This window comes from Apodemus sylvaticus, chromosome 18, assembly GCF_947179515.1.
Source record: "Apodemus sylvaticus chromosome 18, mApoSyl1.1, whole genome shotgun sequence".
Taxonomy (NCBI): domain Eukaryota; kingdom Metazoa; phylum Chordata; class Mammalia; order Rodentia; family Muridae; genus Apodemus; species Apodemus sylvaticus.
The window spans coordinates 67093354-67220675 of NC_067489.1; the positions used below are offsets into that span (position 1 = coordinate 67093354).

The 127322-nt window shown below is 50.1% G+C and overlaps 5 protein-coding genes, 1 non-coding gene and 1 pseudogene across 7 annotated transcripts; 6 read left to right on the forward strand and 1 right to left on the reverse strand.

Annotated features, from left to right (window-relative positions):
* Positions 1–3745: 3745 nt before the first annotated feature.
* Znf93 (zinc finger protein 93) lies at positions 3746–15580 on the reverse strand. The gene is made up of 4 exons (XM_052162818.1): positions 15332–15580; positions 8073–8199; positions 6621–6681; positions 3746–5955 (listed from the first exon to the last, which is right to left on the reverse strand). The coding sequence occupies exons 1-4, from the start codon at positions 15332–15334 to the stop codon at positions 4584–4586; spliced, it is 1563 nt and encodes a 520-aa protein (XP_052018778.1). The 5' UTR covers positions 15335–15580; the 3' UTR covers positions 3746–4583.
* A 5362-nt stretch (positions 15581–20942) lies between these two features.
* Positions 20943–21048, forward strand: LOC127669060 (U6 spliceosomal RNA). Its single transcript, XR_007974271.1, has one exon. It is a non-coding gene; the product is annotated as a U6 spliceosomal RNA (small nuclear RNA).
* Positions 21049–26560: 5512 nt separating this feature from the next.
* Positions 26561–43142, forward strand: Atp13a1 (ATPase 13A1). Its single transcript, XM_052162814.1, has 26 exons — positions 26561–27130; positions 29335–29424; positions 29537–29727; positions 32195–32267; positions 32447–32602; positions 32686–32755; positions 32830–32936; positions 33314–33443; positions 33542–33597; positions 33998–34124; positions 34195–34332; positions 34423–34543; positions 34919–35076; positions 35349–35524; positions 35599–35709; positions 36467–36592; positions 37372–37480; positions 38707–38906; positions 38987–39083; positions 40648–40805; positions 40879–40993; positions 41076–41272; positions 42162–42304; positions 42393–42504; positions 42585–42728; positions 42813–43142. Exons 1-26 carry the CDS (start codon positions 26744–26746, stop codon positions 42921–42923), a joined length of 3603 nt encoding a protein of 1200 aa, XP_052018774.1. The 5' UTR covers positions 26561–26743; the 3' UTR covers positions 42924–43142.
* A 1168-nt stretch (positions 43143–44310) lies between these two features.
* Positions 44311–57885, forward strand: Gmip (GEM interacting protein). Of its 2 annotated transcripts, none has more exons than XM_052162005.1 (21): positions 44311–44519; positions 45453–45537; positions 46293–46380; positions 46463–46520; positions 46797–46922; positions 47006–47070; positions 47158–47265; positions 49024–49104; positions 49316–49486; positions 49581–49718; positions 49961–50181; positions 50817–50923; positions 50994–51071; positions 51424–51501; positions 51588–51742; positions 52170–52358; positions 52852–52989; positions 53081–53277; positions 53562–53946; positions 56447–56513; positions 56626–57885. In XM_052162005.1, exons 1-21 carry the CDS (start codon positions 44501–44503, stop codon positions 57003–57005), a joined length of 2934 nt encoding a protein of 977 aa, XP_052017965.1. In that variant the 5' UTR covers positions 44311–44500; the 3' UTR covers positions 57006–57885. The 2 variants fall into 2 exon arrangements, with proteins under 2 accessions (XP_052017965.1, XP_052017964.1); XM_052162004.1 differs by having other exon boundaries at positions 44382–44519; positions 49961–50157.
* A 585-nt stretch (positions 57886–58470) lies between these two features.
* Positions 58471–64385, forward strand: Lpar2 (lysophosphatidic acid receptor 2). The gene is made up of 3 exons (XM_052162006.1): positions 58471–58701; positions 59769–60510; positions 62963–64385. The coding sequence occupies exons 2-3, from the start codon at positions 59778–59780 to the stop codon at positions 63274–63276; spliced, it is 1047 nt and encodes a 348-aa protein (XP_052017966.1). The 5' UTR covers positions 58471–58701; positions 59769–59777; the 3' UTR covers positions 63277–64385.
* Positions 64386–68896: 4511 nt separating this feature from the next.
* Pbx4 (PBX homeobox 4) lies at positions 68897–99960 on the forward strand. Its single transcript, XM_052162642.1, has 8 exons — positions 68897–69085; positions 88345–88418; positions 92464–92699; positions 92978–93168; positions 94776–94911; positions 97751–97904; positions 98316–98422; positions 99676–99960. The coding sequence occupies exons 1-8, from the start codon at positions 68943–68945 to the stop codon at positions 99766–99768; spliced, it is 1134 nt and encodes a 377-aa protein (XP_052018602.1). The 5' UTR covers positions 68897–68942; the 3' UTR covers positions 99769–99960.
* A 13871-nt stretch (positions 99961–113831) lies between these two features.
* LOC127668923 (protein lin-28 homolog A-like) lies at positions 113832–114437 on the forward strand (annotated as a pseudogene).
* Positions 114438–127322: the final 12885 nt, after the last annotated feature.

Consider the following 127322-nt stretch of genomic DNA (forward strand, 5'->3'; position numbering starts at 1 on the left):
TTGTGTACATATTACATACAGCTGTGTGAACCTTTTCTGAGGTCTGAATGTCCATTCATCTCAGACAAGGGCAACAAACACAGACACAAGAAAAGGATTTGATACAAGTATAGCTGGATGAATCAATTATTTTACTTACAGGAGCATGGGTAAGTGGGCACTGACAAAAACATGGGAAACATATGGGTAGGTAATCCACCGAAGTAAATGTTCTTTCCTCTATCAGCAACAACTATCTGGTTTTATATTCAGAGGAAGAGGGAGGTCTTGTGACACCCTCCTGTCTAAGTACCATTAACTACCTAAGGTATTCAGGAAGTAGACTGGACATGTGGTGCACACCTGTAATCTCAGCACTCAGGCAAATGGATCTCTGTGAATTTGAGGCCAGTTTGGTCTACTCACCTCCTAGAGAATTTCAGGATAACAAGAGCTACACAGTGAGACCCTCTCAAAAAATCCAAAGATATTCAGGGAGATAAAAAGATCTCATGATCCCTACTTGTGGTGAGTTTTACTGCTAGTAGATCATCAGGGAAGAGTCCAGGACTCCATGCCAGTGCCCGCACAAGGACACTAAAGGTCTAGATTATGTGTAGGCCTCCTGTAGGTCATCACAGGTACTGAGATTTAAAAAAAAGACAGGCAATGGCATACTCAAAGGACAGCGTTTCAAACCATGCCACCACTTTCTCCAGTAGGCCCCACCCCTTCCTCCAGTAGGCTCCACCCCTTCCTCAGTAGGCTCCACCCCTTCCTCCAGTAGGCTCCGCCCTTTCCTCCAGTGCACTCCACCCTTTCTAGAATGTGCCAGACCTAGGAGTGGGTGATAAAGTCTCATCAGTAACTACTGCCTAATGCAAATAAGCTTCTCTGTTCACAAATGACTGAAACAATAATCAGCAGACATAGACATAGAACTTGAGACAGTCATTTCACAGAAATACAGCCATCAACAACACTAGGGCCTTATGACTGTCTAGCTGTGGGTTGTGATTGAGTTGTACACATGTGAACTGAGCCCTGGAGAGCAAGCCTTAAATGCAACCAGAAAGCAGTTGGTCACTCTCATTCAGTCATGTGGCTACAATCCTGGATCTTAGTACATTCATCGTGTATTGTGGAGGGAAGGTGCACATCATGGCATGAGTGAGGGATCGGAAGACAACTTGCAGGATTTATTTCCATCATGCAGGTTCTAAGATCTAACTCAAGCTGGCAGCCTTGGCAGCAAGCACCTTCAATGGCTAAACCATCTCCCCAGCCCTAGTAGGCATATCTTGCTTGGCACAGTACCATGCAGGGTCCAGAGGGAGTGGTGCCACACAGCAAATTGAACCTACAGGTCCTATGAATACCAGCCAGCTCAGTCTCAGGGTGTTTTCTCTACAGTCAGCAACCAAAGCATGTGGTATCTTCAAGAAGTCTTACATGTAGTTCTGGGAACAACTGATAGCATTGGCAATAGTCTGTACTCTTCAGGGGATTTCAGGAGCTCATACCTCCTGGGGCAGCATCCTGGGGAAGTAGTCTACCCCTGACACTGCATCTTCTTCTTTTTTTTCAAGACAGGGTTTCTCTGTGTAGCCCTGGCTGTCCTGGAACTCACTTTGTAGACCAGGCTGGCCTCGAACTCAGAAATCCGCCTACCTCTGCCTCCCAAGTGCTGGGCTTAAAGGTGCTGACACTGCATCTTAACTACATAGCCTATCGTCTGAATGTGTCACTTCCCGTGCACACAAGGTGCCTTCATCCAAGCTCTCAACTCACCTTCAAATGTCTCACTAGCCACAGGCTGTGAAGGATTTCCCTCATTCACCTTGTCACATTTGTTACCCAACCATAAAAATCCCACGCAATTCCCATGTGCCTGTCCTGTGCATAGGTGTACCTCCCTTCTGATCATCACTTTCAGATAACCTGGATGCTTTTCTAAATCTGTGGAGCACTCACAGGCTAGCATTCTATCAGCATAATGCAAAACCTTTTTCCTTTTTACACAGGGGATTGGGGGAAGAAGGGGTCTCAGGATAGCAGAAGGCTCGAAACCCACCATCCCAAACAAGTGCCAGTTCAACTTAGGAGTCAGCTAAGGGAGCAAGAAAAGAAATACTAACGAGATCCAACGGCATGAAAAGACTTGTACCAAGTGTCTTCTCAATGTTGACCTGAGGACATAGCACAGCTAAGAGTGTGGGGCCTGGGTTCGTTCTGAAGCACAGGAGACCACATGGGGTGGCCCATGCATGCAAACCCAGCAGAGGGGAAGAGGAGGCAGGAGGATCAGGACTTTCAAGATCGTCATCTGTACAGTGAGTTTAAAAGCATCCCAAGCTATGTAAGAATTTTCCTCAAGAAACAAAGAATAAATTCAGGCCAGTGTGGACACGGTGGAGACGATGGGAGGTTGTACCCGACCCCGCACATCTGTCATTCCTCTCATGAGCCATCTTGCAACCTCACTAAGTGTAGCTGTGGGCCTATGGAGCTCCTCACCCCATTTGGTCTGCTGGGGAAGAAGCTGGCTCCTGTTCTCCAATTGGTGTAGGGCCAAGGGGAAACCAACCCATCTTCACAAGCTTCCCCATGGACTGCCAGGGTCTGGGCTCAAGCTGTAGCACACTGCTGCCCCCTCAGTGGATGCCCCTGGCTGCCGAGTAGTCTCTGAGCTGAACGATTTATACACAAACATCCTTCCCTGCAGCAGAGTACACCACTTATTCTGTGGGAAATGACTCTAGGGAAAGCTCAGACTGTTTAGTTGCACTACTTTATCTTCCTTCATTGATGTTTTCCTCAAGCTTTACAGCCTTCCAGAGGCAGAATATTTGCTGATCATTGCAACCTCCTTTACTGGGAGACTATTTAGGCCTCCATTCCCAGGTGTGCCCCTCCTTTCCTACTCCTCTGCATTAAAGGTCAGCACAATAGGGAGAGCTGGGTCACTTCTCACTACCTTTGAAGTGTCCTCACTGTGTAGGATTTTACATGGGCTTCAAGTCTTAGGGTCCCAGTGGGACTCCTGAGCAGACAGAACTTTGGTTTCCCTTATGCCATTCCAGCTGTAAGAAATTGGAAGCCAGAAGCTGCCTGTCAGTCATCCCCATCCTCCGTCCCTCCCACTTTCACTCTTCTTGCTTTTCCTGCCAGTTCAGAGGCCAATACAGTGGACAGCATCAGTGCGTCTTTCCCTCAATGTGATTCTTCCATTAGAGGGGAAGTGCCTGTCAGCAGACAGCTAAGCCTTATTTGCATGTCTTCTTACCCAAAGCCGGGGCCATGCACCCGATGCCTACTTAACCTGTGCCACCTGTGCTAATGAGCTGCACTATACTCTTTAGCCTGACAGCCGCATGTGGAGAGCCATACACTCACTCATGTGGCAAACTCATTTGTCACAGAAGTGGAGCTGCATACTACAAAGGGGTTGCAAGGTACGGACACTGCAAGTGATACTGCAACATGAAGGCAGATCGTGCCATGTCACACTACAAAGGACTTAACTCTGCAGATGCTGAGCCCGCAGGAAGCTTCCCTTCAGAGGCCATGGCTCACAACCCACAGCAGAGGCAAGCCCAGGGCTCCTCTCAAACTCGGCTTTGGTTCCACTGTGCCTCACAACCAGATGCCAAGTCCCATGGGAACATTTTCTGGCCACATGTGAACAAATGTCTATTCACCCTAGACAGGGCACCAAGGCTAAAAGCAAAGAAATGATTCCACCAAGTGCAGCCTGGGCTGCCACTGACTTTAATTTTATTTATTTATTCTTAAAGATTTATTTATTTATTACACGTAAGTACACTGTAGCTGTCTTCAGACACCCCATAAGAGGGTGTCAGATCTCATTACTGATGGTTGTGAACCACCATGTGGTTGCTGGGATTTGAACTCAGGACCTCTGGAAGTGCTCTTAACTGCTGAATCATCGCTCCTGCCCCGCCACTGACTTTAATTGGGGTTACTGAGCACTGGAAACTTATAGACATTGACAAAAATGTCTGTTCATCTACTGACAACCAAAACTTATCACATTTGTTATATATATATATGTATATATAGGCTTTGCCCCACCATTAATATTTGTACATCTTTGAAAGGAACTGAGCTTGAAGGTGTCACAGCTTTGTTTCCAATCGAGGTTCATTCGTGGAATCTACGGGAGCAGTGACATCTAAACAGCAAGGGTTTTACCCTCCAGTAAGATGGCGTTCACGATACCGAAGGGACCTGTAACTCTGGAAGGCTTCAGCTGTTGACATTCATAGCATTTTGCACCTTAAGTTTTTTCGTGCGTTTGAAGCAAACAGAGATAAAAGACTAACCATATTGTTTCCATTCATAAGGCATTTCCTCAGCATGAATTAACTTGTTTCTGTGAAAGGAAAGTGACCAATAAAGGACTTACCACACATTGCTTACATTTGTAGAAATTGTGCCCAACATGAAATCCTTTGTACCTTTGAAGTCTAAGCCATGTTGTTTATGTTAATACGACTTATCCTGTGGCATCTTCTGTTCTTACATGTGTTTTAAGTGGAGAAGAATAAACACTTTAGCACTGTTCACACTCATAGTGTTTCTCACCAGTATGAGTTGTCTGATGTATTTGGAGGAAACAGGGGTAAAGGAATTAAATACTGTTGACACTCATAGGGGGTTTCCACAGCATGAATAGATTTATGTCTCTGAAAGGAACTATGGCGGCTGAAGGCTTTCCCACATTGTTTGCATTCATAAGGTTTTTCTCCTGTGTGTGTCCGTTCATGTAATCGAAGGTAACTGTACCGTATAAAGGCTTTATCACATTGTTTACACTCATAGGGTTTCTCTCCACTATGATTTCTTCCATGCAGTCGAAGGGAAGAGTGATGTCTAAAGGCTTTACCACATTCTTTACACTTGTAAGGTTTCTCTCCAGTATGAGTTATTTCATGTAACCGAAGGGAAGTGTGACGCGTGAAGGCTTTCCCACACTGCTGGCACTCGTAGGGCTTCTCTCCCGTGTGAGTTCTTTCATGCAGTCGAAGGGAGGAGTGATGTCTAAAGGCTGTACCACACTGCTTACACTCATAGGGCTTCTCTCCAGTGTGGGTCCGCTCGTGCATCTGGAGTAAAGACGGATAAAGGAAGGACTTCCCACACGCCTTACATTTATATGGTCTTTCACTAGTGTGAGTTCGTTCATGCATTTGGAGTAAAGAGGGATAAATGAAGAGCCTACTACATTGCTTACATTCATAGAATGTTTCGCCACCATGAATAATTTTATGTCTATGATAGGAAGTTTGACACCTGAAGGCTTTGCCACATTGCTTACATTCATAGGGTTTCTCTCCCGTATGAGTCCTCTCATGTAATCGAAGGTAGCTGTGACATGTGAAGGCTTTCCCACACTGCTGACATTCATAAGGTTTTTCTCCAGTATGGATTCTTTCGTGTAACTGAAGTGCACTGTGACATCTAAAGGCTTTCCCACACTGCTGACATTTATAGGGTCTCTCTCCTGTGTGAATTCTCTCATGCCTTTGAAGGGAAGTGGAAGAACTCAGAGCTTTCCCACACTGCTGACATTTATAGGGTCTCTCTCCAGTGTGAATTCTCTCATGCCTTTGAAGGGAACTAGATGAACTCAGAACTTTCCCACACTGGTTACATGAGTAACATTTTCTTACAGTGTCATTTCCTCCATGTGTGTAAAGTGAACTATGATAAACAGAAGCCTTGCCACATTCCTTGTAGTCACAGAAGTTTTGTCCACTGTTGGGGTGGTGGTACATTCCAAATGTACTTGGGAAACCAAAGGATTTTAAACATCCCTCACATGCACAAGGTCCATTCACAGTGTGAGCAGCCGTGTATCCTTGAATATTTGTGCGAGAACTGGAACAGTGTGGCTTGTTTCCGTGGCCCTCCTGCTCATCCAGTAAGGATTCAGAATCAAGTATTACATGCCTATTTAAGGATGAATGAGATGGAAAGACTTTTCACAATAATTTTAGTAGAAAACTTAATGCTTATACTGAGGTTTGGCATAAGTGTTGAGGTGTTTGTGACCCTGACTACCTGCACCCTGAGACCACACTCTCATCGGCTCAAATATAGAACTTCCATAAATGAAAAAAATTTAATAAAAAATTAAAAAAAAAAGGCAAGTCTGATGGTACACGTCTTTAATTTCAGGACTCGAGAGGCAAAGGCAGGTGGATTTGTGAACTAGACGCCAGCCTGGTCCAGAGTTACACAGTGAGACCCTTTCTCAAAAACAAAAACAACCAAATTAGATTTTACTGACTGCTTATTATCAAAGTGTAGGTCAGGCACTACTCAAGATGAGGTCAACTGCATACTTTCTGCCCCAACTGAATGGTGTGAAACTATGTGACTCAATCGTTCTACAATAATCTAACACTGTAAAATATAATAATTAACACTGGGTCCAAGTGAAATATGCTGCAAACACTGAATAGCATTCTTAAACTCAAGCACATAGTTTTGCTGACAAGTTTCTAATGATGAATAAACTTAAAATTATTATTTCTTTTGCTCATTGTTAAGTTTAAATGGCACATTAAGGTTTCTACAAGAGACAGTTGCTTCCACTTATACATGAAAATTACCTCTGAATTCTTCCAAAATTTTTGCAGTCATCTTCAACATTCTGTTCTTCCCATATATACCCTAAAAAGCAGTCCCAAAATTTATGATAAATTATTAGAAATTAATAAAAATAAAACTGGATGTAGAGTCATATGTTTTTAACCTCAGCACTCAGAAAGCAGAGGTTGTTGGTGTCTGGGACTTCAAGGCCAGCTGGTTTACATACTAAGGCCCCAGTGTAAAAAAAAAAAAAAAAAAAAGGTCAGAAGTTCCTGAAAACCAGGAGTGAGTTAGGAGCACTTACTGTTCTCAAAGAAACAGCTTTGGTTCCCACTCCTCACACTGGGCAGCTCACAGCCACCTGCACCTCCAGCTCCAGAGATGTCTGAGGTCTGCCCTCATACACACACACACACACACACACGCCCCCTCACTGCCACACTGCCCTCCATGGCAACTGCACTCATATACATGTACATGCTCCAAACCACAGAGTGTTAGTCATGGCACTTGCAATCATACACACACGGCCCAAACCTGCCCCACATACACAGACAATTTAAAATAAATCCTTTCTTCAAAGAAGAAAGGGCTGGAAATATGGCTCAGGGGCTAAGAATATTTACTGTTCTTGTAGAAGACCTAGGTTTGGTTTCTTTTTTTTTTTTTGGATTTGGTTTTTCCGAGACAGGGTTTCTCTGTGTAGCCCTGGCTGTCCTGGAACTCACTCTGTAGACCAGGCTGGCCTCGAACTCAGAAATCCACCTGCTTCTGCCTCCCAGAGTGCTGGGATTAAAGGTGTGCACCACCACTACCCGGCTCTAGGTTTGGTTTCTAACACCCGCATGGCAATAAAAACTACCAATAAATAAGTCTAGTTCAGGACAATCTGATGCCCTATTCTGGCATCAGAGGACTCCTACATACATATGGTGTACATATACTCACAAAGGTGCACACACACAAATAATAAAATTATTTTTTAATTTATGAGATGGCTCAGCAGTTAAGAGCAACTACTACTCTTCCAGAGAGGTCCTGAGTTCAATTCCTAGCAACCACATGGTGGCTCACAACTATCTGTAATGGGATCTAATGCCCTCTTCTGGTGTGTCTGAGAGTGTCATATAAATAAATGAACCTTTAAAAAAAAAAATCACTGAAAGTAGTTTCTACTCTCAATTTACATTGAAATCATGTCATTTTTCTTAAAACATAAGCTCTGCAAAAGCAGGAATTTTCGTGTGTGTGTGTGTGTGTGTGTGTGTGTGTGTGTGTGTGTGTGTGTGTGTGTAGCTGGCTCTCCCCTCCTACACCACAGTTCCAGCAGGCCGGAGAGTGCCTTTGACTAGTGAGCCATCTCACCTCCACTATGAGGTTCACCAGATCCTTCCCTTTCTACACCCAAATTGCAGAAGGCCATGCCTAACAGAAAAACTAATTTAAGCAAGGGAAAGAAAGAGGAGTCTTACCTATCACAGCGAGGTTCCTGCAGGTCTCCAGCATCACATCTCTGTACAGACTCTTCTGGGAAGAATCCAGCAAAGCCCACTCGTCCTGGGTGAAGTGCACAGCCACATCTTCAAAGCTCACCAAATCCTAAAACATCCCAAACGTGTATAAAAGAACTGCCACTGCAAGGCTGTGGTGGCGGCCACCTTTAATCCCAGCACTTGGGAGGCAGAGGCAGGCGGATTTCTGAGTTCGAAGCCAGCCTGGTCTACAGCGTGAGTTCCAAGACAGCCAGGGCTATGCAGAGAAACCGTGTCTCGAAAAACCAAAATAATAATAATAATAATAATAATAATAAATCAATTAATTAATAAAAAAGAAAAGAACTGCCAGGACTGCAAAGGGAAAGGGATGCTCTGTTGATAAGATGTTCCCGTGTCTACAGTCTCCACACCTATATTCCATAACAGAGACATACTAATGCAAACATGATTGAACAGAAACAGCAAGTGATATAAAAGCACTCCTCTCACTGAGTGCCCTGCGGGGGAGGTACAGCTCCACCCAATTCTCATTTCTGTCCTAGACAGTCAGGACTGCTATACACAAAACAGAGCTGCCTGTCCTTAAATGTCTGTATGCACAGAGTTTAAGCTTTGCTGGGTGGAGGGAACAAGATACTGAAGAGCTCATGAAAGAATACCAGTAAGCCCATAAAAACATAATCCATGAGTTATGGATTCATCTGTTACACACTCAGACCACCTCGACGATCAGACATACTCTCAAAAGACAATGCACAATGTATGTAATGAGCCTCCTGGGGAGCACTATTTCACAATGCTGTCACTACTTGAATGGGGAAATGCTACAGCCAATCCTAAGTGCTAGCAGAAAAAGAAATCATTGAGATTCCAAGTACAACTTACTCCAGTCTAAATGCTACAGTAGTAAAAAGCTCCAGGTCATTGGAATAGCATCTCAGATCTGGGTGTAACCTAACACTGCAGTTGACTAAAACACTTTGGCTAAGGGACCACGCCTCACAAGGCAGACTCACCATAACCCTTGCTCAAGGTTACTAATGCTTTCCTTCCCATAATCCAAGGCCCCAGTGCAGTCATGGCAGGTTAGTTTTGTTGTTGGTTGTTCTCTGTTTCTCTCTTTTCCACACTTACTTGGGCTCCCATGCCCACACACGGTGTTTACTTAACTCCTCTAACACTGCCCCCCCCCCCCCCAGCACACTGCTTGTTGGCATTCGTCCGGCCTCCGTGCCAGCTTCAAAGGCATGGTTTCCTTCTCCTCCAGCACACTTGCCTGCCCTGAGGTTCCTCTCATAAAGGATAAAATTGTCCTTGTGCTTCCACAGTGCATTCTGAATTTTCTTATTAATGAGACAAAGAACCCTAAAGGCGGTCCAATTTCCCCCATATCACAAATTTAATCACCAAGTATTACAAATACTATATGACCAATATTTATAGATATAAACCAAGATGATGGCAGACACATTAATAGAGGCAGCGGTTGGCAGATCTCTGTGCACTGGAAGCCAGCCTAGTCCACACAAGGCGTTCTCAAACAGCCAGGGCTACAGAGTGAGACCTTGACTCAAAATAAACAAACAAAGAAATCTCAAAGTAATTTTTAAAAAGAATTTAATTACACTCTTCCAGGTCTCTGCTCCAAGACAACCAAAAAGAAACACTTCTCATCCCAAAGGGGGCTCTAGCCACATGCAGCCAACTCACCAATGTGGGCACCAACTGAGCCTAGTAAGTGCCCAAGGGCAAGGGCATTATTAAGAAGTTAATCATTCCAAACCCAGAGGCACTGCTAACAGGGGCGTTTCTGAACCAATGTCTTAGGCACTTACAGGCTTCCCACATCTATGTCCAGCTGCACAGTTGCATGAGTAGTGTCACTCAAAGCAAGGCAGTCAGGAATTGATCATGAAGCCTGGAAGGACCAAACACACCCACCATGTAAAGAGCTAGCTTCATAAGGACAGATGAAAAACCATCTCGGTGAGCCTCGAGGTGGTGGCGCATGCTGGTAAAACCAGGAGAGAGAGAAAGAGAGAGAGAGAGAGAGAGAGAGAGAGAGAGAGAGAGAGAGAGAGAGAGAGAGAGAGAGAGAGAGAGAAAAAACATCTCAGAAAGATTAAATACGGTTACACTTTATATAGGAAAAAAGAAAGGTTTAATTACCTGGGCATGGCAGCCCCAGACTTTGATCTCAGTGCTCAGCAGACAAAGGCAAGTGGATCTCTGAGTGTGAGGCCACCAGAGTTCTAGGCCAGTCAGGACTACAGAGTGAGACCCTTTCTCAAAACAAAGTGTGTGTGTGTGTGTGTGTGTGTGTGTGTGTGTGTGTGGTGAGGGGTAATTACATTCATTTAGTTGGGGGGAAGGTGTGATGTGGAGTTCAGGGGACAACCTGGAGGAGGGGGTTTTCTCCTCCCATGTCTGAGTCTGAGGCGGACACAGGACGTGAGACGCAGCAGCGGGCATCTACTCTGAGCTACCTAACTATCCCTGAGCATATTACTTGGATTTTAAGTGAGGAGTGCTCCTGCGGGACAGAACTGAGAGAAAGATGGCCTGTCTTTTTTAGAAAACACTCAATGTAGCAGTTGTAGCTGCTTTGGAGGACAAACAGAAGGATCGAGTGGTGTCAGAGATCCCAGGCAGACTCTGCCAAACAGTGAGAAGTCCATCTTGGGAGGGAAGGAAAGCTGGCAGAAGTGCAATGCCAGACTTTTCTATGAGATTATTCTTCTAAATTGACTAGGAATAACAGCTTTTTAGCAAATGTCAAGAATCTTCTGAACAAGAGTTGGCTGACTTAGCTAAAGTAATTCAAAAATATACAAACTATGAAAAGGCAAGATTTAAAAAATTCTCTCTTAGGAACTGGGGTCTTCAAAATCAAGGCTTGTTGAAGTCAGTTTCTGCAAACACCTGAGAAGACCCTCAGCTTGAGCCTTGACTTCTCTCTGGGCTCAGTGGGGGGGCATAAGGGCGAAACAGCAAGTGGAAGTTGGCCCTAACTCGGCCATCCATAAATCCCTCAGGTAGCCTTTTCAGCCTTGTTTAGCTCTTCATATCCAAAGAGATCTGTAAAAAATAACAACTAAGTACGAAGTGCAGTTTGGAGGCAGACGGCCAACACACAGGAAATAGAATCTGGATAACAAATACTTTGGTAGCACTAAACAAATGGCAAACTAGGCCTGCAAAAGAGGGACAGTAACCCTGGAGAAGACAGACTGACTTCCAGAGGTACCTTCTGCAATGGTCAAATGCTGTTTTCTGAGACAAGATCTCACTATGTAGCAATAGCTGGACTGGAACCAATGACATGGGCCACACTGGCCTCAATCTCCTGGTGTCTACCTGCCTCTGCCTCCCGAGTCTGAGATTAAAGGCAAATGTTTACTCTTTAATGTTATGAAATCAAAAAGAATGCAGAGAAAGACAAATATGTGGCACATACATTGGGGGGGGGGGTGACTTGAGATCAATCTTTTATGAGATTCTTCATTTACTGAACAACCTAAAGATGTTATAACCTTGCTGGAGATCTATTCAAACACATAAGTCTATGAAGCTATAAGAGCTGGAGAGATGGCTCAGCAGTTAACATACACTGTTCTTAAAAAGAAGCTGGCTGGGCAGTAGTGGCGCACGCCTTTAATCCCAGCACTTGGGAGGCAGAGGCAGGGGGATTTCTGAGTTCAAAGCCAGCCTGGTCTACAGAGTGAGTTCCAGGACAGCCAGGGCTACACAGAGAAACCCTGTCTCGAACCCCTCCCCCCCAAAAAAAGAAGCTGACTTGATTCCCAGCACCCAAATCTAGAGGTTCTGATACCCCTTTGACTTCCTTAGAAACACACACACACACACACACACAAATAAATAACAAATGTTAGTTGAGGTTGAGTAAACTAAGCTAAGCCACATGCTTGACTGTACAAAGGCATGGACTCCAGTGCCCTAAAAAAAAAATGCTAAATTTAATATAATGCACCATCAACAATGAAGTAGGAAAAATATAATTCTGCCAATAACTGGAAATATATATGGCAGGAAGAGGTGGCGAGATGGCTCAGAAGAGCACTTGTTGCTCTTGTAGAACCCAGTTTGAGTTCTGGGACCCACATGTCAGCTTACAAACAACAGTCACTTGTTTTGTGAGATGCAGTGTGCGCCCTTCTGGTCTCCACAAGCCATGCACACAGTGTACTTACACATGAGCAAAACACTCACGCACATGAAATAAAATAAATCTTTTAAAAATGATTGGGCTGAGGGCCAGGAGTGGTGGGGCATGTTTTTGATCCTTTCACTCAGAAGACAGGGACAGGAGGATATCTGTGAGTTAAGGTCAGCTTGTCTACAGAGTGCCAAGACAGCCACAGCTACATCACAGGAGGATGGAGGAGCAGAGCATGCTGTCAGAGACCTTTAATCCTAGCACTACGGAGGCAGCAACGGCCAGAGTTTGAGACTAGCCTCGTCTACATAGCAAGTTCTAGGCCGCCCAAAGCTACGTAGCAAGACTTTGTCTCAAAGAAAAATAACAGAACATAAAAAAACGGGGAAGGGGATTTTTGTTTTGTTTGGTTTTTTTCTTTTTTAATTTTATTTATTTATTTATTTGGCTTTTTTCGAGACAGGGTTTCTCTGTGTAGCCCTGGCTGTCCTGGAACTCACTCTGTAGACCAGGCTGGCCTCAAACTCAGAAATCCACCTGCCTCTGCCTCCCAGAGTGCTGGGATTACAGGCATGCGCCACCATCGCCCGGCTGTTTTGTTTGGTTTTAAGACAAAGTTTCTCTGTGTTGCTCTGGCTGTCTTGGACCTAGATCTATAAACCAGACTAGCCTCGAGCCCAGAGATTCGTCTGCCTTTACCAGTGGCCAGAATAAAGGCATGTACCACCATGGGGGGGAGGGGCTTGGAATGGGTTTCTTTTCTCTTTCCTTCTCTCTCTCTCTCTCTTTCTATCACACACATACACACACACACACACACACACACACACACACACAAGGCACGAAAGGGGATTAAGGAAGGGGATTAAGGGTGCTATTAGCATTGAAAAGAAAAAAATTAAACTGTTTCCTCACAATAAATTCCAAGAATCAACAAAACTCATTGAACTAATAAGATCCTAACCAGTAGTAAACTCTTAACAAATCATCAAAATGTTTAAAGATGAATTAATACTATCAGTATCTATGAATATAATAACTATCCTGTAAACCAGCAGAGAACAGCTGGGTAACAATATCCAGTATGGCAACGCAGATATGAAGAGATACAATGAAACATACACAAATTTAATACAGTCCTTTAGGCAAGAACCACAATTTTTAAAAAAGATTTTAATTGTTTTAAAACCTTTCAGAAGGTTTTCTTAGGAGCAAAGAGGAAGTACAAATTTTAGACATTTTCAAGAGAGGCAATGGGCCTCTCTTGAGAGAGAGAATACCAAGGGACCTTACTTGGTTTTTGCTTTTCAGACTTACTATTTTAGGAAGATCAGTGTTTTCCCAGCATGCATGTGGTACCTGGATCCCAAGACTAGTTACAGAAGGTTGTAAACAAGCATGTGCATACTGGGGACTCAATCAGGATCCTCTGAAAAAGCAACCAGTATTCTTTGTGTGTAGAAGTTCATTCATTTGAAGGAGGTGCCCTCAGAGGCCAGAAGAAGACATTGGATGCTCTGGTACTGGCGTGATGGGCACTTGTGAGCCAACAGAGGCGGGTGCTGGAAACCAAACTGGGGTCTTTATAAGAGCAATACCCTCTTAAGCACTGAGTCATCACTACAGGCCATTCACGTCATCTTTTTGACAGGGTCTCAAGATGTAACTCTGGCTAATCTGGAACTCCATAGCTATGTAAACCAGGTTAGCCTCAATCTGCCTGCCTCTTCCTCCCAAGTGCTGGGTTAAAGATAGACTAACCCAGTAAGAACTATAATTTTTAACAAGAACAACAACAAGAAAAAAAAAATGCAGGATAGTGGTAGAAAACACCTTTAATCCTGGCACTTGGAAGGCAGAGACCCAGGTGGATTGCTATGATTTTGAGGCCAGCCTCTACAGAGTAAGTTTCAAGTTGGGTCAAAGCAGACCTTAAAAAAAAAAAAAAAAAAAAAAAAAAGCAAAAAAACCCCAACCAAACAAAAAGCAAAAACAAAATAATGAGATCCCATAATTATGGTGATAGGAAACTTCAGAATTGATTTGTTTGTTTTGTTTTGTTTTGAAGACAGGGATTCTCTGTGTAGCCCTGGCTGTCCTGGGACTCACTCTGTAGACCAGGCTGCCCTCGAACTCAGAGATCTGCCTGCCTCTGCCTCCCAAGTGCTGGCTGGTATTAAAGGCGTGCGCCACCACCGCCCAGCGAAACTTCAGAATTGAAATGTCATGTTTCCTCAATCTGCACTAAGAATAATCACAATATAAATCCTAACAATTTATGAAAAAAAAATAAGAAGCTGAAATGGTCCACAGAATTCCAAAAAACAGCACACAGATTTAGAGTGCATATATATGTTATACACACACACACACACACACACACACACACGTTATATGCACACATATATAATACACACAAACACACACACATATGATTTTTTGACAAAGTAGCAAAGAAAACTCAACAAAGGGGGGAATAGCAAAAGGTTATTGGCAGAACCAATGTCTATAGAAATTAAATGGATGGAGTTTCACAATGTTGGGGATGGTTGAGTGGTTGGGAGAACTGGCTGCTCTTCCAGAGGACCTGGGTTCAATTCCTAGAACATGGCAGCTCAACAACAGTTCCGGGGAGGATTTGACATCCTCACAAAGACAGACATTTTGGCAAAACACCAATGCACAAAAATAAAAATAATTGTTTTTAAAAAAAGCTTAAAATTCACAGTATTAACTCAAGTTGAATGCTTGACTTCAATGTTAAGTGAAAATTCGGTAACTTCTAGAAAGTAACAGAAACTAGATGACCTATGGTTTTACAACCTTCTGATGAGACACCCCAAAGCAGGACCATCTGAAACCCCTGCCCCAGTCAGAGCACCGACTCTTTCCTGCCCAAGGCGGAGCCTCCGCCGCGAGGGTCGGCGCTCTGCGCAGGCGCGGACCACAGGACGCGGACACAGGGCCCAGCGACACACAGCACTGAACGCCGCTGCCGCCCCGCCCCAGCCTCGGGGAGGATCCACCACAGCGGGCAGGGACAGCAGCCCTTGCTCACCATGGCGCGGCTTCCGGACTCGCCCGCGCTCTCCTCACAGGTCCCGGCAGCGGCGCTCACAGCACAGCACACCGCACCTCCCTGTGCCGCGGAGCCGAGCCCACAGTATGGCGGCCGAGAAGAACCCGCCTCTTGCCGCTCTCCAGTGCTCGGGATTAGACGGCACGGTCCTAAGCCCTGATTGGCTAGCAAAGCCTGAGTGACACCAGCTTCCAAAGGCCGAGGCGTGGAATTCAAATGACAGCCATAGCCCCGCCCTCCTAGGCTAGACTTCCACTCCTGGCCTAACTTGGTCTTTGGAAACTATCGAGGAGATTTACTTCTAGACAGAACTTGCTACTTCTCCCTGGTAAAGCTGTACTCGAGCACCGAGACGTCACTGTGCACACTCTCACTCTACACACTGAGTGCCCATTGCAGTAATCCTGCTGCCTCACAATTAGAAAGGTGCCCAGCCCACCCAAGGTCAAACTATAACTACACCTGATGCTCTCCAGACATCTGTCTCAGGCTGCACATCCACACAAATATTCATTTCCTCTATTTTCATGTGTGTTCTTCCAGTTAAGATCTCTGTCCTTTCATCCTACCCCCATTTCTTCTGTCCAGGTCTCTACAGACATTCCAATTTAAACAAAAGCAAAAAAAAAAAATAAAAATAAAAAATAAGGCGGCCGGTGGTGGCGCGCGCCTGTAATCCCAGCACTCTGGGAGGCAGAAGCAGGCAGATTTCTGAGTTTGAGGCCAGCCTGGTCTACAGAGTGAGTTCCAGGACAGCCAGGTCTATACAGAGAAACCCTGTCTCGAAAAATCAAATCCAAAAAAAAAAAACAAAAAATAAAATAAAAATAATAAAAATAAAAAAAATTGAAGCCATGGGCCAAGGAAATGACTTCGTAGGTTAAGCCTGAACAGAAGTTACCCTCTGACTTCCACAAACGTGTTCTACACACACACATAGATACACACAGACACACATACACATAGATACACACAGACACACATACACATAGATACACACAGACACATACACATGTACATAGCCACTAAATCATTAGAATATTTTGTTATTTAATTTTTGGCTTTTTGATCTAGAGTTTCTCTGTGAGGCCCTGGCTATCCTGGAACTCACTCTGTAGACCAGGCTAGCTTCAAACACAGAGGCCTATCTTTGCTTCACGAGTGCTGGGATTAAAGGTGTTCACCCATTTTTACAGAAGAAGAAGAAGAGGAGGAGGAGGAGGAGGAAGAAGAAGAAGAAAAAGAAGGAGGAGGAGGAGGAGGAGGAGGAGGAGGAGGAGAAGAGAGTACTGGCAGTAAAAACAATAAAAAGGAAAAACACAGGCAAGGAGGTGTCAATGAACAGAACAGTAAGTGGTGTTCCCTGGTGTAATGATTAGTCTTGATTGTCAACGTGACAGTAGCAGTCCTCCAGCATGTATGTAAGTGTGTTTCTAAATAGAGTAGTTGAGATAGAAAGGCTCTTCCTAAAGGTGGGCAGGCAGTATCAATGACCTGGACCACAATCAGGGACTGACTGAAAAGAGGGAAGGAGGTGAGGGGACAGGAGAGATGGTCAGCACATCCTGCTCTTCTAGAGGACTCCCCTGGTTCACATCTATTGCCTCTCAACTTCCTGTAAATCCAGCTCCAGGTGATGCAGCTCCTTCTTTTGGGCTTCTCCGTCACTCACACATACTGAATCACCCATACTACAGTAAAAAGAAATATTTTTTAAATTATCACTATAGAATATCTTTTCTCCTCCTTTGATGGTTCCAACTCTCCCTCTTTAAAATCTCAAATATTTCTGAAATATAACTGTTCCTAGGACAAGATTTAATATAATAAACAGAATAAACCTAGGAGCCAAAGTTAAAACCCATTGCTAGTACTGGCCAAGCATCCACGAGACCCGTCTCTCCACAGCCTCTTCATGGTTTAGAGAGGCTCTCACTCCGTGCCCATGGTTGGTCTCCGCCAGCTCACAGGAACCATTGGTCTCTGCCTCCTGTGTCTCCACAACCTCCTGGCTTTAGTGTAGGAACTTCTGAATTACTTTTGGCTGGCAAAAGTGAATCCATGCTTGTTGTCTTTCAAGCTGAGGCTGGCCTCAAATTCATGATCCTCCTGCTTCAGTCACCTAAGTATTTGGATCACAGGTGTACACTACCATACCCCGTGTGGGTTTTTTTTGTTGTTGTTGTTTTTGTTTTTTGTTTTTTTTTTTTTGGTTGGTTGGTTGATTGGGTTGGGTTGGGTTTTTTTGTATTTTTTATTGTTTTTTGTTTGTTTGTTTGTTTGTTTGTTTGAGACAGGGTTTCATCATGTAACTATGGCTGTTCTGGAACAGTGTAGACCAGGCTAGCACAGAGATCTACCTGCCTCTGCCTCCTGGGTGCTGAGATTAAAGGTGTGCACTACCACACCAGGCCATCCTTGTATAATTTCAATTCAGGAAACATTCTCTGTCATCTCTGGACATCTTCTCTGAAGATCTTTCTGGTCAGTCAGCTGGTGGTTTGGTTGGTCTCCAGGGTCCTTAATTATCAGAATGAAATCTGTCCCAATACATCTGATATGATTCTACAGTGGGGAACAGAGAACACATGTTTAATTCCCTGCATCCACATGACAACTCACAAACATCTGTCATTCCAGTTCCAAGCATTCCAATACCTCTTTTGGTCTTTGAAGGTATCAGGCACACACATGATATATAGGCATATATGCAGGCAAAACAGTACTACACATGAAATAAAATCAAATTTAAAAATTCAGTCTTGGGAGCTGGAGAGATGGCTCAGCTAACACAGGATGCTCTTACAGAAGACCCAGGTTCAATTCCCAGCAGCCACACAGTGGATCACAACTGTCTGTAACTCTCATTCCAGGTAATCTGACATTCTCACACCAATGAAAATAAGTAAAACAAAATAAAAAAAAAATCAAGCCGGGCAATGGTGGACCACGCCTGTAATCCCAGCACTTGGGAGGCAGAGGCAGGTGGATTTCTGAGTTTGTGGCCATTCTGGTCTACAGAGTGAGTTCCAGGGCAGCCAGGGCTACACAGAGAAACCCTGTCTCAAAAAACAAAACAAAACAAAAATCAGTTTTTCTAAAATGCCTAATGTCACTTCAAAAAATAAAGTCTCTCTAAAATATCCAAAGTCTCATAACTACAGTATTCGGTAAAATCAAAAAGCAACTTAAAGCTGGGCGGTGGTGGTGCATGCCTTTAATCCCAGCACTTGGGAGGCAGAGGCAGGCAGATTTCTGAGTTCAAGGCCAGCCTGGTCTACAGAGTGAGTTCCAGGACAGCCAGGGCTATACAGAGAAACCCTGTCTCGAAAAAACAAAAACAAACAAAAAACCCAAAAACAAAAACAAAAACAAAAAAGCAACTTAAATACTTTCTTACTCCAAGATTAGGACACAGTCACAGTCTGGAAAGAACTAAACCAAAATTCAACAGTGCAAAAAAAGTCAGTGCTCAATGTCTGAGCCTCACAGTGCTATATGAGGCTCTGAGGGGCTCCAGCAACTTCACGGTTCTGTTACCCACAGCACACTGCTTATCTCCCAGGCTCAAGCCAGCTCCAGCATCCCCGGACCTCAGACTGTGCTTCCCCACCAGTGGTGAAGATTGGTTCTAATGCTTTGAGTCTGTGTGTGCAGACACTGAGGGAGATGCACCAGGACTCGAGGAAGAAGAATGGGACACAATAGCAAGGAGATAAAGCCAATCAGCCTTATGAGATTTCAGGTAAGTGGCCATTGGGGTAGCAGGGGAAGGTTTAGGAATGCCCAGCCTTTGAAGTAGACATTTTAAAAATAAGTGTGTGTGTGTGTGTGTGTGTGTGTGTGTGTGTGTTAACCGCGGATCAAAAGATAGCTCCTGGGTGGGTGCGCATGTGCAATCCGCCAGGAGCCAAAGCGGTGAAGCAAAAACTCACCAGTGATGAGCATGTGTTGGTTCACCCTACATTTACATTGTTGAGTTCTATTTGTCAGGAGTCCACAGAGAGAAACCCACCAAAAACTTCTTGTGATGTTCCTGTGGCTTCTTGGAACTTCCTCGGACTCGGGCCGTTTGGCAGAGTGATGTCAGCTGATACAGACTCACATGGAATTTTGCTAAGACAAACTCGTGCTGAGGCATGAGACCTGTGGAGGACGTGTGATGTTTAATGTTGAAGGGAGTGTAAAAAGGACTCAACAGTGACAGGGGCTTGGCTTGCTCGCATAGTTAGCTTTGCAACGCTTCTTGGTCTTAAGTCTTCGCTGATCTATACTTTGTTGAGAAAAGAACAGCAAATAACTTCTGGTGTCCCTGGTGGTCCTGGTAACTCCTGTTGACTCATGCAAAATCAGCTGAGACCTGGCTATTTCTGCTAGGTTATTCACCACTGCTGATTCATGTTTTCTATACCAATACTGCTGGGCTGCTGCTGTATCTGTGAACTGGACTGCTAGTGTATCTGTGAAGTGTTTATGAGTAGATGGAGCTGCTGCTTCTGACTTCTGTGAACTGAACTGCTGATTTCCTGACAATGCAGATGGGATTTGCTCCATCACAGGTCCTTCACACGCTTGCCTTAGCAGAGCCCCCTTTCACCTGTGTCCGATTCAGGAAAACATTCCTCGTGTGTTTGCCCCAGGGAAACACCATCTGACAAAAAAGATTCTCCAAAGAAACCAGAAGTTTCTACTTCAAGTTCCCAGCACAGACATCAGGTTGCTTACCCACAACTATCCCACAATGGAATTCTATACCCTCTTCTGGCCTTTTTAGGCCCCTGAATACATCTGGATACATTCACACAGAAATGCACACACACACACACATAAATGAAAGTAAAAACTTTTGGGAGGCAGAGGCAGGTGGATTTCTGAGTTTGAGGCCAGCCTGGTCTACAGAGTGAGTTCCAGGACAGCCAGGGCTACACAGAGAAATCCTGTCCTCGAGAAACCAAAAAAAGAAAAAAAGAAGAAAAAGAAAAAGAAAGAAAGAAAAGAAAAGAAAAACTTTAAGAAATCTAAGCAAGGCCAAGCATGGTGGCACACACTGACAATTCCAGCACTCATGAGGCAGAAGCTGGTAGATGTCTATAAGTTCAAGGCCAGCCTGGTCTATATAGCAAGTCCTAGTCCATCCTGAATTATTAATGTGACCTGTCTCAAAATAAATAAAGAAGCTTAAAATAGGAAAGATGGTGCAGTGGATTAGTGATTGCTATACAATCATTAGAACCTAAGTTTAGTCGTGTAGCACTAACCGAGGAATGACAGCATACTTGAATCCCATTGCTGGGGGGGTGAGAACATGAGAATCCCTTAGGTTAGGTAGTCTGAACAAATCAGTGTGTCCTGTATTCAGAACCAGTCTCAACAGCAACAACCAAGATGTAAGCAATTAAAGAAGAATCACGAAGTACGACTACAGCCTGCAACCAACAGACAAGAACATTATACTTACCAGCACAGTGACAGGCAAACTTAAATGCTGCATTATGATACAGTGTAATTTAAACTCATCTCTCGGTTTGATAACTTTGTTATGTTGCTCTCACACAGAAAGACATTTATATGGTAAAAAAAAAAAATTGTCGTGCTCGCTTTGGCAGCACATATACTAAAATTAGAACGATACAGGGAAAGTTAGCATGACCCCTGAGCAAGATGACACACAAATTCGTGATGCGTTCCATATTTTTAAAAAATAAAAAAAATCGTCCTGCAGTCAAAATATTTATCATTTCATTTTATATCTACGAGTGTTTTGACTGCATGCATGTGTACCGTGTATACGCCCAGTGCCTGAGGAGGCACTGGAGGTAGAGGCAGATGGACCTCTGACTTCGAGACTAGCCCGGTCTACAAAGACAGCCAGAGCTTAACAGAGAAACCCTGTCTCAAAATCCACCTCCTCCCCCCCAAAAAATTTATGTGTTGTATTTTATGTGTCTGAGTGCTTTGTTCTCATGTGCACCACGTGTGTCCTTGGTGCCCATGGTGGTCAGAAGAGGGCATTGGATCCTCTGGAACTAGAATTACAGAATTGTGAGCCACGGTGTAGGTGCTGGGAAGTGAACAGAAGTCCTTTTTAACAGCAGTAAGTGCTCCTAACTGCTAGGCCATCTCTCCAGCTATTAAAACAAAATGTTGTGTTTAAAAAAAGAAACAAAGCTTCCTACCCTTGGAACCTGCTCCTGCTGCACAAGAGCTCTGGCTTCTGTGTTCCTCTTAAGCTTCACTCATAATCTTACAGTAAAAGCCCTTTCTAAACTCAAAAATGAAAGAAGGAAGGAAGGAAGGAAAGAGAGAGAGGACCCCTCGCTGCAGATTGACAAGAGAAACGATGCCTTGCAGTTAAGGGGTAATACATTATTAAAGTATGTGCCACTTCCCTTTATTCCTTTGAGGCAGGATCTCTCGCTGCTCCAGAGTCTGGAGCTAGGCAGCCACCCAGCAAGCATCAGGATTTCACTGTCTCTGCCTCTCCCAGCACTGGGCCACAATTGGCTTGTTCAGTCACAGCTAGATTTTCACTTTTTATATTTTATTGCACTCAAATTTCTTATGTGGGAAGAGGGATAACATGTATGCTACTGTGTATAGGTAGCAGTCAGAGGACAATTTGTAGGAATTAGTTCTCTCTTTCCATCATGGGGTCCCAGACACCTAACTCAGGTCAATAGGCTCAGCAGCAAGCTCCTTACCTGCTGAGCCAGCTCTCTGGCCCCATGCTGGCTTTTTATATGTAGACTGGGATCTAAACCCAAGTCTTCATGTTTCTGAGGCAAGTACCACTGAGCTGCCGTCCCTATATTTCCTTCCCATTGGCCCTGAAGTAAAATTCAGTTTGTTTGATAGCTCAACCTGTTCTTCAGGGGAGCAGATGCCTTCAGTGTCCCACATTGCAATTACAGAGTTAATATATAAATGCGTTTAATGATTTGTGTATTTCCTCTCCTGTTTTTTTGTTGTCTTGGCCAGCAATGCAGAAATGGAACACTGCATACCGCTCAGAGTCTTCTGAAACTAATGAGTCAAAGCATGTAAAAGAGCCTCTTTAAGACTGGAGAGATGACTCAGCCTGCCAGAGTCCATTCTGCTCCCATCTGACGTAGGTTTATGGCTCACGACTGCCTGGAACTTCGGTTCCAGGGGATGTGAAACCCTCTTCTGGCCTCCACAGGCACCTGTGCTCTTAAACAAATATCCACATGTAGATAGACGCGTAACAACGATGAATTTAGCTATAGGGCTTTGGCTCCTGGCAGTTCAGACATGCATACCCACCCAGTAGTTACCTGGATTCACAAATGGAACACACACACACACACACACACACACACACACAAAAGCATGCACTCATGGCTAATTCTTGACATGCTGTGACTAGCTCAAAGACTGAAAACTCCAAAATCTTCCCCTCCTAGCAAGCACTCCCCTCTGTCCCCTGGTATCCCAAGCACAATCAGGGAAGGGGCCAGTGGCCATGATCCTACATGGCTGGTTGGCTTTCTTTCCTGCAGTCCAATCCTTCTTCCCCGAGTCATGGTGACTCTCCCTCTTCCTCTCTCCCAGCTCCTAGCCATGCAATCTAAAAGTTCCACCTCTCTCTCTCTCTCTCTCTCTCTCTCTCTCTCTCTCTCTCTCTCTCTCTCTCCCTAGCCATTAGCCATCGGCTCTTTATTGACAGACCAGAAAACAGTTGACTAGCAGATTCCTGAATAATTCACAGCATTAGAACCAATCCCCAGCACAGACACATGTGCACACACTTTTAAATAAGCCTTTTAAAAAAGATCTAAGTAGTATCCAGATATGGTGATTCACACCTTTAATCCCAACACTCAGGAGGCAGAAGCAGTTGGATCTCCTAGGAGTTTGAGGCCAGCCTGGTCTATCTGGTTCAATCTAGAACATTGGATTCTAGGCCAGTCATGGATCGAACTCTCAAAAAAACAAAAAAAAAAAAAAAAGAAGAAGAAAGAAAAGAAAAGAAAAGAAAAGGAAGAAAGAAAGAAAGAAAGAAAGAAAGAAAGAAAGAAAGAAAGGAAAAAGAAAAAAATCCAAGGAACAACAAAGTTGGCCTAGAGTCGCCAAAAAACAAGGACTTTAAATTTACCAGGGCCTTCCTAAGTTGTTCCATCCAGTTGTTTTAATGTATGGCTTATCGATGTGTATTTATCTGTTTTTATCGTATTTATTAATCCATTTATTTATTTTTGAGACAGGGTTTGCCTGTAGCCCTGACTGTCCTGGAATTCACTGGCTTCAAACTCAGAGATCCATCTGCCCCTTCCTCCTGAGTACTGAGATTAAAGGCATGCATCACCGCTCTGCTTCAACTTTTTAAAAGGAATCATTTTAAAATGTATTTGTTTTATGTATGTGAGCACACTGTCGCTTCTGACACACCAGAAGAGGGCACAGGATCTTATTACAGATGGTTGTGAGCCACACGGTGGTGTGATTGCTGGGGTTTGAACTCAGGACCTCTGGAAGAGCAGGCAGTGCTCTTAACCACTGAGCCACCTCTCCAGCCCTGCTCCAACTTTTTTTTAATGTGCATTGATGTTTTGCCTATATGTGTGTCTATGTGAGGGGGTCCCCTGGAACTGCTGTGACAGAGTTGTGAGTTGCCATGCGGGTGATGGGAACTGAACCCAGGTCCTCTAGAAGAGCAGTCGGAGTTCTTAAACACTGAGCCATCTCTCCAGCCCCTCAGCTTTTTTTGTTTTGTTTTTTAGGGGGGGTGGTTTTTTTTGGGGGGGCAGGGTTTCTCTGTGTAGCCCTGGCTGTCCTGGATCTCATTCTGTAGACCAGGCTGGCCTCGAACTCAGAAATCCATCTGCCTCTGCCTCTCAGAGTGCTGGGATTAAAGTGTGCAACACCACCGCTCGATTCAGCTTTTATTTTTAATTTTCAAAAATATTTATTCACTTTTATGTGAGTGTACCACATGCATCCAGGTGCTCATAAAGATCCGAAAGGGTATCAGATTCACCCTACCTCCTCCTGGAAACTAAACTCAGGTCCTCTGCAAGAGCAGTATATGCTCTTAACCACAGAGACATCTCGAGGGCCCCTATGTGGCGGTTTGTGTGAGAATGTCCCCACAGGTTTGTGGAACAGTTTAGGATGGATTAGAAGAGGTGGTCTTGTCGGAAGACATGTGTCACTCGTAGTAGGGGGTGGGGGGAGGGTGATTTGAGGTTTCAAAAGATGAGATTTCCAGTGTCCTTTGTCTGTTTCCTAGCTGTAGATCAAGATGGGAGCTCTTACCTATCCCTGCTGCCACGCCTTTACTCCATCACGTGAATCCTAATTCTCAAACTATAGACTCAATTAAATGCATTATATTATGTCACCTTGGTCAGAAATAGAACAGTAACTAATACACCCTAGTTTTTGTTTTTCTGTTTGTGTGTATGTATAGTCATTGTATGTTTAAAATATGTGCCCACAAATCCATGTGCCATATGCATGTGGAGATTATATGACAACCTCAGTTTTTAGAGTTGTAATACATTGCTTTGCAGGCATCCCAAACATGAGGTAGATCTTGTTCATCAAAGGGACAGGACACCCTTTACCAAGTGGAGTGAGATGGCCACCCTGGGATTCCCCCCACAAACGTCAGATGGCTCAGACGTGGTTGCTCGTCCTATCATCCACAGCAGGGAGGCACGTCATTCTCCACACAGGGAGAACTAGACATAACGGGATTCACCCACAGATGCTCTCCCCTCACACAAACCAGCCTCAGGTCCAGTCTCAGTGCCCATGAAGGGAGCAAGCACTTACATCTGCCTGTATTTGGTTCTGTCAGTCCCTGTTGTGCAGGCACCATTTATGCTGTGTGACACTATTCCTACAGAGATGTGGAACAAAAGTCACCTCACCCCAGAGATGACAGATGAATGTAACGAAAACACTGAACTTCAACGGAACGAATCAGAGCGCGTTGGAGTTACCAAAGTTGCCTATACTTAGCTGGCAAGGATGACTGAGAGGTAGGTGTGTCACTGAAAGCACACCCCCAAATGGGTGGTGATCCCAAACCGTAAACCTGGAGTTCTCAGTACGACTTGCAATCAACTTGACTGCTTATATAACCTTGGGGAGGAGTGAACCTTGTGCACCTGTTTCAGGAACGTCTTCAGACTTTGAATTATTTCCTGACTCTTAATGGACATCTCTGTAGAGTCAGGCAGTGAGCAGGCTCAGTGGGCAAGGGTATTTGCTGCCAAGCCCAGGGACTAGCGATGGATTCCCTGGGGTGGGATAGAGGGAAGAGAAGTTCTGCCTCCAGAACTTCCTTAGCCCTCGTATCAAACTGTCCTCCAGTCGTTTCAACTGGGAGAAAACCACTATGCAGGCTGCAGTCAGGGGGCTGTGTGAGGTTTTCTATTTGTTTGCTTTTTACAAACAATCAAACTCAGGGTTTCAAGAATGCTAGGCAAGCACCCTAATAGGTTCCCAGGATGAGCTGGAACTTATCATCTTCCTCCTTCAGCTTTGCTTACACATGCGATGACTTGCATTACCAAGCAAAGTAACATTAAAAAGGAATAAAAATAATCTACGCTGCACCTGGGCAGGGTGGCACATGCCTTTAATCCCAGCTCTCAGGAGTCAAAGGCAGCAGCCATTAAGAGCACTGGCTGCTCTTCCAGAGGACCCACACTCACAACTAACTATAACTCCAAATCCAGGATTCAGACACATTCTTAGGGCCCCTGTAGGAATAGCACACAGGTGGCTCACACACCCCTTTTTAAGTCTTCAAAAACCTTAGGGTTGTGTGTAAATACTTGTACAGAGTAGTCGATAAAACATCATAATACATTTCATATAAATATCTAATTTTCCATTAATGTGACTATTTTGTGTTCTTATTTCGGTATGGCTTGCATGGGCACTCTTACCGCTACCTTGCGAAAGCTCTGCCTCCTACCAAACCCCGCCCTCAAAAGGCCCCACCTCCCAAAACTTGAGTCTTTGGGTAAGCTTTTCTCCTCCACGCACGGAGGCTCGTTCCTAGTGACTGATGCCCGAGAAGTCGGGGGAAGCGTCGGGCTCTTCCGATTCAGGTTCTCGGTTCTCTTGGTTATGTCAAGCCTGCCCTGCCTGCCTAAACCTTTTCCGTCCTTAGTCCGCCGTGGCCGACTGATGTGGATCTTTGATACCTTCTTTGTCTTGGCAGCGCTCCTCATCCCCTTCCAGCCACTGCCCGTCATGGCGGCGCCCTGAGCGGACACTTCCTAACCCACCTAACGCTTTACCGAGGCGCTTCCCAGTCCCGAGGCCACTCATGGTGGCGCTCAGGCCCCACCGGAAGTAATATACCGGAAGTAGGCGGTGCCTCTGCCGGAAGCCAGCGCAGCGCTGGGAAAGATGGCGGTGGTGGGCAACGCGGTGCCTTGCGGAGCCCGGCCTGGCGGGGCCCGGGGCAGCGGGTCTCCTCAGCCTGGGCCGCCATTGCGGCCGGGACTAGCTGCTGGGCCAGCGCTCATAGCCAGCGGCGACGAGCTGGTGGCCGCCGTGTGGCCATACCGCCGGCTGGCGCTTCTGCGACGCCTCACCGTGCTGCCGTTCGCCGGGCTGCTGTACCCAGCCTGGCTGGGCGCCGCCGCCAGCGGTTGCTGGGGATGGGGCAACAGCTGGACCCAGATACCCGAGGCCGCACTGCTGGCGCTCGCCACCATCTGTCTCGCGCACGCACTCACTATCCTGTCGGGGCATTGGTCCGTGCACGCGCACTGCGCGCTCACCTGCACCCCGGTAAGTGCGCGCGCCCGACCCTGACCGGGATCCTGGCACAATGGGGCCTAGCAGGGGTTCCGGGCTGCAGCGGGCTTGCGTGTCTCCAGTCTGATCTTCAGCCTTCCAGCTGCAAGGCTCGAGCGTCTAGCGGAGCCCCCTGCCCTACGGCTCAGGCCTAATTCTGACCCCACTGTGACTCGCCATGCAGTTGTGGCGTGGTTAATTTGATTCACAAGAAACACCTGGAACAGACTTAGGGCAGGCTCCATATGCTACTGTTGGTGTGAATTGTTATCTTAGCTCCCATATGGTGTATGATTCTTGAAAGGTCCTGCCTTGCTTCTCCTCGTCTCCTACCTTGGATTGCTCTCTTCGTTTCTATAACACAGGATCTCACGCTGCAGTCTTGGGTCTTCCAGAACTCGCTGAGAACCACCTATCTCTGTCTCCAGAGTGCTGCGGTTAAAAGCCTGTGACACCACTTCTGACTTGTACTTTTGTGTTTCGTTTTTCCTTTTTGTTTTGTTTTTTGAAGTGTTAGAACCAGACCTGTGGAGTAATTCCCCAAATGTATGAAGCCAAGTCCTATGACCCAATATGTTCAGCCTCTGTCTGTCCTTTGCTAGACCCAAAAGACAGTGTAGTTCATCCTGGTCCTGAAGATGGCCAGGAAGTACTTGAAAGTAACTTAAGAGTCTCAAGTTATCTGTAAAATAAGTGTGGTTAAGATGAGGGCTAGTCAGGTTATGCAGCAGGACGGTGCAGTGATTCTAAAGTCGGAGTTCTAAATGCAGTGTCACTACAGGCAGCACCGACAATAAGGTACTTTAGGTTGAGGGTAGTACTCAGTGTCCACACTACAGATCACGGCAAATCTGAAGCCTGAGGCACCAATATCTGCTCTGGGTTAGTCTCCAGACAAGGGAGGCAGTGTCAGCGACTGCAGGAAAAACCTGAACACCCTCATATACACCCTCAATGGCACGCACGCATGCATTGAAGTCTCAGTATCAGGAGAAGGCACACTGTTTCCTTCATTAATATTTATCTTGCAGAGGGGCCCAAATTTTTGAGCTTGGCACCCAGGGTTGATAGGTAGGGGTGTGTGTGTGTGTGTGTGCCTGTGTGTATAAACACGCATGTACGCGTGTGCACGCACAATACATTCAATCCCTAGTATTCTAGCTGCCTTTTGGGCTGTAGCTAACTAAACATCTGTAGCTGAGAACTTCCTCCTCTGGGAAGGAGGAGTGGGAGGAACTAACTGCCTTGGGTGAGGAGACAGATCAGGGTTTCCTTCTCTCTAGGTTTCCCTGGGTTTCAGTTTCACTCTACTGTAAAGTGAAAGCTGAAACACCTCCAGGGTCACTGAGGTAACCTGTAAAGTACCCTCCCTGGCGCCTTCACTCCTTTTCCACTGTGTTAGTTCCTAGTTGTGTGTGTTAGTTTCAGGGTCACCGCTGTGTGTCCCACCTCACCTCCAGTCACTGCAAGGTGGAGTAGAAGCAGTTGCATGGATAAAACCATTGGGGAAGAAGGTAGACTGCAGAAGGCAGATAGCAATAAGAGGAGTCCCAGGGAACTTTAGATAGGGCCACCTGGGGAGGACTCCTAAGTAGGTGGCATTTAAGCCAAAGCCTCCAGCTGAGGGTAGCTAGCTGTCTCAGTGCAGTGTATCTGCGTTGTGCTGTTGTAGAGGAAGGAGGCATAACCCCCGCCCTTCGTGTCACTGCACAGTATAGTCAGCATAATTACCTTTGAGGAACCTCACAATTAAGTTTCCAAGAACAACAATCTTGTATGTTAAGTATGTTTATGGTTTTGCTTCGAGTCCTTCTGTGTCTGGCTGCAGGTGTGCACAGGCTGTGGGTGGGGCTTGCTCAGATACCAAGACTCCTAGCTCAGACACAGGCAGATGGAGTGTCCAGTGTACCAGGGAGCAGTGAACAAGTCAGAGAGTCAATGTGGCAGTGAGCGGGCGGTGGCAAGATGTGGGCCGTGTGAACGGGGAGCAGTGGAGACGCTCCATGTGGACCTGAACTCAGGTCCAGAATCCTGGGTGGTGAGTTGGCTCTGTGACCTCAGCCTTATAATACTAAGTAGTGGTCAAGTGGGCTACGGCCAGGCTAGCGCGAGAGCCTGGGGACATCCCACGCTCCTCTGACCCTATGAGGGCATGACTTAAGAAGGGCTTGGTAACAACAGTCTTTGGTTTTTGACAGGAGTATGATCCCAACAAAGTAACCTTTGTGAAGGTGGTGCCTACCCCCAACAACGGCGCCACTGAGCTGGTGGCCCTGCACCGTGATAAGGTAGGAAGGGTATATCCTGCAGGGTGGCTGGAACAGGTATTCCTGTGGTAGTCCTGAGCACCGTGGTCCCCAGGTCAGGGGGCTTCTGCCATAAATGCACCTTCTTCCCCAGGGTGAAGACGGACTGGAGGTGCTGTCATTTGAATTCCAGAAGATCAAATATTCCTATGATGCCCTAGAGAAAAAGCAGTTCCTCCCAGTGGCCTTCCCTGTGGGGAATGCTTTCTCTTACTATCAAAGCAACAGAGGCTTCCAGGAAGACTCAGAGATCCGAGCTGCAGCGAAGAAGTTTGGGAGCAACAAGTGAGTCCCTCTCTCCCCATGGCCCACTGTGCACTGCTGCCCTACTGTGCTGCTCCCAGAGCCCTGGCAATAGGGTTAAAAGCTCTGCTTTTTAACCCAAAATACTGTGGCTCACTGGAAAAACCAGCTCTGCTCGGCTTCCTCCACACGTGTTTGCCAGCAGGGCCCTCCGAGAGCCAGGAGCCAAAACCCTCTGCTTTGTGGTCTGAGACCTTGGTTGGGAAGGTTGTCTTGTCTTTAGTAACACATCTGTTTCCTGGCTTTTGTAATTTCTCTCCTGATTGGGAGAAATGTGTATGCACTTCCCCCAATGTAGGTTATGCATGTGTGTGCAAATCTATGTGAGGCTGAGATCGGCTTCAGGTGCCGTCCCCAGGAGCCATTCACCCTGTTCCCTAAGACAGGGCCTGAACTGGTGCTCACTAAGCAGGCGTACTAAGTAGCAGCACCAGCCATGCTCCTGCCCCAGCCTTCCCTGTGCTGGGATGTTGGCCCACGCCATTGTGCTTGGCTTTTTACGTGGATACCGCATCTGAACGTAGGTCCTCGAGCTTTGAAGACAAGCACTTTACTCAGTAAACCACGTCTTGGCCCGCCCTCCCCTACAACCATGGAATTAGAATTTTTTTTCTTTATTTTTCTCCCTTCCTTCCCCCACCTTCAGGCAGGGTTTCTCTGTGTAGCCCTGGCTGCTCTGGAATTCACTCTGAAGACCAGGTTTGCCTCAAACTCACAGAGATCTACATATCTCTGCCTCTGCCTCCCGATTGTTGAGATTAAAAGCATGTACTATCACCACCCAGAATAGAATTAGATTCTAGCCTGAAATGTCTGTTCAAGTGCTTATACTTATGTCATCTCAACACATTAGACACAGTGATACAATGTGGTGGTGACACAGTGGGGCACGGCTCAGTGGGTGAGTACTTGCCTAATAGACTAGAATGATTCTACCCAACACTGTAAAGGAAAACAACACATTGGTGCCTCTTTGATACTGGGTAGGACAACAGATGCTCCATACAGACTTTCTCCATTAACCTTTTATTAAACAAAGATGCCATTATGCAGCTTCAGGACAGCCCAAAGCAGGGCACCAAACATGGTTATTTGGCATCATGACCCGCATGGTGTTTGCCCTAGACAGTACTTAGTCCGGGAACTTGGGGAGATCTTAGGAGATGGGGCTCTACATGGAACCTGGTCCCTGGGGCCTGCCAGACAGGAGCCCTGCCACTGTCGTTCCCCAGCTGCCCCCAAGGTTCTTCTAAGACTAGGTTGCTTTTCAGTAAATGTTATCACATCCAGTCTGAGTTAGAAACATCATATGTTGGCCTCTGCAACCCTGATAATGACCACATTAATGACCTGAGACAGATTTTATGCTGTCACTGTGGACGTTTTGTTTTTAAACTCTGGGAGACGCTATGGTTTCCTCTTCTCAGATCCCACCACTGTGGGAAGCCTATGAGCATCCTTGAATTTGAGAGTAGAGCAGAGGAGGCCTGAGTCAGATTAGGTGACCACACGCTGCTGCAGGAGACACCTTAAGGACGGGCCACTTGAGCCCTAGGTCTTATTCAGAGAAAACAGAACAAATCCCCAGGACCAGCGAGATGCTCAGTTGGTGTGGCCTTGTCAGAAAGTCTGACAACCAGAGCTTGGTCTCAGGACCCACAATGTAAGGAGAACCAGCTCCTGCCAATTTGTCTTTAACTGCCACACATACAGTGTGTCACAGGCATGCCACCCTCCCTCTTACATACAGAAGGAAAATATTTTTTAAAGAGGGCCAATGCATCGCAGTGTACATCTTTAATCCCAGTACTTGGGAGGCAGAAACAATTTGATCTCTGAATTCTAAGCCAGCTAAAGATATAGTGGAAACCTGTTTCAGGAAAGGAAAGGGAAAAAAATTGCAGTTCTAGGGATGGAGGCTGGATTCTCCTAACAGTAGCAAGGGCCCGAGTTATATTTCTACCTTTACTTGGCCATGGTGGCACACTGCGTCTTCCCAGCGCTAGAAGACTGAGCTCCTCCTCGGCCCCATGAGGAGTTCGAGGATAGCCTGGGCTACTTGAAAACCTGTCTCAGAAAAAGAACATCCAGTTCCGGTGTGGAATGGGCTCTGTCACCAGGGTCCCCTTTTCCCAGACACCCCTATCCTGCTGTCATCACCTTGCCCGGGTGTGGGGGGGTTTGGGGGGTTATTGGAAAGAGCCTGTCAGAGGGCTCAGCAGAGCAGGGCGTCAGTGTGGAAGGACTGCCGGCCAGCCTGCGCTTGCGCCTGCGCCTGCTGGTGATCTGTCCAGTGAAGTCAAGTGCAGACCCCCACCCCCACCCCCACCCCCACCCCCACCCCTGGGTGTCCTGTGTCTTCAGAAAACTGCAGAGGTTTCTAGTTGGAGATGTCGGCAGGCCTCCACATCTTCACCTCAGCCAGGAATTTGGGTATGGTTTTTTGCAGGGCCGAGATGGTGGTGCCTGACTTCTCCGAGCTTTTCAAGGAGAGAGCCACAGCCCCTTTCTTCGTGTTTCAGGTAACACAGCAGCTCTGGCCCTTGTGCTGACTCCTTCTTTGGGACTGTCACAGCCAGAGTGAGTCTGGCTGCCACTCCAAACTCTAGAGTCTCCCCTGCCATCTGGGATCATTGGTATTTGCCAGGGTTTCTGGTCATAGGGCCAGGTAGGCAAAACCTGACAAGCTGCTGATTCACAGGTGTTCTGCGTTGGGCTCTGGTGCCTGGACGAGTATTGGTACTACAGTGTCTTCACCCTGTCCATGCTGGTGGCTTTCGAGGCTTCCCTAGTGCAGCAGCAGATGAGGAACATGTCAGAGATCCGAAAGATGGGCAACAAGCCCCACATGATACAGGTGTGACTGATGGACAGGTGGGCTGTAACCCCATCCACCCGAGCAGACGCTGTGCTGACAGACTCCCCTGCCCATATTCCCAGGTTTACCGCAGCCGGAAGTGGAGGCCTCTTGCCAGCGACGACATTGTTCCTGGGGACATCGTGTCCATCGGTGAGGCAGGATTCCCCCCTCAGTGGAAGTCCTTACCTTAGCCCGTGGCTGACTCTCCTGCCTGCACCTTGCAGGCCGCTCCCCCCAGGAGAACCTGGTGCCATGCGATGTCCTACTGCTGCGGGGCCGCTGCATTGTGGACGAGGCCATGCTCACCGGGGAGTCAGTGCCGCAGATGAAGGTGATGGATGGGATCCGTAGTTCACTCCCCAGTTGATGAAGAACGGCGTAGGTCAGGACAGGACAGGACACAGGCAGTCCCTGCCATGCACGAGTGGCAGAGGCAGGTGGGCTGGAGCCATTGTCGTAGGTGTCTGGAGCCAGGAAAGAAACCAGGATATCCTGTCGGGGTGGGCCTAGACAGTCCAGGAGAACTCTATCATTGAGGAGGCCTAATGAGGATCACAGGCATTAACTCCACGAGTACTGTGGTGAGGAGGCACCTGCTAAGGTGAATGGGACTTGTTGGCCTAGGTCAGGCCACTCATGTGAGTCAGGCAAGTCTTTGGGGGAGGCTAAGGTGAGGCTGTCACCCCAATCCAGTGTTTCCTTTCACAGGAGCCCATTGAAGACTTGAGCCCAGACCGTGTCCTAGACCTACAGGCCGATGCTCGGCTGCATGTCATCTTTGGGGGCACCAAGGTGGTACAGCACATCCCCCCACAGAAGGCCACCTCGGGCCTGAAGCGTAGGTGCCTCGAGGGTGTCTTGGGTATCCTGCACCCACTATAGTATGAAGGAGGTGGGACAGCAGTGCTAACAGCAGACACCTGCTTGTTCCCTCAGCGGTCGACAATGGATGTGTGGCCTTTGTCCTCAGAACTGGATTCAACACATCCCAGGTATGTTGCTTGGTTCCATGTAGGAGAGCCCAGAATGTGACGGCTCGTCCCAGAACTCTCACCCCAAGGCTAACACAAGCCTGCTTTCCCTGGGCTGAGATAGCAGTGGATACACCCACGGTAGTCTGGTTGTTACCATTCCCAGGAGATGGGTGTTAGTTGAGGTGCTCTGGTAAATGCTTTAGGGTTCTGCCTGAAGGGTGATGGAAGCCTGGCTTCCCCATGGCCCCGTGGCCGCCTTACTCTGGGTGGAAGCCTAATTCCTCGTCTGCCTACTTCGTGGTCTTAGGCAGGCATTGCTGTTTCCTAGAAAGAGAAACCAGCCTTGGCGTGTTCAGGGCGCAGAGGCCACCATTCCCCACAGACCTCTCGGACCACTGTGTCCTGCCTATCCTTGCAGGGCAAGCTCCTGCGCACAATTCTCTTTGGGGTAAAGAGGGTCACTGCGAACAACCTGGAGACCTTCATCTTCATCCTCTTTCTCCTGGTGTTCGCCGTTGCTGCAGCTGCATATGTTTGGATTGAAGGTAAGTACCCCGAAAGCTCCTGCTCTGCAGCCTCAGCCCTGCCCCAGGCTGCCAGGCCCTGTCTCCACAGGGACCAAGGACCCCAGCCGGAACCGTTACAAGCTCTTTCTGGAGTGCACCCTCATCCTCACCTCTGTCGTACCCCCTGAACTACCCATTGAGCTGTCCTTGGCTGTCAACACCTCCCTCATCGCCTTGGCCAAGCTCTGTGAGTGCTGAGTGATCGGTGGGGCATTGCATAGAACAGTCAGGAGCCTGGAGGGACCCCCTGACCCCAGGTCCCACCCTCCACCCCCAGACATGTACTGCACAGAGCCTTTCCGGATCCCCTTCGCTGGCAAGGTCGAAGTGTGTTGCTTTGACAAGACGGGTACCTTGACCAGCGACAGCCTGGTGGTGCGAGGCGTGGCAGGGCTGAGGTGAGCATAAAGGACCTCCCAGCCAACAGACCCAAGCTTGTTGTGAGCCTCCATTGAAGTCCTGCCTCTGAGGTTCCATTACCGAGGGGCCTATGTCATGATCACATGAGTGACATCAGAGGTAGGTAGGAAATTGGTTCAGTCCCAGAACAGTCGGCCTCAGACCTGTTGGGGCCTCAGGAGTCATCCTTGAGGCCAGCAGTCTCAAAAGGACCACTGCTCTCACCAAGGTATCCATAGTGAATAGCACACTGAGTACTAGCAGCCTGGGGTGGTCTCGGTAGTATATACGGAAGGATCCCATGTTCCCTGGTGGGGTGCAGTTCACCTACCCACCTCTGTCCACCTTGTAACCAACTGTCCTCATCTTTGCAGAGATGGGAAAGAGGTGACCCCAGTGTCCAGCATTCCCATAGAAACACACCGTGCCCTGGCCTCCTGCCACTCTCTCATGCAGCTGGATGACGGCACCCTGGTGGGTGACCCTCTGGAAAAGGCTATGCTGACAGCTGTCGACTGGACACTGACCAAAGGTGAGGGTCTGGCATCCAGGGTGTGACCTGAGGAGCCTCCGTCCAGGGCAGGCAAGCCCATGCTGGTGACATTCCTCCAGGCTAGTCTCCAGGCTAACTGCACATTGGTGTCTTCTTGGGTCTGCTGGTGTCCAGCCTTCTCTGCCTGATCTACCTGCTGTGACCAGCAGGATTCTGGGGATGCTGGGATGGGAAAGCTGGGGCGGGGGTGGGGGGGCTTGGCTACCTCTCTGGAGCAAAGCCCCTCAGGACTCGTACTTATTTGTTTCCAGATGAGAAAGTATTCCCCCGAAGTATTAAAACTCAGGGGCTGAAAATTCACCAGCGCTTTCATTTTGCCAGTGCCCTAAAACGAATGTCTGTGCTCGCCTCCTACGAGAAGCTCGGCTCCACTGACCTCTGCTACATTGCGGCTGTGAAGGGGGCCCCCGAAACCCTGCACTCTATGGTGAGCCAGCCCCAACCCTGGGGTTAAGGGGCAGGCAGGGATCAGGTAGTGACGTCCCGCTGTGTTTCCTGCAGTTTTCCCAGTGCCCACCTGACTACCAGCACATCCACACTGAGATCTCTCGGGAAGGAGCCCGTGTCCTGGCTCTGGGATACAAGGAGCTAGGGCATCTCACGCATCAGCAGGTAAGGTCCTGCCACATTCAACAGCCTGTTCGCCCACCACACCTTTCACAGCACCTTTTCCCTCTGCTTTGGCATGTCCTGGTACCTCCTCAGGGAAGGCCTGAGGTATCCCAGATCCCACGGTTCTTGTCCCTGCCACCTGTGGTCAGAGGCCTCAGCAGAGGCCTTAGTGGAAAGCTTAAGCTCCATCTGTCCCCACTGCCCTCTCACCTGCGTCTTAGTCCTGGCCCAGCCCTCTTACCCCCACAGCCGACCATCCCTCTAGAACTTAATGTCGGCTGACAGCCTTGACTATAGAGGCCATTCGAGCCAGGACTCAGCCTCTGTCCTTCTGCACTGTGCTTCCCTTGCTGCTACTCTGGAGAACTGTTTGTCCCAAGCCTGTCTGTCCCCTGGATTGTCCACCCTGAGCCCCGCCTTCACTGTGATCTTCATCACCTGCTTTCCTGGGTACTTTCTGGTTGCCCCAAGGGTAGTGGCTTTGCATGGTCCATGCCCATAGTCATGAGGGACAGTAGGTACATTTGGGTCTAGACCCCATCCTCAGGAGCTGCACCCCACTTTGCCTTGCCTCTCTCCTCCTGAGTCTTGACATTTCTTAGAGGACAGGGCCTCTCCTGTTCCCTGCACCAGCACACGTGCACAGTGGCTCCTGTTGCTAAGGCACTTCAGCTGGCCTTCCTCACGGTTTCACTCTGGGAAATGTGAAGAGGCTGTTAGAAGGACAGATGGTAAGGTGACCGACATCTGTTAACAGGCCCGGGAGGTCAAGCGGGAGGCACTGGAGTGCAGCCTCAAGTTTGTGGGCTTCATCGTGGTCTCCTGTCCACTCAAAGCTGACTCGAAGGCTGTGATCCGAGAGATCCAGAACGCATCCCACCGGGTATGAGCAAACCGAGAGGGAGGGCAGGGAGGTGGGTGTCCACGGTGAGGAAAGCACGGGCTGTGAGCCGAGAGCGGGTGTATCTGGCACGCTCAGAGTTAGGTAGAGAATGCACTTTAGCATGGCGCCTCCTGCAACACACATCACCTCACCTCCTCAGATGCGGTGAAGAGAAGGAGGTAGGAGCTTGAGGTGAGAGGTCTTGAGTCCACGCCTGTCCTTGTGAGCAGTCTCAGCAAGAGGCAGATAACAAGTGGACCCACTGAGTCCTCATGGGTCATGTCCTACTTCTTCCCTTTTCTATCCCTAGAATGCTCTTTGTACAAACCAGGTACAGACTGGGCACTGACAGCCAAGGGCTAATTTTTAACTTGTGTTTTAAGTAAAAGCAAAGAGAACTTGCTTCTCAGTCATGAGGTGTAGAGTTTGAATCCTAGCACCCACAAAATACCTTATATCCTCAGCTGTGAGGGACCTGACATCTTTTCTGCCTTCATATTCAAAGGCACACATATCCAAAAGTAAATTATTTTAAGAAGCAGTGCATTGGGACTCAGCGTGTGCTTGCTGTGTAAGCAGCCCGGGTGCCAGCCCCGCCCCACTGTTAGCGTGCCCCGCCACCCTATAGCACTCCTGGGCTGGGAGGCTGTGCTTTCCCATAGAGGTGGCCTTTCGCCTCGTACTTTCTTGGGGTAAGCTGGGAGGCCAAGGTAAGAGTTCTGCCCAGCAGGTCTTCCTTGCTAAACCCCAGGTCGTGTGCCCTGTGTTCTGCCCCGTAGGTGGTCATGATCACGGGAGACAACCCCCTCACTGCCTGCCATGTGGCTCAGGAGCTGCACTTCATCGACAAGGCCCACACGCTCATCTTGCATCCTCCCTCAGAGAAAGGTAAGGCGGGGGAGCTGGGGCCTGAGCCCCTGACCAGGTGTTGCCACTAGTCACTGCTGGTCATCATGGGTGCCAGGCCTCTCGGAGGAGGGCTCCAAACCGGGGCAGCGTGGAGTATGCATGGTGCTGTGAGGGCAGGCATGGTTTCTGAGTCTGCCATGTTTGTTTACAACAGGCTCTTGCATACTATCAGAGGACTCACGCCTCATCCCTGCCCACCTTGTGCTGGGCAGGTCGCTCCTGTGCCATTATGCAGGGAGTGCCAGATTCCCAGCACCAGTTGCCCAGTGCTGAAGGTGTCAGATCCTAGATAAAAGGCGTGGCTGCACCCTGGGCAGCCCTTGCACACTGTAGAAGAAGAGTTGAACTGCTAAACTTGTCGTTGGCATCTTGCTTTAAGTTAGGAGGCTGGGGACTCAAAAGTGAGTCCGCTTAGCTGGATATGAGGGTACACTCCTATTAGCCCAGAAAGATTAGTTCCAGACCAGCCTGGGCTACACAGTAGCTGCCAGGCCCATTTTTACATACATGTCTTCTCAGAGCAGCCTTAGAGCCCTTCCCACAGAGGTGAATGAACCCACTTCTTCCTCAGGTCTCTTGACATCTCTCAGAGCAGGACCTATGTGAGAAGCAGTGGGTATCCCAACCCGGGGTGGTAGGCACATACAGCTACAAAAGTTTCTAGAACCTTCCACTGCCTCTCAGAGAGCTTGGTTACCACTCTCAGTTATTGGCCCCAGGCCTCCCTCCATCCTACCCTCGTGGGCCACGTTCTTGGACCTAAGGGTTGTGTATAGGTGACCCTGCAGTGATGGCCGTAACTGTGGCTTTGTCGGCAGGCTGCAGGTTGATTAAACTCACCTCCCATCTGATGAGCGGCCTCCCCAAGCCTGGTCCTGGGTCAGCCTCAGAAATAAAAGCAGGTCCCTGAGGCTTAGCATGGGAGGACTCTGGTTCCTAGAGTGCTGGAGCGCAGACTGGTAGTGGAGAGATCTGTTAGATGAGGGCCAGCATCAGGAGAAGGCGGCTTCATGTCCTGAGACCAGGCCTTCTGTGTTCGCATGCAGCGTCCTCATGCAGCTACTGGGACAAGGCTCCAGCTCCTCCCCATATATGAGGGTCTTGTGTGGTTTTCCCTGTGAAGTGTCCAAAGCAGGGCCAGATTCTGGGTGAGGCTGTGGTATTGTCCCAGGAGTCACAGCCCTAACCGTAGATGTGACCCACAGGCCAGCCGTGTGAGTGGCGCTCCATTGATAGCAGCATCGTCCTGCCTCTGACCCTGGGCTCCCCCAAGGCCCTGGCCCTGGAGCACGCACTATGCCTCACAGGTGACGGCTTGGCTCACCTGCAGGCTGTGGACCCCCAACAGCTGCTCCGCCTCATCCCTCATGTACAGGTGTTTGCCCGTGTGGCCCCCAAGCAGAAGGTATGCGCAGGACCCTGGGGTAGGGCACTGGGGGCCTTGCGGATGGCTACAGCCCCATCCATGTCATGTCTGCCATGCAGGAATTTGTCATCACTAGCCTGAAAGGGCTGGGTTATGTGACCCTTATGTGTGGAGACGGCACCAACGACGTGGGCGCGCTGAAGCACGCAGACGTGGGTAAGCCCCAGGAGCCGGGAGCTTTGCCTCCTTCACCACCGAGTGGGCCATCTCACCTGGGCCTGTTGCTCAGCTGATAGGAGCTGCTGCTGTGGCTCTGTGTGTGTGAGACTCCTGCCTAAAATTCGCCAGTGAGAGGCAGGGCATGTGGCCTAGCAGTAGATGATTTCCTTGTATGTACAAACTCCTGGATTTCATCTCGAACATGGAAAAAGTAAGTGAATTAATAACCTCCCTGGGCAGTGGTGCTTATCCAGGCAGAGGTCTGTCGTCCCAGAGCTCAAGAGAGTCGGGGATTCAAGTTCATTCTTCCTGTGCAGCAAGTTCAAGACTAGCCTAGTTACATGGAAGCCCGTCTTTAAAAAAGAAATCTTGAGGGGCTACAAAGTCAGAGAAAGGTGTAGACATGAGGAGCAGCAGAGCGGGTAGGAGGAAAGAGGTAGTTGGGGACATTGTTTTGCGAATCCCACAACCAGGTTTGGTTGCTACAGGTCACTGTCAGGATAAATCTTGACAGTCCTGGACCCCAAAAGCTAAGCTTTGGTCTTCCTGCTTTTACATTATGTCTGGAGTTCTTACCCTCATAGACTTTTCTCTCTGATAATTAGTTTCTTTGGAGGTCAGCAGTTTTCAGTTGCTCACTTTAGGTTCCGATGAGACACATCCCCATCCCCACCCCACCTCCCCTTCATGACAAGGTTTTTTTGTGTAGCTCTGGCTGCTCTAGACCTTGTTCTATAGACTAGAGTGGCCTTGCACTCAGAGATCCACCTGCCTCGACCTCCCAAGCACCGTGATTACAGGCGTGTGCCACCACTGCCTGTCGAGGGTTCTGATGAGGTGGTTGTGCTTGTTTGGGCCTGGAGCTCTGTGGTTTTGGCCTAGAACTCAAGATCCTCTTGCCTCAGACTGCAGAGGGGTGGGATGGCAGGTGTGCTGCCACCAGCATGGCTTTGACACATCCAACCTGGCGTTCTCTTCTTGTGCCTTTTAGTAGTTCTTTTCTTCTTCTTCTTTTTTTTTTTTTATCATGGTTCTGGCTGGGCAGTGGTGGTTATATGCCTTCAAATACCAGTTCTTGGGAGGAAAAAACAGATAGACCTCTGAGTTAAGAGTCCAGTCTGGCCTACGGAGTAAGTTCCAGGACAGACAGGGCTACACAGAGAAAGTCTGTCTCAAGAGGATATAGTTTTGATTCTGGGGTTCACCTTGGGGACTTGAGGATGGGCAAGCAGACACTGCCACTGGGCTGCACCCAGTCCTGCTTCTTCTTGATCCAGTGCGTTGAGATACGGTTCTTAGTGGTGCTCGATGTATGTGCGTGCTGGGAAAGGCTCATGCCTGCCACCGCACAGCTGTGCTTTTCACATCCACATGAATGCCAGGCGTGTGGGAAACGCTCTCCTCTGTCAGGCCGGTTTCCAGTCTCTGAGGCCCCGGGGCTGTCAGATGGAATAAGGGTCCCTTGGAATTGGTGGGAGGGGCAGCCTGGGGTCTAGCTCTGCAACTGAGCACTGCTGCCTGACCCGGGCCCTTTCCATGACTCCTTCCCATGCGTTCTCAGGTGTAGCACTCCTGGCCAATGCCCCTGAGAGGGTTGTAGAACGGCGACGCCGGCCAAGGGACAGCCCGGTCCTGAGCAACAGTGGCCCCAGAGTCTCCAGGTCGACCAAACAGAAGTCGGCACTCCTCTCTCCTGAGGAGCCGCCAGCCACCCAGAGGGTGAGTGAGTGTTCAGATTGGAAATACCCACAAACTTGCGAGCCAGGGCTGACCCCTGCTGCCCACCCCACAGGACCGCCTGAGCCAGGTGCTGCGGGACCTGGAGGACGAGAGCACCCCCATTGTGAAGCTGGGAGATGCCAGCATCGCAGCACCCTTCACCTCCAAGCTCTCTTCCATCCAGTGCAGTGAGTCCCAAGCCCCTAGCCCCACCTGCCTGGAGCCATGGCCTGCCCAGCACCCTGCCCACGCATCCCTGCTTCCCCACAGTCTGCCACGTGATCAAGCAGGGCCGGTGCACGCTGGTGACGACGCTGCAGATGTTCAAGATCCTGGCCCTCAATGCCCTCATCCTGGCATACAGCCAAAGTGTCCTCTACCTGGAGGGTGTCAAGTTCAGCGACTTCCAGGCCACCCTGCAGGGGCTGCTGCTGGCCGGCTGCTTCCTCTTCATCTCCCGCTCCAAGGTGGGGCTGGCCAGGGCGTGTCAGCAACTCTTGTGGAGTAGAGTTGTCCCTCCCCAAGTTAGAGACAGACCGAGAGCCTGAGATTGTGCGGGGCCTACAGACAGGGGCCGGCCTGGCCAGCTGCCGGGAATATTGCTTAGGGGGTACGGCTGTCAGAGTGTGAGGTTCAGGCAGGTCACGGCCGTGGGGCAAAGGAAGGGATGACTGAAAGAAGGGCAAGCAGAGGACACACGACACTGTGAGGGAGAAGTGTGTCACAGGCTTCAGGGGCTGGCCTCAGGGACAGCCAGGGAGGCCTCCAGAGGGAAGGGCGCTGCCACAGCAGGAGTCTGCACTGGTCACCAAGATGACGAAACAGAGGTCCCAGGGGCCAGAGGGGGATGTGTCAACTTCCCATCAAGGTGAGGAAAGCTCACAGAACAACTTGAAACAAAAGATCTGTCTTGGTTTAGACTTCCAGAAGTTTTAGGCCATAATTAGAAGCTAAAAGAGGAAGGCCTGGGATTGTCCCCAACGCTGTATTCCCTTTCTGCGGGCCACCAACTAAGCTTTTAGATGTCTGGGCATGCGGTCAGAGCCTTGGGTCACTTTGCAAAGCCCTACCATAACATGTTGCCTGGGTCTTCTGGGGACATTTCAGATCCTAGAGGATCTGAAATGAGGGAAGCAGGAGACTGGATAGACCAGGTCCACCTCCAGGCCCGAGGCTGACTGTGTTCATGGAAGTAGAGAGTAAATCTGTTTCCTAACAGCCCCTCCATTGCTGCTGTGGAACACAGACTATTTTGGACATAGGCAGTCCCTGGGTCAGGACCAAACAAGAAGCCTAAGGCAGGAGTGCTACCTTACTGTTGACAGTAAGCTGGCTGACTGACGGTCCTGCCCACAGCCTCTCAAGACTCTTTCCCGAGAGCGGCCCCTGCCCAACATCTTCAACCTATACACCATCCTTACGGTGATGCTGCAGTTCTCTGTCCACTTCCTGAGCCTGGTCTACCTGTACCGGGAGGCCCAGGCTCGCAGCCCTGAGAAGTAAGTGGGGTCCAGGAAGAGGAGGAGGCAGGAAGCCACAGTGGGTGCCGGGGCTGGAGGGAGGGCACTGACACCATGTGCCCTGCAGGCAGGAGCAGTTTGTAGACCTATACAAGGAGTTTGAGCCAAGCCTGGTCAACAGCACTGTGTACATCATGGCCATGGCCATGCAGATGGCCACCTTCGCCATCAACTACAAGGTGAGGCCTGCATGCCTGCCCATTCCCACCTGGCCTAACCCTGCCCAGCCCTCCCCAAGCAGCGTGTCTTTGCATTACAGGGCCCACCCTTCATGGAGAGCCTGCCTGAAAACAAGCCCCTGGTGTGGAGTCTGGCAGTGTCCCTGCTGGCCATTATTGGCTTGCTCCTGGGTTCCTCGCCTGACTTCAACAGCCAGTTTGGCCTTGTGGACATCCCTGTAGAGGTGAGTGGCTCTGAATGTTGGCGCTGGCTCAGCCTGGTCCAGCTGAGCCACAGGCCCCGACTCAGCCTGCTTCCTCCTTGACAGTTCAAGATGGTCATTGGCCAGGTCCTGGCCCTGGACTTCTGCCTGGCGCTCCTGGCTGACCGTGTCCTACAGTTCTTTTTGGGGACTCCGAAGCTGAGAGTGCCTTCCTGAGAAGATGGTGCTGGTACCCACTGCCTACCCTGGCTGCCACCGAGCAGGAAACCCGCCGCTGCCCCGGGAGGGAACATTGTCCCAGCTCCACAGCGGGGCAGCCCTGCCTTGCTCTTGGAAGACTGAGTTGGGACCCTTGTGGGCATCCGCTGGCCGGGCTAGTAGAAGAGTCCTGGCTAGCACTTTTGGTAAATAAATCGGCGTCTGCAATTTTATAAAGTTTGCTTCCACTTATCTGTGCTACACAGGGCCCCTGGGAATTGGGGGAAGGGTCACTCAAGGGCCTGGCATCACCACAGGCCTAGAGGAGAGAGACACCCTCAGGGCACTCCTGGACCTAGGAGCTCAGGTCTTCTAGTGTCATGCACATCCTGTATTTGTTGTCAGGCCCTGAGCAGTGTGCTTTCCCAAGTGCTGACGGAATACTGTCCCTGAAGGCACGTATCTCACTCAGGTTGTCGCCACCATCTCATATCACAAATATGTCTTGTCACTGGCCACCCTGGATAGTCTCCTTACACGCATGGAGGTCACAGTGCAAGGTGTTTGTGGTCCTGCCTGTCCCTAAAACACTGCTTTGAATGGGAGCCGACCACCTCAGGAGCCTCACCCTACCAGACAGTGGTTTGCTTGCTTTTTGTTTTTGTTTTTTTGGTTTTTTTTTTTTTTTTTTGGTTTTTCGAGACAGGGTTTCTCTGTGTAGTCCTAGCTGTCCTGGAACTCACTCTGTAGACCAGGCTGGCCTTGAACTCAGAAATCTGCCTGCCTTCCAAGTGCTGGGATTACAGGCACGTGCCACCACTACCACCCAGCTTTTGCTTTTTTTTTTTTTTTTTTTTTTTTTAAAGATTTTATTCTGTCTTTATGCTGTACCAGAAGAGAGAGCAGCAGATCTCATTATAGATGGGTGTGAGCCACCATGTGGTTGTTGGGGATTGAACTCAGGACCTCTGGAAGAGCACAGCGCTCTTAACCTCTAAACCGCTGAGTCATCTCTCCAGCCTGGGTGTGTATCATTAATCCCAGCATTCAGCAGGGAATCTCTTGAGTTGGAGGCTAATCAGGCCTACACACTGAATTCACACCAAGCCAGGCCAAATAGTGAGACACTTGTATCCAAAACCAACAAACAGACAAGCCTGCCCCAGGCAGGGTGCTGGGGATTTGGGGTTCATTGCACCCTCCTAATGTCAGTTCTTAACGGGAACCCCTGGATCTAAAAAGCCTATGCTGGAGTTAAGTCTAGTCACTGGGTGTGGAATGTTCTGGCACCCCCGGCTTGCAGGAAAAGTGCTACAGGGACTTAGGATGCCACAGAAATCTGCAGAAGGGACCCTTGGTTCGCTGGGGCTCCGCTACACGGAGACCCGGGTTAAACTCTAGAAGCTAATCAGAAATACGACGGCGGCTTCCGGGAGGGGCGTGGTCGTCTCGAGGCGTGGCATAGGTGGGGCGGGGCGACACCACTAGGTCGGCAGAGGCAGGAAATCGGGGCTGGTCCCGGCGGCGCGCAGCCCTGTCCCTATCTCGGCTCCGCAGCGCGTTCTCTACCCCACCCCCTGCCCCCGGGCCTCGCCATGGACTCAGCAGAGACAGGTAGGGGGTTGGGGACCGAGGGGGTCCTCCCGCCACCGCTCCTCAGCTCCTAAACCAGAGAGCCCAACCCACCCCTGAGCTATCTGACAGCCGGGAAAGGAGTACTGGCAGGGGAAGGAATGAGGGATCCCCGAGCACCTTGGAGACCCCCGAAGCGCGCAGTGCTCACGACGCCAGCGCCCGCCCCCCCCCCCCGATCCTCGGTTTGCCCGGCAGAGCGGGCACCCCGGATGCCTGGGGGAAGGGGCCCAGGAAGGGGAAGTGGCCGCTTCTGCTTCTGATCGTAGGATGGATGGGGGCAGGGTGTCATGGCCAGTATCCCTGCAGGTATCCCCGAGGCATCAAGTCAGGGGGCGGCGGCAGAGTTGGGACTAGAACTGGGTTGTGTTTCCGGCTGTCTTTGTGTGTCGAGTGTCATTCAGTCCTGTCCCTCGTGGTTTCAGCCGTACTCGCGTGTGTTTATACCGCAGGCTAAGTGCCTGTGTGTCCCACGTGCTTTTCCATCTGTCTGGCCTGGGGTCCATGTGGCTCTATTGTCAAGCCAGCCCTCTTCTCCAGCAGTCGTGTGGCAGCTGCATCTGGTTCCTTCCTTGCTTGTGGGTCCTCCCCTGTGTGGTGGCTGTGAGCTGTGTGCAGCCGCTTCTCTGGTTTTGCCTGGATCCATCTGCCGGATCAGAAATGACCCCACCGAAGCGGAAGCACTCTCACTCTCTCTCTCTCTCTCTCTCTCTCTCTCTCTCTCTCTCTCTCTCTCTCTCTCTCTCATCCCTCACTAGGTTGTCTGTTTATGTCCTCTCTCTCTCTCCCTCCCACCTTCCCACCCCCCACCTCTGCTTGAGAGTGGTTGAGGTATATTCGGATTGCGTTGCCACTACTGTGGGTGGAGGGAGACACTCTGGTTGTCTCATGTTTTCTTACACTTCCCTCCCCCAGAGCTAACCCCAGCTCCTGAGGGCAGGAAGAGATACAGTGACATCTTCCAGAGCCTGGACAACCTCGAGATATCATTGGGGAACGTGTGAGTCTGAGCCTGTGTCACCATGTTAGGCTGAGCTCCCTAATTATTTGGGTATCATGCTGTCCCACATCCAGACACCCTGACTTCCAACCTCCTGAGCCTAAGACAGGAGCCCCGCCCCCGCCACTCCCCCACCCCCAGCACCTGGGACCTCCGGTATTCTAGATACACACAGGTATTTGGGGTCTACCTCAAAAGTGATCCTGACACACCCACATGCAACCTCCTGATCCCTTAAAAAAAGTGGTTGAAACAGCTATGAGCGGGAATTCTGTGGACCTCTAAATGGCCTATGGTTCTTCCAACCCTTTCTCAAGACTTTTTAGAAAACGATCTCACCTGGGAATGAGGATGCAGCAGGTGCATAGCATTCACAAGGCCTGTAGCATAGAAGGGAGGGGGAGGGGGAGGTGGGGGGAGGGGCGGGTGAGCTTCAGTTGACAGGATGCTTGTCTGGCACACACAAGCCCCGGGTGCCATCCACAGCACTACACACACCAACCATGAATGTAATTCCAGCACTTAGGAAGTAGAGGCCGAGAATCAGGCCAACCTTGACTTGAAGCCCTGCCAGGAGATAACAGCCTCCCCCGCCTCCCCCTAAATCCTCAGATCACACCTTCTAAGTCACAGATAATATCAAAGACTATCTCTTCCTTCTCCTTCAATTGTCCTAGCATCCCTGGACTTTCCCCAACAAAGGACAGTCTGGACAGAAATGGCTTCCTGACACCCTTGTCTTTCCCACCCCCCAGAACTTTCGATCCCCTGGCTGGAGACCCCATACTCAGAGAAGACCTGGAGCCTGACAAGGCTGACACAGCCACAGTGGCGACGGAGGAGGTGGGCGACAGGATCAAGGTGCTCGGTGGGGAAGCCATTTGCTGTTTTGCTCCCAATGCTGTCTCTCATCCTCTTACCCTAGAACAGCGAAGCCAGTTGTTGGAGCGATCCCTCCCCAGAAGGTCCTGCACCCCTCACAGGTAGGGGGTGGGGTAAGAAGGTCATTCCTTTATTGAGACATCACAGATCTTGTTCTGGGCCAGATGCAGGGGACAGGCCAGAGCCCACAGTGGATCCATGACTCTGTCCTAAGATTCTCCAGTCTTAGCGGAGAATTTGTAAATCATTATGATTCCAAAGGGAGCTTTAGGGAGCCATGAAAGGGTGGGTGGGACAGAAGCCATGGCTCTGGTCTTGGGATTCAGGGAAGGCTTCCACAGTGGGGCTGGGCTCAGGGATTTCCCTGTTTGTCCCAGAGGAAGAACTGGATTTGCGACTCATTCGGACCAAGGGCGGCGTGGACGCTGCCCTGGAGTATGCGAAGGCATGGAGCCGGTATGCCAAGGAGCTGCTGGCCTGGACAGACAAGAGAGCCAGCTATGGTGAGGCTTCCTCCTGTCCAGCCCCTGCTGCACGCAGGACCCGATCTCCAGCTGCCTGTGACCACCAACTCTCCTCTCCCTAGAGCTCGAGTTTGCTAAGAGCATCATGAAGATTGCTGAGGCCGGCAAGGTTTCCATTGTCCAGCAGGTAGCAGCCCTCTCCAGAGCCCAACACCCCCACGTCCTCTGCCCCCTATCCGTTCAGTTCCTGAGCTAGCCCCGCACTCCCCTCCAGAGTCAGATGCCACTCCAGTACATTTACACCTTGTTTCTGGAGCATGACCTCAGCTTGGGAGCCCTGGCCATGGACACGGTGGCTCAGCAGAAGAGAGACTTCTACCAGGTAAGCCCTCCCCGCCACCCAGGAGCAAGCCCCACTGTGGTCTCACTGAGAGGAAGCTGGGGGCCAGGGCTGCTCAGGGTCCTGTCCAGTGCCCTGCACTGAGATTCAAGCCCAGCTTTCGGTGAGGCTGCAAAACACACAGCGAATGGAACTTTCGTTTCAGAGGGTAATGGAGAAGATTGGTTTCAGGGAGAGCAGATAGCTCAGAAGGTAAAGGCGCTTGTAGCTGGTCTTTCCTGCTTTGTGGGTTCTTCTTCCCACCCTTTACTCCCAGCACCCCCACACCCCACCGCCATTTCTTCCCCCTAACACTAGTTAGGAAGAAAGACGGATAGAAGGGAAAGAGAGAGACAGCTCCCTGGATCTAATTTCTTTCCTTTTGTTTCTTCTTTGAGCAAGACTCCTAACAAACCATGACCAACCCCCCCAGAGTGGCCAACAGCCACAGACCCCACCTTTTGGGGTTGCTAGCATTTATATAGCATGTAAAAAGTTCCCAGAATTTTAAACATCACACAGTCACAGAAACTATCTGCAGCTGGCAAAAAACCACGCCTCTGCTTGGCACGAGGCAAATCACAGTCTGATGCTGGGGGTCAGTCTGAAGCAGCCCCCCCCATCCTCTCATACCTGGGGTTAAAATGAGAACACATCTTGTAATATTTATGTGTTTTTTAAAGAAACCAGGATTCTAGGATTTCCCACTATAGGCACTTGCTGCACAAGTCTGAAGACCGGAGTTCAGTCCCTAAAACCCACATAAAGATAGAAAAGATGCAGCTTCATAATGCTGGCCTCTGAGCTCCACATGCAAATCACGGCATGCGTGCCTTTGTATATACATCATAATAATAGATTCTTTTAAAGGAAGGGCTGGAAATATAGCACAGTAGTAGAATATTTAGCTAGCAAGGCCATGGGTTCAAATCCCCAGTAACAAAAAAAGAAAAAGAACCCATCAAGTTAGCTCATGCAGTGAAGGCACCAAGCATGGTGACCAAAGTTTGGTCCTTGGAACCCAAGTGGAGGAAGGAAATAACTCTGACTCCCATGTGTCCACATGTCCTCCACAAACACGTCCCGGCAGGAAGCCAGGCATGGTGGCACACACCTGTAATCCCAGCACTTGGGAGGCAGAGGCAGGCAGATTTCTGAATTCTAGGCCAGCCTGGTCTACAGAGTGAGTTCCAGGACAGCCAGGGCTACACAGAGAAACTCTGTCTCGAAAAACAACAACAAAAACAAAACACGCCCCGGCATGAATATATCTATCTCCATACATACACGAATACAAAATAAATAAAAACAGGAAGCTAGAGGAACTCGGCAGTAGGAGCACTGCTCTCACAGAGGACGGGGTTGGCTACCTGCCACCCATGACTGGCAGTCTGCAAACACCTCTAACTCCAGCTCCCTGGGGATCCAATGCTTCTATTCTCCACAGGTGCCCATGTGCACGTGCTTACACGCATACACACAATTAAGATAATAAAAATTTTAATTGAAAAAGTACCCCAATAGGATTGACAGGATGGTGTTTCTCAGGAATAAAACCTCTGATGTCTGGGTTCCTGAGGAAAAGATGGAATGATCACATAACTTTCTGCTCATGTACTTGGGCCTAGGGTAGAAAAGTCCTGGATAGGGGCAAAAAAATGGTTCGGGTCTGGGGTACGTAAGGGAGCCGGGCAGGAAACAGAACAGATGTGGACACCTGAAGTTGCTTTCCCTTACCCACGCCCATCCTCCACTCCACAGCCTCTGGCGGCCAAAAGGATGGAAATTGAAAAGTGGCGGAAGGAATTCAAGGAACAGTGGCTGAAAGAACAGAAGCGCATGGTAAGGCCAGGCGCGGGTGACCCGCCCCGGAGTGGAGGGCGCGGGTGGCCCGCCCAGGAGTGGAGGATGCGGGTGGCCCCCGGAATCGAGGACGCGGGTGGCCCGCCCCGGAGTGGAGGATGCGGGTGGCCCCGGAATGGAGGACGCGGGTGGCCCGCCCCGGAGTGGAGGCCTCTGTGGGCCAAGGGCTCACGGTCTTGTTGCCTTCAAGAATGAGGCGGTGCAGGCACTGCGGCGCTCCCAGCTCCAGTATATTCAACGCAAAGAGGAACTGAGGGCTCGCTCGCAGGGCTCCCCTGAGGACCTTCCTTCCCAAGCGTCTCCCGGGTCCAACAAGCAACAGGAGCGCAGACGGCGCTCCCGGGAGGAGGCGCAGGCCAAGGTCGGAAACGCTGCACCAAGATTCCCAGACGTCTGGCCACTCCCCTCTCTCTGACTCCTGGCCACCTAAGCCCGCTCTGCCTTGGTTTCCCCAGGCACAGGAGGCAGAGGCTCTGTATCAGGCCTGTGTCCGGGAGGCCAATGCGCGCCAGCAGGACCTGGAGACCACCAAGCGGCGGATAGTGTCGCATGTGCGCAAGCTGGTGTTGCAAGGAGACGAAGTGCTCAGGCGGGTAAGGCTGTCCTCCACGGTCACCCGTGGGCCATTGTGCGTAGGCACCCATGTATACCCCTTTCCCCTGTTCCTAACTGAGGCCCCAGGATGCCATCTTCACTGCAGGCCCCATACCCTGACGACAACCCAAACCTAGTCCGGCAGCCTGCCAGTGACAGGCCCCGCCCTCAACCAGTGGCTTTGCTTTGTAAGGGTTCGGCTCAGCCCTCTGGAATCTAGGTCAAATATTCATCCTTGCAGGTGACGCTGGGCCTGTTTGAGCTGCGAGGGGCGCAGGCAGAGCGAGGACCCCGCTCCTTCTCTGCTCTGGCTGAGTGCTGTGTGCCCTTTGAACCTGGCCAGCGCTACCAGGAGTTTGTTCGGGCACTGCAACCTGGGGCCCCGCCGCCGCCATCTCCCGCCTTCTGCTTCCAGGAGTCCAAACCTGTGCTGCACAGGTGGGCCCTAGGGCGGGGCTTGGAGTAAGCCCAGAAGCCCCTGCGCCAGGTTTATCACGCTCCCACCCCAGCTGAATCCCCTACTTTTCTAACTAGTCTCCATTTACATCAATGTGTTAAAAATGTTTGTTTGTGAGACAGGGTTTCTCTGGGTAGCCCTGGCTGTCCTGGAACTTGATCTGTAGACCAGGCTGGCCTCAGACTCAGAGAGATGCCTTGTTTAAAGAATTCTTTCTATTCACAAGGTTGTGTGTATGCCACCTGTGTGCAGGTACAGTCAGAGGCCAGAAGAGGGCGTCAGATCCCGTGGGACGTGTTACAGACAGTTGTGAGCCACCAATGTGGATCCTGGGAACTGAAGGAGGGTCCTGGAAGAGCAGCCAGGAGCTCACAGCCACTGAGCCACTTCTCCAGCCCCTCTTGTTTGTTTGTTTGTTTGCTTTTAAATGGTTCAGTGGCTTTCATTAGGGGTGCTTACAGGATCCTGGGAGACTTGAGTTGTCCCAGTCCTAGGATCTGGGGCTAGGACATTTAAGGGACCAGGATGGTCCTGGACACCAGAGCCTCTATCCTTGGAGTTGGGACCCAGAGACCATGGCCACTTGCTGTCGCCCAGGCCGGTTCCCGGGGATCAAGCCTTCAACCTTTTCTTCTCTCAGTTTCACTCAGGACACAAAAAAGAAGTTTTCCGGGCCTCCACCCGCAAGGCTGGAGGAGGGCCCCTCTGAGCCTGGCCCTTGGGAGGTTGCCAGCCTAGGCAGTCAGGGTAAGTTCTTGGAGGCCTGTGGGTAAAGGACCCGGGCTTGAGCCAACCTGACTGACCTGTCCTCACACAGGGATCCCAGGCAGTGATGTGGACAGTATAGGTGGTGGCAGTGAGTCCCAGTCCCTGGATTCTCCCACTTCCAGCCCAGGTGAGGGTAGGACCTGACCTTCCCCACCTGCATTCACACCTGTGCCCTTTGACCTCCCACCTCTGACCTCCAGCTCCTGGTCAAGCGCTGACCTTTAATCTCCAACCTACTTCTTGGCCTCTGATCTACCCCACACCTTGATCCTCAGGTGTGGATCTACTGTCTTGGTGAGAATTTCCTCTAAAGCACCAAAGGCCTGGTCCATCCCTAAATTCTTAACCTCTAGTCCCTGACCCTTTCTTCCACGGATATCTCAGGGAGGTTTTGAAAGCCCTGAAAACCAAACCTGTCCCTTAGCCCGAGCCTGTCCCCTGACCGCCATAACCCTCCCTCTGTGCTCCTCTGAGCCCAGGTGCGGGGGCACGCCGGCTTGTGAAGGCCTCGTCCACAGGCACGGAGTCCTCGGATGACCTGGAGGAGCGAGACCCCGGTAGGGCCAGACGCGGGCGGGCAGGCGGGCAGGAGGGCTTGCCGGGACGAGAGAGACCCTGACAGCGTTGGCCTCTCTCCTTGCAGAGCTGGGGGATGGGACGGAGAATGGAGTGGGCAGCCCCTTCAGGAAGTGGACACTGTCCACAGCTGCGCAAACCCACCGACTGCGGCGGCTGCGGGTCCCGGCCAAGTGCAGAGAGTGTGACGCCTTCATGGTCAGCGGGACAGAGTGCGAAGAGGTGTGGCCTAGGCTGGGGACCTAACGACCTTGCTGACTTTCAGCAGACACACTGACCCGAGGTCCCTATAGCCTTTGTGCTCTAGGGCCTTTGTCTGAAGATATCTCCCTCTTTCCCTCCCTCTCCCTCTCCCTCCCTCAGTCTCAGTATTCATTTGTGTGTGCCTATTCTGTGGCGGGATGGGGTGCATTAGTGTCACAGTGTGAGTGAGTGTTAGAGGGTAGTTTAAAGGAGTTATTTCTCTCCTTCCTCCATGTGAGCCCTGGGAATCAAACTCCGGCCGTCAGCAAGCACCTTTACCTGCTGAACCTGAACCGTCTCTTTGGTCTCTTAAGCATCCTCTATTGTCTGGCTTTCCTGCTGACCTCCTGATAACCTTCTCCTCTCCAACTGAACTCCTAACCCTCTGACCTCCCACCTCCCGCAGTGCTTCTTGACTTGTCACAAGCGCTGCCTGGAGACCCTCCTCATCCTCTGTGGACACCGGCGACTTCCAGCCCGGGTGTCTCTCTTTGGGGTTGACTTCCTACAACTCCCCAGAAATTTCCCTGAGGAGGTGCCCTTTGTGGTTACCAGATGCACAGCTGAGATAGAGCACCGTGCCTTGGGCTTGCAGGTAGGTGATATCTTCATTCCTGATTGTCCCTATCTTAGTCAGGGTTTCTATTCCTGCACAAACATCATGACCAAGAAGCAAGTTGGGGAGGAAAGGATTTATTCAGCTTACACTTCCATGTTGCAGTTCATCAGTAAAGGAAGTCAGGACTGGAACTCAAGCAGGTCAGGAAGCAGGAGCTGATGCAGAGGCCATGGAGGGATGTTTCTTACTGGCTTGCTTCCCCTAGCTTGCTCAGCCTGCTCTCTTATAGAACCCAAGAGCACCAGCCCAAAAGGTGGTACTATCCACAAGGGGCCCTCCCCTTGATCACTAATTGAGAAAATGCCCCACAGCTGGATCTCATGGAGGCACTTCCCCAACTGAAGCTCCTTTCTCTGTGATAATTCCAGCCTGTGTCAAGTTGACACACGAAACTAGCCAGTACAGTCCCCATAAGTGACCTGTCCCCATTGATGGCCACCTCACAAGCCAGGTATCCATTACTGTGCAGGGTATCTATCGGGTCAGTGGGTCTCGGGTACGTGTGGAGCGGCTGTGCCAGGCCTTTGAGAACGGCCAAGCCCTGGTAGAGCTGTCAGGGAACTCTCCTCACGATATCACCAGCGTCCTCAAGCGATTTCTTCAGGAGGTAGGTGGCTCCAGGCCAGAGGTGGTGGGCAGAGCCATACAGCCTCTGGCTGAGGACCTCAGCAGCCCACCCACACCCCTGTCCCCACCAGCTCACTGATCCCGTGGTCCCCTTCCACTTCTACGACGCCTTCATCTCTCTGGCAAAGACCCTGCATGCAGACCCTGGGGACGACCCTGGGACCCCCAGCCCCAGCCCTGAGATTATTGGCTCGCTGAAGACTCTCTTGGTGCAGCTGCCTGACTCTAACTACAGTACCCTGCGGCACCTGGTGGCCCATCTGTTCAGGTGTGCATGGGTCCCTAAGCTTGGGATCATGGCCCTTTCCCTGAACATGTAACTGCTTAGCTGTGTGGTTCATATTAACCTCTGACCTTTCATAATTCTTCTGAGCTCTGAACTGCGGATACCTAACTTTAACCCTGTCCATGTGACTAGCTGGTTTCAAGCAGTGACCAGAGACTTTTTTCCTGTGGCCTGGCTAAGTCACCAGTCTCGCTTACAAGTTCTATGCTTGTCCTCCACTGATGTTTCCAGTTCCATGCCTGACTCTTCTTCTTACACATCCTCAGGGTGGCCGCTCGGTTTGAAGAAAACAAGATGTCTGCTAACAATTTGGGAATTGTATTTGGGCCTACACTGCTGCGGCCACCGGATGGACCCAAGGCCACCAGTGCCAGCCCTGTGGCCTGTCTGCTGGACTCTGGTCACCAGGCTCAGCTTGTTGAGTTCCTCATTGTGCACTATGAGCAGATCTTCGGGGTGGATGAGTTCCCACTGACCTCTGAGCCCCCAACCCAAGACCTTGGCTTGGCTCCAGCACTCCTCGAATCCAGTCCCCAGCACCTAGCCTCACTTCTTGCCCAAGACACACAGCCCCTGACCACAGCCTCAGATTCCAGCCCAGACCCCAAACGCCACAGTGCCCCGGAGACGTGTCCCGAGGTCACACCTGAGGTAGGAACCAGCTTGCCCAACCGTTGTGAGGAGGGCCGTGTCTGTGTTTAATTCTTCCCCTTTTGCACAACTGGATGTTGAATCCAGGGCTTGGTTTGCATTTGGAGTGCGCATTACACACATGCTCGCAGGCACACACATGTCACCGCATAAGTATGAAGGCCAGACGGATCCGCCGTCTTTCCACCTCTGGATCCTGGGGACTGAATTCAGGATCTTAGAACCGCTAGCCACTGAGCCAGACCAGATTTTTTATTACATTTTAATTTATTTATTGTGCGTGGGAGAGGAGGGTCATGTGAAGGTCAGAGACAACTTGTGAGAGTAGTTTTCCTTCTGCCCTGTAGGCCCTGGGAATTATTTGCCAAGCTTGGCGGGAGATGCCTTTACCTACCCAGCCTTTTTGTTGTTGGTGTTAATCTTGGGGCAGAGTTTCCTTAAATGGCTAGATTGGCCTTGAACTCACGCTGTAAGCAAGGGTGACCTTGAATTTAGACCAGCCTGCCTCGGCCTATTACATAGCTGGGATGACACGCCTCTCTCTCTCTCTCTCTCTCTCTCTCTCTCTCTCTCTCTCTCTCTCTTTCTCTTTACTGTACATTGGCATTTTGTCTGCACGTGTATCTCTGAGGGAATCAGAGCCTCAGGAGCAGGAGTTAGAGCTTTTTAGCTGCTGTGTGGGTGCTGGGGACTGAACCCCGGTGCTCGGGAAGAGCAGCCAGAGTTCTTAACCACTGAACCATCTCTCCAGCCCCCCACTTACTGACTTCCTTGCCTGTTGAGTCTGTGTTTTTTTCTGACTCTGAGATAGGGTCTTTCTCTGTGATCCTCCTGCCTCAGAGCTTTGAGTGCTTGTATTGCAGTTAGGTGGGCACCTCCTTTCTGAGCATCTTCTTTTCTCTTCAACATTTATTTGTTAGGCAGAGGCAGGTGGATCTCTGGGAGTTCAAAGCCTGCCTGGTCTACAGAGTGAGTTCCAGGACAGCCGGGGCTACACAGAGAAACCCTGTCTTGGAAAAAGAAAAAAAAAAAGAAAGAAGGAAAGAAAGGAAGGAAGGAAGAGAAAAGAAAAGAAAAAAGAAAAGAAAAGAGAGAGAAAGTGAGAAAGAAGTGTATTTTCTTTCTTTCTTTTTTTTTTCCAAGATAGGGTTTCTCTGTGTAGCCCTGGCTGTCCTGGAGACTAGGTTGGCCTCAAACTCAGAAATCCGCCTGCCTCTACCTCCCAGAGTGCTGGGATTATAGGCGTGCGCCACCACCGCCGGCTAGAAGTGTATTTTCTTAGTGATGGGAGTACAGTAGAGTCATGACATGGTGGCGGTCAGAGGACAGTTTTCAGAATCCGCTCTTTCTTTCCTCTCTTGCTTCTGCTGTGCCTCACACTCCAAGCTAGCTGACCCTGAGGTGTCTCCTGAGTAACCCCCCCCCACCCCTCCACCCCCACCAACTCTAGGGATTGTTAACTTATTTATTTATTGGGAGGGGCACACAGGCATAGGTGTGGAGGTCAGAAGACAACTCACAGGCATGGGTTCCCTCCGTCGACCCTGTACAGTCTGGAGATCAAACTGAGGTTGCCAGGCTCGGTGGCAGTTTCCTTCACCTACTCAGCCATCTCCCCAGCCCTGACGTTTGACGTTTGAGTGCTGGCTGTAGGCGATAAACATGGGTTTATAATAAACAGCCGGGCCAGCTCAGCGCCCATTGTTAGAAGTATCAAGCACCAGGCCTTGCGGATACACGAGTGAGCTAGATAGATATTCAAAGACCTCCCTCTTTTGATGTCTGAATCCCAGAGAAAAAAACCAAAACTAAGCATGGGATCAGGCACATGCGACATTACGAGGTCCTATGAAGAAAGAAAGATGGAGTGAGGGCTGCCTGTGGCGAGGACTGGAGGAAATGTAATATGGGCGAGTATTTAGGGACAGGTGGGTTTCAGCACAGACTAGCATGACATGGAGGCAGAATGAGGCAAGGTCAACTCTGGGAAAGGCTGTACCAGGCAGTAAGAACAGCCTGGTGCAGAGGCCCCGGGGCCTCCCGGGGTGGGAGGCATCTGCAGTCCTGCATTGTACTGCTTGGGTAAGAGGAGCAGGAAGGAATGAAGAACCAACCTGCAGATGAGTCTGTGGCAAAGTGCTCCTTAGCACGTGGGGCTTTGGGTTGGGTCCTCGGCCCCAGGAGAGAAGGTGTAGCTCTGCTAGCTCCCATGAGCACCCGGTGAGCACTGGCTATGGACAGACTGTGTACTGAGACAGGGTCACTCATTGAACTTGAAGCTGAACTGGCGTTCCAAAGCGCTCCCAGGACCCGTCTCCACCCCACAGTACAGAAGTTACAAGCACCCAGACATGCTTGGCATTTGACAAGGATGCTAGAAATTTCAGACTTGGGTCCTCATGCTCCCACAGTGAATCCTCTTAATTCACTGAGCTTCCTCCCGAAGTCCCTAAATAGGGACTTTACTCCTGGGAGTCACATTCTGGGTTTCCTCCTGCAGCCTGCAACTCTGCGGAGGAACCAAAGGGAGGAGGAGGTGGAAGACGGCAGAGACGGGGCAAGGCAAGGTGAGTGTGCTAGGGTGCCCTCCCTCTGCTCCAGGGTTGTTTGGCTGACGGGAAGTATTCCTGGGAGCATATCCAAAGAGCTTGGAGATGCCCAGCACGTGTCACCCCACAGGGTCCGGCCACTGCCCTGAGGACTTGTTCCTGGGAGCACAGTCCCGGGGCCACTTCAGCCGCCAGCCAGTCAAGTATTCCCGGGGAGGTGTGCGACTAGTTACTCATCAGCTCTCCAGCCTGGCGCTGGTGGCCTCCAAGCTGTGTGAGGAGACTCCTGCCGCTGTCTCAGCAGTACACCGAGGTAGTTTGAGGGGACGAGGTCTGGGCCCTGCTGCTGCCTCCCCTGAAGGCAGCACCCCGCGCCGGAACCCTCTGCCCAAGCACTTTGAGATCACCGAGGAGACAGCCCGGCTCCTCTCCAAGCTGGACAGTGAGGCTGTGTCCAGGACCACCTGTGGTGCCAGCCCAGAGCCTGAGCAGTCTGAGGAGCATCTCTGACCACCCGCCAGCCATCCTGAGGGACCCAGAGCTGAACTGATAGTCCTGTCTCCCTACCTGACCAACCTGGTGACCAAACCAATTCAGTGCAGTGTGGGGAGAGATGGGGTTACCAGAGTGTTCAAGTAATGAAGATTACCCACCTGTGGGAGTCCTAAAACACTTGGTTGAAGTGTCCCAGCATCTCCCTGCCAGAGGAGAGTTAAACAGTTAGGCACACAGGTGCAGGTGACTCAGGGTCAGGACTCAGTGGTGAATACAGGTCAGTAGATCCTTGGGGTTTACCCCAGTGTCTGACCTCTGAGACAGGCGTCTGACTGCTTCAGCCGTAATGGCTCCTGGCCGGCTCCACTGGCCTCCTTGACAGACTCCGGGTAACTAGGTACCTGCAGTTTACCCCTGCCGCCTTTTGCCCCTTTCTTTCGTTTGTTGTTGTTTGTTTTGAGCCAAGGTCTCATTGTGTAGCTCTGGCTGGTCCGGAGCTGCTATTGTAAGCCAGAAATCCTCTGCCTCCCAAGTGCTCGCCAAATCTAACAACCTCCAAATAAAGCCATCTCCTGCACGGGCAGGATGGCTGACCACTACAGCGCTTGCTGTAAAGTCTCACAGAACTCCGTCGGGTCTCCCAGAGCCCTTAGCGGAGATAGAGAACCCACTCCTGTAAACTGTCTGACCTATGCGCGTGCACAAATAAAACGAAGTTTTAATTTAAAAAATCCGCTGGGCGGTAGTGCCACACACCTTTATTTAATCCTAGCACTTAGGAGGTGGAGGCAGGAGGATCTCTGAGTTTGATGCCAGCCAGGTCTACAGACTTAAGTTCCAGGACACAGAGAAACCCTGTCTCGGAAAAACAAAATAAAATAAGATAAATCTTGTATGTTCTTGCACGTTCGTCTTTGTGCTGGAATGCTGATGAAGTCACCGGTAGGAGCCCCTTTATTACTGGCCAGATGAACTAACCAAGGCTTCTAAAACACACCCTGCGAAACCTCCAGGCGATTAGTATAGGGCCTGGAGCCCAAGATGAGTCACTCAGGCCCTGCCAGAGCTCTGTCCCTGATCCGGTTCTACACAATCAAATACAACTCGGAGCAGATAATCGGGACAATGGGGCTGTGTCTGCAGACCGGGGGCGGTCAGGGGAGGAGGCTGCTACAGGCCAGAGCCGGCTGGGGCGAGACCTCGGGGAACCAGGGCGGCGAGGGTCCAGCGGGGAGATGACCGCAGCAGAGTGGGGCTTGCAGCTCGGTACAGGACTGCACAGAAGTCGGGACGCCTGCAGAGGGCTCCGGCAGTGGATCTTTCCAACTGCCAGGTGACTCAGCCCCAAAGGCGCGAAAGGGCAAGCACGTGAGGTGGGTTGCGGGGGACCAAGTGGGAAGGGTGCCCCACGTGGGAAAGGGGAGCTTCTGGGGTGGGACGGCCTCCGATTCAGGAGACCACACTTCCGACATGGGGGGTGGGACTCTCCAGGGGGCGGGACGCCCCCAAGGGCCAAGAGCTGGGGCAGGTGGGGGCGTGGCCTTGAGGCCCCGCCTCTCCCGCCTCCTCAGCCGGGGGCTCCAGCACTCCGGACGCTGCTGCGCAACCGCTCGCTCGCTCGCTCGCTCGCTCGGGTTGCAGGGCCATGGGTCTCAGTCCGGCCACAACCCACCACGAGCCCGCCCCATCTGCCGCTTGACTGGAGGCCCAGGTAAGACGAACCCCAACCGCTTTAGGGTGGGTGCAGGCGGCCGAAGAAAGCGAGGCGAGCCCCCTCTTCTCCACAACCTCGCCCAGGGTTGGCTGCACCACCTACTCTTTTGTCCTGGAGGCCTCCTTGGCCCTCCGTCCCACCCAGGCATGGACTGCTTTCAGAGCTCTTGGGCGGAATCCTGCCTGTACCTAACTTCTGGGCAGTCTCTGTCTATTCTGCTCGCGTCTATTCTGGGCAGACTCTCTGTCCCTCTATTCTGCTCTGTCCCCTCTGTGCCTGGCCACTGCGCTCCGGGTGTTGACCACGGACCTCGCTGTGGTGTGCACACGCCCCCCTGGCCCCTACAGTGTGAAAGGACCCTGGCCCAAGTTTGATCTTAAGGCCAACCCCTGCAGCTCACGCCGCTTTTGTGCTGCCCCAACCAACCCACCCACACCCGTCGGAAACCACCGGGGTCCAACCCGGCTACCGACTCACGGATTAGTGGCACTGAATGGCAATGTGGATGCATTTGCTCTGGGTTCGTAAGATTTTAAAAAGGAAAAGAAAAGCCGATCAGAGAATCTTTTTAAACTGTGAAGGCAGCATTCAGCAGAGGCTAACGGATCTCTGTGATTTTGGGGCTAGTGTGGTCTCACAGCAAGTTCTAGGCCAGTTGGGATGCATCGCGAGACCCCTGCTTTATGAGTAGATAAATAGAGATTACTTTTTTCTTTCTTTTTTTTTTTTTGATTTTGTTTGTTTGTTTGTTTGTTTGTTTGAGACAGGGTTTCTCTGTGTAGCCCTGGCTGTCCTGGAACTCTGTAGACCAGGCTGGCCTCGAACCCAGAAATCCACCTGCCTCTGCCTCCTAAGTGCTGGGATTAAAGGCGTGTGCCACCACCTTAGAGATTACTTTTTAAACGTCACCTTGGCCTTCACCACAGACTATTTGCACAGAGGGCCTCTGAATCTGTAGGTTACACACATCCAATCGTGATTCTTGTCTTGTCTCGTCTCTGGCTGGGTTCAAGTGTCCTTTCACCAGGGGCCACCTGCACTCATCTGTATTTCTGTATCCACAGGTGGTCATCATGGGTCAGTGCTACTACAATGAGACCATCGGCTTTTTCTATAACAACAGCGGCAAGGAGCTCAGCCTTCACTGGCGCCCCAAAGATGTGGTGGTGGTGGCCCTGGGGCTGACGGTCAGTGTGCTGGTGTTGCTGACCAATCTGCTGGTTATCGCAGCCATTGCCTCCAACCGCCGCTTCCACCAGCCCATCTACTACCTGCTTGGCAACCTGGCTGCGGCTGACCTCTTCGCCGGCATGGCCTACCTCTTCCTCATGTTCCACACCGGCCCACGCACCGCCAGGCTCTCCCTCAAAGGCTGGTTCCTGCGACAGGGCCTGCTGGACACCAGCCTCACGGCGTCAGTGGCCACACTGTTGGCCATTGCTGTGGAGCGGCACCGAAGTGTAATGGCGGTGCAGCTGCACAGCCGCTTGCCCCGGGGCCGTGTGGTCACACTCATCGTGGGTGTGTGGGTGGCCGCGCTGGGTCTGGGATTGCTGCCGGCACACTTCTGGCACTGCCTCTGTGACTTGGACAGTTGCTCGCGGATGGTACCCCTGTTCAGCCGCTCCTACTTGGCTGTGTGGGCCCTCTCCAGCCTGCTTGTGTTCCTGCTCATGGTAGCCGTCTACACCCGGATTTTCTTCTATGTGCGTAGACGGGTGGATCGCATGGCCGAGCACGTCAGCTGCCATCCCCGCTACCGAGAGACGACACTCAGCCTAGTCAAGACAGTTGTCATCATTCTGGGTGAGTGTGTGCTCGGACAGCAGCTTAAGGAGGTGACTCTATGGGGCCTGGGAAACTGAGGCAGTGGCCTAGAGGAGAAAAGGCTGGCTTTCCGTTTTCATCTGTTTCTTGTTGCAAGATATTTCCTATTCCTTCACAATGAGGGCAGTGAGAGGCCGGGGGAAGAGGGGGGGGGGGAGAGAGAGACAGAGACAGAGAGCAAGACAGAGAGAGCGAGACAGAGAGAGAGGGGGAGAGAGAGAGAGACAGAGACAGAGAGCAAGACAGAGAGGGAGGGAGGGAGGGAGGGAGAGGGAGGGAGAGGGGGAGAGAGAGAGAGGGAGAGAGAGAGAGAGGGAGGGAGAGGGAGAGAGGGGGAGAGAGAGAGAGAGGGAGAGAGGGGGGAGAGAGAGACAGAGACAGAAACAGAGAGCGAGACAGAGAGAGAGGGAGGGAGAGAGAGAGAGGAGGAGAGAGAGGGAGAGAGAGGGGCTCAGTGGTCCGGAGGAGAGGAGCAGAGGAGGCTCGGACATCCAGGTGGTTTCAGACATATTCCTGCTGTTTTGGAGAGGTTAGGAATATCGGGATAAGACCCACCAGAAGAGGTGAGGAGGCCTGACGGGTCGTGCCCTCTATTAATTATTACCCACTCCAGTTTCTCAAAGGAAACCGTTTAGCGGTCTTTTTTGTTTGGTTGATTGTATTAAGGCAGAGTCCCTTGTAGCCTGAGCTGGCTTCGTGACCTTGGTTTCCTTATCCTTTTGCCTTTGTTTCTTAAGGGATAGGGCAGGTCAGCATTGTCTCAGCCAGTGGCCATCCTCAGTCCTGATTGGTTTTGTTTTGTTGTTGTGTTTTGTGAGATACAATCTCTGTGCAGCCCTGGCTGTCCTGGAACTCATTCTGTAGACCAGGTAGGTTGGCCTTGAACTCAAAAAACTCTGCCTGCCTCTGCCTCTGCCTCCCAAATGCTGGGGGTCACTACATCCCCAGCCTTCCTCCAGATTTATTTTTTATTTGTGCATGTGTGCTTGTATGACTATGAGATTGTATCCGGGTTCATGCAAATGTGTGCGGGTGCGTGCTGAGGCTAGAGGCGTCCTAGGCCCTTGGAGCTGAAATTATAAATAGTTTTGAGCTGTCTGATGTAGGTGTTGGGGATGAGGCGTTGGTACCTGCTCTTAACCATTGGGTCATCTCTCTCTCTCTAAACCTGGTTGTTACTTTTACTTATTTATTTATTTATTTATTTATTTATTTAGCTTTCTTTTGAGGTTGAGTGTCACCGTATAGCTCACGTTGGCTTGGAGCTTACTCGGTAGACCAGGCTGGCCTCAAACTCACACCGATCCATGTCTCTGTGCCCCCTTCTCCCCACCCCCAAGTGCTGGGATTAGAAGTGTGCCCGTCACATTGGGCTTGGGGTCGGCTTTTTTTTTTTTTTTTTTTTTTGGTTTTTCGGATTTGGTTTTTTCGAGACAGGGTTTCTCTGTGTAGCCCTGGCTGTCCTGGAACTCACTCTGTAGACCAGGCTAGCCTCGAACTCAGAAATCCACCTGCCTCTGCCTCCCAGAGTGCTGGGATTACAGGCGTGCGCCGCCACCACCACCCAGCATGGGGTCGGCTTTTTAATGCAGGGTTTCATGAATTTAAACTCTCTGTGGCTGGGACAGGCCTTGAAGCCCTGATCTTCCTATTTCTATTTCCCTGGCTTGATGTATATGTGCCACCACACCTGGCTCTCCTTTGGGGTTTGTTTATGTGGGGGGCTAGAAAGATGGCTTGGTGATTAAGAGTACTTCCTGTTCTCCCCAGGACCCAAGTTTAATTCCCAGTACTTACATTAGCACGCTCATAACCACCTGCAGCTCGAGCCCCAGGGGATCAGATACCTTTTTCTCACCTCCACACCTGAGCAGCACCCACAGGCCCGTGGCCCAGGCTCCCACCCACATACACACACATGTAAATAAGATAAATCTTTTTGTAATTTATTTTGGGGGTGTGCATGTACACACCACAAACTCATCTGAGGACGGCTTCTGGGAATCAGTTTTCTCCTTACTCTGTGTGGGCCCTTGGAATTGAATTTGGGACCTCAGTCTCTCTGCAGGGCTTTAGTAAGGGGTAGTGTGGTTATTTTGGCTTTGGGGTATAGGTGGGCCACTATTCCCATCCAAGATTGATTCTCCCCAGTGATATCTGTCCTATTCCTTAGGAAGCAAATCTTCTATAGAAGGCTCCAGGGCCCTGGATACTTTGTCCCAGTTAGAAAGGGTGTCATGCTTGCAGGCAAATAAGAAAAAGGTGTCTGTCCCCTCTTAGCAGGCCTACCCATGCAGGGAGCTTGTGTGGTTTGTGCCTCTCAGTTGGCCACTGCCTGAGCACAGAGCTGTTTGGGCAGGTCTCCTGGTGGCTCACATAGTCAGCCCCCACCCCCACCCCGCTAACCCCACTCCCTGCATTTGTCCTACAGGAGCATTTGTGGTGTGCTGGACCCCGGGCCAGGTGGTACTGCTCCTAGATGGTCTGGACTGTAAATCCTGCAATGTTCTGGCTGTGGAGAAGTACTTCCTGCTCCTGGCTGAGGCCAACTCACTGGTCAACGCGGTGGTGTACTCATGCCGAGATGCCGAGATGTGCCGCACCTTCCGCCGCCTTCTCTGCTGCACGTGTCTCCGCTGGTCTAACCACAAGTCTACCCGTTACCCATCCTCTGCCCGGACTGGCGCCAGCACCCGAATCATACTTCCCGAGAATGGACACCCACTGATGGACTCCACCCTTTAGAACCATGGACTGAGGCAGGAGATGAGCTTCTTCTGCAGAGCCCCGGGCTCAAACCAGCCCAGCAGATGCATGGCTCTTCAACCCTGCCTGCCCAGGGGACAGGGAGTCTGCCTGCCCCTGGACACAGGATTTGGGGACGTCTCCATGCATCTGGGGAGAGCATCCAAATGGGACTCGGCAAACTGGCTCTCAATCATCTCAGGCTTTAGGATTTTTTAACAAACATTTTATGTTTTTACTGTATATGTCTGGTATGTCTGTGGACTACTGATTTCTACATGGTGCTGTAGCTCTTGGGACAGAAGTGAGAGCTGTCCCAGGCTATACCTCCCCCTGGGGAGATTAGAGGGCACTGCCTTCCTGAGGCTACTTTTGGTTGTTTTGTTTTGCTTTTGAGACAGGATCGCATGTAGCCTGGGCTGACCCTTGAATTCACTGTGGCGCTGAGGATGGCTTGAACGCTTGATGGTCCTGATTCCACTCCCAAGTGCCTCCCTCAGTTTGAGGGACCACACAATGCACAGAAAGCCTTTCCCTCTCTGATTTTGCAAACTTGGGTTTTGGTTTAGTTTGGTTTGGTTTTTTTCCCGCTGGTTGGTGGGTATTTTGCCATTAATTCAGTCAGTCTGCCCCAGTGTCCTGCAATTGCCTATTATGATTCTGGGCTGCCAAGAATCCTTCAACATGGAATCCTGTGGCCCAGGCTAGCCTTGAACTTGCTGCATAGACTAGGCTGGTCTTGAAACCCATTGTCCTGCCTCAGAATCCTCTATGCTGGTGTTAGAGCTACCTTGACCAGCTTGTCTCTTCCTGGAGGCTTAGAAATGTTTCTTTCCTTTTGCCTTTGTGCTTCCTGCAACTGACCCACCTATCTCCCTCTCAAAGAACCGAGGATGACTTCTGGTTTGTGTAGACCTTTTCCTTCTGCCCCCGCCCACTGTTTTTTAGACCCAGGATCTCACGGTGTAGCCAGTGAGAGTCCACCCTAGAACTCACTATGCAGCTCAGGCTAACTGCAAGCTCTTCACTGTCTTCCTGCCGTGGCTCCTGTCAAGCCATCTTGAGATGTAGCCTGTGTTTGACTACACAGCCTGGAAAAGTACAGAGATGCTGGGGCGGGAGGGGGGGTGGTGGTGGCAGAAGGCAGGGGGACGGCACAGGGGGCGGGGGATGGGGGGACCAGTAAACTCCATGAGGAAGGGCTTCAGTGTCCAATTCAGCCTTGAATTACTAAGTCACAAGCTTTCCTGGCCTTTCTACTTCTTCCAGGTCTGAGGTTAGCCCCCTCCTTGCCCAGAGAAGGCTCCTAGAAGGCAGCGTGAGCTCCGTTCCCTGCTCTGCCTCACCAGAGAGGAGTGAGGGTTATGTTCTCACTGGATTCACATGCCGAGTAACAGCAGGAATTTGAGCCTCTGTCTTATCTGAGGCCAAATTCTTAAGGCATTAAAGCATCCGTTTCTAAAGAACTGAAACCGTCTCTGTCTTTCCACAGTTGCTGCTCCGGCTTTTCCCACTGCTGGGGGACCTTGCACACTCTGGGCTAGTTCCCCAGCACAGATTGGCTTTTACATCACACAAGCCATGTCCAAAAGGGAAACAATGCAAACCAAAGTGCAGGGCTGGGGTGCAGTGGGCCTTTGCCTCTCTGTGGCTTCTTTTTCATACCCTTTATGTCCCTGGTTTCACCCCATCACTAGATAGAAAAAGAAAGATAGGGGGAGAAAGATACTGAGATCTTCGAATCTAATTTCTTCCTGTTTCTTCTTTGAGCACAGCTACTAACAAACCACACCCACACCCACACCACCCTAGCATTCATACACCCTCGAAAAAGATCCTAGAATGCTAAACTTCACACAGCCGTAGAGACTCTCTGCGGCTGGCAAAACCATGCCTCCTGTTCCAAGGTGGCAGCCAGGAACCCCTGCAGCAGGTGTCCAGGAAGGACAGTGTCCCTGCCTCCTGGGAGCTCCAGGCCTACTGGACACAGGTCACCTTAGGTATGGAGGCTGCCAATTGAATCCTGAATTGGGTCCCCTGACGGCCTGCAGAAGTCAGCCCTGTCTTAGCTGTCCTTTCTTCATCACAGTCCTCCGTCAGCACCATCCAGATGCTGTTCAGGGATTTATCTTGTCAGCCTCTCTGTGTGTTTTCCTTTCCCACTTACACACCTTATGGTTTTTGTTTGTTTCTTTGAGACAGGGACTCACTGTTTGGTGCTGGCTGGCCTCTAAGTCACTCTGTAGACCAGGCTGGCCTCACAGTCTCACAAAGATCAGCCTTCCTCTGCTTCCTGAGAGCTGGGGTTAAAGGAGAGTGCCTCGCCACGCACACATTTCTGTACTCTGTGGATGTAACTGCACCTCTGCGTGTGGACGCTGGAGATGTGTCAGAAGTCACCCCTGAAGGCAGGGCCACCTTAGTTAGCGTCGCAGGGGCTCTGTCAAACCCAGAGCTCTCACCAATACAGCTGGGCTCTGGACAGCATGTTCCGAGCAGTCCCCTGTCTCTGCCCTCCAAGGCAGGACTTATGCTCAGGTCACTCTCCTTCTGCCCCTGCTTTTATGTGGGCTTTGGAGGTTCTGAATTCTGGTCTTCACACCTGAGTAGCAAGCGCTTTAAAAAGTGCTGAGCCAAGGTCCCAGCCCAGCTTTTCTTTCCTTCTTGACATCTCTGCAGGGTGGTATCAAGTTTTGTTTCTTTTAGGCCATTGTGACGTACAGCCTTCTCCCTCCCCGTGTAGAGCGGGCCTGCTGTCTGACCTTTTGTATAGCTCACTGTGGGCCCACCTGCAAGGCTTCTATTGCTTCCTGTGGCTGGGCCAAGCCGAGGGTTCCCCTTGTGCTTGCACATTTGAATTTCTTGCAGAGTCGAAGTCTCCATTCCCCCTCCCACACACGTGCTGCTTGAGTTTCCTCTTCAGCAACAACAAAAGATGAGACTTGGCAGTCTGATCCTTCACCAAGCCTGTACTGAATTCTGTCTCTGAGCAAATATTCAGGGAGGTTCTGTGACTCTGGAGAGGGGTTTGTGTCCCTTTTTTCTGTTCATTTGAGGAATCCCAAACAAGAGAGACAAAAGGTCTGTGAGAGTTCTGTCTTGGGGTACACCCGAGGATCGAGGATCGGCATTCTGCAAAGTCTTCATTCTTTAGTCATGTGCTAGCATTTGCAAGACCTAGAATGCTGAGGATGGAAGGAATGAATGGATCTAAGGAACTCAACAGGTAAAGGCGCTTCCTACTGAGCCTAGCACCAAGAGTTCATTCCTTGGACCCATATGGTAGTGGAGAACCAAGTCTCGAAAGTTGTTCTCTGACCTCTATACTTGTGCTACATACAGTGTGCAAACACATACATACTTGCGCATGGACACCCGTGAGCACACATGCACACACACACACACACACACACACACACACACACACACACACACACACGATGATGAAATTTTAAAAGAACAGATTGAGGTCACTCCTACACTGGATCTTGATAAAACAATAGAGTTGACTTCTCCAGTGGAGAAAAGTACTGGATTCTAGCGTCCTTCCTTCCATCTACACAAATCTACACTTTCCATTTGCCCCTCCGCCTGATAAAAGCGAAATAGGTTTAGAGAACGGGATAATCTTTTTGTGCAGTGTGTGGAGAATGTCTTTGTATTAGTCAGATGCTGATTTTGTAAGCACTCACTCTCCTCCCTCTAGCTGGTTTTAATAAAAAGCTGATGCAGGAGACTGCCAGCAGGACTTCCAGGGAGAGAGTGAACAGCTGGGACTATATGTCAGGCTCTAGAAGCCCAGCGTGGAGAAAGAAGCAGGCCCAGGACTAGAGACGGGAGGTTAGAAGCCATGAGGCGACATGGAGTGATAGAGATGGCTTGGTAGAAGTTGTACGCGTCAGTGGGGACAAGGGAAGCCACAAGGCCTAGGCGTTTATAAGTAAATGTAAGTCTATCTTTATTCAGAGCTGAGAGAGTGCAGAAGGCCCATCCGCATAACAGGATTCTGGTGACCAGCCGAGGGAGGCCATGCTTGAGGGGCCCAGGACTTACTGGAAACAGTTGTCCAGTTCACGCCCTCCATGTTGAAAACGGTCACTGCCATGTTGAATCAAGAGCTGTGCCCATTCACGCATGGCCTCACAGGTTTGGATCACTGATGTGCTTTTGTAGAAACGCAGGACCTGTGGATGGGACCCCTTTCCTGGATGAAGATTATAAACCCATGGCGGTGGGGGAGGGGCGATGATCCATTTCAGTGTGTGGCTGCCTGTGAGGGACCTCAGTCAAGTCCCTGGTTCACAAACCTGCACTTGAGTGAAATTGTTTCTTTGGTCAGGTTTGTTTCTTCTTCTTCTTCTTGTTTCTTATCTGGAGTGATTTCCCAGAAAAAGCCACATAATGGGGACACTGCTGCTCTTGAGGTCGGAAGAGTTCTGAGAAGAACCCTATGAGCTGCTGGGAAGAACTCCGGATGCAAGGGACTGTGAAAAGGAGCAGAAATTTTGTGGAGCTCAGGTGTGAGAGGCCTGGAGGAAGAGGCAGGACTGGGGAGTGGGGTTTCTGAGGATCCATGGCTCTGAGAACACAAGTAGCCTGGGCAGTGAGGGGGAGGGGAAGGCAGGAAATCAAGAGCACGCTCAGTTACTCCTGAGTTTGATAGCAGTTTGGACTCTATGAGGCACTGTCTCAAGAAGCTGGAAACTTAGGGTGCACAGGTAGTTAGGTCGGTAGGGTTTTGTCTGGTGTGCATGCTGCCCTGGATACCATCCCCTTCGCCACACAAATAGGGCCCTGTGGCACACACCACTCATCCCAGCACTTAGGAGGTAGAGGCAGAAGAAAGTCCGAGATGATGTCCAATCATAGCAAGTTCGGTCAACCTTCATTACATAACAAACGGGAGAACAGCATGGGCTGTATGAGACTGTCTCAAGTTATTCTTGAAACAAGGGCTCTCTGCCTTGCCCTGGCCGTAGACTAGGGGGGCCTCGAGCTCACAGAGATCCGCCTCCCTGATGCTGGGATTAGAGGCATGTGTCACCCACGCCCACCCACACATTTTTGGAAAGTTCTAAGGAAGGGAAGTATGAAGATGGGGAGCAAGATGTAGGCCTCTGAGGAAGGAAACTCAGATGTGGATGGCTGGGAAGAACCTGGGCCCTGTGAAGATAACCTAAGCAGATCCAGGACTAAAGGCGCCGGAGGTGAGGGGCAAGGGGGCCAAAAAGTGCAGCAAACTTATGTAGATGCTGGCGGTAGTCGTTACCATGGTAACCCCCAACCGGGTTCCTAGGGGCAGTTGAGAAAGCAAGTTTCCAGCTAGTCGCCGGGGAGGGGGATCAGTGCATGGTGCTGATTGGTGACGGCACCACAGGGGGTGTGTACTGGGGGGGGATGGGAGGATCAAAAGAGAAACCCTGTTTCCTAGACAACGCTCAGCCCCCCAGCAGCCGTTGAGAAGGCTGTTTGGGGCGTAGCCGAGGGAAAGGGTGGTGCGCTGCGAGGATGGATGAGAAGGGCGGGTCAGAGGTCAGTGGGCAGCGGCGATTGGCTGGTGGGCTCGAAGGAGGCGTGGCCCCTGGGTCTGTGGCGGTTGGCTGCTGCGCAAGCGCGAGAGCTCCCCGACGGGACCTGTCCCTCCGCGCTCGCTCGGACCGTAGCCCATGGCCGCCCCTCTGCGTCCCGTGCCGCCACAGCCCGCCCCGCGCCGCCCGCCGCCCACAGCTCCCCTGGGCCATGACACGAGCGACGTCCTGCAACAGATCATGGCCATCACCGACCAGAGCCTGGACGAGGCTCAGGCCAGGTGCGGCCCCCGGGTAGAAGGGAAGGGGCGGAGGCGGGATGCGGACGGGACCGGTGCAGCCGAGCTTGGCGTGATGGACAGGCGGAGTGGTGGCGGGAAGGACGGATACCAGCGCTGGTCCTGGACTAGAGGGTGACTTCGTGAGGGAGGACGGTGTCAGAGTTCGGGCGGTGAAAGCCCGGCCCTGGGAACACGAGACATTGAAGGATAAGTCATCTATTATTGGCGGGCGAGGGGGCGGAGTAGGGCAAAGACCGCGTTTGCAAGACACACAGTGGGAGTTTTGTTTTTTATCTTATTTTGGTGTGTAGTATGTGTGTGCTCACGACGTGTGAGTAGGGAACTCACAGTTCTTTGGAAGACTCTTCCGGATAATCACTAAGCTATCTCTCCAGTGCACCCCACCCACAACCCGGTGGGTGCTTCGATCACCAGGCTTGCCTCAAACTCACTATTTCTGTTTTCAAGAGTTCTTTATTTTATGTATCTGAGTACACTGTCACTATCTTCAGACCCACACCAGAAGAGGGCATCAGATCCCATTACAGATCGTTGTGAGACACCATGTGGTTGCTGGGAATTGAACTCAGGACCCCTAGAAGAGCAGTTAGTGCTTTTAACCACTGAGCCATCTCACCAGCCCCCCAAACTCACTATTAAAAGATGACCTTGAGAGGATCTCTGAGTTCAAGACCAGCCTAGTCTGCAAATATTCCAAGATAGGCAGGGCTACACAGAGAAACCCCATCTAGAGCCACCACCTGGAGACTCACAAAAACCAAAAGATAACCTTGAACTCCTGATGGCCCTGCCTTGCTCTCCAGAGTGAGAGAAAGATGAGAGTTATGTGCCACCCACTAACCACATCCCAAGGATTCTTGTTCTTTATATGTATTTGTCTGTTTGTTTGGGAGAGGACCTCATGTTTCCCAGGCTAGCCTGAAACTCACCCTACAGAACATGCAGTCCAGGATGATCTACCTCAGGCTCCCCGCGTGCTCCGATGGCATGCATGCACCACCACAGCCAGCTCATGAGGTGCTCACGACTGAACACATGCCTTGTGCACGTTAGGCAAGCACTCAGCCGAGCCGTAGCACCAGCCCTCGGGGACCCATTGTAACATTTTTCTTCCATGTATGTGCGTGTAATGTTCATGGCATTGTGTGTATTGCACATGAGCATGCTAGTCCACGTTGTGCAGTGTGTGTTGAGGTGAGAGGTCACTATCCGGTGTCTTCCTCCATCACACTCTGGCTTTTGTATTTACATTTAGTTATGGAGTGAAGCCTGCATATGAGGTCTCAGAAGCCTTGAGAAAATCAGTTCTTTCCCCTTCCACTCTGTGCTTCATGAGATCAAGTTGGGATTTGGATTATTCCCCTGCCTCGGGTTTCCATGTACTTGGGATGACTGCAGAATTTCTGCTCCAGAGATGTTGAAGGGAAGAAGCCAAGAGCGGATTCAGTTCTTGCATAAGTCCCCGAAGGATACCTCAGGAGCCATTATTTGGTGCCCACACCCCACCTCCTTTGTTGTTTTGGGTTTTTTTTTTTTTTTTTTTTTTTTTTTTTTTGGTTTTTGTTTTTTTCCGAGACAGGGTTTCTCTGTGTAGTCCTGGCTGTCCTGGAACTCACTCTGTAGACCAGGCCAGCCTTGAACTCAGAAATCCGCCTGCCTCTGCCTCCCAAGTGCTGGGATTACAGTCGTGCGCCACCACCGCCCGGCTTGTTGTTGGTTTTTTAAGACAGGGTTTCTCTGTGTAGCCCTGGCTGTCCTAGAACTTCCTGTGTAGACCAGGCTGGCCTCGAACTCACAGAGATCCTCCTGCCTCTGCCTTCCAAGTGCTGGGATTAAAGGCGTGCACCTTGCCCTGCTTCACTGTTGCATTTTAAAGACAGAATTTCACTGAGCCCAGAAATGACAGACTTGCTGAAGCTAGCTCCTGGCATCCTTCTGTCTCTACCTGACCTCCCCACCCCACCCCCACCCTCACCCCCCACAGCATGAGATGCCATTCCAGCAGCCGAGCTGTGTCATATATACAGAGTCTTCGTGACTGGCTGAGCCGGCTGGCCCTCCAGTGTCTGAAGAAGACCCTCCTTTTTTTCTTTCCTTTCCTTTTCCTTTCCTTTCCTTTTCCTTTCCTTTCCTTCCCCTTCCCCTTCCCCTTCCCCTTCCCTTTCCTTCCTCTTCTTCCCCTTCCCTTCCTTTCCTTTCCTTCCTTTTCTTCTGGATAGGGTTTCACTTTGTAGACCAGGCTGCCCTCAAACTCAAGAGATCCACTTGCTCTGCCTCCCGAGTGCTGGGATTAAAGGCATGCACCACCACATCTGACTTCAGAACCCATTTTTATTATTTTTTAACTAAATTTTGTAAAGATCATTTTATTTTACATGTATGAGTATCTCACATGTGTTTATGTCTGCCATACACAATACTGGTGCCCAAGAGGGCCAGAAAGATTATCAGGTTCCTTAGAACTGGAGTTAGAAATGGTTGTGAGTGCTGGAAACTGAACCCAGGTCTTCAGCAAGAATAGCCAATGTTCTCTTTTTTTTTTTTTTTTTTTGGATTTGGTTTTTTTGAGACAGGGTTTTTCTGTGTAGCCCTGGCTGTCCTGGAACTCACTTTGTAGACCAGGCTGGCCTCGAACTCAGAAATCCGCCTGCCTCTGCCTCCCAGAGTGCTGGGATTACAGACGTGTGCCACCACCGCCCAGCATAGCCAATGTTCTTAACCACTGACCATCTTGCTAGTCCCAAGACCCATCTTTAAAAGGAACTTGCCTAAGACCAGTTGGCACCCACTCTGTGCTGGGCACTGTACTTGAGTGCTGACAGTGTCATTGCTTCCAACATTGTGAGCTTGGGGGTTTGGGACAGAGAAAGGAAGCAGAAATATAAACACATAAACTGTGCCTAAGCTACAAGGAACAGGCCGGTGTGCTGTGGAAAGTCAGGTGGGAAAGGGACAGACCTTCGAGAGGTCCCAGGAGCCAGGGACAGAAAGAAGTCCTGGAGTTTTATAAAGATTTACTTATTTATTTGTTTGTTTGTTTGTTTGTTTGTTTTTGGATTTGGTTTTTTCAAGACAGGGTTTCTCTGTGTAGTCCTGGCTGTCCTGGAACTCACTCTGTAGACCAGGCTGGCCTCAAACTCAGAAATCCGCCTGCCTCTGCCTCCTAGAACACTGGGATTACAGGTGTGCGCCACCACTGCCCGGTTTAAAGATTTATTTTTAAAATCATGGGTATTTTGCCCACATGAAAGTATATATACCATGTATGTGTCTGGTCTCCATAGAAGTCAGAAGAAGGCATTTGAGCCTCTGGAACTGCAATTGCAGACAGTGTGAGCAGCTGTGTGGGTGCTGGGACCGGAACCCAGCTCTGCTGCAAGAGCAGTCAGTGTTTTTCATAGCCGGGTCATCTTCCCAGCCACCAGTCCAGTGTCCGTAGGGAAAAACAAACAGACCAAGCAGTTTTCCGACCACCTGTCCCATGTCCCCAAATCCAGTGTCAGCCAGTCAGAGTTGCTGAAATCCACTTCATAAGGCGGCTTATATGTTTACACCTACTGGGATGATTAGAGACTAGAAGTGCTGAATTCCTTCTGGAGGTTGAGGCTTTATTGAAAGAGTCTGTTCTGAGGTGAGGGGGATTCCTTAGGGTCTGACAGTGTGTACTCTGTAGCCCTAAGGTGAGATCAGTATACTAAGGTAAACTAAACTCTAGGAAACCGTGGCGTTGGGAGTGCAGCTCGCCTCATAAGAGCACACACCTCCAGTACACATGCAAGGAGTCCTGGCTTTGATCACCGCAGTGTATACACCTCGTGTGGCAATGCACACCTTGGTTACATATTGAGGCCAACCTGAAATACCTGAGACCCTGCCTACACACAAGCCAACCAGCCATCCCACTCAGCAGGAGCTGAGCCAGGGCCTTGTGCTCCTGCTAGGCCAATGCAAACGTCCCTGCTCTGTGTGGAGTGCTGACTCTGGGTGTATAGCCTCTCTAGAAAGTTAGGAGTGCTTCATGCCGCCAGCTCTTTCCGTCCCATGTATCTTTTATTTGTGTGTGTGTGTGTGTGTGTGTGTGATGATCAGGGGACAGCACTGAAGAGCCTGTTGTCACCTTGTGCAGTGGCTTCTGAGGGGTGAACTCAAGTCTTCAGGCTTGCAGGAGCAAGTGCTTTTACCCACCCCCAGCCAGTATTCCACACAGCAGCCCTGGTTTCCCTACATACCTGTATGTCTAACCCGTCTCCCTTCACTTCACAGCCCCTGCCTTCCTGCCTCCTGCTCTCTGAGCACCGATCAGGCGCTGGGCAGTCAGTGGTGACCCTGTGCTCTCCTGGGCTTTAGGGCGTGGTCTGGTGTATGTAGAACAGAATCTGCTCCACAGAGGAAACTGGAGCCGGGCCAGGAGCATCTTTGCTGTGAGAGCCTTTGGTTAGTCTCTAAGAGGCCCGCCCGTGTTGTACATTGACGTCTCATAATGTCTGGTACTTGGCACTTGGTAAAATGCTAAAACAACCTGTGGGTAGAACACCAGATATCCACATGGCGGTTCATAACAGCAGAAACATTACAGTCATGGGGGGTCACCAGCTGTACTAAAGGACTGAGCATCAGGAAGGCTGAGACCCGCTAGGCTAGAAGGGTAGGCTCGGAGGAGAGAAAAGATGGGCCCTCAGAACTGTCACCACTAAAGGAACACTTTGTTCTGGGGAACCGCCTGTACCCTGTTCTGGAAGGACTGTGGAACAGCCAGGCTCTGCTCAGCTGTGGCTTCAGGCTCCTGTGACCCAGCACAGCCCCAGTCCCCGAGGCTCTGGTGGCCCAGGCGGCCGCTCTTCACCAGGAGTTCAGGCACTCTTCTCTACTTAGTTTCAAAGAGCGCTTATTTGAAGGCTAAGAAGTTAATTTTTATTATTTACTTTGTACTGCGTGTGCATGCATGCGTGTGGCACGTGGACAACACACACATGGAGGTCAGAGTACAGGTTATAAGAGTCAGATGTTTGCCCCCACTGTGTGGGTTCTAGGGATCCAACTCAGGTCACCAGGGCTGCTGGCGAGGGCCTCTGCCCACCGCACTGCTCTCGCCATACCCATCACCCACCTCTTTGGGGCTGTTGATTTTTGAAGATTTGTTTATTTTTATTCTGTGTATATGTGTGTTTTGTCTGCATATATGTATGTGTACTGAACACATGCATGATGCCTGCAGAGTTAGAAGAGGACATTGGATTCCCTGAGCCCAGAATTACACATGGTAACCTTAAGCCTCTATATGACCATTAGGAACTGAGCCTGGGTCCTCTGCAGGGGCAGCCAGTGCTCTGAATCTCTGAGCTTCTCTCCAGCCTGCTTGCTTTTTATTTACTTGTTTATTTATTTATTCATTTGTTTGTTTGTTTTTTGAGGCAGGATCTATTATATGATACTGACTGGTCTAGAGCTCCTTATATAGACCAGGCTGGCCCTGAACTCACAGAGACTGTCCTGCCTCTTCCTCCCAAGTACTGGAATTAAAGGCGTGTGCCACTAAATTTGGTCTCTTACCTCTTTATGTAAACATTGTTTTTATTATTTAATCTTTTATTCATTAATTTATTTTTTACACTTCAGATTTTATTCCCCTCCCTGTCTACCCTCTGACTGTTCCACAGTCCATGCCTCCTCCTGCTGCCCCCTCACCCCCGTCTCCAGGAGAATGCTCCACCCTCACCCTCCATATGTATACATATGCTCAGTTGCCTATGGTTGAGATATATATGTATGTATGTTCTTTTTCAACTGATTTAAGACATCAGTTCTTTTTCATAGCCAGGTTTTTGACTTGTTTTGTTTTGTTTTGTTTTATGACAGAGTCTTGGCTGGGCAGTGGTGGTGCACACCTTTAATCCCAGCACTCAGAAGGCAGAGCCAGGCCAATTTCTGAGTCTGAAGCTAGCCTGGTCTACAGAGTGAGTTCCAGGACAGCCAGGACTATACAGAGAAACCCTGTCTCAAAAAAAAAAACCAAACAAACAAACAAACAAAAAAACCAAAAAAAACAAAAACAACAAAAAAAGTCTCCCTGTGTACCCCTGACTGTCCTAGAATTCATTCTATAAACTAGGCTGGCCTTAAACTCAAGAAATCCTCCTGCCTCTGCCTCCTGAGTGATGGGACTAAAGAAACGCACCACTACTGCCTGGCTCATATTGCCAGTTTTATTTATTTATTTTTTTGTAATTTATTTATTATTATATGTAAGTATACTGTAGCTGTCTTCAGACACTCCAGAAGAGGGAGTCAGATCTCATTACAGATGGTTGTGAGCCACCATGTGGTTGCTGGGATTTGAACTCAGGACTTCTGGAAGAGCAGTCAGTGCTCTTAACTGCTGAGCCATCTCGCCAGCCCTGCCAGTTTTTAATTATTGAGTTGGGCACGAATACTGGGGCAGGAAAAAGTGTAGTTCAAGGTCAGCCTAGGCTACGTACTAAGGCCAGGCTCTATGAAATAATGATGATGATGATGATAAGGAAGGGAGTATTATTCTTTATTTGTTAGGATAGTTGTGAAGATTGGCCCTGACCCTTACTACAGCTTCTGAGATCTTGGAGCGCTGGCTTCCTTTCCTTCTCTGAATCTAGCTGTGAAGATCACCCAAGGCCTGAGAAAGCTACAGTCCTTAGATGTTTCCACCGCAGAGGAACACAGCTTAGCTGTGCCGCTGAGCCTTTTCGTCACAGTATAGCCCCCCCTCTGTGGTGAGGGCTCTGCACCCTCAGACTCAACCTCTTGGCAAAATGGGATGGCAGCGGGTCAGGATGGCGGCAGGTCAGGATGGCATCAGGTCAGGTCAGGATGGCGGCAGGTCAGGATGCCTGTTGCCATGCCTGATGACTTGAGTTCAATCCTTGGGACCACAAACAGTGCAAGAACGAGAACTGACAACTAAAGGTTGTCGTCTTCCACAAATGTACCACTGTATACGCACACACATACACACACACACACACACACACACAGAGTAACAGAATGTCTGTTAGTGCCCTGAATGATATGAGGAGAAAGCAGTAAGCAGGCTCTGTTCCTCCCTTGCTTCTCCTGACTGATTGTGGGTCCCCACTTCTGTGACTTCCCCTCGATAGAGGACTGTAACCTGTGACTGTATGGTTGTGTGGTGAGTGCGTTTCCTCTCCTTGGTTGCTTATGGTCAGGGCATTTTATCATAGCAACAGAAATGATGCTAGACCATACACACCGTGCACATATACACACATACACCATACCATACCACACACACACACACACACACCATGCACATATACATCCCCACACACATACACACCACACACGCACATCACATATACAGACCCAGAAAGGAGACAGAGACAGAATGAGGAGGCCCTCGACCCTTGTTATCTCAGCACTCTGGATGCTGAGGCCGGAAGATCAGGAATTTCAGGTCACTCTTAACGACATAGAGAGTCCCAGGCCAGCCTGGGCAGCTACACAGGGAAGTCCTGTTACTCTTAACTTGCTATGAAGCAAGAAAAGAAAAGAAAAGAAAGGAAATTTTATACATCCCGACAGAGCATGCACTTTCTTTCCCAACAATTCTCCAAACAGCAGTGGATATAACAACTGTGAAAATGTCATTTGCACACTGGATGCCATAGTAAAAGGACATGGGAGTGTGGCAGGAGGGGTGGCTCAGTGGTTAGGAGCTGTTGTTGCTCCGGCAGAGGACCAAGATTCGATTCGCAGCACCCACCTGGTGGCTCACAGTCATCCGCAGCTTCAGGAGGCCTAGGGGACCCAGGATTCTCTTCTGACCTCACCAGGCATGCAGGTGGTGCACATGCAGACATGCAGGCGAAACGCTCTTACACATAAAACAATGTCTGTTTTTAAAGTGCATAGTGGCGGGGCAGTGATGGCGCACGCCTTTAATCCCAGCACTTGGGAGGCAGAGGCAGGCATATTTCTGAGTTCGAGGCCAGCCTGGTCTACAGAGTGAGTTTCAGGACAGCCAGGGCTACGCAGAGAAACTCTGTTTCGAAAAAACACAACAACAACAACAACAAAAAATTTAAAAAAGAAAAGTGCATAGTGGAGCTGGAGAGGTAGTTCAGTGGTTAAGACCTCCTGTGACTGTTGTAGAGGACCCCGGTTTGGTTCCCAGCCTCCAAGCTGGGCCGTTCACATGCACCTCCACGTCCAAAGGATCCTCTGTTCCCTCTGGCCTCTGTGTGCGCCTGCATGCATGCTGCATACCTACACACACACAATAAAAACACACGTGGAGCACATGGGGACAGGACGTGCGCAAATGCTCCGGGTCTGGCATCGGGGTCGAGCGTCTACCTTTTGGACACCAAGACTCTGCAACCTGATAGCAGTCAATGCAGCAGGTCAAGCCAATTCCATCTCTCCTGGCTGGACCAGGCTTTTGCAAATCAAGAACTTTTCACACCACCATGTGAGGTCTCTCATCTTTATTATCCTGTTAAATTTGCTTTTTTTTAAACATTTTTTTATTTTTTGTGAATTTCACCCTAATCCTACTCATCTCCCCATCCCTTCATACCTGCCCTCTGCCCGCACAACCTCCCCACCAAAAGAAAACAATCTCCTCCTTGTGGACGCTGTAGTGTGTCACAGTGTGTCCCACAGTGTCCCACCCTCGTGTCCATACTCATGTCTTGCAAATGTTCACTGCGGTGAGTCTCTGGCCTCTACACTTATCAACCCTGGATCCTCACCAGGACTTCTCAGACATCCTGTGCTGCCCTGTGGTGTGGAGATCCTGCAGCTTTGGATCTGCAGGATTGGTCACTTCATGAGCTCCAGCAGTTCAAATAGCTGGGGTCGATATCAGGAGGGCCGACTCAAAGCCCTGGATCTGGGCCGGAGTGGTACTGAGCTCGCCAGCCTGCCGGCTCTCCTGCACCCACACCTCCATGGCAAGCCCTCCAGCACTGGCCTGGCTGGCTCACTCAGTGCCCCAGTTGGCAGAGGGCAGAGCCAGCTCTTCTCCTCTCATGCCCTGGGAGCTGGGTCAGCCTTGCCCACTACAGCAGGCTCAGCTCTGCTGGACTGCCCAGATGAGGTTCAGGGCCTGCTCTCCCGAGTGTCACAGCCCACGACGGGCTGGGTCAAGTGTGTCTGAAGACAGGAAAATGGGATAAAGGCACTTGCTTCCAAGCCTGTGACCTGAGTTGACTTCCTGGCACTCACTCCCCCAGGTTAACTTCTGACACATATGTACACACAGTACACTAAATAGAAAATTGTTAGAAACGTAACAATATAGCAGCAGAAAGAACCAAGGGAGTTCTTTACCAGAAAGCCAAGCTACAAAATGGAGGAGAGACTAGAGCCATGGCTTGGAGGTTAAGAACATGCTGCTCCTGTGGAGGATCTGAAGCCAGTTCCAGGGAGCCCAGGCAGGCAGCACCCAGACACGTAAGATCAACCTAAAAACATTTCAGAAAGAGTTTAGTTTGTTTTATTTTTTAAGAATTATTTATTTATTTTATGTATATGAGTACACTGTCGCGGGGCATCGGATCCCATTATAGATGATTGTGAGTCACCATGTGGTTGCTGGGATTTGAATTCAGGACCTCTGAAAGACCTATCAGTGCTCTTAACCGCTGAGCCATCTCTTCAGCCCTCAGAAAGATTTTTAGCCAGGCAGTGGTGGCACACACTTTAATCCCAGCACTTGGGAGGCAGAGGCAGGCAGATTTCTGAGTTCGAGGCCAGCCTGGTCTATAGAGTGAGTTCTAGGATAGCCAGGGCTACACAGAGAAACCCTGTCTCAAAAAAAAAAAAAGATTTTTAAAATGAAGTAAATGTGTGATGAACTTTAAGTTCACTTTAGCATATATATGTATGTATATTATATATATATATACATATATATATATATATATATCAGTTTGTATAATAAAATGTCTCAGAACTACATTTTGTAAAAGGATAGAGATAGCAAAGGACAGGTAGGAGGGAGGGAGGAGAAGGGAGGGAGGGGGAGGGACGAGGGAGGGGGAAGGAGGGAGTGTGGGTGGGTGGGTGTGAGTGTGAGCTGACTGTGACCCGTTTGTAGCCAGGGCTGGAAGATGGGCCTCTTCCATCTTGTTCCACGTTGGCCTCTCCCGGACTGAGGACTGTGCTCCTATCTCTAGCATACAGCACCTGCATCCCCTGATAGACCCTCCGAGCACACTCTGGAGATATTTGTAGAACACAGCATCCATGACTAAAACACATCTGCTCATGACAGGCTGCTGCTTATAGGGGGAAGAGAGGAAAATGGCCTTCTCTCCTTTCAAGCAGGCCTTTCCTTTGGGGTGAGGTGGAGTAGTGGTTGTTTTGTCTGTTTACATTTGGCCGTCTATTTTCTGTATGCATGTGGGCACTTGCAAATGCAGGACAAAAGACACCTCGCAGAAATGGAGAATTGACTCAGATCCCCTGTGGTGACAGACTCCTGTGCTGCAGAAGCCATCTCACCAGCCCGGGGACTAGATTTTGAGAGAATATCTCAGGTATCCCAAGCTGACCTCAAATTCACTATGTAGTGAAGGCTGGCCTTGAACTCCAGAACCTGTGCACATGGGAGGTTTTTCTGTCTTCTGGTTTCTTCAGTGTGCCATAGGTTATTGCCCTGACGGTTCCCCACTCCTTGGTGAGCAGTTTCTAAAGGTTATCTCTGAGGCCTGAGGACTCTCCAGGTCCTCTATCTGTGTTTGAGTCAGTCTCTCTAAATGTCTGAGGGAAGGTCTGGGCTTTCCCCAGGGACATTGTGTGCTGGCTGCACTTTCTTAAGACTCCTCAGGCAACAGAAGCTCTGACATTTTAAGGCAATCCTGGTTGCCAGGAGCCAAGCTTCCACTGAGGGAAGCAGGCAGACTCAGCAGTAAGGAGCTGTTTAACGCCAGCAGGAGACCCTGAGTCCGGGGATGGCTTCAGGGTGACTCCAGGCAGCCTGGTGTAAATAGAAAGCAACATGGCTGATGAGTTGTCTGGAGACACAGGCTCTGTACCTCACACTGTGGCAAAAGCAACTTATCTTAGTCTGAGCAATCTGACGGGCTTCCCTAGGTCACGTGGGCTGAGGCCACAGTGAAGGCAGCTTCAGATTCGAGGCCTGGCGTGGGCTGTTTCCTGCTTCCCAGATGGCTTGGGGCCAGGTGTTCTCTGGTGCCTCGTCCGCCCAAAACCCCGTCTTCTCAAGGGGACCCTTTAAAATTTTTATCCTAAATAAACATATAATATGTTAGATATTAATGTCATTCTTGAACAGAGTGTGTTCTGTGGTTTCTTCCCCCTTGTAGACTCATCTGCCAGGCCCTGCCCTTCTGTCCTTCCGCTGCTGAGTAGCCTTCCTGAGCTCTCCGGGGCTGGGACTTCACTCCCACCCGTTTTCATTACACACTGGGGTCTGAGTAGGAAGGAGAGACCCTCTTGCCTTTCGCTGTTACACTAATGGCATCTGTATTTTGGAGGGGCCGGCGCATGTGAAGTCAGAAGACACTGTTCTGGAGTCTGGTCTCCTGCTATGGTGTGGGGTCCAGGGCTTGAACCCCTGTTTCTCCAGGCTTGTTACCCCTCCCCACAGCTTTCCATTTTCCTGCAAAATTCACAATTTTATTGTTCTTTATAGCTGAATAATAATCCATTGTGTGTATGTATGACCGTTCAAATTGTTCAGTTTTGACTTTATTCATTTTTTATTTTATGTGTGTGGGTGTGTTGCCTGTGTGTATGTCTGTGCACCACATGTGTGCCTGGTGCCCAGGAAAGGGCACTGGATCTTTCGGAACTGGAGTTAGATGGTCGTTAGCTACCATGTGGGTGCTGAGAGTTGAACCTGGGTCCTCTGGAAGAACAGCAGCCAGTGCTCTTACCCTCTGCGCCATCTCTCCAGCCCTACACTGAGTTTATCTTACCCATGAATCTGTTGATGGGCACCTCCGTCGTCTTGCCATCATGAATAGAGGAACTGTGAACATGAGTGTACAAGTGTCTCTCTGGTAGGGTTTTGGGTAGATGTCTAGTATCTGGGTCATATGGTAATTCTATTTTTAATTTTTTGAGGAAACTATGGACTTCTATAATGGCTATACTAATTTAGTCTTCCTCCAGCTTCCTTTTGACATTTATTATTTATTTGCATGTGTGCCTCAGCACAAATACAGTCAGAGGACAATCTACACATTGCACCGTGTGGGTCCCAGGGGTGGACCACAGGTCTCCAGGCTTGGCTGCAAGCATAGATCTCAGTAGGCACAGCACCCCTCACCCCCTACTGCTCACCCCCCATCCCCCACCCCTCACCCCCCACTCTTCACCCCTCACCCCGGGCTTTCCTTCCAACGCTTGGGGCTTTGTTACGAGGCTCTCCACTCGTGACCTCACAGTGAGGACTCATGACCTCCCTTCCAGACATGCTGCTGCTGCCACCAGGTTTCTGTGGGTGGGCATCTTAGTGACAGAGCACCTGTGTGGTATGACAAGGCCCCTCTCTGTTCCATTCCTAGCACCACAAGGAAACAAAACTACCGGGAGCATTCAGTCTACACCACAACTGCATAGGACTGTCTCTCCTCCAGCTTCTTTCTGGAGGGGCGACAGTAGACTGGGTTGTGGTTGGCAGATCTGGCCTCAACGTCCCTGTCTGATCAGCTGTATGCGGCAACACCAGAGAGCTGACGTGCCGCCGCGTTGTCTTTTAGATAGTTTTTAACACTTTAGTTTTAGGGTGTGATACACTATGTGGTTCAGGTTCACTTAGAGCTAGCTGCCTTCTGCCTCAGCCTCCCAGTTCTAGGACCACAAATCTGTGCTACTCTTTCTGTGGCAGGAGATGCTTGAGGCAGGGTCTTACTCTGTAGCCCAGGCTGGCCCTGAGTCCAAGCTGGCCCTGAACTCAAGGTCCTCCTCCTGCCTCTACCTTCTGAATCTTGAGATTACAGGTATACCCCACCATTCCTGACTAGGTTTCGCAGTGGTACTTCTTAAGGTTAAGGATGCTTTCTGAGTTTTCTTTTCTCCAGTGGTTCATGAAGAGGCTGGAGCTGGGTGGTGGTAGTGGTGGTGGTGGCGGCGGCGGCGCACGCCTGTAATCCCAGCACTCTGGGAGGCAGAGGCAGGCGGATTTCTAAGTTTGAGGCCAGCCTGGTCTACAGAGTGAGTTCCAGGACAGCCAGGGCTATACAGAGTCTCGAAAAAAACCAAATCCAGAAGAGGCTGGACTGACATCCGCTAGTGCTTTTAGCAAGTTCCATCTGTGAGATTTTTAGCCTATAACTATGATAGATTACATTGATTTTTTTTTTTATTTATGTTCCTGTGTGTCATTAGGAGGTAGTGGTGCATGCCTTTAATCCCAGCACTCAGGAGTCAGAGGCAGGCTAATCTCTTGTGAGTTCAAGGCTAGCCTGGTCTTCAGAATGAGTTCCAGACAGCCAGGACAACACAGAGATGCCCTGTCTCAAAAAAACAAAACTAAACAAGACCACTTCTAATGCATATCCAAACTGCTTAGACTCACATAGAACAACGGTGAGAAATGAACCGTGGTGCTCTGTCCCCAAGGGCTCTACTTGCTCAGTGTCCTGAGAAGATGAGCACCAGGAACATGAGCTCCCGTGCGAGTCCCTGCGCAGCACCCAGGAACAGAACGGCATCAACATAAGCCCAGCTCTACCACCGCTACTCTAGCACAGCTCCTGAGTTTTACCTGCAGTTTGCAAACAAATCTAAGTAATTATGTGGCAGCTTGCTTTTGTTGGGGAGGTCCCATTTTAAGTCACTGGGAACCTGATTTTAGAGAGATGTGCAGAGTTCTTGTCTCTGGACGACAGGCAATCCTTGAGCAGGCCTTGCCAAGTGTAACAGTGTTGCAAAACAAGCTGAAATCAGTTAATTGTTTATACTTATGTTTTAGGAAAGAGCCAGTAAGACTAAATAGAGATGACAATTAGAACGTGCCAGGTGTGGAGGACCAGCTCTGGCCTGGCGAGGGTTCAGAGAGAAGGGGTGTCTGGGAGCTGCGGAAACAGGACTCCAGTTAAACACCAGTCAGATGGAGGGCCCAGGCTGGTGGCCTGGGCTCTGCTGGAGATCCTGGGCTGCTGTCTGCTGCTCTGTATCGTTTCTTTCTGATCTGCTTTCTCTGGAGACCTCCAAACAGCTAGCTAGCTAGCTCTCTCTCTCTCTCTCTCTCTCTCTCTCTCATTAATGCAGCTACTTTTGTTCCTTTAGATTCATGAATCTCCTCATAATTCACATTTCATCCTTATTTTTTGCATAATTGAGAAATTACATCTTTTCAAACTCATGCTTTTAGACTTCTTTTCCACAGCCTTAAGGGCTGTCATGAAGGTCCCAGAGTTTACCATTTTGCCAAGACATTAGCCACACTTTTGGCTCCCGGACTTGTGCGGTCTGATTATCTTGGAGTCAACATTAACAGGGAGGACATTCCTTAAAAGAGAAATGTAAAATGTGCACATTATTATACAAACAAGCTTTATGTCTACGATAGCCATCAACACTCATGGAGACCCACGCCTGCTAGCTCTGTCCCAGGGACAGCAACCATGTCATTCTGTCCCCACCAAGGCCATGCCAGATCGAATCCTAGCACTTGGAGGTAGAGGACTTGGAATTCCAGGCTAGAAATTCAGAGAGAGGGAGGAAGAGGGAGACCCCAGCAGGTAAGGACACACACCGCCCAGGGGTGCAAGCCAAGCAACATCTGGACCAGCAAGATGGCTCACTACCAGCCCTGTTTTCCTCCCGCCCACAGTCTACTCACTGGTCTGAGGCCAGCTGAAGAACATGGGCTTTCTGCTGCTGTGGAACAGATCCAGTCTGAACTAGCTACTGAAATCTACATGCAGGCAGTGGCGTGCAGGCCAGGGGGACCACACTAGCCTAAGAAGCATGAAGTCCTAGCCTCCATCCCAGTGCCACAAAAAGATAAGTTAATAGATGTGGTGGCATACACCTATACCCCAGCACTTAGGATGCTGAGGCAGGAGAATTCTCATTAGTTTCAAGAAAAAAGATGCCCTATCTAAAAAAACAAAACAAAACAAAACAAAAAAAAACAGTATAATCATGAAACCTCCTTAAATATTATTTTGTTTTAATGTGCATAGATGTTTTGCCTGTGAACATGTATGTATCAGGGATGAGATCATCTCTCCACGTAACTCCACACTGCAGTAACTGGTTCGGTGATCTGTAGGCAGCTGCTTGGGACACAGGCCAGTGATAAGTACAGGCTTAGAATTCCTGCAGTGAGCCGGGCTGAGGGTGTGGCTCAGGTAGAGCCCTTCCCAGAATCCTCCGGTGAGGAACTGGGGGCATGACTCATTGGGAATGTTCCTGCATTAGCAGATGGCGTGCCTGGGCTTAGCCCTTCATCCTGTTCACAGTCATCCTCAGCTCGTGAGTGACTCAAGGCAAGGCTGGGCTATATGAGACCCTGGTTTAAAAGGGAGTGGGCAGGCTGGAGCGGTGGCTCAGCAGGTAAGAGCACTGACTGCTCTTCCGAAGGTCATGAGTTCAAATCTCAGCATCCACATGGTGGCTCACAACCATCCATAAAGAGATCTGAAGACAACTACAGTGTACTTACATTTGTTAAATATTCTTTAAAAAACAAAAAAAGGGGTCAGGAAATGCCCTAAAAAGGTGGCTCAGCTGTGGAGAGCACTTGTTGTTCTTGCAGAGGGTCAAGGTTCAATTCTCAGCACCCACATGGGGACTCAAAACATCAATAACTCCAGTTCCAGGGAATCCAGTGCCCTCTTCTGACTTCTGTGGGCACCATGTGTGTGGTCATGGCCATAAAGTAGAGTTTCTAAGGGCTCTGACACCCTTACACAGCTATACATGTGGGGGCAGGGGGAAACACCACACACACGAGACCTATCTCCATGCAAGTGGTGTGGCACAAGTCTTTAAACCCAGCACTCAGGAGGCAGAGGTGCCAGGAGTTTTAGGCCAGTAGAACAAAATCCAGGGCTACTACAGCTACACAGAGAACCCTTTCTCCAAAAACAAAAACAAACAAAACCACCAAAAGAGAAACATTTATTTAGTGTGTATTTATGTGCATATGTGTGTCTTGCCTCTGAGATGTATGAGTGAGTGCACTGTTCCCAGAGGCCAGAAGAGGGCATCGGATCTCCTGGAACTGGAGTTCTAGGTAGTTGTATTGCCCAACCTGGGAACCAAGTTTGTGTTGTCCCCTGCAAGAATAGTGCAGTGTCTTAGCCTCTCTCGCCACCTCCGTCCTGACTGGGTTTGTAACAGATTTGTTTGAATTAAGTGTAGCAGGCTGACACACGTGGAGGAGGTGACACACACTTTTGAAGGAAAAGTTTGCTTACTGCTCCCAAGAGGAGGGGTCACACATGTGGCCACGGCCATAAAGTAGGGTGTGTCAGTTTCTTAGTCTATCTGTCTGGGCCCAGGCAGAGAACTTTGGTAGGGTTTTCTCCAGAATGAATGCCTGGGTTGGGCAGACCGGTTTGAGCCTGCCTGGAGCTGGATGTTGGTGAGCTGCTCTAGTCTAGGTCACAGCGGGCCCTGAGATGTCGGGGATCTGGCCCCACGGTGACAGGACAGGAAAGCCTGGGTGTTGGATGAGGTGAGCTGTTGCGGAGGAGGATTTTAGATTCGCTGACGTGCTTGTGGCGGGCGGGTGTTTGCTGCCTGGGAGGTAGGGACCCGGGCTGCCACGCCTCTTAAGGCCAAGTAGAAACCAAGCCGCCTGCACACGTGACTCAGCTGGCTCCTGCTGCTTTCCTCAAGACAAGAGTGCCCAGCCCTCACTGAGTCACCCTGGAGCTCCAGGAGGCCCCCTGGTCTGCCACGCCTTTCCCTTGCTCCTTCTCTTTGCCATTTAGGGTCAACTGCCTTCCATGTGACCTTTGAGAGTCCTTGAATTCAGCATGGGTCCCCTTCTCCTCCCGTGGTGATTTCCTCAAATCCCTAGCATTCAAGAGCCATCCCCCAGCCGGTGACACTCAGTCCTGTGCTAGTTCACCTCCACCGAGAGTTGTTGGCCCTGCCTAGGAGCTCAAGGGCTGCCTGTGACTGGTGAAGCCTGCATGGCCACTGCGCAAGCGCCCAGCAGTACTGGTTACTTTGTAGTCTTCTTTTTTCCCAAAAGCTCTCACTCCTACACAAAGGTCCTTCACATCCACTCTCCAAATCAAAGGTCTATTGTGTCAAGACCAGGCTGGCCTTGAATTTACAGAGATCCACCTGCCCCTGCCCCTGCCCCTGCCCCTGCCCCTCTGCCTCCTGAGCTCTGGGATTACAGGTGTGGACTAACACATTCAGCCCACAAAACATATTCTTAAAATGTGTTTCAGAAGTTTTTAAAATGTGTTTCAGAAGTTTTTAAAATGTGCCTGTAACCCCAGCAGGTGGGAGACTGAGACAGGTGAGTTCAAGGCTAGCCTGGACAACTTAGCAAGATGCTATCTTAAGCTGAAAATAAGGAAAAGGGCTCCCCACTCAACTCAGTGTAGACAGCTGTCTAGTCTGTGCAAGGAGGGGTCTGGGTTGTCTTCCAACACACACACACACACACACACACACACACACACACACACACACATGCATACATGTATGCACACACGCACATGCACCCACACACAGGCATGCACATACACATGAAACTATGAGATATCTAAGAGCTAACCTTGTACTATTTAATTCTTTGAGACATCATTTTGGCTCCGGCTCTGACACACAGTGATACACCTGCCCTAGCCACCTGATATCATGATTAGAGGCATGGGCCACCTCATCTAGCCAACTTGTAAAACACTTAGAAGAAAATGTTGATACACATCTTCACCTGGAATTAGGCAGTGACTTATTAGACCTGAAATTTAACTGGAAGGGGGGGGGGCACATGTTTAATCCCAGCAGAGGTAGAAGGATCCCTGAGTTCAAGGCCAGCCTGGTCTACAAAATGAGTTCCAAAACAGCAGAAAACCAAAACAAATAAACAAAAGAAATAATACTTAAAGCCTAATTGAAAAACCAAAATAGGCCAATCAGGTTTCATCTGAAAGGGAAGGCAAGCAAGACCCAGTCTAAAAGTCATCTAAAAGACCCAAGCAAGAGAGCACGTGTGTCATAATCCTCACACCCGAAGGCTTAGCTGCAGGATTGGGAGGTGGAGACCAGCTAGACGCTGATGCTGTCTTGACAATAGTTAGAAGAGGTTCAAAGCTGGCCTCTGACCGCCACACATGTGGCCACACTTTCCCCTCATGAACAAACACATGTACTAATGGTGATAAAATAGTATATAAGGGCTGTAGAGACGGCCCCGTGGTCAAGAGCACTAACTGCTCTTCTGGAAGACCCAGGTTCAGTTCCCAGCACATACTGCATCCAACAAACAGCCTCTTCTGGCCCCACAGGCATCACACACACACATGATGTATAGACATACATGTAGGCCAAACACCCATATATATAAAATAATAAAACTTAAATTAATAAACAAAACTTTGCCGGGCGGTGGTGGCGCACGCCTGATTTCTGAGTTCGAGGCCAGCCTGGTCTACAGAGTGAGTTCCAGGACAGCTAGAGCTACACAGAGAAACCCTGTCTCGGAAAAACAAAATAAATAAATAAACAAACAAAAAAACAAAACTTTATCCAAAAAGTAAAAAAGACCCTTAGAAAGGAAGAGATGTGCATATCATAGCCACATAGTGGGGAGGCCCAAGCCAAATAGACCTTAGTTCTTACAGCTCACTGGTAAGAAAGACATCAACCCGTCTGAAAGGTGGGGGATGCAGGACTGGGGCAAAGCTAAGTCTGGTCTTGGGGTCTGACGCCCTCTTTTGGCATTCACAGGTACTGCATACAGTGCACAGATAACGCATGCGGACAAAATGCTCACACATAAAAAATAAAATGTAGCCGGGCAGTGGTGCTGCACACCTTTAATCCCAGCACTTGGGAAGCAGAGGCAGGCGGATTTCTGGGTTCCAGGCCAGCCTGGTCTACAGAGTGAGTTCCAGGACAGCCAGGGCTACACAGAGAAACCTTGTCTCTAAAAACTGACAAACAAACCAACCCTAAAAAGGCAATGCGTGGCACCTGTGTCAGATAGGCTGGCTGGGCCTGGATTTTAGGGAAGGAGGCCCTGCTCCCTTGAGCTAACATTCTCACCACGCCTCTGCTGCCTCTTTCAGAAAGCATGCCCTGAACTGCCATCGGATGAAGCCTGCTCTCTTCAGTGTGCTCTGCGAGATCAAGGGGAAGACTGGTAGGCGGCTCCAAGGCTCCGCTCTGGCCTCGTGCGCACGCGGGCTGCACCTGAGGCCTCTTCCCAGCTCTCTGGTAGCACATGGTTCTGCCATCTTTCAAAGTTAAAAAAAAAATAGAATTTTATTCTAGCTCAAAAGTTCAGAGTTATCCCCGTGGAATTCTTCGGCCTCTGCAAATAATTTTAAGAAGTAGGTGGGTGGGCTGGCTGGAGAGCTCAGTGGCGAAAAGCACTCACCGCCTGATGACCTGAGTTCCATCCCCAGGACCCACATGGTGGAAGAAGAGAAGTGACTCTAGCGAGGCATCCCCTGCCCTCCACGCATGCCTCACGGCGCATGGCCCATCTCACAAAGAAGTTAAATGAAAAAAAGTGTGCCTGGAGACAGCTCAGTGGATAAACCACTTTCCACGTATGCCTGAGGACCAGAGTTCTGATCCCCAGCACCGTGGAAACCGGAGGTGGGGCCTGGTTGCTGCCTGCAATCCTAGTGAGATAGGACCCAGGATTAAGAGTGCTGTCTAGACTAGCCAGATCAGGGGGTTCTGGAGGCAAGTGAGGGTGGAAGGGACTGGAGAGCCGATGGTTCAGCAGTAAAGAGCACTGGCTGCTCTTCCAGAGGACCCGGCTTCAAGCTCCAGCAGCCACGTGGTGGCTCATAGCTGCCTACATTATCATATCCAAGGGATATGACGCTGCCTTCCCCACCGTGCAAGCAGAATACTTTCATGTGCTCAGATATTCATGCAGTACACACACACACACACACACAGACAAACACACACACACACCTGCGTATGTGTGTGTGTTAATTATCAAGGAAAATATTGATGCCAACCATGGGCCTACACACACTACACCTACACACACATGTACATGCAAAGATCCTCATAGCACATAGCACAGCCTCTTAGCACAGTCCTATCATCAGTCCAGGAAGCTAAGGCACGGAGATACAAGTTCAAGGTGACTCTGGCCTTCCTTATAAAACCTGTCTCCAAACTAAAGTGCACATCTTTAATCTCAACACTTGGGAGGCAGAGGCAGGCAGCTTTCTGAATTCGAGGCCAGCCTGGTCTACAGTGTGAGTTCCAGGATAGCCAGAGCTATACAGAGAAACCTTGTCTCGGAAAGAAAAAAAAAACAGAAGAAAAAGAAAGAAAGAAAGAAGGAAGGAAGGAAGGAAGGAAGGAAGGAAGGAAGGAAGGAAGGAAGGATGGATGGCCTTGTATCACGCCTTTAATGCCAGCACGAAGGAGAAGAGGCAGCCAGAGCTCTGTGAATTCAAGGCCGAGTCTCAGTCTACATAATGCATTCCAGGGCTGCCAAGGCTGCAGAATAAGATACTGTCTCAAAAACACAGGACTACATACTTTTGATCCTCCTGCCTCAGCCTCCCAGGGTGTTGGGATTAGAGGCCTGCACTACTAAGCCTGAGGGAGGATTTCAGCTTCAGTTGTGGCTCCAGGCACTTCCTGCGAGGCGAGGGTGCTTTTGCACCTGCCTGCTTCTCGGAGGGGAAGGCTTCAGACACATCTGCTGAGGCTTGTCCAGTTTGTTGGGACTGAGCAGCCCAGTGGTGTTCTACTTTGTGCTTTTTGTTCTGTTTGAGACAGAGTCTTATCCCAGGCTAGCCTCAAACTATGTATGTTATGGCCTTAAACTCCCAGTCCTCCTGCCTCTGCCTCCCCAGTGCTGGGATGCCAGGCGTGCATCACTGCAGTAGGCTTATGCAAACCTGAAGGATGCAGGACTTCATTGCATTGGACAAGTGATGCAGTGATTACGTCCCCGCCATGCTGCGCGTGCACAGACCACATCTTGTGTATCACAGGCTGTGTCTGACAGAGACATGGCTGTGCCCTTCCCTCCACTGTGAACAGTGTTGCCGGTGCCAGGCATGTGCAGACGTCTGTCCGGTCCCTCTGCTGCTTTTTTTTAAATTTGTTTATTATATCTAAGTACACTGCAGCTGCCTTCAGATACCAGAAGACATAGTACCTGCCTGTCATCCTCAGGAGGTGGAGATAGAGGGATCAAGAGTTTAAACCTAGCCTGGGCTACATGAAACACCGGCTCACTACCACCACTCAGAATTGGTAAAAGCAGGGCGTACTGTGCACGCACATCGTTAACCCCAGCTCTCAGGAGTCAAAGGGAGGGAAGTCCCTGCGTTTGAGGCCAGCCTGGTCTACAGAGTACTGGGACAACCTGGGCTACATGGAGAAACACTCATAAAACAGGAGAGCAAAGGAGTCTCAGTTCTGCTGCCCCAGAAAAGGCCAAGGACCAACCCAGAGGTCAGAGGACAGTGTGACAGGGGCCCAGTTCCCCCTCCGCCATGTGGATTTGGGGACGGAACACCGGCCTGTCGGCATCAGGCACTGTCATTTACTTGGTGAACGTCGCACCGACCTGGGAATGGTCTTTTAGGTTTGTTTTTTTTAAGTTTTGTTTTGTTTGTTTTGGTGTGGTTTGGTTTTTCAAGATGGGGTTTCTCTGTGTAGCCCCAATGTGTTCTGGAGCTCATTCTGTAGACCAGGCTATCCTCAAACTCAGAGATCCAACTGTCTCTGCCTCCCAAGTGCTGGGATTAAAGGTGTGTACCACCACTACCCAACCTAAAAGTTTTCTTTTTACAGTTTGTGGGTGTGTGTGTGTGTGTGTGTGTGTGTGTGTGCTGAGTGTGTGGCATATGTGTTTGGGTGCAGGGTGTGTAGTTTATGTGTATTTTGGGTATGTATGTATGTAGTGTATATATGCACATGTGTACACACATGTGCAGGAGTATATATGGAGGCTAGAGGTTGATATTATAGATATCTTCCTCGATTGGGCTTCCCTTATTTTTGCTTTATTTTGACATAAGATCTCACTGTGTAGCCTAGGCTGGCCTAGAACTTACTTTATAGCCCAGGCTAGCCCTGAAGTCAGACCTTGGCCTGTACTGTCTCTCAAGCTGACTTGGAATAGAGGCAGGCACCATGGTGGGTGCCCAGTCTTTTTTTTTTTTTTTTTAAGATGGCTATATTTGTTTATTTGTTATGGGTTGTTTTTAGATTTTATTTTTGACTTCATGTATATTAGTCTTTGCCTGCGTATATGTCAGCACCATGTGTGTGCACTGTCGGGATTACAGACAGGAGCCAGCTCACTAGCACCTGGATCAAGCACTTCCTTTTCTGGTTTATACCAGTGCCATTCCACTGTAACACACACAGGGATACATATAGACACAAATGCACGCACGCACACACATGTGCACACACATATACACACACACACACACACACACACACACACACACACACACGCGTGCACAGACAGGGACACTCGGTCACGGAGCAGAACGGTCAGTGCAGTGCTGTGCCTGGTCCCGGGAGAGGCTGTCTGTCTCTGATGCCTCTCACTTCTCCTTATTTTGCAGGTTAGATCAGAGGATGAGTTTCAGGACTTGGCTCTCCCACCACCACATGGGCTCTGGATCAGGCTCAGCAGGAAGCTCTTCTACCCTCTGAGCTGTCCCACCAGCTCTGCGCCTGCCCTTGCACCTGCACCCACCTGGCACAGCCCCCGCCAGCACTTAGGATGCCCGGCTCTGAAGGCCTTCCTCATAGCAGGCTCCTTCTCCGAAACCCACCCAGCCTGGCTGTGTTCTTACATGGTTGTCAAGTTCTGCCCACAAAGGCTGCCCTGTCCCAGTGTCCGCTCCTCAAGCAAGGCTGTGCACTCGGACTGGTGCCCAAGTGGGTCACTAGGTGTCCCTGACCCAGTGTGGTAATAAGGAAACTGGAGGATGGCTTGGAGGGTAAGAGTGTTTCCTGATCTTGCAGAGGACTGAGTTCAGTCCCCAGCACCTACACTGGGCAGCACACAACCGCCTGTGACCCCAGCTCTGGGGGTCTGACATGCTCTCCTTGCACTCACACATGCGCACACCCACACACAGACGCACACATAATATTTTTAAGTGATACCCAGCCGTGGCTCCAGCGGCCACTTTCTCTGCAGAGAGCACATTGTGGTCTGCCTCTGTCCCCTCCAGCCGTGAGCATCCAGTGTCAGGAAGAGGACCCTCCCGATGCCCAGCTGCTGCGGTTGGACAACATGCTGCTGGCTGAGGGTGTGTCCAGGCCAGAGAAGCGAGGACGAGGAGCAGCAGGCGGCACAGCAACACCAGGTGGCTGTCCAAATGACAATAGCATTGAGCACTCAGACTACAGGGCCAAGCTGTCCCAGATCCGACAGATTTACCACTCTGAGCTAGAGAAGTATGAACAGGTGATCTTTCTGCACGCAAGACTTTGTCATGTCAATGTGCACTGGCCACAGACAGATGTGGACACAATCTCCCTCCTCTGTGGCACAGCAGGGACAGCCGGCCGCAGTCAGTAGCTGCAGAGGGGCTGCTGTCACTGGAAGCGCTTTCCCCCACCCCTCAGAGCTGCCCTGGGTGTGAGCTGGGGGAGGGGGGCAGAGGTGATCAGTTGTGGAGCCTACTTACTGCCCTGCACCCCTGGCTGCCGAGTCACAGGCTGGCCCGTCTTTTCCCACCCCAGGCCTGTCGTGAGTTCACCATGCATGTCACCAACCTTCTCCGGGAACAGAGTAGGGTGAGGCCCGTGTCTTCCAGGGAGATGGAGCGCATGGTGGGCGCCATCCACAGCAAGTTCAGCGCCATCCAGAGGCAGCTGAAGCAGAGCACCTGTGAAGCCGTGATGACCCTGCGCTCACGGTTCCTGGACGCCAGGTCAGGGGCTGCGAGCCACTGGGGTCCCAGGGTTTGTCCTTAGACCACCGAGCAGGACCAGAGTTCTCCCTTCTGCTGGGCCCAGCTCAGCTCGTGGATTTAAGTCCGTCCAGAGGGTCTAGCCAGGTCTCAGAGGGTCTAGCCAGGTCTCAGGGGGTCTAGCCAGGTCTCACGTACTTTCTGCGGGAGGACCCAAAGTAGAGACAGCTGGTTTGCCTTCTTTGTGCGTGTGGCGTGGCACGACACGTGGACATCAGAGGCCAGCCTCAGGCACTGGTCTTCGCTGTCCTCCTCGCTTGAGGCAGGGTCTCTGTCGTTTCCCACCGCGTGTGTCAGGCCAGCTGCCCGCCAGCTTCAGGCGGTTCTCCTGTCTGCGTCCACCCTGCCCCAGGAGCTCTAGGAGTTGGTTTTTGTTTGTTTGTTCGTTTTGGTTTTGTTTTTTGTTTTTTGAGACAGGGTTTCTCTGTGTAGCCCCGGCTGGCCTCGAACTCAGAAATCTGCCTGCCTCTGCCTCTCAAGTGCTGGGATTAAAGGCGTGTGCCGCCATGGCTCGGCCCCAGGAGCTCTATGACTACAGACATGCACTGGCATGTATGACTCCCACATGGGCTGAGGAAGCCCAGACTCGGGTCTTCATATGTGTTCCGTACACACGGAGGGGGTGGGGGGGGGTGGAGGGGGAAGGGGGGAGGGGATGCGGATGCAGCTCGCTCAGTCAGTGACTGCCGTGCAAACAGATGGACCAGAGTTTGCACCCAGCACCCTCATAAAAAGTCAGGCATGGGCCAGCAAGATGGCTCAGGGGTAAAGGAGCTTGCTGCAAAAGTCTCAGGACCTGAATTCGACCCCAGAATGACCTGAACCTGCAGGAATAAGGGTCCTGAATGTTGAAGTGTTAAGTGGGAGGGTCGAGAGGAGATAAGCAGTAGCCGGGACCAGGAGACCTCGCGGAAGTGATGGCTTATGCTGAGCGGGTTTATTGGGAAACGTGTGGCCCTATAGACTATCTGCAGAGGGGAGAGGGCAAGGCTGGCAGAGAGCGAAGTCGGCCAGTGCTGACAAGGAGCTCGGGATTCTCAGACAGAGCTGTGTAAGGACGGATGGACAGACGGACGGATGGATGGACAGACGGACAGACGGACAGATGGACAGCCACAGCCTGGAGGATGAGTTGGCCCTGAAGCTGCAGTCTTGGCTTCTCTGAGGCACTGGCCCCACCTTGGCAAGCCCGCTGCTGGACAAGCACACAGAACTAGTGCTCTTTGTCCTTTCCTCAGGGTCTCTGCTGGGTGCATGGGCTTGCGTGTGCACACACACACACACACACACACACACACAGGCTTTTTAAAGCCAAGAGCTGCTGCAACTCAGGCTCTGGAAACATGGAGACAGGCTGGTCCCTGGGACTCCTGATGACCAGTCTGCCCAATCAGTGAGTGAGAGACCCTGCCTCAAAGAAGCAAAGTGGACAGTGATGGGGAACGCAGGCGTCACCTCTGGCCTGTACACGCACGTGCATGCACACACAGACTGCTGGGAGATTAGGGACGTGAGAGGTGTGACTGTTCCCCAGCAGAGCGCTGTGGACTGAGGCTCTCTGTCTGTAGGCGCAAGCGGCGGAATTTCAGCAAGCAGGCCACCGAAGTGCTGAATGAATATTTCTATTCCCATTTGAGCAACCCTTACCCCAGTGAAGAAACCAAAGAAGAGCTGGCCAGGAAGGGCGGCATCACAGTGTCCCAGGTGAGGCCCCGCCCCTGGAAGGAGTCAAGTCTTGTGAGGACAGACTCCTGGAGAAACTACCTAAAGTGTGATAAGACTCTCGAGGGAGCTCTTACTGTGTGGGGAGGACTCACGGGGAAGTTTCTTACTGTGTGGGGAGGACTCATGGGGAAGTTCCCTGTGTGGGGAGGACTCATGGGAAAGTTACTTACAGTGTGGGGAGGACTCATGGGAAAGTTACTATGTGGGGAGGACTCATGGGGAAGTTACTTGCTGTGTGTGGGGAGGACTCATGGGGAAGTTACTTACTGTGTGGGGCTGGTCATGTGCCTCAGCCTGGCTCTGCTTCAATCCCAGCTCTGCACTGTGAATTAGAATGTTAGTGGGGACTGCTCTCCCTCTCCTAGAAGAGGAGTGTGAGAGTGTCATGGTGACTCAAGGTGCTGGTGTGAGCGCTAGGAGACTGTGGCAGCTCAGGTTCCTGGGACTGTGGTTGCCATAGGAGTGAGTGAGATTCCTGACCCTGTGGCTTGGCAGAAATCACCTTTGTCTGTCTTGGAATTCGAGGCAGAGGAGAGAGTGGGGAAAGGCCAGCGTGCTGAGTGAGAGAACAACGGTCCTGAAGGGTTCAGAGCCAGTTCGGTCAGGCCAAGCAACACCTGCACGGAGGCAGGGCAAAGAGTGCAGGCAGCTGGGCGGTGCAGGGCAGAGCAGTGTCTGCCAGGCCTCGGGTCCCTCGGGCACAGCTCTTCTGTGTCTGCCACACAGTAGTGATGGACGCTGAGACTCTGGCATTGGGCACCACCCTGTCACATGCCCTGTCCCTCCTTGCTTCATAGTTAGAAAAAGTGAGTGTCCTGCCCTTAGGCACTGCCCTCAGCCCAGGCTGTTCAAGTTCTATCTCTGTAACATAGCCCAGGGTCACACAGGATCCGGGCCCAGCTGCCTGTTCTTCAGGGAGCAGTCTGGTGTCCTCATAACAAGGCCAGAGCTGAGGGAGAGGCCTGCACCTCTGGGTGCGTGGGCGCAAGGGAGAGCGTGGACAGCAGGCAGATTCACACACACACACACACACACACACACACACACACACACACACACACACACACCCGTGCCCCTAGTACCTCGTTGCTGTTGCCAGGTCCTCCAGGGAACAGATAAGGTTCGCCTTGCCACATTCCAGAGCTCTCCTGCTGGGTGACCTGGGCCCTGGGGCCATCCCACCAACTGAGTGCTGTGCTAGAAGCCACACCCACTTTGTCAAATCCCCTAGTCGGTGTCAGGACCCTCTAACGTGGCCTGCCATGTTAGTTAAGGGAGGTTTTGAATTTGGGGTGCAGGCCAGTAGCTGTGAGGCACATCTCGGGAGAAGTCAAGAAGAAGGAGACGCCATCAGAGCACCTCAGGCCGAGGAAGCCCCAAGGGGGGCTGAGCTGAGGGTGAGGTACGCTCTCCCTGTGGAGATGAGTTTCCACGGAGACTCGACTCCCACTCAGCAGTGTCCAAATGCCCTGACTCATCCACGCTGAAACTCTGCTCTTTGTCTAGAGCCACGGACAGTTGAGTAGCCTGTGTCCTAGCTATACAGGAGGGTCACTTGAACCCAGGAATCCCAGTCATCTGGGTAGCACAACTAGATCCTCATGTCAAAAAAGAACACAGCGCTGGGCTGCTAGGGCAACCCTTTAGTCCCAGCACTCAGAAGGAGCTAGCAGGCAGAGCTCTTGTGAGTTCGAAGCTAACCTGGTCTACACAGAGAGTCCCAGGACAGCCAGGGCTACACAGAGAAACTGGGGGTGGGGACGGAGGGGAAGAGGATGGAGGAGGAGGAGGAAGACAGTAGTAGTGGTATAGTAGTGGTCACCATCATAGACATAGTTGTGGTACTATAGTGGAGTTAGAGAGCCGACTCAGCAGTTAAGAGTACTGACTGCTTTTCTAGAGTACGTGGGTTCAATTCCCAGCACCCGCATGGCAGCATACAGCCGTCTTTAACTTTAGTTCCAGGAGATCCAATGCCCTCTTCCCACCTCTAGCAGCACCAGACATTCACGTGATGTATGTATGTGCATACATGCATGCATGCATACATATGTGCATGTATACATACATACATACTTGCATGCATACATACATATACATGTATACATACATACTTGCATGCATGCATACATGCAGGCGGGCATATAAAACAAAATGGACTCATCTTAGCACTAAGCAAGCTGGAGGAGGCGTGGCCCTCCCCTCAGGGCAGGGCGCCCTGCAGTTATCTGGGAACTTTTCCCTGTTTTGTTCAGTTGGGTTAAGTTATTTAGCCAGAGTCTCTCTCCAGCCTAGGCTGGCCTTGAATTTACAGCAATCCTCCTGCTTCAGCCTCCCAACGTCTGAACTGTTAAGCTGGTGCCTTTTTTTTTTTGTCCTAGGATTGGTGTTATTTTTTATATTTCTGTATTTATTTGTGGGGGGCGTGCTCTGTGCTCACACACTCTGTCTCCACTTGCACTAATCCATGCATCAAGCACTGTGCATGTGTGGTGCCTGTCACTGCAGAAATGGAGAGATCTGAGGACAACTTTGGCAGCTATTTCTCTCTCTCTCTCTCTGTCTCTCTATCTCTCTGTCTCTGTCTCTGTCTCTCTGTCTCTGTCTCTGTCTCTGTCTCTCTCTCTCTCATTCTCTCCCCTTCCACCGCGTGGGTCCTGGGACTTGAACTCAGGTCATCAGACTTGACAGCAAGCACCTTTAGTAAACCATGTCGCTCAGCCCCTGAGAAGAAAGGTCCCTAATCCAGCCTTGATACGGTTTGTCCCCGGCATGGCCCACACCAGGACAATGTCATTGTCTGTCCATCTATCCACAGGTCTCTAATTGGTTTGGCAACAAAAGAATCCGGTACAAAAAGAATACGGGGAAGTTTCAGGAAGAAGCCACCATGTACACCGGGAAAACATCCACAGTCACCAAGGCCCAGGGTCCCGGGGGGCAGAGCGGCTGCCAGTCCACACCCAGCCCAGGTGATGAGGCCATGGCCCTCATTGACTGTAAGCTTTCTATGGGGTTAGATGTGACCCAAGCTACCCAATCCCTGTAGACAGCCAGTGCCAGCAGAGGGGCAGACAAGAGTCTTAATTTCACAGGCCAGCGTCACCCACACAAGGCCAGGGGAAGTACAGGTGGCTGGGTGATTTAGACCCAGAATCTGTCTCTCTGCCTCCCCTCTCTTCCAAGGCAGGCCTTCTCTGTGTAGAACTCTCTCTGTAAACCTGGCTGCCTCCGGAGTGTTTGGGATTAAAGGCAAGTGCCACCCCCACTTGACCCAGAGTCTCTCTTGTTGAGGTGCTGAGCAGATGCCACCCAGAAATCCCTGTGGCTGCTGACCCAGAGCCTGCGGTGACACCCCACCTGACTCCACCCATCTCTCCCAGGTGCCTGTGGCCCCTCCCCACTGACTAATGGAACTGATGTGGCTCTCACTCTGCGGGCCCTGGCCTTCCTCCAGCCCTCGCCAGGGGGAGCCTGCCTACAGCCGCTGGTGAGTCAGCCTCAGTCGCCCTGGGACCCTCCAGGGCTTTGGGGAAGTAGAGGAGGCTTGGTGCTGTGTCTGGGGAAGGAAACCCGGGGAAAGGAGGAAAGGTGGGGGCACTTAGCCTCTGGGCTCAGACCCACCTGTCACCGGGGGCTGGGGACCTGGAGGGGTGGGGGGGTTCACCCTGGAAGGCCATCTGTCAGCCTGGGGTACACGGTAACGGGTCTAGACAGCTATGCTGCCTCCAGAACTTTGCCAGGTGACAGCTGTCTTCTTTGTAGAGCCTGTGACCTCCCAGTCTGTCCTGGGTATCGCACCACATGGGACCATGGCCCCATGAGCCCAGAAGCTTCCCAGAAGCTCCCTTCGACCCAGCCCCGGGGCTCAGAGTAGTGCCTACAGGGGTGGAGCTGGGTGAGCCTGGCTTCCTCAGGCCCTGCCTGCACCACCTTGAGTCCCAGCCTAATGCAAGCTTCGGGCTCTGGAGCAGCCTCTGGGCCTGCCTCTCGCACACATGAAGCTGAGGCGCTCTGGGACAGAGCCACCAGGAGTAAGGGAGCCAGGTACCAGTCTGCCCTGCTCTGAACCGAGCCATTCCATTCCAGCCACGAGTCAGGCTGGGGCAGTGGCGTGCCATGCAGGCACCCTAGCCGAGTGTCCCTTAGGTAAAATGAGTCCCAAGGGCACCCTTTATCTTGTTTGTTTGTTTGAGATGATCTCTTTACATAGCGCTGGCTGTCCTGGTATTCACTCTTTAGACCAGGCTAGCCTTGACTTCTCAGAGGTCTTCCTGCCTCAGTCTCCTTAAAGGCACCATCATGACAGACCCATGCCCCACCTCCATGCCCACTCAGACGGCTCTTCTTAGAGGTCACTGCCAGCGTGGCCACCGCCCTTCCGCCCGGCTGCTTGAGCACGTGCCTGCCATGCCTCGCTCCCAGAGCCTCCTGGCGCGCATGCCCTGCCTGGTGCAGTAGACAAGGGCGCTGTCCCCTGAGCTCAGCACACCCACCCAGCTGTCCTTAGACAGAGTGCTGTGGCCGTGCACACGGCAGACAGGCAGAGGCCCCTGCCCTGTGAGGACGGAGCCCACAGGCCACGGCCCTGCCTCCGGCCACTGGTCCTGACATCGCCAAGCACTCAGTGCCCAGCCCCACCCCACTGCTCACCTGGCTCTCCCTGGAGCCCCTCTGCTAGCATGTTGTGCATACCTCTGGGGACACAGGCAGTCACTCACTCTCACATTCTTGTCTTTCCAGGCCCATGGTAGCTGGCAGAGGAACCCCGCCCCACAGCCAGCCTCATCCCCTGCGGGAGATTCCGGCCGCTTCAACTCGGATGCATCTAATTAAGCTTTTGGAAGCTGGCTGAGAGCCATGGTTGGCTGGCCCTGTGCCCCTGCTCACCTCAGAAGCCCTGGCTGTGGCTCCGCCCCTTTTCAGACCACTCACTTCCCCACCTTGGTGTGATTTAAAAAAAAAATCAATTGAGTGGCTGACAGTGGGCTGTTCTGAGCACCCCATTAAAGTGTTGCTGTGTTTGCATTTCAGTGTTTTCAATACAGGCTTGTCCACGTGGCAGGTAACAACCTCGATGCCGACCTCGTGGGAGCTGTGGTGTGGCCGTTGCCCGTATTGGGAATAGGTTTGGCGTTTGTTTGTGGTTCTGGTTTAGCTTTTTGGTGCTTGGTTTGGGGCCTTTGAGAATTTGGGAGAATTTGAAGCCTTGTCCTGCTTCCCCTCTGCAGCAACCAATAGGGCCGTCCCTCCACAGCCTGTCCCCAGAGCCACTTGTCACTCAGTGTCCTCACGGCCGTGGCCTCATCCTCTCAGCCACCATGACAACCGGGGCAAGGTGCCCCTTTTCCTACATCCTGGGAAGGGCCCATGACAAGTGGCACCGCCATCTCACCCTGGGACCTGGCCAGGTGCACTCTGCTGAGTGTCGTCGAGATTGCAATGCCGATCCTGAGGGCTGATGAGTGTCTTCAGCTGTGACTGGACAGCGTCCTCCAAAGGAGCTGTCTCCACTGGCAGTCTGTCCCACGCACACCTGCACATCCACGCAGCCACTCATCTGGGGTCACCGTCTGTGCCATGTCCGGGGCCACGTCCCACCTAGGAATCCGTATCTAGCCTCTGTCACAGGCCCTGCTGAGGTGTCGCCGTATTATAGAATCGATTGGAGCCTTTGTTTTTAATTTTTATTTTAATATTTCCACTTAATTAAAAAAATATTTTAGGGTTGGTTAAGAGCATTGACTGCTCTTCCAGAGGTCCTGAGTTCAAATTTCAGCAACCACATGGTGGCTCACAACCATCTGGTAATGGGACCCAATGCCCTCTTCTGGGGTGTCTGAAGACAGCTACAGTGTACTTATATATAATAAATAAATCTTTAAAAAATAAAAAATTAAATATTGTATGTAATAGAGCACTCCGCTTGCATGTATGTTCAAGTACCAGGTGTGTACTGACGGGTGAGGAGAGGAAGCCAGGGTTCCGTGACCTGGAGTTACAGGTCGTTCAGAGCTATGCTGTGGGTGCTGGGAGTTGAACCCGGATCCTCTGGAAGAGCAGTCATTGTTCTTTTGGCTTGATTGTTTTGTTGTTTTTTTCTCGAGACAGGGTTTCTCTGTGTAGCCCTGGCTGTCCTGGAACTCACTCTGTAGACCAGGCTGGCCTCGAACTCAGAAATCCGCCTGCCGCTGCCTCCCAAGTGCTGGGATTACAGGCGTGCCCCACCTCCGCTCGGCACAGTCAGTGTTCTTAACCACTGAGCCATCCTTCCATTTCCCCCAGCCTCACCCTTTTCCACATCCAATTCATATACCACTGAGGAAGGTGTCTTGGGAGACACAGCCCACTGAGATGCAGAGAAGCGGAGGGCACTGGGTCCTGCCACCCTTTGCATGCCTAGGGTTTGCAGCCCGGTACTGAGCACCTTTCCAGCCACTTGCATGCTACAGAGAAAAGGCTCGAGAATCTGGAAGCTTCTCTGGCTGAGGCGAGGTACACTGATAGGTGGAGGGGGTATTGACTGCCCAGAGCCTGGCAAAGACAAACACCATCCTAGAGCTGTTGACAGACCTGCATCTAAGGCTCCCACTGTCACTGTGAGCCCCGCTGAGACCACAATTGTCTCAGCCTCTGAATGGAGAATGGAGGGCAGACAGACAGACAGACAGACAGACAGAGACAGAGGGGGAGAGAGAGAGAGAGAGAGAGAGAGAGAGAGAGAGTCAGTCTCAGGAAAACCGGCTTAAGGAAGAGCAGTGAGAGAAGGCCCACAAGCAATGAAGACAGCACGAGGAGGAGGGGAGGATCTGGGTCTTCCTGGAGGGGCAGGTTGCTTTGTTTTTGTTTTGTGTTTTTGATTTTTTCGAGACAGGGTTTCTCTGTGTAGCCCCGGCTGTCCTGGAACTCACGCTGTAGACCAGGCGCCTCTGCCTCCCAAGTGCTGGGATTAACGGTGTATGTCACCACTGCCCGGTTGAGAGGTCAGGTTTAACCTTCAAGAATTTCCATGATGACCCAGTGTGGATGCATTCAAGCCCCCTGATGCCTCCGGAGGGAAACCATGGAGGGGAGCCAATGAGCCAAACCAAGGACCCGACCGACCGGCAGGCGGGACTTCAGGGGACCTTGCACGGCTCAGCTGCAGTTACCTCTTTTGCCACGAGGTGGCACAATCAACCTAAAAACTAAATCCTGTCTCCAGCATTAAAAAGCAATCTCAAAACTAGAAGTCTTCTGAGCCTCAGTTTCCCCATCTATAACGTGGGGAGGTCTGTGAGCGGAAGCCAGGAAAGCAAGTCAGCATGCAGCACGCAGATGGATAAGCAACGCATAACAGGGCTGAGCCCATCAGTCCGAGGATCTTCGGTCCGAGGAGAAGCAGAGGCGCGGGGTTGGAGCAGAGGGGAAGGAACGTGGAGGTGGAAACTGCCCTTCGGGCGGACGCTGCAAGGCCAGCAAGCCAGCACTTCCTGGGGAAGGAGAACCAGGGCCTGGAAAGGGATGAGTTCAACAAGGCCGTGCAAACAGATTGGAGGTGTGGGGGAGATGTGGTCTCCCAGGGCACCCAGGAGGCTACTTAGTATCAGGCTGGCTGCAGCAGCCCCGCCCGGCAGCAGGTGCCAAGGCCTGCCAGTGACATTCCTCAGTGCCCGGCGCCAGGCAGCCGCTCCTGCTGGATGTAAAGTAAGCTGGGCCTGGCCGCGTGGGCCTCGTGTTTTTCCACCAACTTCTTCAGCCACAGCCTGACCTCAACCTAGATTCCGTAAGGCTAGCCACTTCGTGTTTGTGTTCAGCCTGGCCAGACAGTAGCAGGGCCAGGCCGGGGCCCCGGCCTCCCAGATGGCCTGGCTGCACGGCCTGAGACATGCTCTGTTGTGCTGCCCCAAGGAGCCCTCGTAATAGCTACCCAGCAATTCTTTCTTTGTTTCTTTGTTTCTTTGTTTTTTTGTTTCTTTCTTTGTTTGTTTGTTTCTTTCTTTTATTGTTTTTGTTTTTGTTTTGAAACAGGGTCTCTCTCTGGCTGGTCTTGAACTCACTACCATAGCCTAGGGAGGACGGAGAATTCCTGATCTCTCTGTCTCCATTCCTCAAGTGCTGGGACAATAGGAGCCAACAGGCTGGACTTGGTTTTCAAACTTTAGAGTCAGCTTGGGATGGCGTGGAGTCCACTGCCGCAGAGACAGCCCAAGGCTGTGTGCAACTGGTCTGCCTGCCTGTGAGACCCATTTCTGCCACCCCAGCCTCCGTGTCATCTCCCTCGCTGTGAATCAGGGACAGCATTAAAACATAGGCATACAGCTTTAACCCCACACTGATGGTGCTAAGGCAGAAGTCTCAAGTTTCCAAAAAAAAAAAAAAAATAGAAAGCCCCCCAACAGTTCCTGTGGGACCCGCCGCCGTTCTAGCAGAACAAGGTCCTCTTAAGGCACCGGGGAGAGCCCGGCCATTGCCTTCCCCTCCTCCATTCACAGAGACCCCGGTCCCTACTGCTATGCCTCCCTCAAGGACAGCTCCACCTGCTCCTACGACAGGAGATAGACTTTTTAATTTGATCCAAGGGGCCTTCACAGCCCTCAAGGTCACTAATCCTGATGCTACCACATCCTGCTGGCTTTGCCTGGCTATGAACCCCCCTTATTATGAGGGGACTGCCATTCCAGGTACCCCAACCAGCAACATGGATCATAATCAATGCCCCTGGGGAGCAAAAAGCAAACTCACTCTTACTGAAGTTTCTGTTTCTGGGCTTTGTATAGGAAGGGTGCCCCCTACCCACCAACATCTTTGTAACATCTCCATGACTCTTAACACCTCAGAGGCAGATCAGTACCTATTACCCAGTAATAACAGCTGGTGGGCATGTAGTACTGGGCTCACCCCCTGTGTATCCACTTCTGTTTTTAATCAGTCCAAAGATTTCTGTGTCAGCATTCAGCTAGTACCCCGTGCCTATTACCATTCTGAAGAAGTGGTCATAGAAGCTTATGATACTGAATTAAAACGAGTCAGGAGAGAACTGGTTTCTCTTACACTAGCAGTCATGCTGGGGTTAGGCTTGGCGGCAGGCATAGGGACAGGGACCACTGCCCTAATCAAGGCAGTCCCTTTTTAAATGCCCAGTTCTGCCACAGTTAAAACATGTCTTCTGCTCTCCTACCCTCGAGCCCTTTTGGCTCTGAAGAATAGCAGCAGCAAGGCCAGCATTAGTAAGAGGACCCCCAAGTTCTCTACAAACTTTCACCCAGTCCTGAAGACCCTTACTCTTCCTAGGGGCTATAGCTGCTTTGCATTCTTGAGTAGCCTGTTCATAAATCAGCTGCTCTATCAGGGGCATGGCTTGCTCAGGATCCCCAAAAATCCTCCCTGCAGCCTCTGTCATTCTAGCCACAAAATCTGAAAACGGCTCCTGTGGGCCCTGAACAATTTTTGTTAGATGTCCTCCCGGGTCTCCTCTCTTTGAGAGACTTTTCCATGCCCTAATGGCGGCAGTAGATATCTTTCCGTAAGCGCCCCAGGCAAAATTGGTTTGGTTATTAGCAAAGGGTCCTTGTCCTGTCAGGAGTTCAAAGGTCCACTGTCTCTGATCCTCTCCAGCCATAGAGTTAGCCTTAGCCTGGGTCTGCAGAAGGTCGTACCAAAGGGCTTTCCATTCCATATATAGACCCATATTAGGCAAAGCAGCCTTGGCCACAGTCTGCCAATCTCTGGGAGTCATGGCTTGATCAGCCAGCCGCTCCACCAGTGAGACAGTAAAATTGGCAGTAACCCCATAATTACGGACTGACTCTGCAAGTTCTTTGATCTCACGGAACACTACCGGGGCAAAGATTCGAGCTGGGCAAAGATATGGCCAGTCTTTGCTTCCCCTTCAAAGACTGGAAATGCATGTTGCAGCTTTCTCCGCTCCTTCTGGGAGAGGAACGAATCTGACCTAGGCGCCTCCGCATAGGACGGAGGTGCAGCAGGGCCTTGAGGCCGCGAGGTCATGGGGCCTCTATTCTTGCCCCTTTCTGCCTTAATATGCCATGCGTCATCTGAATGGTATCTCTCCTTCTCATACTGAGCTACCTCATCTTCCAATTCCTCCTCTTCGGAGGGACTAAGCTCATCTGTGTCAGGATCATCTGAGTTGCCTAGGTTTAGGGCCTCCAGCTCTCTAAGCACCCTTACCCCGTGACCGAGGGTCTCCTCGGTGCCAGCGATGGTGAGGCGATTCCCGGGTTTCAGCACCAGATGTCCCGCACTTTTCATCTCGCCAGCAAGAACACACACGGAACACTAGGATCCTTCTGCAGCCAAGCCTTTATTGATGCTTTTTGTGGAGGGAGACCCCGCGCCCAAAATGGACGCCGTTTATATACCCCTTGGCGTGTACACACCCGATTGGCTGTTTACTCATGACCTCATTCGAATGCCCCGGGACGGGCAGAGATTTGGCTCGAAAATACTCTTGCACTTGTGCAGATAGCTTGTCCACTAAGAAAGCAGAGCTGGCACAGTGGAAGCCGGCGCCATCTCGTAATGGCGAATACAACTGCAGCTTTCCACAAATCCCCAGACTCCCCCAGGGGGACAGAACAGCTGACTGCTGAGTGGATTTAGCTGAGCTCCAAGAAGGACAAAACCATAGTTGTATTTTAAGGTGTGCCACACCCATTTTTAGAAGACAAGGATGATTTTTTTAATACTTACTGCAAAGGAAGCATGCTATCCATAAGTCAGGTTTAAAAGCAAAACTTTGGAAACCTCTCCAGAGTGTGAACATTCAGGCTGTGAAGTAAGGGGCTCTGACTGGACAAGAGCTCTTTCATTCCAGACCATGGGTGGGAGGAAGTTAAGGTGCTAGGGTCTCACAGGAGCTCTGAGCCCACTGAGGAAGTGAAACATAAAAATGGAGAAGGCTCCTATTTTTATGAAAGTGGAAAGAGCAGAGTTCTACTTATGGCCATGGACAAATGGGGTTTGCATTCTGGGCCTCAGCTTTGAAATCCATGAAATGACCACATGGAACCAGATCTTTGCTCTCCTGTAACTGGCACCCACAGTCCCTGACAGCTTGTGATAGATAAGACAACTCCTTGGCCCCCATGAAAGACTTCCAAACATTTTAAGAAGTTTTCCCAGGTGATTGACAGGCATGGGGTGAGGACAGCTTCAGAGCCCCTACAGCAGGAGAATTTCTGATTCTCTGTGAGCTTCTAGTGAAGGGACACTTTAGAAAAGAACAGGGATTCCATGAAGGTTCCAAGTAGCATCCAGTTAGAATAAACAGAACTGAGTGTCTCGGGTGCCCACAAAAACAGAATTTGGGGGCTTGCAAGATGGCTGTCTCAATAAAGTATTGATCACACATACATAAAGACTCAGCACACATGTTTTTAAAAAATGGATTTATTTAGCAGTGTGCACTCCTGGGAGTAAAGACAAGAAGACCTCTGGTTATAGCTAGCTAGCAAGATTCAGAGAGAGAGACCCTGTCTCAAAAAATCAGGCAAGGAAAACACCAGGCATCAACTTCTGGAGTCCATACACACCCACATACATGTGCATAAACATGAACACACACACACACATACACACACACACACACACACACACTCACACACACACACACAAAGCAGATCAGTGCAGCTTCTACAGCCCACAGAAAAGCAGCCAAAGTAAGCCAGAATTGGGTAAAGGACTAGGACAGATTCCCTGGAGTAGACGCCTCCTCTCAGTCAACAGGAGCTCAGGGCATTTGAGGCATCTTGACTTCTTGCTAAGAATGTCCTGGCTGATAAGGAAAAGGACTTGTCATATCATCCTGAATTCCCAGTACGTGGCCTCTGTGTCCTGGACATAGGACTCATCTCAGCATCCAGACAATCAGGATAATCTGTCCCCATCTTCTCGGCTGCCAGATGGAGTTTCCTAAATGAGGGAGCTTGAGAGTGTACACCAACCCTCCAACCCTCCCCTACCCGCTGACCATGAAGAGACAAGAAGGAACAATGCCTGTGGGACCCAAGAAGGAGAAAGCTATAAAGAGACTAAATATAGCATTGTGACACTGAGAGTTGAACTAACTTCCTATAAGTCTCTGTGACATAGGCTCTATGCCTCAATTTCTAAGTCTCTGTCTTTAACTCACCAGGTGTAGTAAGGCAGGACAACAGTGACAATGAATAAGGTGACAACTGTGACCACAAAGCAGCGACTAACTTCTGTGCACAGCACTTCCTATACTCCTTATGAGTACGATGTCCTTGAATCTAACTGCTTTGCTTTATGAATGAGAAAGCAGATTCAGAGAGGCTGAGTCACTTGTCTGGAGTCACACAGCTAGAGTACTATCAGGGGAGCCTTCAACCTAAGTCATTCTGGACTGTAGAACCACTTCCTACATTCAGCTGCCCACAGTGGGGTAAGAAGGAAAAGAGATGCTGCCTTGCCTTTCAGGGGAGCTGTCTCTTTGTATCCCCACAGTAAGTCTATCACTAGAGGGAAGAAAAGGCAGGGGGGAGACCTGGCTGTGGTCTCTAGTCAGAGCCAGGCTAGTGTAGGCTTAAGCCAAGAGCACAAGATAGCCAGCCCAAAGCTTTCCCATGGATGGATCTCCCCTTAGCACCCAAGTAAGCCTTTCCAAGATTTCGTCAGGCCAGCCTGCTCCAGGCAAAGGGCAAGGATTGTTAATGCAGCCCTGGTACAGCAGCCACATCGAATATCCACCCCAAGCACCTGTAATAAACAAACCAATAATGAGGAGAGGAGGCACATCAGCCTTTGAACAGGCTCCAGAGAGCTTACTTTTGATCTTACTCGAGGTGAGCAAGTGTGTGTTTGAAGCCTGGGACAGGCTATGGGCAGTGACAGAGAGATGGAGAATGTTGGGGCAGGATGGGGTGAGGTCAGCACCTGTGGACCCCCTGGGGCATGTGCACAGAGTGGGGGCCTCCAGCCATGGGGCAGTCTGCAAGTGTGGAGCAGGGCAGGGGAGCATGGGAAAGCAGGTGTGGAGGAGGCTGGATACAAGGGCAGGGCACCCGCAGGGGCTGGGTGCGCATTTCTTGGTGCAGGTCAGGGAGAAAGAAGCAGACAGATGCAGGCTCTGTAAGAGATGTGCAGGGTGAAGACAATACCTGGGATTGGAGGTGTGACAATCTTCATCATCAGCTTGTCTGGATTTGGAGCCTCCTAGACAGCACCCCTCTGGCCGTGTCCATGGGAACTTTTCTAGAGAAGTTTAGCGGAGGAGAAAAGACCTACCTTGAGTTTCTGCAGCGCCGTGCCAGGGGCTGGGAGCCCTGAATTAATATGAATAAAAACAGGAAGAAGCCTAGCAGAGTCCTCTTTCCACTTTGTGACTATGGACATAGTGTGACCAGCCACCTCACATGCCCACTGCTATGTCAGACACACACACACACACACACACACACACACACACGTACATCCACATCCAGAGAGAGAGGAAGAATGAGAAGGAGAAACAGGCAGAATGATGAGTGTTGCAAGGGGGAGAGACAGGCAAGCACTGGAGGGAGAAAGGTACAATCCAGGTGAGGGGGAGGGGATGCAGGAGGAGCTGAGAATCGAGGGGGAGGGGGAGGGGATGCAGGAGGCGCTGAGAATCGAGGGGGAGGGGCAGGGGATGCAGGAGGAGCTGGGAATCGAGAGGGAGGGGGAGGGGATGCAGGAGGAGCTGAGAATCGAGGGGGAGGGGGAGGGGATGCAGGAGGAGCTGAGAATCGAGGGGGAGGGGGAGGGGATGCAGGAGGATCTGGGAGAAACTGCTCCTGGGCCAGGATGCCAGGTTGAACGTTTTGCTCTATGGCCATGGAGAAACAGACTCTTTCCCCAAAGGAGGAACAGAACACCCAGCTCCAGCCTTGGCCCTGGCCTTGGGCTCAGCTGCTCCTAGTCTGGGAGTGGACGGGAGTCAATGGCTGGAGCCTCCCTTGGGCTGAGCCACGCCTTCCTCCTCCAGGTGTGGAAAGGACAGGGATGTTCTGGTCAGAGATGGCTGGTCCAGCTCCTTGTGAAAAGAGAAAGAGGAAAAGACAGCAAGAGGACTTGTCAAGTTCTGGGGACTGACATTTTGTCAAACCGTGGCTGCTGCGATCTCTGACTCTTTCTTTCCTGCTTTAAAACCTCTTTCATCCTAAGCCCCATGGGCATGCCAGCACCTTGCATGGTCCAGCTTTTCTTCCTTTAGCAGCCTTCTCTGCCAACTGAAGAACCCTTGTGCACAGCACGTGGGCCCTAGGCTCTCCCGTCTCCCGTGTCCTCACCTTTATACATCTTTGCACTTGGGCCCCACAGCTTCTGCCTGCCAGAATCCCACCTCCAAAAGAGCTCAGGGTATCTCAACTCCTTGGCAAGGACTCCCCCTTCCCTACCCTCCCTCCTCCCCACCCCCACTCCTCCGTGCCAGATCCTCCTGCCAGCCTCACAGCCTTCTATAGTTTAGAGCTTCCTGGGCTGAGAGGCTGTTGTGTGTCTGTTTGCCTCTTGCTGCATTTCCACAGAACCCAGAACCCAGCATGTGCTATATCCATGTGTGGATCTCGTAGAGTTTGCATACAACCAGGAAATTAAACCTGAAAGGACATTTTCTAGTCTTTCCCTCCCCACCCCCACTTCCTCCCTGGGAATCTCTCTTTGGACCCCAGGGATAGAACTTGCAAAACAAGCAGGGTGATCTTTTGACAGTCAGGTGAAGGCCTGTGTGGCAGAACCTTGCCTTGCCTTGGGGAATGTCATTTGACACTGAGGATGGGATTGTACTGAGCCCAATGTCAACTTTATCTATCCTGGAAGAAAAGGGTATTTGTGAGAACATGACCTAGGTAACTAGAAACCACAGGAGCAAGAGTGTTTACAGGGACTGTAGGCTCAGCCCGAGCATATAGCAGCTCCTCTTCTTCCTCCTCCTCCTCCTCCTCTTCTTTCTTCTCTCCCTCTTCTGTCCTGCAGTGGATAGCCCAGGATTCTAGGCTCCACTGCAGTATCAACAAACAGAATTTTTGTTGATTTAAAAGGTTGATTTAAAGGTTGATAAGAAATTCTAGAGGACATGAAGAGTGACCAGACGAGAAAGGGCCTCTGCAGGGGCAGCTGTGAAGCCTCCCCTCCCTCCCACAGTCCTTATTCTGACAGAACTTCAATTTTATCCCAGCTCCCCCAAGCCTCACCCATTCACAGCTTCACTCTGACTTCGGGTGTTGAAGGATCGCACAAATTGTCTGCCCCTTTCCCATTTCCCTTAGCCACAGTTCTGACTGACCTGCCCCCTTCCACCCCTCAGTGAAACCAAGCACTCAGCAGAGTTTGAGTCTTGGCCCAGGAAAAACAACCAGCAAAGCCATTTCCAGGTTTGTTCATGTGCCTACTTAGATAATATCCCCTTCTGTCTACACTGGCTATGTGCACTGAGACCCGCCACCCCAGGGCCCAACAGACAGACCCATCTTTCCATGTTCTCACTGGCCAACTCCAAAAGTCCACCCATTTTCCCAAGCTCTGCATGCCTGGGGAGAAAAGCCAATATCCACAAACTCTACAGACACCAGACCTTTATTATTTGTTGGTCTGAGGAGGCATATTTGTAGACAGGAGATTTTGGAGTTTAGAAAGATGTACCAAATACTTGATGGATACTCATGATGCTCACGCAGTGAAGAAAAAGAACTCCCTTTGACAGGCAAGTGTGAAGGTCACAGCTACGTGGGCCTCCAAGGTCCACCCTTCCCATTAGGCCGCTCCTGAAATCTCTCTGCAGAGGAGCTGGCTCCAGTCCCAAATATATCCAGAGGGTAAACCCAGGAGAAAAGTCTGAACAACTCCATCCATAGACTCATTCACTCCATCATTCATTCACTTAGTGAAGCACACACTGTGTGCTAGGCACACGATTCAGAAGCAGATTGTAGAATGACCTGTAAGACCCATTCACTCTGCTGCTGAGGGCGGCTCCAGACCCAGTTGTCTCTATTTCTGTCCTTCCTACCTGCCCAAAATGGGTAAAGAAAAGCTCGTTCTGAGCTCGCAAGGGAAGGGATCTTTACTCCTCCTCGGAAAGGCTAATGTTTTAGAAAGGAAAGAGGCAAATGTCTACTACCCAGTTGTTCCACTCTGCATGCGGTTTCCAACTCCTAAAGGGAGACCAGACTCTAAGAGCCGCAGAGCTTGGAGACAAGAAATAACAACATACCCATAGCATCTCCAATGTCCTGAATCAGCCACTGAGTCTGTACTGTCAGAGCTTCTTCATGTCTGGCAGAGCCTCTTCCTGTAAGACAGAACAGCAGGTAGCTCCTCCAAGGCCCCAGCTGGGCCTGGGCTAGCATCTAGCACCACATAGCGGCCACAAAAAGAAGAGCAGAGGCCGAGCGACCACCTTTCCCCAGGACTCCCTTGGGCCTTTGGTCAGGCCTGGCAGTTGCAGGCTCTTCAGAGCCTGGATCTTCCTTTCTCCACCTAGAGACAGACTGCAAACAAGGCTGCACCTTCTAAACCTCTCCAAATAGCATCACTAACTGAGAAGGAAGCCATTCAAAGCACCGCCTAGTCAAAGGGACCCCCAAATACCACATAGTCAAAGGAACCTCAAAATTAATACAGTTGCAATTTACTTTGCTGGCTTCACATTTCTGACTGACCTCAGAACTTTGGACGACAGTCACTGGAGTTCATCATCATCCATGTTTGTGTTGTCTAGTCCTTGGCTCAGAAAACAAAATCTTATTGGCATAAAATTGGCCTTTAAAACTGACCTCATTTTCTTGAGTTGTCTACTAAAACTGGTGAAGCAGGTGGGTCTACCAAAGGACACAGCCATAGCCCCTTCCTGCGGGACCAGACAGTACCAGACCACCTAGTCTGACGAGTTACTTCTTGAACTGACCATCCCTAGGTTCTGTGTGGCTTGCCACTGCCTAGCCTTTGTCTCAGGGGTGAGGATTTTCCAATGCTTACTCAACATGTGAGGCTCACCCTCTAGCTACAGGCTTGCCCTCACCAAGCTTTAGTCCTGACTTCGAAAACAGATGAGCCATAAGAAGGAAGCGTAGTGTTTACTCCTGCTTCTCTCCATGACCAACCCAAGCGTACGCAAAAAGAAAGGGAAAACCTGGCGCAGACATCGGGTATAAATGGACCAAGACTCTGCCTCCCTTCTTCACACAGGCTGGAGACCACCATACTCTGTCACCTGTCTGCACAGGAACACCTCTTGCCTTAGCCTGGAAGCTTAAGCCCTGAGCATTCAACGTTGTAAACAATAAACATGACATCTCACATTTCTCTTGAACTTAGATCTTGTTTTCTGGGTCTCATATAAAGAGCTAAGCTTGAGTAGCAAGACTTCATCATCGTGGAGGATCTCCTGAGTCAATGGACAGGTCAGCTTTCCCCCCACTGATGTGAAGAACAAGAATACGGGTTAAAACCGCATTAAGGACCAGTGACCTCATTATCACCTCAAGTAAGCAGGCATGGCCCACCTAAGCGGGCATCTGAAAAATGACAGGAGAAGGAGAGTCGGCTGGACCTGGGCCCACATGCTGGACTGCATTTTGTTTTATTTTGATTTGATGTGGGTCCACCATTTGATTCCTTGACAGGTGCCCAGGCGATTTGAACCATCTCTGTGATTCTTACCACACAAATGTAATACATGTCCATTTAAAAATAATTTTAAACCATCTTGAAAGTAAGATAGTGTACATTAGATGTATATTGGACAATTTTCCTTATAAATTCATATACAGAACTCTTTATAACTAAAATGACTTGAAAGTATAAAACTAATGTACCAAAAATTAACTGTACCTAAATCTTTCATCTTAGTAGGCTTTTGTCCAATTAGAGAAGCCAATTTGAAACTATGTAACTTCATGGTGGATCTTACAATTGCATTATAAATTATATTTTTGTGTATCTGTCCACAAAAACAAATGAAAACCGACAAGGATTTGGCATTAGAAAAATAATTAACTTGCACGATTCATATTAATTCCTTATATTCAGTCCTTCCACGTTACCTAATATTTGTTCTTTCTTCTTCTCCTTATTCATATATTTGTGTGTGTATGTGTGTGTGTGTGTATTTGTGCATGTATGCATATTAGGCTGTGATACACAATGAGGAAGAACATGTCTTTCTTTTTTCTTTTTTCTTTCTTTATGACTCTTTATTTCTTTATTTCCTATTTGTCTTTCTTTCTGGGAATGTATATTCACTCAATATTATATATTATTATTCCACAAATCTCCTGCAAAATATTTTAGTAATATTTAGTGAAAGTATTTAGTAATTGAGGAAACACAGACGACACGGAGAACAGGTAAAAAGAAGAGGAAACTTTGTGAGTTGAGCAGGAACCAAAGACAAGCCATTTATCACTTTGATACTCATTGAACAGATTAATGTCCTAAGGCAAAGATTCCCTCACATCTGAGCATTTCTATGTAAACTTTCAACCTTCAATTAAGAGATTCTGCTGTATCTGTGTGTGCTTGTGCGTGTATGCAAAGCTCACACAGCCTGTAAATTAGTCCTTCCCTTGTTCTGCAAAATACAACGAGCAACACAAACAGAAGCAGATGAAGTAAGATTGTCTTTAATAATTTATCAAAACTGAGCCCAGAGAACACAGGGCACCATGAAGTTTTTAGTGACAGGTTCGTATGGTGACATTGTGGAATTTTTCTATGTGAAATCATTTTTAACGCAGAATTAATTTTTTGACATAAAGAAATAAGACTTATAAACTTCTTCTTTAAAATTGTGCTGTAGGTGTGGGGAAGATGTAGCAGCCTCTACTCTGAACCCCCCCCCCTTTGCCTGAGGACTTCTCAGGGGCTAGCACCTGCCCGACCTGCGGCCCTGGCCACAGGCTCAGCTGATGACCATGGGCTCAGTGTCTAAGCAGCAGTTTGCAGGTGGCTGCGCCAAGGCAGCGAAGAAGGCACAAGAGGAGGTGCTGTCTGACTCAGCTCGAGCTGCAGAGGGGCCTCAGCTGCTGCATGGGGTTCAAGGTGAGCATGGGGTTCGGCTTCCCATCCATGACTGCCCGAGCTGGGGTCTCGCTCAAGCCCCGGTGGACGTCTTTGTGCACCAGAGCAGGCTGCACATGGAAGGTTCCCGAAGCCTCAAGGAGGGCGAGGTGGTGGAGTTCACCTTTAAGAAGTCTGCCAAGGGTCTGGAATCCATGCCTGTCACCTGGCCCCGGTGGCCTGCTCTGTATTGAGAGTGAGCAGCGGCCAAAGGGGAGGAGCCTGCAGAAGCGAAGGTCCAAAGGGGACAGGAACTACAACTGTGGTGGGCTAGAACACCATGCCAAGGAATGCAGCTGCCACCCCAGCCCAAGAAGTGCCACTTTTGCCAAAGCATCAACCATAGGGTAGCCTCCTGTTCACTGAAGGCCCAGCAGGACCCCAGTTCTCAGGGAAAGCCTGCCTACTTCCCGGAGGAAGAGATCCAGAGCCAGGCACTGCTCTCAGAATCCCAGAATTGAAGCCCAGGAGTCGGATTATTCTCTGGCTAATGGGGAGTTTCAGGGAGGAGGCATCAATCTGCAGAGTGGAGAAAGTGGGGCTAAGGGGGGTTGTGTGGGTAGCTTGCACTGCAGTGTCTCAGGCCGTGTCTCAGGCCGGGTTCCCAATGTCACCCTGTCTTTCCTTGGAGGCAGGGAAAGAGTGAGGCAAAGGAACTCCTACCAGGCTCTATCTCAAGGCAAATGAAGGCTTTTGTGGGGGAGCTGCCCTAGAACCTGCATGCTTTATCTGAGGCTTGGCCAAGTGACTGGGATAGAGAAGTTCTTCTTTTGTAGAAGGCTGTGTGATAGTTCCACGTGCCAGACAGGATGGGAAACAAGTGTCAAACCAAGATTCATGACCCTGCAAGCTACTGTGTTCTGCGGAAGGGACTCTCAGGAGCAAGGTGAGGCTATTTTCACACTGTGCTTACTCATAACCCAGTCCTGCCATGTTGTGCTGGGAACGATGTCTAGCAATGGGTTGTGATGACAGGAAAGGAGGGTGGTTGGGGGGACAACTGCAGACCTGCTGCTCCCACCCCACTCCCAGCCCTCTCTGGGCCAATGAGATTTTAATTTATTTACTCCCTTGGGTAACTGCACCTTGGCTCCCACTTTCTCCAGGATGCCAACTGCACTATCTACATGCGAATGACATATCTTGTGTGTTTTGCTTTGTTTTTCTTAATATAAATATTGGGTTTGTATTTTTGTATATTTTAATCTTAAGGGTAATGGGGAGTTTACCTGCACTGTGTTCTCAGGTACATGAGAAATCTCAGGGATAAGTCCCTAGCAGCTCCAGGTCTGCACAGCAGGAATACTTTTGTTGTTGGTGGTGTTTTGATCACCATGGAGACCAACCTTTTGGAGAGCTCAGCCTGTTGAAATACCTCATCTTTGCAGATTACAGCTGGCTTTTCTGCCATAGCGTCCTTGAAAAATGTCTCACAGGTTTTAATTGAGCTGCCCCAAGATTTGATCTGGTTTTGGCAAAATATAGGAAATCATTCCAAACAGGAAAGGGTGGTGCCAGAGACATTAAAGGCTGGGCCAGGTGAAGGCGCAAGAGTAACTTTTCATACCAAATCCATCATTTTGCAAGATTAGTCTAAGCCTGCCATGCACAGCAGAGTGTGTTTGTGTGTGTGTATGTTGATTTTTTAATGCAAATTTATGAGAACGAGGTGATTTTTGTTTGTTTTTTTGATACTGGGGATCTTGGACTTCATTTGTTCTAGGAAGCACCCTGCCACTGTGGTATCCTGGTAAGAATGCAATTGAAGACCAATACCCTTAATCCCACACTATGCTGTCTAGACATGGAATCCTCAGCCTTTCACAATCTTGGCTTCCAGAGAGACTCACAAGTGTGGGCGTCCATGGCAAGTGTCCTGCCTTGCTGTATTGTGATGGTTGATGGGCAAATGAAGGAGGGGGTAGGGAGTTTCGTTTACATGCTTTGAGATCACCACAAACCTTCCTCACTGTGTTGAAATGGGACAAATGCAATAGAACACATGTGTGCTGTGTGTGTCCGATCCTGGTTTCTTGTTTCCCCCAAATGCTGCCCCTGCCCCTAATTAATTGTATTCCTCTGGCCTCTGTAGGACTTTACAGCTTCTGAGTTGGTGATTGCTAGGTGGTCTAGTTGTGTGATATAAATGTGTTGGTTTTCATGTTCTTTTAAGGGGTTTTATTGTTTACAAAACTTTTGTCCTATTGAGAGAAAAATAGCCAAAGTATCTTTGACAGAAAGTTCTGCGCCAGACAACGCCATCTGAAACCTAAGTGTGGGGTCCTCTTCCCAAAGTGAGCCTCTGGGATCATGGCTTTCCCTTCCGTGCTCCTCCCCTGTCTCCCATTCTGGACCACAATGTCCTTAGACAGCCCACTTCTCCCTCATAAGAAAACATACGCTCAGTTACTTCATTGGGCATCTCTACCACTCTTGAATAACCCACGTGAAAGTTCTGAAGAAGCCACCAACCTCATTCTCCCATTGTTTCCTAACTCAGTGAAGAGTTTCTGGTTGGTGATTTTGAGACAGGGTCTCACTCAGTAGCCGGAGATAGTCTCAGGTCCTGGCTATCCTCCTGCCTGAGATTCCTCTGTGCAGGGATGGCAGGTGAGCCACTTCTCCTTGGCAAGACCATCTCATGGTGTGATTCATCCAAACCAATGTCATCTGTCACCCTAGGCAGCGAGAAGTAATTGTGGGGCCTTCCATGTAGAAAGTAGAATCTGGAGAGCAGAAAAGGGACTATGAATGAATGTCCAGGTGAGGCTCTCAGGAACTCAATGCCGGTGCAAGAAACTTACGTCAAAGAGGCCACGAGATTGTTACTAGGAGATGGACAAATGTATCTCCATGTTTACTGCTAGAAACCAGAGCTCTGTGAGAAATCTTGAATTTATGGGGAGGGTGGGAAAGGGTGTACTTGTCTGTCCTTTCTCTGATCTCTTTCCTGAACTGCAGGAGACTAAGCCCCGCCCCCAGGTTGGGCAGCCCCACCCCTGGGGTGTTTTATTTCATGGCTGATTTTTGCTGTACCTGCGTCCTTGTATCCCTATCTCCTATCGTATAATCATTTTATGACACATGCTGACTTTACCTTTCCTTCTCTTCCCTGGGAAAAATTAAGACTTACTGGTACTCCAAAAAAGGGAGGAAGGGAGAGGGAGGGAGCGATACCCTAGGAAATGCGAAGAAAGATTTGAAATTAGATGCCATGATTGATTGGTGACAATAAAGTTAGTCCATTTGTGATTTCCTCTGACAGGTCCAGACACGACTAACAGCTATCATTGTGCTAACATCCTCAGCAAATCATCCACAGCAGTCAGAAATTTAAGTAGTACAAATCCCATTGATGGATTCTCTGAATCTGGAGGCCCCTGGCTGAAAGCCTGTCCCATCTGACTCCAGCCATAGCCAAGGAATACCCAATACTTGCTGTTCTCCATACCAGCCACTGGGTGGCGCTGCTCCCCCCAGTGACTTGGAACCACAGCCTATTTGTTAAAGAGGCAGATAAAATGACCCCATCAAGCCCACAGGATTTCTGGGTTGTGACCTAACTTTGTCCTTCTTCCTGAAAAAAAGACAGGCTAGTCGCTGAGACTCCACTTTGTTCCAGACTTTTCACATGTCATGCAAATTAATCCCTGTGGCAGCTTCTCACAACCACACCTCCTGATAACACCTCACCTTTCAGGTTGTAAAAAAAAGGTACACAGAGAAACAAAGTAACTTTACTCATCATTTAAGCATGCAAGAAGGGCACAGACTGGAATCCTTGTTTTTTTTTTTTTTTTTTTTTTTTTTTTTTTTTTTTTTAAAGATTTATTTATTTTATTATATATATAAGTACACTGTAGCTGTCTTCAGATACTCCAGTAGAGGGCATCAGAGCTCCTTATGGATGGTTGTGAGCCACCATGTGGTTGCTGGGATTTGAACTCAGGTCCTTCAGAAGAGCAGTCAGTGCTCTTAACCGCTGAGCCATCTCACCAGCCCCCGGAATCCTTGTTTTGACACCAAATGTAATGACCTTTTTGTACTGCACAAATAGATGCCCCTTGAAACATCAGTCCGTGTGGCAAACCGTGGTTGCCCACGACCTCAGAGTTGCTGGCCTCTGGGAAGAGACCAGGTGCAGTAGACATTTCTCAAAGGAGCAATCACAATAGGCTACATAGCACCTACACTGCAGAAGGCGTGATCTAGTGCCCTCTTGTGGCTGAACATGGAACTGAAGCGACTAGACTTGATTTGGTAAGGTTAGGCTGGAGGGATTTAACATTGCTCTCTACCATGATGAATACCTGGGATCTTCCTACCAGGGCAAGTCCTGGAGTCACCTCTGTGGCTGGCGAGCTGATTCGATTGCAGTCACCAAAAGGGAACCCACTAGTGAATGCCAAACGATATGCAGAAGGCCGTGTCGTACAATATTGGCCAGGGGCTAGGTGCTCCGATCTTAACCTGGTCAAAGGTTTCTGTTGTCCAAATCTTGATGCTGCAGATGGGGAAGGCAGTCAGGCGGGTGTTGCATCAGTAGGAACCATATTCTCCCTGTCCTGGCGACAGTCAGACAGACACATGCATGCTTCAGCTACTTAGTCCCTTCCTAAAATGCACACCATGGAGTGTCCTCCTGCCTCCTGCATCTAGTTCTAGGTGCTGGCTACTCTCACAACATCCTTTAATCCACACCTCCCAGAGCCCCCAGAATGTTACTGCTTCCCTCCTCCTGCAAGCTCCACACGCCAGTCAGGCTCTGGGTACCCATTCCAGCAAAGGCACCTCACAGCCCAGTTTCTGTCCCAGAGCTGTTGAGGGGCTTGCCTGGGTCCAAAGGCAACAGGGGCAGCAAAGTCCACTGAGCAAAACCACGAATCTCCTGAAGCCACACAGAGCTGCCTCTCAGGGAAAAGAACAACAGAAATGCTGGGGACTTTCATGGGGGATTTGGGAGAAACTCATGGGAACTCTTATAACCGAACCCCGTAAGAGAAGATGAGTCTGTAGGGGTGTGTGAAATGAACAGGATGTGGGAAATACCGGAAGTGGGAATAATAGATGAAGGGCATGGAAATACCCTTGCTCTTGAAGATGACAGTCTGGGGTGCTCTGACTGGAAGAGGAGGAAAACAGCTTCCAGAGCCCTGTATACATCCACGCTGCAATCTTACGAGCAACCCTGGGCTCTTCTTTATCATCACCATTTTCATATGAGGAAACAAAGGACCAAAAAATATAAATAAATAGCCAGTCCAGGTTACCACGGAGAAGTAGCAAGGTCACAATCAGGTCGTCCATGCAAAGGGCTTGGCCTGCTGAGACTGCTGGAAATGTCCAACCTGCTGCTGCATTTCAGTGACTTGGCCTTGAAAAATGGCTCAAAAAGAAGTTGGTGGGCAAAGACGGGATCACAAGAAAGAGAGTCTCATCTGCATTCCTGGACCAGGCAGCTGTGAGCTGCCCCGGGCCCTCCAGCTCAGCACAGAGCAGATGATGTCGCTTCCAGCACTGGTGACAAGTCCACTGATGGACCCAGGAGCACATGAAATCAAACATCCTGCTCAAACACAGAACTGCCTGGGGACAGAGAAGGACCAGTGATTCGCACTCATAGCAGGCCTCTGCTAACAAGATCACTAGATAGCAAGACATTTTCATACCCGCTGAGGCCCACTTATCCAAGGTCTGGCTGGGTTAACATAAACCACCAAGCTCCCACCTCTAGAAAGAGGCAGAGGCCATGTTCACAGAGCATCCTGGGCACCCAGGAGCTGCCAAACTAGACTTGGAGGACGGGAAAGGAAGAAAGCTCTTCTCATGCTCTGACCAGCAGATCCAACATCCTGAGCAAACAGGATGTGTAAAGCTCACTTCTTCCAAGACCCCGATTCCAGCGTCACTACCAACTTTCTGTGTCCCATCAAGCCTGGGAATTTCCTGGGCAGGAACATCTGCCCCTTTAGTTCATTTCCACTGTCTAAGCCAAAACTGTGCTCACTCCTGCTGCTTCTGAGACTGGGAGTAGGGGGAAGAGGATGTTCCCTGTACCATAGGCTCCCTATAGCTTCTCCCAGGGAGAAGCCAAAATACCCAAGTTGGAAGCCTCGCATCCCAGGCCACACAGATAGAACCAGAGTAGGGACGGCTCTACAGAGAAGCCCTCCCTGCCAGAAGCTTAGCCCTGACTCCTGGCAGGCTCCAAAAGCCCAGGCTGGCAATCCACTTGCCACTATCCCAGCTCCAGCTCTCCCTGGGTAAAACCACCAAGAATCGACTCGTGCACCATGCTGCCCTCTTGTGGCCGCCAGGAGTCTACACACAGACAATCTGGGCAAGCAATAAGCCAGAGGCTTTAAAGTTTGTTTATAGCAACCTCAGACAGGGATTATAGTCCTTCCTATAATCAATTATCTAATACTTGATACTGTGATCAGTTATTGAGAACTCAGTAAGAGTTGGCTTTTAGTAGCAGTGCTCACGTGTGGACGGTTTTCTCTTTGCCAGGCTATGCCGCAGGACACTGAGTTTTAACAGACTCTTCTATATTAGTTCTCTTGTCTTACAGATAAGAAACTTGAGGCCCATGAGAGCAAAAGGATTTGTCCACAGCTAGAGAGAAGCCCGGCTTGGAAGAGCACTGGGCAACAGAAATCGCCCAAAGGTCCACGTCTAATGCTTGGAATTAGAATCCTGATTCTTCAACCACCCTAAACTGGATAGTAAGCACAGTTTCAGTCATTCCCTGGAGATCACTTTTAAACTGGGAAGTGAATGTATTGTATTGGGCCAGAGAAGTTGTTATTCCTGCCACACCAGTACCAACAGCTATGGCTATTCCTGTAGCGACCAAGAGTGGCACGATCTGAACTGCTCTCTCGTGTGAGCAGCTAACATATCTACAACTGGGATTGGCAGGGGCTCATTTCCCTGGATCACTCCCAGCTCAGGGAAAAGGAGTACCAATGTGCAAACTCCTGACCAGCTGGCAGGTAGGCGATGATATACGTGAGTGCCACAAAGAATTGACATGTTCTGGATTGCAGGGCATTGTGGCAGAGATGATATATCAAGGCTTGCGGTTTTATTACAGTCTAGGGAGCTTAGTGTTCCTACAGAACGTGTCCCAGAGGTCTTAAAACAGTTTTCCATGCCAAAGAGAGGGACAGAGGTAAGGTATGGAGTCATGGTGACATTGGAGTCAGGACAGCTAACAAAAGGTGAGGTAAGGTTATTTCGCAGTATCACTGGAGAAGCTGTAAGTGACAGTTTTGAGTCAGTCCCTGGGGGTACACATAACCAACAATCTTTAAAGTGACCAGGCCTGGTGATATTAAGGAGCTGGTATGCTGAGGTCAAGGTTTGAAGCAAGAGGTGAAATGACAAGTTAGTGCCACTTATGAGGGGGTGCTGTCAAAGAATGAAGGACCTCAGAGGAGTGTTTAATTATCTCCCCTACTTTTCCAATATCTAAGGGTTGGGTGCTTGAGATATACTTTCTCTGAATATGTATGGTACTTACTGGGGAACTGGGCTGGTTTTTACGATAGAACTTACCAACAACTCCTGCTTCCCATCTGGAATCCCACGGGTCTTGTATGTAGAAGAAAAGTGTCTTGCGGTGTTGATAGAAGAAATGATTGACCCGTGATCCTAGCATATGTATCTGACAAGACCAATATGGGCAGCCCCCATAGTTGTCTGGCCATTTTTTACAGTAATCTGTCCGGTCAAAGAGAAAGCAAGTATAGAGATCATAATACTTAGATGGGATAACAGATACAGGGATGATCGCGATTTGGATCCGTTCCTGACATCTGGCTATGGAGCAGTTTCCTGACCCTATTTGGAAAGACTGTTTGCTATCTGTGGGGGTTTCTTGAACCTCAAATCTCCAGATGTAAGGACTGCCCTGGATGGAAATGAAGAACAGCAGGGGTAGGACAAGAAACCCATGTCTAATCCAATGAGGTCGAGCTCGGCTGCCGGAGTGGAGTCTCATTTTCTGGAATTGGGGACAAGGTGGGTGGTCCCGATGTCCTCCGGAGCTTAATAGAGCACGGTCCTGTCAGGGTTGACGTGTATGAAGAAGAGTTATCTTTAGGTGGAGGGATGAAAGGTTTAAGGTGAGATAGATGGACCCAATGAGGAAATCCTTCAAGTTTAGCAGCTGTAGGGGTCATGAGAATCACCTTAAAAAGGCCCTGCCATTTGGGAGAGAGGGGTGAGGGCCGATGATCTGGAGGGGATAAGAGGACTTGGTCTCCAATGTTGACAGGCAGTGGACAGGAGACAGTCTGTGGCCGTGGTAGATGGTGGTCAGCAAAGTTCCATAGGAGAGAGCAAAGGTGGTAAAGCAATGGGGTGAGGAGGTGGTCTGGGAGGGGAGAGCATTTAGGTGAGAGACCAGGAGGTAAGACTGGACGTCCATACATGAGTTCAAAGGGTGAGATAAGAAGAGGTCGCTTGGGGAGAGCTCGTAGCCTGAAAAGAGCCAGAGGTAGGAGTTTTACCCAGTCAAGGTGAAGTTCCTGTGATAGCTTAGCAAGAGTGGTTTTTAAAGAGCGATTGGTTCTTTCTACCTTACCTAAAGACTGAGGATGGTAAGGAATGTGAAAATGCCAAGGGATGTTTAAGGCCTCAGATAGACTCTGAGAGATCTGGGAAGTAAATTCAGGACCATTGTCTGACTGAAGGGAGGTTGGAACACCAAATTGGGGGATGATCTCTCAGAGGAGGAGATCAGAGACTGTCTGAGCCCTTTTGTTAGTGGTAGCAAAGGCTTCTACCAACCCCGAGAAGGTGTCCACCAAGACCAGGAGGTACTTGGAATGCTTGACTGTAGGCATATGGGTAAAGTCAAGTTGCCAGTCAGTTCCAGGAAGGGAACCTCTAGTCTGATGGGTAGGGAAAGGGGTACTACTATACCTCAATTGGAATCTGGCAGATTTTACAAGAAGCAGTGATAGATTTTAAGAAATTTAAGTCTTCAGGAGTAGGCTGTAAGTGGGTCTTAACAAGAGAAGATAATGCTCTGCTGTTAGGATGAAAGATCTGGTGAAGATAGGATAGAGTTTGGCGAGTGTCAGGGGGTGGAGGTAGAGATGTGGGTTGTAGTGTAAGGATGTCTTGGGGAGGGTGAGATGAGTTTAGCCCCCTAAGGGCCACAGCTCTAGCTGTCTCATCAGCTCGGTTGTTTCCCTTAGATACAATAGAGTCATCTGTCTGGTGGGATCTGCAGTGGACAATCCCAATAGCTGTGGGGAGATGGGAGGCCTTTAGCAAGGCTAAAACATGGTTTGCATTAGTTACTGATCCTCCTGTTGTGGTAAATAACCCGTGCTCTTTCCAGATAGCAGCGTGGGAGAGGAGGATATGGAAAGCATATTTAGAATCCGTATAGACATTGAGGGATTGTCCCTGTGCCAGCTGAAATGCACGGGTGAGAGCTATCAGCTCAGCCTGTTGATTAGTGGTGTGTACAGGAAGGGCCTGTGCCTCTACCACCTCGGTGTCTGACACTATGGCATAGCCAGCTTTTCTAGTCCCTTCATATAGAAAGGAGCTTCCATCTGTGTACCAAGTATAAATGGCTTGAGGCACTGTGCCCTCCTGTATGTGTGAAGCATGAGGTAATAGTTGCTCTAAAGTCTCAGTGCAGGAATGAGACAGGGAGTGGTTAGTATTAGGTCGGGGGAGAAGAGTAGAAATATTAAGAGGAGGACATGATTGGAAGGTGAGCGTGGAATCCTCTATTAGCGCTACCTGGAGAGAAAAAACTCTGGAGGGAGGTAGAGTCTGCAAGCCTTTGTAAGTTAGGAGCTGTGACAGGTTATGAGAAGAAAGAACAGTTATAGGAGACCCCAAGGTTAATTTCTTTGATTCTCAAATAAGGAGTTGAGTAGCTGCTAAGGCACGAATACAAGGTGCCCATCCCTGGATGGTTAAATCCAGTCTTTTTGACAAGTATGCTACAGGTGCAAAGGAAGGTCCCAGTTGATGACCTAAGATTCCAAGGGCAAATCCCTCCTTTTCAGTTACATAGAGGGAAAAAGGGCGAGTCAGGTCAGGGAGATGTAAGTCTGGGGCCTTAAGAAGAGCCTGTTGGAGCCTCTGAAAGGGCTTGGCAACAGATTTGAGAAGAGGTTCATGGGTGGGGTCTAATGCTGCCTCGTATAAGGGTCGAGAGAGGAGGGAAAAGGAAGAAACCCGGGAACGTTTTGATTTGAATTTCCCTGATGACTAAGGATGTTGAACAGTTCTTTAGGTCCTTCTCAGCCTTTCAATATTCGTTAGGTAAGAATTCTTTGTTTAACTCTGTACCCCATTTTTTAATAGGTTTATTTGGCTCTCTGGAGTCTAACTTCTTGATTTCTTTGTATATATGGGATATTAGCCATTTGTTGGATGTAAGGTTGGTAAAGATGTTTTCCCAATTTGTTGGTTGCCTCTTTGTTCTATTGACAGTGTCCTTTGCCTTACAGAAACTTTGTACTTTTATGAAGTCCCATTTATCATTTCTACATCTTACAGCATAAGCTATTGGTGTTCTGTTCAGGAAATGTTCCCCTGTGCCCATGTGCTCAAGGCTCTTCCCCAGTTTCTTTTCTATTAGTTTCAGTCTGTCTGGTTTTATGTGGGGGCTCTTGATTCACATGACTTAAGCTTAGTACAAGGGGATAAGAATGGATCAATTTGCATTCTTCTGCATGCTGACCTCCAGTTGAACCAGCACCATTTGTTGAGAAGGCTACCACTACTTGGCATATACCCTGAGGATTCACCATCATGTAATCAGGACACATGTTCCATTATTTTCATAGCAGCCTCATTTATATTAGCCAGAATCTGGAAAGAACACAGATGTCCCTCAATGGAAGAATGGATACAGAAAATGTGGTATATTTACACTATGGAATTCTACTCAGCTATTAAAAACAACAAATTCATGAAATTTTTAGGCAAATGAGTGGAACTGAAAATATCATCCTAAGTGAGGTAACCCAGCCACCAAAGAACCCTTGTGGTATGCACTCACTGATAAATGGATATAGCCCAGAAACTTGGAATACCCAAGACACAATTCACATATCAAATGATGTCCAAGAAGAAAGAATGAGTGGCCCCTGGTCCTGGCAAAGCTCGATGCAGCAGTGTAGGGGATACCAGGACAGGGAAGCAGGAGGGGTTTGATTGGGGAACAGGGGAAGGAAGAGGGCTTGCGTGACTTTCAGTGAGGGGAACCAGGAAAGAGGAAATGAGATGCTGGTTGCCAGCAAAAAGAATGCAAACAGGCAACCTTGGGAAGTTGGAAGTTGAGAGGAAGCTCTAGAATGTATCAGAGACCTGAGAGGAGGGACTCTCAAGACTAAAACCTAGGGACCTTAGATTAGTCTTAGTGTTTACTGACTCTATTGAATACAATGAATTAACTGTTTGTATATGATTTGTTAGAAAACAGATTCCCCAAAATAAGAGATACCTGTGAAAGTATTAAAAGCATACAGAACAGCAAGTAGACACATAATACTCAAATATTACATGTGCAGAGGAATCAAAATAGTAAAAGCTATGAAGAAAAACAACAATGTCACATATAAAGGCTGATTAGAACAATGCCTGACTTTTTTTTTTTACATAGAGAAATATTTATATAAATACTATACATGTGCCACATAATCAACAGATAGATGGTGTTTCTTAGTCTTAAGTCAGGCTGAGGAGTGATCAATGCCTCTGATCAATTAGTGAATTAGTTTTGGGGACACTGGCAGCTGTGGGAATGAATGACTCCAAGTACTACCCTAGAGCTATAAGGAAAGGAAGCTGGTCCCTTCTTGATTCACCCCATTCTTTATGTTGAACAAGCAGGTAGGCAATAGAAAAGCCAGGATTGTCTCTACACTTGTCTATCCCTGGACCCTGGGGGGCAGGAGGATGATTCAATTAAAACTGCAGGTTTACTTTCTGTTTACACTTTACACATTTTGCACTTGGGAGAAGGAAAACTACAGCTGGGTCCTCCCTCTGAGGTTTCTCTGGTGGCAATGTAATGCATTTCTTTGTTCCTGTTTCTCTGCTCAAGCCCTGGCTTTGAGCCCAGAGGACTAATATCCAATATATACAAAGAACTCAAGAAGCTAGACTCCAGAGAGCCAAATAACCCTATTAAAATGGGGTACAGAGCTTAACAAAGAATTTTTACCTGAAGATCTTTGAATGGCTGAGAAGCACCTTAAGAAATGTTCAACAGCATTAGTCATTAGTGAAATGTAAATCAAAACAACCCTGAGATTTCACCTCACACCAGTCAGAATGGCTAAGATTAAAAACTCAGGAGACAACAGGTGTTGGCAAGGATGTGGAGAAAGAGGAACACTCCTCCACTGCTGGTGGGGTTGCAAGCTGCTACAACCACTCTGGAAATCAGTCTGGTGGTTCCTAAGAAAATAGATAGAATATCTATCTATTTTTGCACTCCAGATTTTATTCTCATCATCTGCACTCTGACTGTTCCACTTCACATACCTCCTCCCCCCCAACCCCAGTCTCCACAAGGATGTGCCTAACACACTCACCACACCCCCGCTCCATCCCACCAGATCTCTAAATCCCCTGAGGCAGCCAGTCTCTTGAGGGTTAGGCGCACCTTCTCAGACTGAAACCAGACCCAGCTGTCCTCTGCTGTATATGTGTGGGGAGCCTCGTATCAGCTGGTGTATGTTGCCTGGTTGGTTGGTGGTTTAGTGTTTTGAGAGACCTTGGGGTCCAAGTTAATTGAGAGTGCTTTTTCTCCTACTGGGTCGCCCTCCTGTTCTCATTCTTCTAACTTTCCTCTAATTCAGCCATGGGAGCCAGCAGCTTCTCTCCACTGGTTGGGTGCAGATATCTGCATCTGACTCTTTCAGCTGCTTATTGGGTCTTTCGGAGGCCAGTCATGATGGCACCCTTATTCTTAAATCTCCATAGCCTCAGGATAGTGTCAGGCCTTGGGGCCTCCACTTGAGCTGGATCCCACTTTGGGCCTGTCCCTGGTCCTTCTTTTCCTCAGTCTCCTCTTCATGTCCATCCCTGCAGTTCTTTCAGACAGGAACAATTGTGGGTCAGAGTTTGTCTGTGGGATGGCAACCCTATCCCTCACTTGATGCCCTGTCTTCTTGCTGGAGGCAGGCTCTGTAAGGTTCCTCTCTCTACTGTAGGGATTTCATCTGAGGTCCTGCCCTTTGAGTCCTGAAAGCCTCTCACCTTCCATGTCTCTGGTACATTCTGCAAGCTCCCCCCACAACATCCTACTTCCTGAGGTTGCCTGTTTCCATTTTTTTTCTGCTGGCCCTCAGGGC

Coding starts and splice junctions, on each gene's coding strand:
- Znf93 (XM_052162818.1), bottom strand. Junction 6,682..8,072: donor CAGGAACCTCGCTGTGATAG/GTAAGACTCCTC, acceptor ACTGCTTTTTAG/GGTATATATGGGAAGAACAG. Junction 5,956..6,620: donor AATTTTGGAAGAATTCAGAG/GTAATTTTCATG, acceptor ATCCTTAAATAG/GCATGTAATACTTGATTCTG.
- Atp13a1 (XM_052162814.1), top strand. CDS start 26,744: ATGGCGGTGGTGGGCAACGCGGTGCCTTGCGGAGCCCGGCCTGGCGGG. Junction 32,268..32,446: donor CCCCTTTCTTCGTGTTTCAG/GTAACACAGCAG, acceptor GCTGATTCACAG/GTGTTCTGCGTTGGGCTCTG. Junction 38,907..38,986: donor GTGTGGCCCCCAAGCAGAAG/GTATGCGCAGGA, acceptor TCTGCCATGCAG/GAATTTGTCATCACTAGCCT.
- Gmip (XM_052162005.1), top strand. Junction 46,923..47,005: donor AGACAAGAGAGCCAGCTATG/GTGAGGCTTCCT, acceptor TCCTCTCCCTAG/AGCTCGAGTTTGCTAAGAGC. Junction 49,105..49,315: donor TGAAAGAACAGAAGCGCATG/GTAAGGCCAGGC, acceptor GTTGCCTTCAAG/AATGAGGCGGTGCAGGCACT.
- Lpar2 (XM_052162006.1), top strand. CDS start 59,778: ATGGGTCAGTGCTACTACAATGAGACCATCGGCTTTTTCTATAACAAC. Junction 60,511..62,962: donor GACAGTTGTCATCATTCTGG/GTGAGTGTGTGC, acceptor TTTGTCCTACAG/GAGCATTTGTGGTGTGCTGG.
- Pbx4 (XM_052162642.1), top strand. CDS start 68,943: ATGGCCGCCCCTCTGCGTCCCGTGCCGCCACAGCCCGCCCCGCGCCGC. Junction 69,086..88,344: donor CTGGACGAGGCTCAGGCCAG/GTGCGGCCCCCG, acceptor TGCCTCTTTCAG/AAAGCATGCCCTGAACTGCC. Junction 94,912..97,750: donor GCGGCATCACAGTGTCCCAG/GTGAGGCCCCGC, acceptor ATCTATCCACAG/GTCTCTAATTGGTTTGGCAA.